Source organism: Notolabrus celidotus, chromosome 17, assembly GCF_009762535.1.
Source record: "Notolabrus celidotus isolate fNotCel1 chromosome 17, fNotCel1.pri, whole genome shotgun sequence".
Classification (NCBI taxonomy): domain Eukaryota; kingdom Metazoa; phylum Chordata; class Actinopteri; order Labriformes; family Labridae; genus Notolabrus; species Notolabrus celidotus.
In genome coordinates, this window is record NC_048288.1 from 19,010,452 (window position 1) to 19,154,630 (window position 144,179).

General features: G+C 41.7%; 3 protein-coding genes and 1 non-coding gene across 5 annotated transcripts; 1 reads left to right on the plus strand and 3 right to left on the minus strand.

Annotated features, from left to right (window-relative positions):
- Window positions 1–44,276: 44,276 nt before the first annotated feature.
- Window positions 44,277–99,188, minus strand: LOC117829309 (matrix metalloproteinase-16-like). 2 transcript variants are annotated; one of them, XM_034706935.1, is made up of 11 exons: window positions 98,742–99,181; window positions 85,716–85,864; window positions 85,396–85,410; window positions 84,797–84,919; window positions 79,253–79,557; window positions 62,710–62,871; window positions 60,152–60,369; window positions 53,386–53,524; window positions 49,684–49,834; window positions 48,903–49,018; window positions 44,277–46,168 (listed from the first exon to the last, which is right to left on the minus strand). In XM_034706935.1, exons 1-11 carry the CDS (start codon window positions 98,868–98,870, stop codon window positions 45,834–45,836), a joined length of 1,842 nt encoding a protein of 613 aa, XP_034562826.1. In that variant the 5' UTR covers window positions 98,871–99,181; the 3' UTR covers window positions 44,277–45,833. The 2 variants fall into 2 exon arrangements, with proteins under 2 accessions (XP_034562826.1, XP_034562827.1); XM_034706936.1 differs by lacking the exon at window positions 85,396–85,410 and having other exon boundaries at window positions 98,742–99,188.
- A 25,080-nt stretch (window positions 99,189–124,268) lies between these two features.
- On the minus strand, window positions 124,269–127,438 carry pomp (proteasome maturation protein). The gene is made up of 6 exons (XM_034706419.1): window positions 127,317–127,438; window positions 126,163–126,260; window positions 125,170–125,230; window positions 124,727–124,828; window positions 124,538–124,631; window positions 124,269–124,429 (listed from the first exon to the last, which is right to left on the minus strand). The coding sequence occupies exons 1-6, from the start codon at window positions 127,317–127,319 to the stop codon at window positions 124,362–124,364; spliced, it is 426 nt and encodes a 141-aa protein (XP_034562310.1). The 5' UTR covers window positions 127,320–127,438; the 3' UTR covers window positions 124,269–124,361.
- Window positions 127,439–127,882: 444 nt separating this feature from the next.
- On the plus strand, window positions 127,883–127,954 carry trnac-gca. Its single transcript has one exon. It is a non-coding gene; the product is annotated as a tRNA-Cys (tRNA).
- A 1,453-nt stretch (window positions 127,955–129,407) lies between these two features.
- LOC117829070 (involucrin-like) lies at window positions 129,408–131,936 on the minus strand. The gene is made up of 2 exons (XM_034706607.1): window positions 131,850–131,936; window positions 129,408–130,339 (listed from the first exon to the last, which is right to left on the minus strand). Exons 1-2 carry the CDS (start codon window positions 131,879–131,881, stop codon window positions 129,772–129,774), a joined length of 600 nt encoding a protein of 199 aa, XP_034562498.1. The 5' UTR covers window positions 131,882–131,936; the 3' UTR covers window positions 129,408–129,771.
- Between the last annotated feature and the right edge of the window lie 12,243 nt (window positions 131,937–144,179).

Here is a 144,179-nt window from a genome sequence, read left to right on the forward strand (position 1 = left end):
GATTACCTTAATGAGCAGCACCTGTGTCTTGTTATTTCCATTCCTAGTATGTATTTAAGCCTCGTCTGCCCCTCCCTTCTGTGCCAGTTGATCTTTTACGTTGTGTCAGTGGTCCAGCTATTATTCCTCAAGCTTATCCTCGTACTTTTGACGAATGCATGTACTTTTTGACTCTTATTCTTGTCTCATGTTTTGGGATACTTCTCCTTTGTACCGACTTTGATTTTTTAATGACTTTACTTATTTGATCATATCATTATACAACTGTAGTATTGTATACTATTGGGTTGTATTGTATCTTATAGACATTTTTTAAATTATATTATTTTATATTGTATCAGATCGTTATGTATCAAGTTAATAATGATGTATTGTATTCTATTGAACAGCACCTTATACTATTGTATTGTGCTGCACTTTTAAACGTAAACTAAAAACGTATTTATTCAGTCTGGCTTTTATGTAGGGTTTAACAATTTTATTACTTACTTTTTACTTATATATTGATTTAAATGTTGCTTTATTATTTTACTAATTTTAACAGTTTATCTTATTTTATTTGTATTTATTTATTTATTCTCTTATATCGAATTCATCTACTCAGTTTTATTGACATTTTTAGCCTTAATTTTATTTTCAATTCTTATCCTTACCCCTTTTTAAATGTATTTATTTTAACTATTTATATTCTTAATATCAATCTGACACTTTAACTTGTTTTAATTACACATATTTTATTGTTGTCAGTGTGCATTAGTCTCTATTTCAAAATCCATTTTTATTTTTTAATATGTCTTGCCATCATTTTATTTCTGCTTCTTTCTTGTTTTTCAATCACTGTAAAGCTCTTTGAGTTGCATTTGACTTGTATGAAAGGTACTATATAAATAAAGCTTGATTGATTGATTGAGTATTGTATCATATCTTACGGTACTGTATTGCATCTTATAATTATGCATCCTATCCATCTATTGCACAGTATTGTACTATGTCTTATCATATTATATTGTACTGTATGGTATTATATTGTACTGTATGCTTTAATTGTGTATAGTATCACAATGTTATATTAAGTATGGCGTTGCATTATATAATTTTGTATGGTAGAGTATTGCATCCTACTCTTATCATATTGTATTGTATGGTAGTGTTGTAGTACTCAAGACTGGTCTTGGTCTCGAGGCCGCTTATTTCAGGTCTCGGTCTTGTCTCGGTCTCGGACTGGGCAGACTCCGTATTTTATATCAAGACTGGTTGAGACCACCACTGATGCTCTCTGTGTCCCTGTCATTACTGTGATAAGAGAAAAAACAAAACTTAAGGAGTCAAAAGAAAGGCAACGAAGACAAAACCAAAAGTTGTTGGTTGTTGTCAATAGTATTCAAAGCAAACTTAAATAAAATAAACAGAAGTCTTTTATTTTGTTAACTCTATTCATTGAAATATATGGTCTTGGTCTTGTCTTGGTCTTGCCTTGCCTTGCTTTGCCTTGCCTTGCCTTGGTCTTGGTCTTGACTCGGTCTCGATCCCTAAATGTCTTGGTCTTGTCTTGGTCTCGGTGCACTCTGGTCTCGGACATGTCTTGGTCTTGGTTAATGTGGTCTAGACTACAACACTATTGTATGGTATCAAATTATGATGTTCAGGACACAACCATCTGACAAATTGACCGATTGATTTTACCTTAGTGCTCAATGTGTGCAGCATCCGAAGCAAAGACTAATTCTTTACAGGGACAACACAGGGCATCGTAATCCCAGGTTTTTTCTCAGTGCTAACATATTTTTATGTGCTTGGTTGGTAACTATGGTAACATGAAATTATTTTAAGAACAGAGCAGAGCAAAGACAAACAAAAAAACAGTTATAATGAGGAAAACATCATGGTCACAGCTGACATTAACCTCACATCATGTTAATTACAGCTCTGTGACAGAATGTAGATGACAGTCTCTGTTTCAGTCTGACAAGCTCCACATCATCCACCCACACAGTCACTACACCCTCAGACTCTGCCAGCATCAACAACCTGAAAACTTCCTCCTGTTTGGTTCTGAACCCAGGCTCAGACCAGATGTAAACTAAGCTTGGATTTCTAGGAAATCTGCTCAACGTCAACAATCAGCTGGTGAGCAGGGGGGAAAACTCAGGGCAGCTCTAACTTCATTTGCAATCAGGTGACAGGTTTACAGAGTTTACTCAACTTAACTCAAACATGATGGTGGAGAAATGAGGGGCGATGATGCCAAAGCCTCACTGACCTCCTGTGGCACACATATGTTCACACACATGTTCACACATATGTTCCCACACATGTTGTCGTATTTATGCACACTCTGGAACTTCCCTCTCCAAACCATAATCATCAGTTTACAGGATGACTTCATTTCAGCAGACCTCACTTCTAACGCTAACCCTGACCATAAACCATCCACGTTGATCTGAGCTCCTGAGGCTCTGCACTGACCAGCTTTGTGAATGTTTGTAAAATATAACTACTTAAATTAAGTTCTGCTGTGTTACAGTAAAACTCAGATGCTGGACTTTCCCTGAGAAATGAGATATCTCTGCCTACAAACATCTGCACACACATAATCAGCACAATATGTCATTGAATCATTATTTGATTCGTCTCTTTTTATCCTCTCCCTTTTTTTTAAACAACTATTGTTTTTATCTTTTTTTTTAAATCTCATCTTTCACACTCATCTCACATTGTCCTTATGTTACTCTTATTGTTCACTTAATTTTTGTCATGTTTGTTCAACAGTTTAAAAGAAGAGAGAGGAATTTCCTTATTTCAGGCTCACATCGCCAAATGCAAATGAAAAACATGGCTGACCATACTGTATCTTTTTGAATTTCTGAGGGTGTGTAATGGCCGATCCTCACTGACTAATGTGCAACAACACAACTTCATCACACCTACACAACTTTTACTCCGATATAGGCTGTTTTCAAAACCGCTTACTATACCAGCAGTACATACTGATTTGGTCAAAATTCCGTATGTAGTGAGTAGTATGTGAACAAGAGCAAAATCTGCAGTATGCCAAAGCTCCCTGGATGTCTACTGATTCAGGAAAATTTCACAGCATGCATCGGACCAGTGTGCCTTGCATACTGTTTACCACAATGCACAGCGTTCGTTACGCCTTTTCTTTTCTCTTCTTATTTTGACGAGGGGAACTCAGTTTTTAGGTGCTGTGAAAATTATTAAATTACATATAAACCTCTTCCTAACTTTTTAAATCATCAGTGGATGCTAAAGAAGCAGTTTATCTATCAGCTTGGCCGTTGTTTACTTCCGCTTTCCAAAACCGAAAAATCCAGTGACGTCTGGTCCAGCGCCCTGCAACACAGATCGAACAGAACAGTCATACTACATACTAAATTCAAATGCAGTATGGAGTAGGCAATACCTACTGCCTACTACATTAGCAGGTAGTATGTAGCAGGCCGTTTTGAAAACAGCCATAGTTCCTGATGTATACTTAGCTATGCTAAAGTTACAGCTTCTATTTTGGGCTAAGCTAGCAACTGCACTCAGTCAGCCACACAGCTAGCTGTACCATCAGTTAATTTTGCCAGTTGTTGGGCTCTGAATCATTGACTGTATACAGAATAAAACAGTCAGAGCTCCCCCTGCTGACTGGCTGCAGAATAGGTCATGAGGCCCAGCTCCTCCATGTTAACAGATGGGACGTGGGTCAAATTATAAAATCAAAATACTGGTCAAATATAAGTTTCCAAAACATGGTCACTGTCATTAAAGTTATTTCTAATCATGGTAATTGATGTCCATGTGATCATTTGTATGACAAGTTAAGTTTGAATTAGTTATTTGATGTTGTAAAAAAGGGTATAAAGCCATGATTGACAGCTCTGTTGACCAATGAGGCTCCTGCAGTGCTGTATGCACCGGGTTATCAAAGTAGAGGAGTTTATCATCCGGTCATACAAAGACATATTAACTGAAAAAAGCTTGGATCTTCTGCTTCTTTGGTTTCTCTCCCTCCTCTAGTTTGCACTGAGGTCACACTCAGTCTGCACAGGAAGCTTTTTCAGTGTGACAGATGACACAAAGCAGGGAGGGGACATTTGGCAGTATTATCTTTTCATTATAAACAGTACATCAGACTGTCACAGAGGGAAATGTCTTTATTTTTAAGCATCAGCTCAGACAGGCAGAGACCTTAAAGAACTCTGGCTGTGTTCAGACCTGAACTGACCCCCCTCAGGAATCTCAAAGTAATACAGTCGTCCTGAACTGAATCGACCCCTGAGTCTGAGCTGGAAACCACCAGACTGTACGAGCGCTGTATTTAACATCCGATCATATCTCAACTCCTCTTTACACTTCGCATAAGAAGAAAAACAGCCATATGTACAGCTGTGTGGATGAAAATCCAGCATGTGTGATCAGATCTGCTGTGAATCAGATTTCATCAGGTAATTACAGCTTCAGTCAGGACTCTTATCCACACCTGTACCTGCACAGGAGGGGAGATGCTCCTATCAGCTCATGGAGGATGAGAGGATGACGTTAGCGGCCAGCAGCTGGAAAAGTTACAGATATGATCTCTGCTGTTGCTGCTGTTTCTGAGTTTTCAGATTCAACTCATCAGGATGAGAAACTGTTTATTACTGGTGACTGTGGGAGAGACTCTCCTGGTGACTGCAGAGCAGGAAAACATCAGCTAAGATGTTACTGCTACTTAATAAATGCTTAAATGGCGATTCTGTGCTGCATAAAAAAAAAGCTTCTGACGAGGATAACAATAAACTAGTGAGCTGTCGAACCATCAGGAGTGAAATTTACTGTGATGGTCTCTGCACCTGTACTCAAACACAGATAACAAGTATGTTTTTTTTACATTCTGGCGTTTGCTTGCAGTTTTTATGAAGTCATAACTCTCCTACACTCTGGTCTGATGAAACCGGTGTGTGAGGTATTTTAAATGAAAATAATCAGGCAGTACATTTTGTCTGTAACAGCATATTCCTACATGCACCTTTCAGTGTATGTGTGACTCAGCTCTCCAGACAGTGAGTCACATTTAATTGCAGCACAGTTAGAAAGCATCCAGTCAACATGCAGAGGTTTGTTACTGTGCAGATAAACAGCAGAGAGGACAGGGCATGTGTTTTAGGTAAATTATGGTAGTGTCAGACAGACTGGACCCAGAATCAACCATCCTGCCACCGCAGTGTGAACAGATTATCCCAAACACTGCAGGCAGAGAGAACAGCAGCTGGACGAGGTCAGAGGAATGTTAAATGGACAGGTGAGCCATAAGTTAGAGCTTCAGTTTGATCCATCACTTTAAAGACTGAAATTCAGAGCTGTGTGTTGTTGGATTAACTCTGAACTCATGCGTGACACCTGAGCATGTCAGCAGTCTAAAAACAGATCTTTATAAGATGGACTAGTAGTATTAAAACGTGTCCTGAGAATCAAGATGCTGTGGAAACAATTATTGGACATGCTGAACACAAAAATGAACAATATGCACACCGTCGGTCACAAAGTCAGAGCTGGAACACACTCAACTGTGGAAATTTTAGAGTTGAAGCCAAGCTAAATCTGATTAATAAGGGTGTACAATGGAAAACTAAGTGCTTTCTCAGCACGCTAACATGTCCCCTGAGACACTGATAACACGCTGATGGCATGGAAGCAAATTAGTTGAGCCTGTTAGCATGCTGATGTTGGTTAAAAAACACTGAAAGTTGTGTAAAGGTGGACTTTCTGGAATGAGTTTGAGCATAAACCTGGAGATGGAGCCAGATGAAATTGTCTCATATCAACAAAGTCACTAATAGTTATACTCCTGGGACTATGACCCCTCCTTGACTCTGGCCTAAGCAGCGTGTTGACTGCAGGACAGCTTTCCTTTCATTGGAGTTTGCATGTTAACAGGTCAGAGTGGTCAGATGTGAGCAGTGCATATCAAACACAGAAAACATACTGGATAAGAGGCCCCACCCAAACCCACAATCACCACTGCCCACACATGTTCATACTACCCCAAAATATGCGGGTCCAGGATCGGCCTCTTCGTCCACCTGAAGACCCACAAGGACCAAGAAGGAGGACAGACATACTCGACCCCCAAGTGTCCGCCGATGATGGTATCCACCATGGTGTAAAACATCCTCCTGGGGCAGGAGCTATTGCATGCATGAAAACAATTCAACTTGCTTATAATGTTAATTTGCATTACTCTTTGAGAGATAGCTTTGATAACTTGGATTAGATTTCCATGTGTTTGCATGCATATGTGTAATTATGCTGCAATAAATACTTGCATCCAATTTGTTGTATACACATGACAGCTGGTACATTGAGCTCTGTGAGCAGCAGCAGAAGCTCCTTACACAGTCTACTGGATGTATATTAAATGTAAATAATGAACATAATCCCTTGTGTGTCTGATTAATCAGTTACCAGAGAGTAACAAACCTGAGAGAGCTCAGCTGACGGACAGCTCCACATCGTACAATAATAAACAGAGGAAACATGAGAGCAGCCTCAACCAGGTGATCCATCATCTCAGAGCTGACGGCTCACTCTCAGAGACTCATGTGGACGACACACAGAGAGACACAGAGACTCTGATAGAGTGCACACCCCTCCGCTGACCCTCTCATTGTTCCCCTCTGTCTCTGCTGCTCGTCACACAGCTGAAGGAGAAACAGCACAAAGTTTGTCCTCCTCCCTAATGAAGTGCAACCTCCAGATCCCAAACACCATTCATCACACTGCACAGCTCTGCTGTTGCGTGTGCGTATAACATCACTGTGTGTGTGTGTGTGTGCGTGTGTGCAAACAGAGCCTGGAGGACTTGAGCAACAAAAGCACTTTGACCTGTTTGTTTTTTGGCATTTGCTTAGTTTGGCAGAAAACTCTCTGGTCTCATTTCCTCTCTGTCAGAGATCTTTTTGCTTTCTGATGTTCATGTTTCTCTCTGCTGGCTGAGTTTCTGCACTGATGTGTGTGTTGCTCTGCACGCCTAGTCTCTGCGTTTTTTGTGTGTGTGTTACAGGTCTTCATAAAGAAAGGAGCTCCGTGCCATAATATTTACATGATTAATGGTTGGCTTGTGTTTAGTCTGAGCTCAGATGTATATCTCACTGTAATGTTTCCCTTCATCACAGTCTGAAGTATGTGTATGTGTGAACGAGTTATGCATGTGTGTGTGTGTGTATGTGTGTGTGTGTGTGTGTGTGTGTGTGTGTGTGTGTGTGTGTGTGTGTGTGCCATTTCTAACATATGGTGCTCTACAGCTTCAGCAGAACTGAACACACTGAGCGTGTGCAGCAGAGTGTGTCTGTTTTATCACATTTAACATGACGAATGAGATCAGAGGTCAGATTTGAAGCAGCATGTAATGAACACCATGTTTCAGATGTATGTTTGCTGTGTGAACAGCTCAGGGTGGAGTTTGTGTGTGAGCAGGATGATAAATGCATTTCCTTTAAATCCTGACACCTCTGCTCTGCTTCATGTCCTCAGCTCTCACACTGAAGTTTACTTTTACAGTGTTCACATTTATACTCACTCCTCATTTAAGTGTGAACTACACTATGAGGTGTTACATTACAGACCACACCAACAGCCTGCCATTTATTAAAAAACAGTATGAATTACCGGCCAAGACTTTGGTTTACATAGCTGTATTCACACGGGCACGAAACCTTATGAAATTTCCAGAATGAGCTCCATGTGTGAACACAAACAGTCAAAATCTTCACCCTCACTATATCTGTACTTATTCCTGCCAGCTCCTGAAGAAGATCCCCTCAAGAGGTCAGGGTGAGCTGATAGAAGAACACACCAGGACATATTCAGGACATATTCAGAGCAAGCAAGTAGGCAGGGAGATTAAATTCATATCATGTGACCTGTGTGAACCCAGAAGAGTGGCATGAGGATGAATAAAAACATCTGAGGTTGAAGAAGGAGAATCATGAATGATTATGACGACAGGAAAGTCTTTGCAGTGTGAGGACACCTCTGAATATAGAGCTTTGAATGACTTCTGAAAGTTTCTGGAATTTTCAGGAGAGTATGTGTGACAGAGGTGCATGTGTTACCTTCGTTTACCATCTGGAGAAGAGAGAATGGACCTGAGATGAGAAGTGACCTCTTTGGGTAGATTATAATCTGTGTATACAGATATGCATTCATAGAGATGGATTTAATGTGACTCAAACTGCTGATGGGTTCTTTTGTGCTTGTGTCTGGTGGAGGTAGACATGTGTGCTGTGTCTGTGAGTAGTGCTTAAACAAAGTGGCTTCTGATGGAAAATAAAGAAAATTTCAAAATAGATGGTTATCCAAAGCTTGATCCGTAAGGCAACTGGACTGGTAGAAATTCTTGAAGACGTTTCACCTCTCCTCCGAAAGGCTTCTTCAGTTCTGACCAGACTGGGGAAGAGCTAGAAAATATAAGCCTCTAACAGTGTGTCCAGGAGTCACAAAAGGGACCTAAGCAGGGGCTGGGGCTGATAATTGGTAGAAATGTTGCCCTTAACACCTTTCTTAAGATGTTATTTTATTCAGGCACTCCTGATTTAGCTTCTGGTGGGAGGTTATAAACCTGTTAAAATATGACCCTGTCTCTTGTGTCTTTGAGGTCATCCTCACCCTGAACACTGAGAACTGCTCAGGTTAATCCAGGTAAGATGTTGAACAATACAGCCCACTTCAGTGGACCCACAGACTCTCAGACAGACTCCATCATTGCAGCAGGTAACATGAGGAGAGGAGGGTTACATGAGGATATCAACCTCTCTCTCTCTCTCTCTCTCTCTCTCTCTCTTTCTCTCTCTCTCTCTGACTCTGTCTCTCTGTCTCTGTCTAGGCTGTGTCTCCATCTCCTAAGGGGAAGTGAGGATTGTCTCTCAGGTTTCCCAGCATGCAGAGCTGCTCTCATGGTGCTAAGATGAACTCCTCTCCTCTCACAGATTGAACTGGCAGACACAGAATGGCAGGTGTTGAGCAGTGTAGGTGTGTGTGAGTGTGTGAGTGTGTTTCGTTCCACCAACAGCTCTCTGATGGAAGCAGAATGAGATGTCAGTCTGGTGTTATGTGTTGTCAGGTGTGTTGTTTCTAGGTTGCACAGTAACAACACAAACTAAAGGACAATAAGATCAACAGATCAACATGTATTATCCGAGTAAAAGCTTAACTTCATCTCTCCAGAATCACAAACCCAGCCTGACCTTCAACTCAGCGAGTTTTATTGTAATTTGTTCACCTCTGAATATTAAAGACAAGCAGATGGCAAAGGGTCAGGATAGCCTTCTGGGCTCTGTTAGACCCACTTCTGCATTCAGAATTAAGGGCAGACTGAAAATAATAATAATAAAAACTGAAAAGTGTTTCAGCCTTCAGGCCTCAGCTGAAAATAAAACCAGATGGTAACAAACAGTGTCTGCTTTAATCATCCAAACCGACAAATACAGCTGTTTAGAGCTCAGGCTTTCTGCTAAAAAACAAGTCCACGCTTCACTGACGTCCTGGTTTGAAGCAGAATGAAGAATAAATGTAATGGGTTTGGTTTCTGGGGCTGGCCTGAGGTAAAAGGGTTAATGTGCTGTCTTAATTAAATGAATATGCTGGAAGTTTAAACAACAATGAAGGAACAAACAGTGAAAAACATTGTTAATCTGCCAGTGCAGGCAGACACATGAAGGAAACTTCATTGTTGTCTTTCAAACTTTCAACATAATTCAGCTCCAAACACCATCAGGCAGCTTTCTGACATGGCAAACAATTTCCATCCATCCATCCATTTTCTTCCGCTTATCCGGGGTTGGGTCGCGGGGGTAGCAATCCAAGCAAATTGAACCAGACATCCCTCTCCCCAGCAACACTTTCCAGCTCCTCCTGGGGAATCCCGAGGCGACCCCAGACCAGGCAGGAGATATAATCCCTCCACCGCATTCTGGGTCTACCCCGGGGCCTTCTCCCAGTTGGACGTGCCCGGAACATCTCTTAAGGGAGGCGTCCGGGAGGCATCCTTATCAGATGCCCGAACCCCCTCAGCTGACTCCTTCTGACGTGGAGGAGCAGCGGCTCTACTCCGAGCTCCCTCTGGATGTCCGAGCTCCTGACCCTATCTCTAAGGCTGAGCTCAGACACCCTTTGGAGGAAACTCATTTCAGCCGCTTGTATCCGCAGTCTTATCCTTTCGGTCATGACCCACAGCTCATGACCATAGGTGAGGGTTGGAATGTAGACCGACTGGTAAATTGAAAGCTTTGCCTTTAGGCTCAGCTTCCTCTTCACCACAACGTCCGCATAACTGCTGACACTGCACCAATCCGCCTGTGGATCTCACGCTCCATTTTACCCCCACTCACGAACAAGACCCTGAGATACTTAAACTGCCCCACTTGGAGCAAAGTCTCGCTCCCCACCGAGAAAGAGCAAACCTCTGTTTTCCGGCAGAGAACCATGGCCTCAGACTTGGAGGTACTGATTCTCATCCTGGCCACTTCGCACTCAGCTGAAAACTGCCCCAATGCCTGCTGGAGGTCCCAGCTCGAAGAAGCCAACAGAACCACATTGTCTGCAAAAAGCAGAGATGAAATTCCAAGCTCCCCAAACTGGAGACCCTCCTTCCTGCTGCGCCTTGAGATCCTGTCCATAAAGATCACAAACAGGATCGGTGACAAGGGGCAACCCTGGCGGAGGCCAGCAAGCACTGAGAACCTGTCCAACTTTGTGCCAAGTATGCGGACACAACTCTCACTTTGGTTGTACAGGGATTGGATAGCTCGCAGTAGCGGCCCCCGAACCAAACAATTTACCAGTCCTCATTCAGAAGTGATTCAGGATAGTCTTAATAGCTTTGTTACTACCATTCTAAAGAATACAACTAAAGAAACCCATAAAAATACATGTTCACTAAACATGTACCAGATATGACTTTCATCCCCTTAACACAATCTAAACCCTCATTAAAGTGTGATACAGAGACATGTCTCTGGTACACAATTACAAATGAGAAAACAGCCGAGTCATTAATAAATAGATTTTCAAATGAACATCCTCTGTCTGCAGCTTTTGTTTAATCCTGGAGTAATGAGGGCTCATAGGAGCAGTTCAGCACATCTAATGTGATATTAACAGAGTAATTAAGATGCAAATGAGAAAACAGACAGTGAGAGAGAAGTGCACACACATTGTGGATGTTTGCACAGACTGTTGCACCATGATGGATCTTGTCCCCAGATTTAATGTTGCCTCTGAGCAAAGAATCCGGGACCTTTAAACCTCATCAGAGACATCAGGACTCTGCAGACCGTCTGTGTCAGGGGTTAATAACTGCTGTGGTTTTTATCTGATGGGGTCATAGAGGTGATAGAGATCTGAAGAAGATAGAGAAGGGGGGGACAGGTCACCGTCTGAGAGCTGCATGATGTCTTTCTTTCACACTGTTTGTTTTGGGACAGGAAACTCAAAGAGAAGATGAAACAAGGTTCATCTTCAAGTAATTTCCGGTTGAATCAGTCTAAGCACGGGGCAAGGTGGACTATGAGTTGCTAAAATCTTTCTTCACTTTGACTTGGATTAAGGTGCTGTGCTCTAGAACAAGGGTTCCCAAACTTTTCAGCCCGCGACCCCCAAAATATAGGTGCCAAAGACTTGTGACCCCCACTGTCGAAGTGGTTAAATGTAAACTTAATTTACTTCATACTTAAAAATTAGTTTACCCACATGCACATGTGGCTGTTTCCTCTGCTATTAACGCTTAGCTAACCCTAACCCCAACTTTAGGAGTCATGTGGCAACAAAGAAAGGCAGAAAACTAATGAAATGTACTTATTTGCAGGGTTTTATTTCAAATGTAACTACTATTTGTGTATTTTTCAATAATTGGTGAAATTAGCAAATTTAGAGTACTTTAAAAAAAAATAAAAAATCTGGAAGCAATCTCATGTGCTAAAACATGGGTTCCCAAACTTTTCAGGCCGTGACCCCCAAAATATAGATGCCAAAAACTCACAACCTCCACTGTCCCTGGATGTAATCAAATGTTGCTTCATACTTCAGTTAACTGGTCTGCAGAAAATTAGCCTAGCTACATGCACATGTGGCCGTGTTTCCTGTGCTGTTATGAATTAACTGCTGCTACTGATGCTTTTGTTAATTAACTGTAAAATAACCTTAACTCCACCCCTAACCTTAAGAGTCTAAAGAAAGGCAGAAAACTATTGAAAACATATATTTGCCAGGCTTTATTTCTAAATGAATTACTTTTTAAAAAATATATTTACAGTCATGGCAATATATGAAACTTTAGATTACTTAAAAAAAATCTTGCAACCCCGAACTAGTGTCTGGCGACCCCCCAGGGGGTCCCGACCCACACTTTGGGAACCACTGCTCTAGAACATTAGTCTGTTTGCATGATTAAAGCTGTAGATGTCATCCAGTCTCTTTGTTCTCTGGAAGTAAGCTGGCCGCGCTTTGCGGAGGAAACATTATCCTCACAAACTGAGAAGCTTATCTTTCAAACCTTTGATGACTGAGATCAATGCTGCTGTATCCTGTTTGGCTTTTAAAATATAAAATAGCATTAAAGTGTAAATTCTTTAACACACCAAGCTCACACAGTGACTTCTTGGCTCATTGATGAAACCAGAGAAGTTAGCACAAACATCCATCTGCAGTACCTTCTCATGACCCAATTCAGGGGCTGTATTCTTTGAAGGGGGTACACTTCACAACCGATTGCGTTGCAGCATCAAGTTGAAGGCTGTCCAATCTCAAAGGTCTTTTTCAGCAGACAAATGTGCCCTACTTTTCCTGGACCACAAAGGATGCATCAGGTGCATAGCCTGAGATTCATGGCATGGCAATTCAGGTGAAAGGGCAGACTCGAGCCACAAAGAAATACACTTTTTAACGTGAGTATTCGGTTTCAGCTGAATCAAATAGCTGCAGATACAAATCTGTGAGAAAAAACTATGCCATGAAAATGTATATTTCATCTAAACTAAAAGGTCAAGTTACACAACGTTTGTTATGTCAGCTACTCCTGGTGCAGCTTTAAAAGTCATATCAGTTCATTCAGAGCTGTCTATATTGTACATGAAGGCTTGGAAGCCAGGGTACCTGGAGAGGACAAGCACACTCCACACAGAAAGAGCTCCTGCAGCCAGGGGTTGAACCAGGGACCTTCTCGCTGTGAGGACACTGAGTAACCAAGCACAGTTATATCCTAAAGAATCATCATTTATAAATTTAAATGTGTCTCATTACTAGCCCAGAAACTCCTCATGGTTGGGTTAACTCGTGTTTCAGGCAGTAATCTTAAAGCTGCAGATCACGCACACAGGTAACCTGATTCTGCTTACACTGTGTCTCCTGAGTCAGGATTCAGAGGTTCCCACAGACCTCTGAAATCCCCCTAGTAAATGAGATTTATATACAGCACACAGTCTTTACAGGCTAATGAGACACAAATATGGTTCATTCAGTGCATGAAAACATCTAATTGCTGATTATGAAAGTTTTTTATGAGTGAAAATAAAAAGTGAGCAATTAATGAATTCCACGTTTCCTCTCCCACAACGACCTCAGAGACATTAAGTAAATTAAATTACCCTCAGCACTGTGAAAGGTCTGCTGCTGCTGCTGAGACTGCTGAATATTCCTCAGAGTGAGACCTCTCTAGGCTCTGGTGGAGGATGGTGTTTAAACCACAGACTGTATAAAATATGGACGTAGTATCCGTGACGTCACCCATCTGTTTCTGAAGCTCTGATTTGAGGCCAATCGTCGGTGGCAGCCATATTGCTGCTGCCAAGTGATTGTGACGTAAAGAGGCAGGCTTTGAGCCTCCTAGCCAACAGCTACAGTGTTCCCGCCTGTCAATCAAGTCAGCTGTGCCTCTCATTGGAAGACCCTTAATCTCAACATCTTCGAAATTGCTGCGTTAGAAAAAAATTCACCCCCCACAGTGTGTGCCGTTCAAGAAATGAGCTATCCAGACTACACTCCTCTTTTGTACCAGGCTGTAAACATATTTATTTCTGCTGTAAAGATCGTCTTTTTTGAATTGGTGTGTATGTGGTTTTTGTTACTTCAGGACCCAGCCTCAAGCGGATCCTCGATGAACTGCAGTTTTTAGCACTTCCACATCGGACACATATTTTTAGACTGGAGGTTGCCGCTTCATTGAAACACAGAGTTTCACAGCTACATTAGCTGGTTAGCTTTTAGAAACAGGGCTGCAGCAAACTTGAGCAGCAAGGGCCATCTAAAGGAGACAGAACCAAACTGAGGAGAGCAGAGGTCTCCCAAAAATGTGCAGTACACTTTGCAGCATTAGCCAGGCTAAAGCTAACTGAATCAGTCTCACAGCTACAGTTCAGTATCAGTGAAGAGTTAACTTATATTAGTTTGTATTTGGTGCGAGCACCAGTGAAGTGAAATGACAGGGGCAGGGAGGATGTTATAATGAGTCCAAATGGAGACAGGCTCTTTCGGTTTGTTCATTAGTTTTTGGCAAAATGATGCCAAAATCTTGACCTGGGAGTGCGATGAAACAGCTGATCCTTTACCAACAGGAACATACAGAGAAACCTATCATCATTGTGGATAAAAGTTCAGTAAATGTAAGAAAGAAGAATTGAATTTGATCATTTTTAAAGGCCTGTGTCCTCCTCCTCTCGTCACCCTGAATCTCTCTCTCCTCTTCCCGTGGTCTGTCCTCTGTTCATGAGCGTGACATCCGTCCTCATTTTCTCAATGGTCTGTCGTCGTCCTGAGGCTCTGTCACTTTCTTCTGCTGGATAGCCGTCACTGAGTTTCTCAGTCCTCTGTGTCTTGGTTTGTTCCTCTGCTGTCCTCTGCCCGGCTCGTCTCTCTGTCACATAATGATCATTCTGAGGGCAGCTACAGATATGGGACACTCTGCAGCATGCACATACAGGACGAGTTAATAAACCCTCTCAGTTTCATGTCACTAAACCTGTGTGACTTCAACACAGACTCCAAACATTTGAGTCAGTTTATTATTCTCCATGGAGCTGGATCATGTATGTTGTAATAAAAACATGCTTCATGCTTGGGGCAGAGAAGATGCTGCTTTTTAAATTGAACATTTATTAAAGGTGAAGCTCCTCTGACTCACATCATCAAGATCAATCAATCAATCAATCAATCTTTATTTGTATAGCGCCAAATCACAACAAACGTTATCTCAAGACGCTTTTACAAACACTGGAGGTCTAGACCACTCTATGTCAAATTATGAACAGAGACCCAACTTCAAGACAGGGTAAGACTCTGTCTGACCCCACCTTAATCCATCATGAGCATTGCACATCGCAGTATTTAGCTGCAACCTTGGGGCGCCGTTCGCCTAGCAGTCTAAGTGCGGCCTATATACAAAGGCTATTGCCCTCGTTGCAAAGGTTGCAGGTTTGATTCCTCCCCCACTGTCTACTCCCCACATTTCCTGTCTCTCTTCAGCTGTCCTATCCAATAAAGGCAAAAATGCTCAAAAAGATAACAAAAAAAAAAAAGAAAAGGTGACCCTCAACCATCTCTGAGTGATGATGATGGTCTGGGTCATCATCTGGATCAAACTGCTGTATGTCTGATAAAGGTTATTGTTGTGAGGTGCACTCTATTCCCTCCTGTGGTTATTTCCTCCATACCCGTTGACAAGAAACCAATGCTATGCAAAAGACAGCAATGAAGATCGTGAAGATTTTATATATTTTCTTAGTTGTATGGTAGACCACATACCGTCTAAAACTTTGCTGTAGTCTTAGTGTGGTCACACACTGGTTTCTTAACCCTCCTGTTATGTTGCGGGTCAAATTGACCCTTTTTAAAGTCCATTTTACCATGATCTGTGAGAATTAAAGAACACTAATGGACCAAATATTGATTTAAATGGTTAGTAATGGAGTTAAAAATTTGATTTAAAAAGATGTTTATTGGGATTTTTTAGGGTTCTGACAATTTGGATAACTGAATATGCCCGGGTCAAATTGACCCAGGAACATTATTGCTGTTCCAGAGAAAAGAACATAACAGGAGGGTTAAGAGGTGATTTTGAAGCCCAAAGATGTAGATCGCCATATTGGAAATGCTAACTCCAACTAACTTCCTGCTAATCAAGAAACAGGCAGAGAGGTGGAGCTGAGGAAATAGCCTAGCCACCTGGATAGTCGCTACAACATACCCACCTGTCAAACCAAACATGCCGTGCCCCTATTTATACATAACTTTAATCCTTGATATAATGTAAACAGGTGTGTTCTATATACATTCAGCCTGTATAGTTGTCATGAATATAGACCCAAACTTTTTTGGTGCAAGGTTGTCAGCATTTGTATTTCTGCTGAAAGTTGGACATTTTAACATGGGGCTCTATGGACACTGACTGGGTGTTAGCTCACACTTGTGTTGTTTAAATTTAGTCCTTAGTTGATATGTCAAATGGTTAGTTTGTGAGTTGAAAGAAATCCCATACCTGAGTCTTTCAAGGCATTTCCCATGTTTCATCTGGGTTAGTTTGTAGACAGTTGTTTGCAGGGTGGGGGCGTATCAAAACTCACTCATGCACCAAACTCAAAGACTTCAGTTTCCCCACACAGGCCTGAATAAGCTGACCACTGAGAGCGAGAGAACAAACACAGAAACACTGTTTTATCCTGTTGTATCTATCTCTCTGAGCGTTAAATTCCCCACACAGAAACAACCCTTAAACACCAGACCAAAACCAAGCTCACGGACCAATCACACATCAGCACACTGCGACTCCATTGGATTGACGACAAAATGAAACAACAGAGAGGAAACAAATTACAGGAGAAGGAAACGCTGATGAAAATGCAGAGGAGATGCTCACCTCCTCCCCCTGAACTCAACATTTCAACCTCAGAGAAATGGGTGGTGTAACATGTGACTAAAAGCCTCCACAGTGGGTAAACACTAGTAATCCGATGTGTAGAAAAAAGTTAGATATCTTACATACAGAGCTGGGGACTCTGTTTTAGAGTATAAAAAGATCTCTGTCAGATAATATGCAGTGAAACAGCAGACTGAGTGAGAGTTCCTCTCATAAAGGTTTTATTAGAAAGCCATGCATTATCTTGTCTCATTATCGCCTGCAGTCCAGGGACCCGTCCGTCTTTATGAACCCTTTTAGCTGCTCTGACTCTACATCACTGTCGTCATGTGCTGTCATCCTTCAACAGGACTCTTCTTCACCTCTTTAATTCTTTATGCCTCCATCTTTAGCACACACGCACACATATACTCCTTCCCTCCATCAGTCCAGTCTCCAGATATGATCGCTGCAGAGCTGGACAGGCTGCAGATTATTCATGATGTAATTAGCCAGCAGGGAAATCGTATTAGAGCATCTTAGCTTCGACCTGAGGGAAACTTTAAGCTCTTCATCAAATAATGAAGCAGGACTCCAAATAATATTCTGACCTACTTCAGCTCTCCCAGAGGATAGACGGTCTGAAGCTCTGCTCAGCAACAGAGAGAGCGTCACGTTTGATCCTGAGCGTCATTCAGTAAAACGAGCATGCTAATACAGACTAATGAGAACAAAATGCTTCACTCTTCCTTTAGTATCTTCTGTCTGCTTTCCTTTAAATGCACAGACGTTTATCTGACTTTTAGTACATCTCGTGTTAGAGTTCATCTCTCTGTTTGTCTCACTCTGGTCCAAGATTTAAAACTCTACACTCACTCTAAAGGAGAAATAGCTCTGTTTCGTTCAATATAAAACAGCATGCTGTGAAGGTTGAGTGACAGCCTGTTAGCAGAACTTTAATCTGCTGCTCACACAGAGTGTTTAGGCTTCACTCATTCAGATTTACCCTGTAATCCACATTGATTCATGACACCTATCGGATCAGAGCTGCTCGGAGAGATAACCCAGCCGGCTGAGTATAAGACAGAATACATGATTCAAGAAGGAGCTAACATCTCAGCTCAATCTGTAGATTTTAGAGGCCTCGAAGGAACCACTGAGCACCATCTGCACTGACAGAAACCTCTCCTTCATGTAACTTGACTCTGAACAGAGTGATTCTTTGTTACACGAAGAGCTCAGGAAGTTCAGGACTGAATAAGTGTATGAGGAGAATAATGAGTGAAGGGGGTCAGGGAATAGAAACATGAAACTACTCTCTGTTTAAGTTTAATACAAAGAAAACCCAAAGAGGAGGAGGAGGAGAAGGAGGAGAAGGGAGGAGGGAGGAGGAGGGAGGAGGAGGAGGAGGGAGGAGGAGGAGGGAGGAGGAGGAGGGAGGAGGAGGCGTAAAACATGAGACACCTGTTCCAGACCCCTCTACCATTCCTCTTTTCTTCAAACAGTCTGAGATGAGCTGAAGTTATGAGACTGTTCCAGAGTTTAGGACCAAAAACCTGGAAAGCAGAGTCCCCTTCAGTTTTTACCCTGATCAGAGGACCTCAGAGTCCTGCTGGAGCTATAAGCCTTCAGTGACTCCCTGATATAGACTGGAGCCTGACCATTGAGCGCTCTGTACACAACAACAAGAATTTTAAACTGGATCTTACATTTAACTGGAAGCCAGTGCAAAGAAATGAGGATCAGTGTGACATGAGATCTCCTCGATGATTTGGTCAACAGTTTAGCAGCAGCATTTTGGACCACTTGTAGGCGTTTCAGGGATGCATTGCTAAGACATGTAAAGAGAGAATTACAATTATCCAAGCGAGATCACACAAAAGCATGTATAATCATTTCCAGTTCAGCTGTGGACACAAAAGGTCTGAGTTTGGCAATATTTCTTAAGTGATAAAAAGAAGAACGAACCAAACTATTCACAAGCTGGTCCAGGCTAAGGGCCTGGCCCATTTGGACCCCTAGATTGCGTAGGACAGGATAAGGATGGTTAACTTTCAACCTGAGTTTCTTGACACTTGACTTAGCAGCCTATCAGCTGAAAATCAACCGAAGTCAGCAGCAGCACCTCGATTTGAAGCCTCCTGAACATCCCTCGTCTGAATCTTGCAGCTCAATGATCAAAATCTGTTTCATTTCTCTTTGACAATATTAGCAGTTTGAGGGATCTTTATTTAAAAAGAAGGGTTTAAAATTTTCGGAAGACATTTTAATAACTATAATTTAAGGTTTTACGAATGAAATGCCTGGTTTCTTAAGACTTCTGTCTCTATCAGGAGAATCCTGAAATTGGCAGCTGTGGCAAACTGACAAATTTCTATATTGACAGCAAAGAAAAACATGATTGTGCTAACATATCATCCAGCCCCGTCATCAGAGCCCTTTTGGTTTCATCGAGGGGAAACGCTGACATTAAACAGTGTTTTCCTCTGACTGACTCTGGTTGTTTACTCAGAGTCGATGGTTTCTGTTATTTCTCTCATAAATCTGTTCGTCGCTCTGTGATGGTACATCGAGCAGACTAAATGTGCTTCTACTCTGAGCCTGCAAGGAGTTTGTTCCACCACATTACACTGCTGTTTGCAGGAAGCCTCCATCCTGAGAGGAACACTCCTTCAGCGGGGGGACAGAAATATATCCCAGAATGCACGGCGGTGGGACGTTATTCTCTCTTTTTCAGGTGTAGCTGGGGTTAAGAGTTAGATCAAGGTTTTAAAGCCTTCGTGTGAAAACTTTTGACCTCCATGTGAGACAGAGAAAACCAACTTTTTTAGTCTTTCAGATCATTTAACCTCTTCAATCTGCGGTTCGGTCCCTCCTGTGTGTGTCTATGTGTGTGTTTCATTAAGAGTGTCTCTGTAGGATCCTTTCTTTCTGTGTTTCCCTCTCCTCCGTCCCCTCAGAGCTCTGACAGCTCAGTGACAGAGCTGCACCTCGGGACAGATCAGCTGTCGAGTGAGCAGCAGCTGCTGTTCTGGTGGCGAATTCACAAAACGCTCTGACGTTCAGCTCAGCGTCCTCCTGCGTGGTCCCCCTGAAAGCCATTTCCTCTGAAAGGTATTTCTGTAATGAAAGACATCTGGATGTTTGAGCATGTTGTGATGAGCCGCCAGTGATGGGGATCAGGCTGATGGAGCAGCAGAGAGGAAAGATGGAGGAAAACACCCAGAGAGGATGGCCCGATGGATGCTGAATCAGGGCTGGATGAGGAGATTGACGGAGGGGAGCTGGGCGATCGAGGCGAAATGAGGAGAGTGTAAAGTGTTTTTCTTCCACACTGAATGATCTGTTGGCTGAGGTGTTGTTGCTGCAGGGACAGAGTTTGTTTTGCCCTCAGGATGGCTCTACGATCAGATGCTGGAAGCCTCAACGTGCAAGAATGAGAGCTGGGCTCTGAAAACTGTCCTTAAATCCCTGAAATGATGCAGATCCTGCTGGAGAGGAAATAACTGATAGATTTCCTTCATAACAAACTATAGGAGAGGGGGGGGGGGGGGGGGGGGGGGGGGGGGGTCAACAAATCACACTCCACCAGCTGTGTATGTGCTCTGATACCTGTACCTCCTTTGGCCTCAAATTAAAACCACCTGTTGTCCCACTACAGGCATGTCCAGAGCAGTTACCATAAATAAAAGGATCTTCATCTCCATGAAGATTTGCAGCATCCAGGCCAGCATTTTACTGCGGCTGTTTTTACCCAGAATCCTGTGCAGCAAAAGACAGACTTTTACAAAACGTCTCAGCGGGTCTTTTAATCTTTTTACAGACAGCTCACTTACAACAAGAACATGAACCTGATGGTACCAGAGGAAGGTCTCTTTGACTGTGTGGACACTGAGACTGCTCTGTTGAGTCCATTTAACTCACCTGATGATAGCTTATTGGTGTCAGCACAGAGAGATCTTTTTGGATCTGACCAAACAAGAACTCATTTTAAGAAGAAATCAGAGATGGAGAACGCTTCGCAATCAGCGTCTTTCTGTTTCCTTTAATTTGTCCTCATGTCTCCTCATCATGTCCCATTGATGACAGAGGACTGTCAGCAGGTGCTCATTACGGGCTTGAAGGATATTTCACTATTGATGAAGGTCTTTCTGTAAGACATCACACACATTATGTCCTCATCAGTTGTCAGCTTCACTAACAGCTGATGAAAGCTAAAAGTTTCCATGAGAACTTTTTTTGTTTCCATAATAAAGGGAAGCAGAACCGCCCCTCCAGGAGGTCTGGATCCTGGCCTCCTGCCTCCTCAGAGTACAGGTGAGAGGCCCTCAGGTAATAGAGGAGTCTTTAGACTGCAGAGAGACACAGGTGTGTCATTGAAGATGGAAAACTTTGACCTGCAGGCAGACACACAGCCGGGAGGACTATAACCACACACACACACACACACACACACCTACACACACACACACACACACACACACCCACACACACACACACACACACACACACACACACACACTGTGGTTTGTTGTTTGTGGCTGTAAATCACACTGAATCAGATTAAGAGGGCCCTCCAGCTCACTTTTTATGCTGCTGAACCTGAGGTGTAGACATTTCCACACATCAAAGTTTGTTATTATCTGTATTTCAGTCAGACTCCTGTTTTCATCAACAGCAGATCATTGTTTGTATTTGGCGTCAGGCTCCGCCCCCATTACTCATCACAGGTTGACTTTACATGCAGAACGATTGCGGAGTGATGAGATGGTCAGTTAAACCCAAGCGGCAACCTCCAGTCTCAAACTATGAATCCCATGCGTAAATGTTATAAACGGGAATACATCGAGAATCCGCTTGAGGCTGGCTGCAGAAACACCGGAAACCACATAGACACCAATTAAAAAAAGACGATCTTTGCAGCATTAATAAACATGTTTACAGCCTGGTTCATAAAACAGCTTGGCTCTACATAGCTAATCTCTCTATCAGCACACACTGTATGGGGGTGAATTTTTTTCTAACGTGACGGTTCAGAAGATATTAAGATTACAAGTTTTTGCCCAAATAAGGACATGACTGACTTGACTCCCGGACGTGAACACATAGCCGTTGGCTAAGAGGCTCAAACTCTGCCTCTTTACGTCACACTATACCTGGTTGAGTTCCACATTTCCAATATGGCTGCCGCCGTCGATTGGCTTCAAAACAGTGTCAGTCACAGATGGATGACATCACTGATGCTACGTCCATTATTTATACAGTCTATGGTTAAACCTTTGGTCTGAGGCAGTGGGTGGATGCTTGGAGATGTTGGAGCCGAGAGCTGGAGCACAGAACAGCAGGAAAATGATAGAGCAGAGGAAGAGTGTGGAAATCTGTCAGCTTAGATACACCACTAAATGAAGAGGATTGTTTGTCGGGTGATTGTGAGATGATGAATGTCAGGTGTGAAATCAGTGCAGCTCCAGTCACCTGGCTGAATTAACTCACAGGTGCTGCTCCATTTAACTTCCCTTTATTGAACATTTAAGCCAGCTGGGTTTTATTTACCTTCAGCCTTTATGACGTCTTTAAACTACTTAGGTGTAGAAAGAGAACAGTTCAGTCTTCAGTGCCTCCAGGAGGGGCTGCATAAAACCTGACAGACCTAACCCTAACCCTACAGTTTAAAGAGTTTTAAAGATTAGCTCTTTCTGTCAGGCTTATTTCCACACACTGTCTAAGATATTTTAGAAACTAGTTTCAAATCCCCTGACAGACAGTTTTGGTTTCCAGCCTGAGAGCATTGAGAAACGCAGAAACAAATCCTGTGTTGTATCTGTAAATAAAGATTATTGCCCTCTAACCTTTCTGTCTGACAGCTGATTGGTCCTCAGCTCAGTCCGACACTCTGACTCTGTGGTGTTGGTTCAATAACTGCTTTTACACATTACAGTTAAATGGGGTCATATGGAGCCCCAGTCTGCCCCCCTTCCTCCTCACAGATCAATACAACTCATTTTGTAACATCGACTTTCACTCTGAGTCCTCCTGCTCTGACTCGTTACAGTGCAGGGTAAGGGTAACCGGGTCTCTGCAGTGCATTGTGGGACAAGCAACTCCTGCCTCATCCTCAGAGTGACCCTGGTCAGACATCAGTGACCTGTCAGACAGGTTTACTCCGCTCTGTTTCAATAACAGTCAGTTCTGTCACAGTCACATTAAATAGTTCCTCTAACTGCCTCTTACAGATGAAGTGGTTCTTTTGGCTTCTACAGGCTGGGACCTCGGACAGGCTTTGAGGGTGAAGCTGCAGGGATGAGGGTGAGCACCTCTAACTCCAAAGCCATGGTTCTGCCAGAAAACAGTAGATTACCTCCTCTGGTAAGATGAGTCTGTGCCTAACCAGAGAAGTCCAGGGTGGAGGAGTTCCAACATCTTTGGGTCGTGAACTTTAGGTAGGGACCGAAAGAATGAAATCGCAGATACAAGAAACAGTAATAGATTCCTCTGGGTGCCTCTCTTCAGAGGTTTTCTCTGCATGTCCGACTGGGAGGAGACCCCATGGTAGACACAGAGCTCTCTGAAGGGATTACATATTCCATCATATATCCCCTGGGATCCCTGGAGCGGAGGGATGTCTGGATCAACCTGCTCAGTCTGCAGCCACAGCAACCAGTAAAGCAGTTTGTGCAGCTAACTCCACATTGGTCCTTTGAGTCTCAGTTTTGTGTCTCTCCTGTGTGTATGAACCTGCTGCTCTGATCCAGTGTTAACAACCAACTCCACATCTACAGCATCTGTTTGGCAGAAACAAGGTCTGAGTGACCACGAACAGGAAACAGATTTATCTCCTCTGGAAAATATTAACAGGCCTCCTCCTCACACAAAACACTCTTACACACATTTTACAGTGTGTAAGTGTTTGTAGTGAGGAGTCAGCTGGGACTCTTCCTCCTCCTCTCTTTGTTTCTCTTCCTGCTGTCCTGTAAATCTATGGCTGAGCAGGGCTCTGCAGTCAGTCTGAAATAATCTGAACCCACATATCATTTGTTCCTATTTATTCAGTGCAGCCCACACAGCCTAATGCTGAACCACACTGCAGGGTAAAGAGTTACAGACTCATGGCACTGTGAGTAAACGATACAACCGGCCTAAACTCCACAACTTTTAGATCTGTGCTGACTGATGTGGTTTGTTTGTTTTGAAAACGATGACCACAGGACTGCACCAATCCGTGTTGGATGGCTCGATCACTCTCAACCTCAGCATCTCCTCCACCTCCTGCTGCAGCTTTTCCACCAGCTGTTGTGGGACTCTGAGCCTATAGAAGTCTAAACCTATAGCAATCTGAGCTTATAGCAGTCTGAACATATAGCAGTCTGAGCCTATAGAAGTCTAAACCTATAGCAATCTGAGCTTATAGCAGTCTGAGCATATAGCAGTCTGAGCCTCTGGAAGTCTAAACTTATAGCAAACTGAGCCTATAGCAGTCTAAGCCTATAGCCGTCTAAACCTATAGCAATCTGAGCCTATAGCAGTCTAAGCCTATAGAAGTCTAAACCTATAGCAATCTGAGCCTATAGCAGTCTAAGCCTATAGCCGTCTAAACCTATAGCAATCTGAGCCTATAGCAGTCTTAGCCTATAGTCGTCTAAACCTATATCAATCTGAGCCTATAGCAGACTAAGCCTATAGTAATCTAAACCTATAGCAAACTGAGCCTATATCAGTCTAAGCCTATAGCCATCTAAACCTATAGCAATCTGAGCCTATAGCAGTCTAAGCCTATAGAAGTCTAAACCTATAGCAATCTGAGCCTATAGCAGGCTAAACCCATACCAGTCTCAGACCATAGAAGTCTAAACCTATAGCAATCTGAGCCTATAGCAGGCTAAACCCATACCAGTCTCAGACCATAGCAGCAGTAAGAACTCATGTGTGCTTAAAGCATGAACAATACACGCAATGATGAAAGAATAATGTCTGATAAAACCACGTCTTCTCTTTAGTAAAGGAGTATTCACAGTAACAGTTTTTGCAGAGCGCTCTTTGTTTTTACTTGCTGTCTTTCATCTTTCCTGCCATGTTGGTCTTGCAGACTTAGACTCAGATGAAGGAAGAGAGAGAAGTTCATTAAGGAAAACAAAAGAGTAAGAGAGAGGAGATGATGAGGACTGAAACAGAGGGAGAAGGAGCAAGGACGTGGGAATCAGTGTGTGTGTGTTTGTGTGTTTGTGTGTTTGTGTGTTTGTGTGTGTGTGTGTGTGTGTGTGTGTGTGTGTGTGTGTAGGTGTGTGTGTGTGTGTGTATGTGTGTTGATGAAGTTGGTCGAGATTGAACCATTAAAGTGATTTCCTCAGCTCTGCTCAGGGGGACGATCACAGACAGACTAAACCATCAGAACGTCTCTCTTCTGTTTGTTAGAACGACAGCTGCAGCTCCCCCACAACCCCTCTAACCCCCCCAGGTGTGTGTGTATGTGTGTGTGTGTGTGTGTGTGTGTGTGTGTGTGTGTGTGTGTGTGTGTGTGTGTGTGTGTGTGTGTGTGTGTGTGTGTGTTACAGATGCTCATCTTAGTCTGCATCTGTGTGTGAACATGAGTGGAGACCAGGGTTGGGGACAGGGGGAGAGCACTCAGGGCGTTCAGGAGTCTCTGGACAGCTAAACACACAAACTCACTGTGCACTCACTCATCTGTCTGCAGAAGTCTTGTTCATGTTTGTGTGTGTTTGCACGTGTTTGTCCAGACTATTAAGTGCATTTGCGTTTGCTGAGTCAATGTGTTACTTTCAGGGCAGATGTGTCGTCCAGCCTGTCTCCCAGCCTGTTGTCCAGCGTGTCCCCCAGCTCTTGTTGCAGACCCACAGAGACATGAATTTTTAGCCAGCAGGATGAAGGATGTAGGATGAAACCGAACCACGGCCTGAAAATTAAGAGGGATGGGATGGAGAGCAAAGTTAGGAGTAGAAGGAAGAAGTTGAACACACACATCAAGTTGTGAGTACAAAACATTTGACTTGGAACGTGAAACGTATGTGCTTGTTACAGGACCGATGTCTTGCAAGCCTCTGAGGGTAGTGCACACTGCTGATGGACTCTCATGTGACTGCAGCTGGTTCAGACACCTATCATTACCCTGAAAAATGTATTTTGGTAGGAGGGGGTGGCATCAAAAACTACACAGTAATCAATACCTGCAGCCTTGTTGGCGCGTGTCTGATGGCACTCTGCTATCTCTGGTCTATCTCATTAGCACTCAAGATTCATACTGTATATATAGATAATTAGCAGAGAGGCTCTACTTGGGGGAGGGCACACTGCCATCTCTACAGCTGATCAAAATGATACTGATGTATTAATGTTAAGACCATCATCAGGCCACATGGTTCAGCTGACCACACAAGTCATAAAAAATGTTATCAGTTCACAATCAGTCGATACATTTCTGTTTCAGTGAGAGGCCTGAAAAGAGCTGTGACACTGTGAGTCATTTACTTCCCCAAAAATAATTCATGAAACAGTATCCAGGGCTGTAAAATGAATTTGATGCTTGAGCTGTAGAAAAAAAAAAAATGCAGTTCCTCCAGTGTCCACCAGAGGTCGTCTCCAAAAGTGAGTCAGTCCCCATAGAGCCCTGTCGAGGGGTTCTCTTTCTAGACTCAAATAATGTGAGAAAAACCCAGGCGTAGCCGGAAGACTTAATTTTGATGGTTTTATTGGCTGCCAGCCTACCCAGTGCAATAGAAGAAAAATATTTACAAAAGTGAAAAAAAACCTGAAGATAATGTTCAATTGTTCTTGTCAATACTTCAGTGTCGTCTGAGTACTACAGTTACTAACTTGACACAAAAGAAAACAGCGGTTGTTCATCAAAAAAACACACAGCGATGTTACCTTCTCAGTAACTTGGCTCAACTGCCAAGAGAGCCAAAACTGGCCCTCTTTTAAAGTGTGGAAATTACATAATTTTCCCAAACAATTATGTTCCACAATGAAGGTCATTTTAAGGCGATTAACCTTAAATGCAATCAAAAGAGTAATTCAAACATTTCCACAAACAATTAGAATAATTAAGCACGGCCACTTGGCCACTTTTCGCCGCCATACATCCATATAGGGTGCGCACCAGATGCGCTCCGTTTGCGCATTTCGGACACGACCTGGCCGGTAAGTGCAGCAACCCACAGACAAGGACAATGTATGTTTTTAACAATGTTAGAGCTTCAAAGTGTACACCCTGAGAAAATCTCAACGGAGAGGGAAAGAAGGAGGATGGTGTGTGAACCGGAATGAATAAAGTGCTGTCAGTGGCTGTTCTAGACCAATTTTACTGGGGGGGCCAGGCTGGGGCCAAGGTTGTTGTCAGAGGGACACAATCAACCCTGACAAAAGAGACTGAGAAGGGCGAGGACCGGCTGAGAACAAACTGGCAAAACATCAGTGCATCGCTATATACTAGACATATATACTGCTGTGCACTATATCAAAATGCACTAGACTGACAGCAGCTGTTTGGTTGTTTACACTCAACAGGAGTCCCTTAGCGCTCTAAGGGACTGGAACCAAGTGCCACACGCATGTGTTCCGCCTGTAACATCGGCACGATACAGAAGCTTTTTTTATTGTATAATATTTGTTTGGTGTGGAGGGGGGTCCACAGGGCGGCCCAGGTTCCGTTTTACAGGGGCACTGGCCCCTGTTGGCCCCTCCCCGGAACCGCCACTGAGTGCTGTTAGGAACGGGAAAAGTTTGGTGCGTGTGTGTGTGTGCGCGTGTAAGTGTAGGTGTGTGTGCGTGTAAGTGTAGGTGTGTGCACGCTGCCCGCTGTTAGTGACGGTGCCACTCCGTCACAAGCCCCATGTTAAAATGTCAAACTTTACAACAGATATAAACATGTTTACATCCTTGTACAGAAACAGTTTGGGTCTATATAGCTTATTTCTCTATCTGTTACACCTCTGCGGGCTGAATTTATATAGAACTTACTTGTTTACATTATATTGAGGATTAAAGTTATGTTAAGTTTGGTGTATTTGTAGAGAGTGATGTTACAGCTGTCTATGGTTAAAATCCTCATCCTCTCTAACATGAAGGTCATATTCTGATTGTATGAAGCTGTGTTGTAACGGTTCTGCCCTTCCACCCTCCTCTCAGCTAACAGAATCTCATTATGTTCCCATTAGCTTTCTGTAACAGCAGAGCTCCCATATCACGCCTTGATGCTAACGTTATGACTGTAATAATCATTATGTGTTCGTGGTGCTGAAACACACACACCATCACAGGAGAGCTCATTCCAGCTCCTCCCTGCCGTGAAACAAATCAAAAACCAGTTACTCCTCCATCTCTGAATGACGCTCTGCTCCCAATCTGCCTGTTTAATATCAACTATCAACAGGAAACAGTCGGCCAGGGCCCTCTTCTTCACTGGAGTTAATTAGTGTAGGACGACCTCTTCAGATCTGCAGTCACTCAAAGCTCTCTGATGGTGCTGCTACGCTTATAACAGCTCCAACGGGCTGCTAGCTACGACTGATTCACTTTAATAAAGGAGTGTGTTTCTGTGTGTGTTTCTGTGTGTGTGTGTAACAGATTAACAAGAAACTCATACTGCAGATGTTTGCTTCATGTGAAGAAGTATGTTTTAGCTACAGGCGACAGTAGTAGTCCCTCCTCTGATTTAAGGGGACCTTCCTGGAATAGTTATTGATTTTAAAAATGTTTCTCATATTGTCTCAATTGTGATTTGGTTAAAGGTTAACCATCAGGTAGTTACATTTACACTGTGACCAGAGCCTCTGCTGTTTCTCCTCTGTTACCTCTCCATCACACAGCAAAAACTCAATATCTTAACAACTGAAATTGTCTCAATTTTAGTCCAAATGTCTTATCTCACTTGATTTAAGATAAATTTAATTGTTAGCATTCCTGGCTTATTCTGAGACACCAAGCTTTAAAATACCGGTAAAATATTACTTAAAATAAGTTTCCCCTGCTAATTTTAAGATCACAGTTTTCTTAATATTACGTCTTATTTTAAGAAATCCTACCAAGCAAATTTTTACTTCTTCTATGGGCAGATTTTTTTGCTTATTTCAAGGTAAAAGTAGCATTTTTTCCAGTGCATGTCCTCTCCTGCTCTGTGGTCTGCAGAGTGACTGTATTCTGTTAACAGTAACCAGAGAAGCATGATGTCAGAGAGGAGCTGCTGGACTCACACATTTTAATCTGATTAGCTGAGGTACACACCACATAGAGCCACCTTTCTCATAGCTATCAAACTGACTCTAAACACAAACCTGAAACATTGTAATTCTCAGTTCATATCTCTCGGCTGTCTTCTGGCAGGGTAAGTTGGATTCTGTGTGTCTAAATTAGTAGTTTCTCATACATTTGAGGGTTTTTTCCCCTGCATTTTGACCAGATTGTGTTGGTGTTTGTGTGGCAGTGTTTTATCCATCTAATCGGTCTGCAGGTTTTTCTGTGAACACAGATTTTTAGCAGGTTGTGAACACACAAAAGGACTGTCCCCTAAACCTTCCTCCTCCTCCTCCTCCTCCTCCTCCTCCTCCATCTCCTCTCCACCCTCAGCTGTCTAATAACAGTCTTTGGCTGACATTCAGTTCATTTCCGGGGGCCAAACTCTTCTCCTGCCGCTGCCTGCTTTCTAATTGTAAAAATAAATTGTGGTAATAATTGTGGTTCCTCCTAATCTCCTGCGGGCTGTGACCCCTCCCTCTCTGAGAACAGACAGATAATGAAATAATTGCTCCAAATGCTTTTTCCCCGAGCAGCAGCTGAAACCTGAACCCTCAGACGAAGAAGCATCAGCATTCAGTCGCTCTCTATCTGCAGCTTCTTCCTCTGTAATTGAAATTTAGATTGTTGTTGAACTCTGGGTGAGGTTTGGAAGACACAGAGGGGAGGGGGGGGCAACATCCAGCTGTAATACAGGGTGAGGCTCTCTCTCTCTCTCTCTCTCTCTCTCTCTCTCTCTCTCTCTCTCTCTCTCTCTCTCTCTCTCTCTCTCTCTCTCTCTCTCCTCTGTGTGTGTGTGTGTGTGTGTGTGTGTGTGTGTGTGTGTGTTTCATCAGCATCATGATGCATCACTTATCATCCATCCCTGAGTCAGTCTGATGAATATTCCTGACTGGTTTGTGAATGTCCTACGTGACTCTGTGTTTAAATGAGTGCTTACAGGACCTGGGGACGACAGTGGAGCTGATGGTTATCCTGTTGTTATTATGATACTGCTGTGTAAATTACTTGATTCTGATTGGCCAATTATCCATTGCAACAGTGTGTTATTTCTTGATAGCAGACCATTTCTAGGAAGAACCATAGACTGTATAAAATATGGACGTAGTATCCGTGACGTCACCCATCTGTTTCTGAAGAGCTGTTTTGAGGTCAATCGTCGGTGGCAGCCATATTGCTGCTGTCGACCGATTATGAGGTAAAGAGGCGGCTTTGAGCCTCCTCCCCAACAGCTACAGTATTCCCGCCTGTCAATCAAGTCAGCTGTGCCTCTTATTGGAAGACTCATAATCTCAAAATCACCCCTCCTTCAGTGTGTGCCGATGGAGCAGACTGCAGGATTAACTGTAACCATACCAATGGCACAGAAAGATGATGATGTTGGTTTGTTTACCGTGGAAAAAAGAAAAGAGATGAAAACAGCGGAGTCAGGAGAGGTTAGAGACAAACTGTGAGCTTGGACAGAGATATCTACAAACTGAAGATGGAGCATGAAGTAGAGTCCTAACACATCTTGAGAGAGGTCACTACGAAATGTTTCCCTGAAAGGTGATCAAACAAAGAGAAATCAAAGTAAAGGTCTGTCTCTAACACAAGCCTGATCCATATAAAGGACTGCAGCCTGTTGCACCAACTGGGTGCAAGTTCAAACATAGTCTAGTTTGAATTTCTCATTGAGGATGGAGTTTGAACTCTACTAATGTTTTGTGTGTTGCACCAGCTGAGATAGTTCCAACGTCAGTCTAAGTTGCAACGTAATTCTTACACTTAGCTCCGAGTAGGTGTAAAGTCCTCCGTGGAGTATATTGGCTACCATGGCGCGTCGTTTTTTAAAGGTGGGATGATTTGGAGAAAGAGGAGAAACAGAGGGTTCTCCAAGCTACATGACGTCGGCAACATGATATCCGCGTGAGATTACATCCTTTGGAAAAATATGATGAACAAGATTTGCGCTCCTGAGTATTAACATAAGTTGTCGTTGATAATTTTACCACTGGATGTCACTGTTATCATAAACATATCGTAGATTAAAGGTGACATATTACGCTCTTTATCATCAAAATATACTTTTCTAAGAGGTCGTCAAAACATGTCTTTAATGTTTATTGCTCAAAAAAACACTTGAAATCAGATTTTGGCATGTCTGTAAACCCCTCCTTTTCAGCCCTGCTCAGAACGGTCTGTTTTCTGTGTCTGTGCCAATTAAATGAGAATGAGCTCCCTGACCACGCCCCCTCAGGAAGTGGATGTGCCCTCGGCTCTCCAGCACGTTGATCTAATGTGTACATGTTGACTGCTCACAGACCCGCGTTACTTCAACCCTCTGAATTTGATCCAGAATCTGACCCTGACAGAGAGGCGCCTGCAGCAGGACCTTTCTGAAGGATTGGTCACAGATTTTGTGTTTCTTGTTGTTTTATTTGTCAGTATGTCAACGTGTGTCTTGGTACACAGCTACGAACATGTAGCTCTGTGGCTATGCTAACTGGCGATAGCACTTTTCCATGAAAAATAAAAATCCTCCACTAGATCTTCAAATCTGCAGACGTGGGGAGTAAAACCAACCTTTGTGTTTATTAAGACAGCCTACAACTAGCATGCCTCCCTCCTAAGCTCCTTGTTAGCACACGGGTGCAGGTAATGAAAAATGGAGGAGGAGTTGAGTTGTATTTTATACAGTCTATGGGCTGAACAAGCTCCGAGCTCTGACTTCCGTTACAGACCGGAACATGTTGTGACATATGAAAAACACTGAAAACTGAAACGGCTCATTTCAGCACACATTTACAGAAAGGAGGAGAAATCAAAACAGGGGCAGAATGGATTTTTTCATTTTCGGGGGGTTTGTAGACATGCCAGGGAAACATATTTCAGGTAGAGAACCATTAAAAAGTTAATTTTGCATAATATGTCACCTTTAAGGCTTTAGGCTTTAGTTATCACTTTACTTTAGTTTGTTTCAGCTGTTGGTCAGTTCTGAGACGATTAGGCACGAAAGATAACAATGCATCAAAATTGGTGCTTTCCTCTGATTGGCTGCTGGAAGTGTAAACGTCAAATCTGCGACAATGTTTTGGTTAGTTTGGACGTTACAGTCTACTAGTTAAGATGAACGTTACGTCTCTGTGGTGAAACCAAACAACGACACAACTTAAGTTACAAACTAACTAGTTTCAGTGTATGGTTTATTGAGGACTTTTCACCCTAACTTAGGACACAACTTACGCACAGCTGGTGCAACAGGCTGCAGATTCCTTTTGTAGTTAGGGGTGAATACTGGCCTCAGTCATTTTAAGAGGTAATACAGTTAATAACTACATGATTTATGGGTAAAATATAAGAGTATAAGTGCAGCAGGAGTCATTCATGGCTATAAGTGGGCAGTAGACTGAAGTGAATCATAAGGGAGACTTTAAAGTGTTAGTATAGTACAGCACAGGTTCACTCACAGCCTGCAGTGATGAACATGTTACATATTCAGTCTATCAGGACACTTTGTACAGTACGTTTCTGAAGCCCAGTGTTCGCACAGATTTATTTAAAGTGTTTGAAATGAAGGACAAAGACGGAGCTTTTCTCTCAGACCGTCTCTGTTTGCAGCTGAACGTTATTCAGATCCAGGTTTTTACACTTTTCATCTCTCTAATTAAACTGACGGGGGGACAAAAGCTAACGCAGCCCATCCACTTTCTTTAATTGCTTCTGACGCAGCGCAGCGATCTCCACAGATAAAACAATCCACAGTGTTCGAATTAGTACAGTTTCTAATTAGCCTCTTTCATATAACTAATTTCATGAAGGCAAGAGGAGAGAGAGAGAGAGATGGAGAGAGTGAAGGAATGACCTGAATTCACGTTGTAATATTCAGCATTATTGCACCAGTTTAAAGGAAGTAGTGAGGAATAAAGTTGTGGTATTGCTTCATTCATTCATCAGTCACTGTACTGCACAAACAGCTGTACCTGAAAATAACATGTATTTGTATCAGTATATTTTACAGGCACAGGGTACCTCTAAACACCCTCACACTAAGGTCTGTATCTATAGCTTGGTTTTGTTGTTCAACATATTTTTATTCTTTTATTTATTGTTTTATTTATTTTCAAGTCTGTGCTTTTAGACTCAGGTTTGCAGTTGTAATAACACCTAGCTAGCTCTTCTGCATGCAGGCAGTGGCTCCTTTATTAGGAGCAGGCTCCACTGAATGAAACTTGTGTTTTTGGGGACCAGGCCTCACAGACTGGGTTATATACTGTGAATACTCACTTTGTTCCATAAGTATTACAGGTATCTGTGCTCCACTGAAAAGGATACATGCTCATTGAAGAAACCCACCTGATTTCAGTATCTATGTTCTGTAATAGGTTGTATAACCTACCACATGGCTTCTAATGTTGAGTCGCCACGCATGGAGATAGATTGGGAGAGATGGGCAGCTAGAGCAAGCACATCACTGGGTTGAGGCTGTGTGTTACAGAGTTTCTTGATAGACAGTTAGCTCTATTTGATAATAAACTCAGAATCAGAATCAGCTTTATCAGAATCAGAATCAGCTGTATTGGCCAAAACTGTGCTCTCTTTGTACACAGCACATTCTGACCAGTGATGCTTCATGAAGGTGTGAAGGGCCGTTTCTGAGCACATTTGAAACACATGCACTCAAAAGAGGAGGAGCTATACATCAAAAAGTAAGCAAAACTGACTTTGACTCTAACTTTGACCATCTGCCACGCCCACACCCATTGACTTAGGGAAATTCTGTCTGATTACTTTGAATGGTGAATGTGTTGACTACAGAATGTGCTGGTTTGGAATGATCAGAAAAAAGACCTAGGGCAAGATCTCTTCTTTGTACCTGTTTAAAATTGGCGTCAAAAACTGAAAAAAAAAAAATGGCCGACTTCCTGTCTGGATTTCACCATGGCGTTAATTTTTTGTAGGTCTTGGTCTGGTAGATATGGGGAAAAAATGTCATGCATATAGGTTAATCCGTCTTGGGGGCTAGCCCTTTGAAATTTGAAAATTGAAGGTGGCGCTTCTGAGCCATTTTTGGGATTTTTTTCACCGGATGAAAGAAAGAAAGAAAGAAAGAAAGAAAGAAAGAAAGAAAGAAAGAAAGAAAGAAAGAAAGAAAGAAAGAAAGAAAGAAAGGAGAAATGTGCTGCTGACTGTATCTCAAAGTGTGCATGACTTTCTTCTCTGGAAAGATAACATAGATGTTCATGTAAAAGAAAAAAAAAAAATGCATTAACATGTGCAGAAACTAGTTTCATGTACGTTCAGTTGAATGCTATTTTTCACTGTGCAAGCTGAATGAACCTACAGCATGCTACCTGACCAATGACTGATAGGAAGCATTTAACTCCAATTATTTTTATATTGCAGCCATTATAGTCTGTTGCACTGCTGCAGGCTGAACAAAACTACTGCAGCAGTACCGTACTGCAGATTGAAACGTTTAAAAATACTGGCATTAAATGGCGAAGTAGTCCCACCACTAAAGGTGTGAAGAAGAATACTTTGCTGCTCAAATATAAAAAGAAATCTCAAATGAAGTTACATTGACTGGGTACAAATCTCAGCTCACACTTGCTGACGTTTCAGTGATCTCATGTTACTTCTGATAAAACATGATCTCCTTACACGCACGCACGCACGCGCGCACGCACGCGCGCGCGCACGCACGCACGCACGCACGCACGCACACACACACACACACACACACACACACACACACAGCCTGAAGGCCACAAACAGGCTGTGTGTCCAACAGCTGACGCCAAACACAAACACACATTCACACACAGCAGGACAGCCATGAGTCATGAAACACATTCATGCACATACATGCGCAGACACAAACACTTACACAGACACAGACACAGACACACACACACACACACACACACGTTTCAGTCCACTGACCGTACATCCTGTGAGCAGAGCAGCATGAGGCTGTAAACTTCACTGACTCAGATCCTTTGTGTTCATATAGAGCAGCTACACAAGACACACACACAAACACACACCCTGTGTTATAGCTGCAGAGCCTCACGCTCACATGCGGCTGTCTGCTTAAAAGAGCTGCAGTGTTGTCCACAGCCGTCTATGGTCATCTTCTAACCCTGACCTTCTGTCCTCACGTCTCCTCGGCTGAAGTTGTGTGTGTGTGTTTGATTTTTCAGGATGTGTGTGACTTAGGCTTGGAAAGATCTTATCCTGATCACAATTCTGCTGAGCCCAGGAAACATGCCGGGTCCATCATGGCTGCAGCTCCAGAATAAAGACGTTATCTCCACACTCAGAGAGGGGGGTTAAATAAAAAGCAGCCTGCAGCAGCTCTCAGCTGTTTGAAGCCGACCTCTTCCTGAGAGTTTCCCCCCTCTGAAAATAACCACAGAGAGTAAAAAAGGCTGAACGTCTGGGCTGTGTTGATTTAGCTGATTTGTTGTGAGCTCCTCAGAAATGTTCATGTTTGACACAAACAGATTTTATCCTCCTCTGAAAAACTTTATCACCGTCACAGGAAACTGGGCAGTCGGAGCGGGACAAAATAAAATCATGTTTTCACTCTTATGATGTTCTCACGACCACCTTTCCTCTGATGTAGAGGTCAAAATGCGTATGTGAACAGGCAAAGCAGTTGCATTAAAAGACTCCTCCACCAACATTACACTCAGTCTGTTCAGTGTGTGACTTTACATTCAATCCAATATTCTGGTTATGCTTATTTTTTTGAGCATTCTGGAGCTCCTCCAAAACAACGCCCCAGCTCACATGCAAGAGCGCCGCTGATTTGCGACCATATGATCGTGACTGATTGAAAACCGGTCCTCAGCACATCGTTTGTGTTTTGCACTACTTCAACTCATGTCTCACTCAGGGGTAAGAAAACACGAAAACATTATCATAGTGAAAGTTAAAAACACAAACAAACATGAAATGTACGTGCAGGAGGCGGGCAGAACGGCAGGATGGGATTTGATTGGTTTCATAATTTGGCTCCTGATGGCAGGGATTGGTTGGGGTTTTCCCAGGTGTACTCCTTCTTTAGATAGCAGCTGTTTTTCTGGCTTTTTTTAAGAACACATTATGTATTGATTGCCATCAGGACAAAGAGATCATTTTCACCAGTATAACAAAAAGTGTATCTAAATCTGACTACCAACCCCAGCTTTAATGAAGATGCTCTTATTCAGATTAAGTTTCAACATTCAGCTCCAGCCTGTTGGAGAATCAGAGTGTTTTTAACTGCACAACCTGTTTCATATCAGAGAGGCTGAAGGAGAGACAGCAGTAAACTGACAGGGCTCATTCTGAACTCTGGTTTTAAAACATCACCATTATGTTTCCAAGGACTTTCTTTTTGATGGCCGATGTACAGTACATATTCTCTCTCCTCCTCAGTTGTCATTCCTCTGTGGGTGAGAGGAGGACATCAGTAAGAGTCCTCTGGACTGTGTGCCGAAGATTAGAACAGTTCATTATGTCTGTGATAAAGAAAATACATCACAGGGAAGAAAAAGTGAGGACAGAGGAGGTGAAGCAGAAAGAGAGATTTAAAGTTTTGGGGGAAACCACAGCTGAGTCCGACCTCTCTGAATGAGCTCTGATGGAGGAGGTTTTAAAGCTCGATTCTTCTTCATCCAGCAGCAGACAGGTATTGACTGCTCCTCCACAGAGAGAAAAACACAAACAGAAGGAAAGACTTTTCCTCCTCCGTCCAAACATATCAGTTATAGTTAGAGACCCTGTGAGACAGTCAGGGAGGGGGCATGGCGTCCTGCTGCTGACCAATCAATGAAGTGATTAATGGAGCTAATTTTACCTGCACCCTGTGGATCATTGCCTCCTGACTGTGAGAGAGTCAGCGTGTAGAGTGTGTTAGCTGCTCTAATGAGAGTCCTGCAGAGACACAGAGACACAGTGGAGGTGGACACGTGGAGGACAGATCAGGGGAGTATGGAGGTGAAAAGTAAGTAGGGACAATTGTAAGAGCACGTGACTGGCAAGGTCCTTACAAAACATTTTAACATTTGCAGTGATGGGGCCCAATGTGACGTTTGGCATTACATTTCACATTCATCCATTCACAACACATTCACACACTGATGGCAGAGGCTGCTATGTATAGCACCCATTAGTATTAACTAATCCCATTCACACACTGCAGGCACAGCCACCAGGGGCAGTTTGGGGTTTTGTGTCTTGCCAAAGGACAATTCGATATGTGAACAGGAAGACTTGGGATCAAACCCCAACCTTCTGATTGAGAGATGACCCACTATACCAATGAGCCACAGCTGTCCATATGTGACACATAACTGACAGGATAATACAGAGGAGAATATTATGCAGACAAACATTTGTCACTTTGCATAAATCAGAGGAGCATCTAGCGCTGACTTCAACCATGAGTGTCAGAGAAGGTTGTGTGTCGAGTGTGTGTGTGTGTGCGTGTGTGTGTGTGCGTGTGTGTGTGTGTGTGTGTGTGTGTGTGTGTGTGTGTGTGTGAATCTTGGTCACATGACCGTAAAGGTCACCGAGACCACACTTTAAAATACAACTGAATATGAAAACAGCCTCCCAGGGGGTTTTATTCTCGGGATGAACCGACTAAACATGAACTCATAAGCTGAGAAAAAACTGACCCGTCAGGCCTGAAACAAGAGTCAGCTGAGATGTATGACCCCATTAACCATTCAACTGCTGGATTCAGTGTATTCATGGTCAGTTCACTAACTTTTCTTTAAAACTTAATACAACTCTCTTCTTAATATGTCTTGTTGAAAAATAATAAAATTTAATTGATCTTTATTTGTATTGTGCCAAATCCCAACAAACGTTATCTCAAGGAGGTCTAGACCACTCTATATCAAATTATGAACAGAGACCCAACTTCAACAGCGTAAGACTCAGTCTTACCCCACCTTAATCCATCATGAGCATTGCACATCGCAGTATTTAGCTAGTTACAGTGGCGAGGAAAAACTTCGTTATAAAAGGCAGAAACCTCAAGCAGAACCAGACTCATGTTAGACAGCCATCTGCCTCGACCGAGTTGGGTCTGGAAAGAGGGACAGAGGAGAATAGGAGAGAGGGGTGATACTGATGAGACGAGTAGTAGAAGCTGTTGCCGCTGGTGTCCAGCACGTCCGTATCAGCTGAAGTCCGGAACGTCCGGCAGCTCAGAGGGACCTACGAGACAATGGAGCTCAGGGACTCCAGAAAGGTCTATGGTTAGTAACTTTCAATGGGACATGCAGAGTCAAAGTAAGTGATGAGGGGGTTGGGAGAAAGGGGGTGAGATAGGAGGATCCCAGTGTGTCAGTGTGCCAGTTCCCCCTGCAGTCTAAGCCTATAGCAGCATAACTAAGAGCTGGTCCAAGCCTGAGCCAGCTCTAACTATAAGCTTTATCAAAAAGGAATGTTTTAAGCCTACTCTTAAAAGTGGAGAGGGTATCTGCCTCCCGGACCCTGACTGGTAGATGATTCCACACAACAGTCCCAACCTGTACGGATGGTCTAGCAGCATAATAGCATTAAGCCTGGTTTATACTTCTGCGTTGAATCTATGCAGTCAATCTATGTAGTATACGCTGCAGGTTGGTGTGGCCCTCAACATACACAGACGCTGATGTACCTAACCTGACATGCAAATCCTCAAAAAAAAAAATGCTGCTGCTCATCATTAACCAGCTCCTACTCCAACATAATAATTAAATTAAAATGTTTGCATTTGGTCACTGTGGTTTCCTGTACCCGAAAACACAGAGAGCATGGTGGGAGCAGAAACTGGCAATATGACTAGAACAAGAAGAAAATAAGTGTAAAAATAGAATGTGTCTGACTGAAGAGTTTGCGTGTGATCCATATTTACTGGTAATAGTATTAGTGCTTGTACATGGTGTGGGTAAAAGGCTGGAGCTGCAGAGGTTTGTGGGAATGATGGAGCTTTAAAAGGTGAAATCAGTGTTTAATAGGTGAGCAGATGGTCTATAATACTTTAATGTACACAGGAAGATCACCTGCAGCTCACACCTCATCAGGCTAATTGTGGTTTGCACCATGTTGTTCCTTCAGTGCCATTAAACCTCAGGCTCACAGGGAGGGAGAGGAAACAAACCCAACAGGGAGGCAGTGAGGGAGGAGAAAGAAGAGTTTTTTTTATCCTTCATTTAGGTCTGTTTAGTGTTAAACATCGTTTCCTGTGTGTGTCCATCCATCAGCCTCTCAGCTTAAGTTAATGATGTGAACACTGCTCAGCTAGCAGACGAAGAACCACAGAGACCCAGCCAGAAACCTAAACAACATGTCAGACGATAGAAACAGATCCTGAAACTGTTTCTGCAGAGCAGAGAGACTCGACACTGCAGCATAATGTACCTCGTTTCAGTGTGTGGAATGTAAAATATAAGCTTGTCATGTTTTCATATGCATGCAGGTGTTATTGTAAGTAGAGCTCAGCGAGGAGGGGAGCTGCTCTGAAAACGTTTGGAACCAACTGTGGGAATGAGATGCAGAGGAGACAGATTATGAGCTGAGATCTGGTTTAAGCAGCTGGTTCAGACCAGCAGACACAGAGAAAGGAGGGATGATGTTTTTCTGTAGATGTAGAGACAGCTCATTGATTTATTCATTACATTCATTCTGCACAGTGTCAGAAACTTTAATGTTTCATCTTCTGTCCTTACAGAGGAATATAACGATGGTCTGCTCTGTGATGAGGCTCTGAATGGACCTGAGGGAGATGGAGGGAGGGTTTCATCTGTGACTCTGCACAGAGGAAGAAAATGTGATATTTCTTTGTAATGAAAAGGAAAAAATGATGTTCTCCTCTTCGAAGAACTGATGGAGGATCTCTGATGGATGTGGGAGGAGTGAAGGCTGACATGTGATCAGACTGAGGAAATGGGAATAGTGAATTATAAATTATAGATTACAGGCCCAGGGTGTGTTTCATACTGAAATAGCAGCATGTGTTGACCACCGTTACTCAAACTGTCAGACAGACAGAACTGGACTGTGTTTAAAGGTACAGTGTGTAGTATTTGGCAGAATTTATCCGCACAGACTTGGTAGAGGTGGAAGACAATAGTCATAAGTATGATGACAGACAGGTGCTGTAGTGTATTTTTCTTGATTCTCATTCTCCTCTCCCTCTCCTCTCACACACACAGTACTGTGAGTATCATATTACACCTGCAGACTTTTGTAAGCATTGGGGAGGCCAAACGTGGCAATTGCAAGATAAAGGGATGTAAATCTCCTTATGCCCCTGGGCAGAGCCACAAATTGTGACTGGGGAAGCAGCTTGTATGTCCTCACGTCTCCAATGGTACATTGGAAAGTCCCTGTCAGCAGTTTTGTAAGGGCAACCCCTCTCCCTACCAAGATGCAGTGAGATGGGTCCAATGACCCAGTCACAGCTGTTTTCAGTTAGGGTTCATGACTCCGTCACGGTTGATTTTGATTCAGACTCACCAACATTCTGCACCTATATCTCCCACTGAGTGTGATGATGTGCCTGTCACGTTGTTGCCCGTACCATAGGGAGAATTATGATCATGATGTCCAATCAAAAAGTTGTAAAATGAAGAAAAGGCATGTCTTTGAGACCTTTTGTGCCACACATTCCCATTACTCTTTCCTATAAAAATCCCTGTAACGTCTCTGTTCTTCAGTTGGTCTGCGGCAGAGGATCAGCTCACTTTGTTCAAATGCATAGATTAATAAAGTTTATCTTGGCTTGAACTTCAGCTGGACTCCTAGAGTGATTTGAACTTAACATTTTTTTCTTCAAGGCAAAGTGTTTTCAAAATTATTACAGTTCAGTGCTCTACAGATGACAGCCAAATGCATAAACAAAAAAAGTAGAAAAATGCTCTACTTCAGGTCAGAGAACAGCTTTGCTCTGCTCATGTGATTTTGGTTTTTGTCAAGTTGGAATTAAAAAAGGCACTGCTAATCAGTCTTCCTAAATACAGTGTATACTGCTCTCACCACATTGTGACTGTCTCAGTGTGAAGAAATCTTGAAGCTTGTCAAGCTGGCTGGGATTTAGTAAGCAGTCAGTTTAGTCATGAGTGAGCTGAGGAGGAGGAGGTGTTGACTTCTCACACTCATTACCACACACTTAAAACTTTAAATGTCATCAAGCAAACGTCACGTTAAAACAAACACAGTTAAAGATGTTTTCGGGCGTTGTTAAATCTGAGTCTGGATGATACATTATCGTAAATACAGCACCAGTTAACACTTCACAGATAGAGTCTCCAATGAATGTTTGACCTTTTCTGATCAGGGCCAGAGAAACAGCTTGACCTCTGCTGACATTCATCTGTCTCACTGTGCAGCGCCAATAACCACCACTGGGATATATGGTCCTTGACCTGAGAGGGCCATTAAACAGAGTGATGTGAGGGCTCATGGAGGGTGAGAACATATCACTACAGCTACTGTAGTTATCGTGTCGGGGAAGGGGGGAAGGGGAGGAGGAGGAGGAGGAGGAGGAGGAGGAGGAGGAGGAGGAGGAGGAGGAGGAGGAAGGCTTACAGGAATAGCCTCGTAGAAAAACAAGCCAGTCCAGTGTGGGTCAGTTAGGCACCAAAGTTTGAGCCTGGTAGACGCAGAAAAGGGCTGCAGGGCCCACAGGGTTTGTCCAGGCGGTGGGGTTAGTGGTGAGGTTACACTCAAAAACACACACCTACTCTAACACACATACAAACAGTCAGTATTGTCTGGAGACAGAACAGACTGTGAGGGAAAATCACCAGCCTAAACATAGCTCAGAGAATAATGTTTGTCTAAAGCTGAGAGGCCGTTTCACCTCTGAACAGTCCTGCAGTGAGAACCAAAGAAGGGTTATTGCCAAGAGTGTGATTTAAACACACACACACACACACACACACACACACACACACACACACACACACACACACACACACACACACACACACACAGAGTCATAAACTTCACTCGTCAGTAACTGTAGGTCTAATGTGTCCCAGCAGAGCGATAATAGCGAGTGGACAATAAGAGCTCTGCAGGGATCAAACATCCGAGCAATGATCGTTATAATGAAATCCAAAAATACAGCAGCAACACAAGTTTCCGCAGAGTTTACTCTGAATGTAATGCAGTTTATTTTATTTATGTCTCTTGATGCTGGCTCTGCAGTTCACTGGGGTTTAGTCAGTGTCCTCATGTCTGTGTTTTTGCACAGTTTGTTAAGAGGAAAGTTTATCATCCTGCATTAGACACAAACAGTGCGTGCAGGATGATAAAACATGACATTTTTAAAAGTTTAATTTCAGTACCTTTTCCCCAGTGTTAAGAAGAAAAGTTTAATGTCCAGTTTATGTTTGATTTACAGCAGCTGTCCGGCCAAGCTCCCTCAGGGAATGAGACAGACTGTAAACACACCTGCTCTCTGAGGTGTATCGTCGATGTGTGTGATCAGCTTGTCCCTGGTGTTGCTATTGCTGTTTGATATAAATCACTGTCTCTGTGGATCTTGACCAATCAGAGTCAAGTATTTAACACAGCTATGTAATAAACTTTCATCAGCATGTCATTGTTATTCTGAGCATGTTAGTATCCTGATGCTAAGTCTAAAAGCAGCTCTGAGAATTAGTCTAGGCTCGCAGCGCTGCTAGAATGGCTAAAATAGAAGATAAGATGCTCTTTCTGAATCATATTGCTGTTAGGTAGAAAGCTCACATCTCCATATTTATTAGTTATTTTTTGAATTAGTGTTTTTGGTAGTGTTGGAGTCAAGACCACATTAACTGAGACCAAGACATGTGCTGAGACCAGAGTGCATCGAGACAAAGGTAAGACCAAGACATTTGGGGATCGAGACAGAGTCAAGACCAAGACCAAGGCAGGGCAAGACCGAGACAAGACCAAGACCATATATATAAACGGAAAATTATTATGAGAGTTAACAAAATAAAATGCTTCTGTTTATTTGATTTAAGTTTGCTAAGAGTACTATTGACAGCAACAAACAAGGTTCGGTTTTGTCTTTGTTGCCTTTCTTTTGACTCCTTAAGTTTCATTTGTTCTCTTATCACAGTAATGACAGGGACACAGAGTGCATCCGTGGTGGTCTCGACCAGTCTTGATATAAAATACGGAGCCCTCCCAGTCCGAGTCCGAGACAAGACCGAGTAAAAATGCTTTCGATTCCGAGACTAGACCGAGACCTGAAATAAGCAGCCTCAAGACCGGTCTCGAGTACTACAAAACTAGTTTTTGGTCACCCTCATAGCCTGTCATCAGGCATTACAAAATGTCAGCCAATGGAAAGCATTAAAAAGATCTTGTTACTGAATCCTGCTCAGGGTTTTATTTAACAAGGATTTTTTAATTTCCTGAAAAGCTGTAGTTTTGGAGAAATGAGGTTTCAACCCGACGGCAATGTAGCTCTAGCGAAAGCTCAGACAGGAAGACTATAGAAGCAATCACAGCAGTTGTTTAACTCTCCTCTCCCTCGTTCAATAGCTCACCCGCTTCCAGCTGCATGCTCTGGAGCTGTCATTGGTTAATCAGCAGTGGCTGACATCCAATAGCTCAGTGGCACGCCCTTATCATCAGCCTATCAACTTTCTGCTGTCTTTTAAATGTGTCTCTCTCTCCAGCTAGGTCCTTCTTGCATTGATGGTTCGCACCACTCCACCTCCCCATCTCCACCTGGTCTCTGCAAAGTCTTCAATTACTAGAATTCATCAACCACCACCACCAGTGTCTGGACTCTAGGGGGATTTCTTTAGCTGCCAAATTCACACATCCTACTCTCTCAAATTTATCCCCACAGAGTCCCTACGTCAAAGATCTCTGTCAAGTTTCATTATTCATTAAGTTGTAATAAATAACATTTAATCTTCAAACTGTGTCTCTCCTGATTGAAATTATATTGTGTGCAAGATGTTCTATAGAAAATATTTCTTTAAATTTGTCAGCAAACCAACCTTAGCTCACCTAATGGATACCTGAACCTCTGCAGCTTTTTAGGGTTCTGTTTGGTCTGAATTCACTCAGATTAGATATTATAAACTACAAGAAGAAGACAAACACTGACACATATCAAACACACTCACCCACACCATACACCAAACATCCTCCATGTGCACTTAAAGAAGAATAAAGAGTTAGAGGCAGCTCATTATCATCAGTTTATTCATTCTGTCAGGACACGTTTCCCCATCACAAAAAACTCTTACACACAGAAGTCATCGAGAGACGTTCATTTTGTTTTGATCAGAAAACCAAATAAAGAGAAATAATGGAAACAGACACACATTCAGAGACTGATGGTCAGTTTGATTGTTGAGGCTGATTTGATCTGCCAGAGATGTCCAACATGTACCACATAAACCATGGAGAGTTTCTCTGTACCTGCAGGTAACAGGGGGGGGGGGGGGGGAGGGGTACAGGTTGAAATGTACAAAAATAAATGCAAACAGTATTCCTAGAGAAATCTCCCAGAGCCACGCTGAGCAGAAGCGGCTGATGTTCAGTAAATGCTGCATGCACGTTGACACAGGCACTGATCTGGACCTCACTAGGTGGGTCCGCAGTCAGGAGACAAAGAGCATTCTTGGAATTGGAGGCTCTCTCAAACAAGGCAGTCAACAGGACTCTGTTCATTCAGAGATTAACTCAGACTGAGGGATTATGGGCCACAGACAGAAAAAAAAAAAAAACAGACACAGAGAGGACTCTGAGGATGTCAGCTGATCCTGGAAAATAAAACATGAACACACAAACGTAGTGGCTTTAATCCAGAACCTTCTTTAAACTCACACATCACTCTGAGCACAGACCGACCCCAACCTGACTCTGTCCAGAGACTCAGCAAACCAGTGCTGAGGATTCTGGGTAACGTAGTAAAATCCAGAAGAAAAAAAAAAATCACAAGAAGCTCTTAGTTAGCTTCGTTTACAAACAAACAAAATAACAATCAATCAAACAAACAAACAAACTAATCTGTATACAAATAAAACAACTCAAGCACATGAAGTATGATGAATAATTAAGGCGAGTTAAAATATTGCAGAATCATTTGGCCCCTGTGTCTCAGACAGACCGCCACAACAGTCAGAGCTCCGCCTCTCCGAGCAGGAAGGAAAAATAAAAATGATAACAAAGATAAAAAATAGAAATCAAAGCGATCCTCTTTGGAGAGAAAAATATTTATTTGGTTTGGTTTGGTCTCTTCATCGTGTTAAAGGGAACAGTGAGGATCTCCTGAAATCAAACATTAAAAACACACCAGCTGAAGGTTGGTCATGTGATCAAATCCTGCTTATCCTTAATGAAGCGAGAGGAGGGTGGGGGGGCTGAGATCAGAAAATATAAAACTGCAGATTTATCAACAACCTGATATGACAGATGAGGATGCAGTGCCCTGTTGAGGGAGAGGGGGGGGACAACCCCTGAAGGTTTTCCTCCTGATTGAGGGTACAGTTAAAGAGGGGAGGGGGCAGGACGTCCAGTTTCTGACAAACAAAGAGACCCCCCCCTTGTTTGTGTCTTTGGGGCTGGCCCTCCCTCTGTCCCCCCTCCTGTTTAAAAAAGGCTGGGGGTCAGAGGAGTCTGCTCTAGGTCCTTGGGGGCTGCAGACAGGCTGATGGTCCCCTTGTAGGAGGAGGCTTGGCTGTGCAGAGTCCAGGTCCTCCTCTGTGAGGGTAGGGGGTTGCTCTGTCCCCCCCGTGTCTCAGACCCACTCCTGCATGGAGCGTTTGCAGTACAGTATGTGGCGTGGCGTGCCCTTTCTCTTGAACTGCACCACCGTGTAGATGAGCACCAACAGGCACAGCGACAGCACGCATGGCAGGACAATGGCCACCGCCTGCACAGTGCTCGCCTCGTCCTCCAGCTCGATCACAACGTCTGACGTCCCGTCGTCCGTAGGGGGGCGGGCGGGGTCAATAGGGGTCAGGTCACAGCCCATGAAGTCTTTGAGGATGGAGCGAGGGTAACCGGGCTCCACCCGCAGGAACTGGTTGTTGAACTTCCAGTACTCCCTCCCCTTGTAGAAGTACGTGAAACCTGAGGGGGGGAGCAAGAGGGGACAGTTAAACTCACTTCAGTTTATCTCTGTGTATATATCATGCAGAGTCATTATTAAAATATGTCCTTATCACAGAGTCTGTCCTGTTTTTGTTTGAGATTAAGACATCTTTTATCTTATTTCATTTATTTCAAATACATTTTAAACATTTTAAACAGTGACTCCCACCCATTGAAGCATGCATTTCAGCTTCTCCCATGTAGACGGATGTTTAAAGTCCCGGCATGCTCAACCAAGCGATATAAAAACAGCTTTGTTCCAGTAGCCATCAGTATTATAAACAAGTCACAGTAATACGGCATGATGCTGTACTATCAAGTTCTCCACTATTTAATAAGTATTTATGGACCTTCTTATCTAGTTTTTTACTGGTGGCACTTTCTATCCTGTTTTTATTGACCAATGGTTGATTTTATGTCTATCTTGTTTTCATTGACTTTGCTCTTATTGATTACTCATTTCCTGTTTTCATTGAGGGTTACCTTTTCGGCACTTTGTCACTTAGTTTATCATGTATTTTCCTGTGCTGTTTGTTGGTTGGATGTTAAAGGGAGGCTGACTCACTGCAAACAAAATGTACCTACGGGAACAAATAAAGTATCCTTGAACGTTGAACCTTGAATCTGTTCTTTTTTCTAGTCTTTGGAGAAAGCGATTATTTTTACTCTATTCTATTTCTGCTGCCTTTATGAAACAGAGTGAAACACACATTTTGAAGGTATTATCTGAGCTGTCAAACAATACATTTTTAAAATTGCGATTAATCTCTAAATTTCAATAGTTAAATTCAGACAAAAAAACCCATACATTTGATGAATTATTTACAGCAAAAAACAGTGAATGAATGTGTTTTGTCTGTTTTTGTTGTTGTTGTTTTTTGTTTTTGTTTGTTTGTTCTGCTCTGTTTTGTTTTGTTTTATTCTTATTTTTTTAATTGTATTGTATTGTCATTTTTTGTTTGTCTTTATTTGAATGTTTGTAAAAACGAATACATTTCAATTCATAAAAAAAAGAGAGAAAATTGAATGCCAACTGAAATAGGGTTAGAGTTAGGGTTAGGGTTACTGCACTTTCTCGCTGGTTTTAAACTACGTTTTTATATTTACTCACTGTAGGCTTTAGGTTATGTATTTATTTCTTTATTTGTAGAGTCTACTGGACCTGTGTAATGTATTTCATTCCTTCATGTTTTTAAATGTGACTGAATGACAATAAAGTGAACCTTGAACCTTGAATAGAGGAAATTCTAAATAAAAAGACTAAAAAGAGTGAATTTCAATAGTTATTTGCGATAAATTACCCTTAAATAGCATGTTCAGAATTCCATAAACTGCATTTTTAAACTGTCTTTAAGTCCATATTAGCAATCAAAAGCCACTTGGTGTCTTGATTTTGGAATCAAATGAATGTAATGCAATGTAATTTATGATCTTGACCTTTAGATTTATTATTCATATAAATCCGACACCCTTGTGGTCTGAAAACATGACTCAGAGAGAGGGGACAGCTTCAGAGTGTCATCCACAGATCTGTGGTGATTCTCACACTACTAAATTGTGCTCTCCTGACTTTTGTGATACTGTCGCCAGCTGACATTAGTCTGATCAGCTGCACCTGTATGCTTAGCTCGTAGGTGCCAGATCTAATTACATTTATTTTTTTATCATTGTGGCAGCAGGTCGCAGGGAGATGCTGCAGTACTGGACTACAGTGTGCCGAAAGGGACGACATAGCATGCAATACAGTAATATAACGTGTTAATTTCAGACCTGAATCACACCATGATTAATGTGTGAACCATGGCAGCCCTAATTATCATTTCCATTTACTCCTGACAGATGTGGTTGGATGATTTGAGAAGTGAAATTTAAGCTGTTACTGTTCATGACTCCAGATCAGTGTAAATTCACATTCATCTCTCTGTGTTTAAGCCGGGTGGGTTAAAGCCGGGTCAACACAGCCCTGAGGCACACTCAAACACACACACACACACACACATACTCACACAATGACTGATTGTGGGTCAATGTGACGACCGTGTCACTTCACACACTGTCTGCGCCAAACAAACTGACACACATATGAGCAGAATCATGCGATGCAGTAAAACCATCACCAGCCCCCTCTTCCTGCTCCACCTGTCCTCTCCGGTGGCCCCGCCCCCCTCAGATCTGGCAGCCTATCCTCTCACAGATGGTCTGAGTGTTCAGCACCACCTGCTCTGTTTTTTCCTACTGTTTGAAGCCAAAGCTAGCACCACAACACCTGACTGATTACAGCCAATGGGACGAGAGTAGTTCTATTTGTCCAATCTGTGAGCTCTCTGAGGAGTTTAAACCCCGCCTCCTCAGCTTTGGCAAGGGCTGAGACCAGAATGAGGCCCAGCGGTGGTCTCATGGGTCTCATGACACAGTGAGAGCCATAGAATCACACTTTTCTGTAAAGCATGACCTTCTTTAATTTTTAGCATCTCAACACAAACACACCACTAGCTCCTCTGATCGCACGGCAGCATCACCTCCAAACTGTAATAACTGGAGCACATTTCACTGCATGCTCTGTGTGTGATCGAAGCTGCTGGCTCATGAAGCCCTGTGTGTTTGTGTGTGTTTGAGAGTGTGTGTGTGTGTGTGTGTGTGTGTGTGTGTGTGTGTGTGTGTGTGTGTGTGTGTGTGTGTGTGTGCCAGCTCAGAGGATCAGGACAGTCCGTACCGTTGGCTTTGTCCACGAAGGCCCCCTGTGGTGAGTCAGGCACTCCTCTCCACACCTTGATGGGCTTCGGATACCCGGGGTCCATCGTCCTCCTTTCCTCATTGTAACGCCAGTACCTGAGCAGCAGGAAGACAAAGCAGACACTGAGGATGTATGAGGATGCACAAGGAGAAATGCCAAATGTAATGCATGTGTCTTTTACCTGAAACCTTTAACTCTACTCTAGAAAGACAGGAGCAAATCTAAAGCAGGAATCTGATTGGTTAACAAATCACAGGGATTTACCTGAGTTCATCTGGTTGAACTGATTTTAGACGTCTTGCTGCAAAGAACTAATTTAAATATCTATATGTTTACAGGTTGGTCACATCCATTTAACCCTCATACTTTAGTTCACATGGAGAAGAACTCCAGGGAGGTGGACCATCATGCAGGGCACTGAATATAAGGCCAATGCAATGTTGGTAATAAATACAGATTTGTGCTGTGTGATGCAAATTTGCACAGTGGGCATTTTTCTGTTCTACTAAAGCCAGAAGTTTGCAGGATGCTGTTGGATTCAAAATATGTTACATTAAAATGAGCATTTTAATGTCAATTAAATCAGACAACATTTAACACACATGATCCAGCAGCCTGGGCTCTACCAAAATGGACTGATTAAAGCAGAGGAGATGAGGTTTTGGTGTCTTGGGAATAGTTGCAGCTAGTTTTTTTTAGTGTTTTAATGGTTTCTCCTGTCCTCTGACCCACCTGTACCCTTTAAAGAACTACATCATACCTGTCCCCTTTGAAGAAGTAGGTCTTGGACACCTCCTCCCACCACAGAGCTGTTTCGATGCTCTGAGCCGGCATGCCGTTTCCAAACTGGGAGATGTCCTTTGGGTACCCTGGCTGCAGCACTGTGTCCTTAAACACCCAGAACTGCTTCCCTGTGCATCAAAAGGAAGAGAAGGAAATACATGAGAGGATGAAGGACAAGCTGATCAGCCTGCAGAAACGGATTTATGAGGACAGAGACTAGCAGGCGATAACCTGCTGCGCTGTGTTACTGCGCTTTATGTTAATGTTTGCTGACTGACAGCAAGGCGAAGACATGCTGAGGTGTTCTCCTTCACCTGGAGGAGTGACAGTGTCTTTGAAAACCCTCATTTCAGCACCTGTCTCTTTAAGACAACCCTAGGACTCTCTAAGCCTCCTCCACTGTTGCCATGCTACAATGCCATGTGTTTTGTTTGGACCCTGACTCTGACCCTGAAAGTTTAGAAAGGTACAAAAATAAATACCCAGCAATAAAGAACAGAGCCGGATGTTGCTGTTTGGTCAGTGTTACATTTACTATGCCCTTATAAGGAGATTAACCAATCTGTGATGTCACTAATCTCGTGTCCTTCTTGTGTAATTTTCATGTGACTTTTTGAACAAGCCATTCAGAGCAGCCTGCGGTCTCATTTTGGGATTACTCCAACACACATTAACCCCATAATCTGAAACTTTGCCCACGTTCAGATTTGCCATCCAATGTTTTAACTTCATATCTGTTTTTAAAATATGACAATGAAGCTCTTTTAAAAAGAACACGCGCAGTATGTTAGAGTTTTCGTCACAGTGGATGTGTCGAGTTTGTTCCAGTGCTTCCTGTGGAGTAACCAGGGTTAAACAGCACGTCTGTGACACAGCCTGACCTCAGGAAGTGCTCTTCATCATCAGGGTGGAGGTTAAAGGCGTCAGAGGAGGAAGAGGGTGGAGAAGCAGTGTGTTAGCAGAAAGAGAACAAAGACAAGGAGGAGGAGGAATGACGAAGGTATAGAGGAAACACACAGGAGGTCAGATACCCTCTGCTGCTGACTCACCTCACAGTTTTATTCATTGAGTTATAATTTCACTGATTTATTAGAAAGAGACAGCCTGATGTTTTATTCTTGAACATGTGCTCGGTGCTGTGTCATGATGTTGGACCAACGAAGTAGAAGAAATTCAAGACGACCTTGAATTTCTTAATTCACTTAATGCAGGAAACGGGTGTGACATAGAGCAGGTATGAACCCAGCTTGATGATTATCTGACCTCTGACCTTTAAGCAGTGTTAGTATTGTACAGCTGAGAAGGAGGAGGTGCATAGATGCAGAGGAGGAAGCAGTGCTGGTCGAATGTGAGTGCTCTCTTTCTGGAGAGGAAATTCCTGTCATTTCACCTCCTTCTCTTACAGCGCTGCTTTCGTTCTGGGTCACATTTCCTCTGACACACACACACTCACACACACACACACACCACACCCTGAGATTAAAAGAGCCTCCCAGCCAAAAACACAAAGAGTTCTACTTGATTCACAAAAAGGGAGAAAAACCCTCTCCCTTCTCTTTCCTAAATACATCTAGAATCTCCTCCCTCATAAAGTTTTTCTCATATTCAGAGCTGCTTTGATGTGTGTGTAGGCCTGTGTGTAAGGTGGTGTATGTGCGTGAGAGGGGGTCTTCTTTAAGTGCTGCAGGGTAATGTTAAAGAGACTCTCTGAGCCTGACTCTGTCTCTGTTTTTAATGTTACACACTCAGGCCTTCTTTAACACTTCACAGCTGGGCTAAAATGTCATCAAACATAAACAGCGTGTGTAATAAACAGTCAGCAGTCTCCGTGTGTAGTAAAACTACCTGAATATAATAGGATTCATATATCAAAGCCTGTCAAAATATACAGTCTGAAGAATAAGTCCCAAAAACTGCAGCTCTCCAAGTGTCCACTAGAGGCGGTTGCCTGAAGACAGGCGGTCTCCATAGAGTCCCATGTTAGAATGTCCAACTTTACAGCAGAAATAAACATGTTTGCAGCCTGGTACAAAAACAATTTAGGTCTCTATAGCTCATTTCTCCATTCATGACAACAGTATGGGCTGTATTTATATAGAACTAACCTGTTTACTTTAGATTAAAGTTATAGATACTTAGGGGCGTGGCCTCTTTGAGTAACAGGTGGGAGCTGCTGGCTGTCTTCACTCAATACCAAGATAAGCAAAGCTGAAATCCAGCCATCAAACTAACTAATGTCACTTCTTGTTACAGTCTAGATTCAAACTTTTCTTTCTAAGTATTTACAAATCAAACCACAAAGTCTGAGGATTTAAAACTTTGGATCGTGCCTGCTTGGAGGGAAACACTGACTAATGTATGGATCTTCTGCCTCAGTGAAACCTGATTAATTTCATCTGTGTGTATGAAGCGTCCTCTCAGTGATCCAGGTCAGTCACACAGTTATATTTGACATTTGCAGCAGTCTGCAATCTGTCAGTGAGCTGTGAGCAGTGATTCAGACTTCACAGGCTGATGGTTAGGATTCTCACACATCATGTTCTTTTTGACTCGTAGAGGCAGAAAAAGAAAGACAGAAACCAAATGAATGAGTTTCCAAAGAAGTTTGATTCAAAGCACCAATCGACCGTGACTTCAGTGACAATCAGACTCTAACATCTTCATCTTTCAATTTATTTTAGGAGAGCCCATCAGAAAGCTGCTGGTTAGAGGGAGACCCAGATATCTGTGTTTGGTTTCCATGACTGACTTTCTTCCTCATTTTTTATTCCAAACAGGGAAAGACAGAGCGAGGCCTTCTGGGAAATCAGCTGTGCATGTTCAAATAAAACATATCGCTCTGTAAGTGCAAATTTTATGAATCTGTGTCGGTCCCATTTCACAGACAGAGAGAGAGAGAGAGAAAGAGAGGGTGGAGCGTGGGGACGTGTCGTCTACATTTCCAGGAATTGTTTGGAGTCTAAAAAAGAAATTAAGATTTGTAGTTTGCGTCTCAGCAGACTCTCATTGCTTACCCACGTCTCCTTTCATTTACATCCCTCCTCCTCCTCCTCCTCCCTCAGTAAGTGATTCAAACAGCCGTCTTTCAGTTCTGCCACGTCTGTCTGCTGCTGCCTTTAGTGGCTGTTCAGCTGCAGGCATAATTACCTTTAAATCTGTGTTTGAAAGCTCAGTCTGGGTTTGACATGTGGACAAATCTCCTCAGAAAGCCACAAATCTAAATCTGACAGCTCACACGCAGAATATAAAATCAGCCTCACAGCGTTTTCTGTCATGTTGAGATGAAGATTTAAACAGAAACATATTAAAGGCAGGCTTTACACCAATGTTATTGAAAGTGTTAAAAACTGCAGGATTATTCTGGATTTTCTCACACGCTGATCATAAACACGGCCTTAATCTCACAGATACACAGTAGACTCACATCAGATCATTCCCTGAGAGCTGATAACACACAGCTGTTATTAAAGATTTAAAACCTGTCAGTCCTACACAGACACAGAAAAGACACGCACTGTTTGGAGTTTGAACATAAAGGAAACAGAAGCCGTGAACACAGAGCTGACAGCACATTAGATACAAGACAGGAGAGTTTAGACCAGGCTGCGTCACACTCACTTTAACTGACTCTGATGTAAAACCCTAACACAGACACGTCTCAGGTAAAAGATCAGCTCACCTTTGAAGAAGACGAACTTCCCCTCGCTGTTCTCGTAGACGGCGTCGATCTTGGGGGGCAGACCTCTCCAGAACACACTGATGAGCATGGGGTACCCCGGCATCACAGAGTTATCTCTGACCCTCCAGAACCAGTGATCCTGAAACAGAGAGATAGAGAGGGGGAAGTTAACATCTGGGTTAGTCAGAGAATCAGGGAGAGCTCCACACTAGGAATGGAAAACCGCATCTGACTTATAACTGGTTCCAATTAATCAATTCCATCAGAATTGTAAACCTCAAATGTTATTGATTCTTCTGAACGATTCATTTCCCAGCACGATGTCACGTCAAGTCACGTCGCAGTACGTTGCATTATGTCACACACTCTGCGACGCAGAACTCCTAGGTGCAAATACCTCAAATATGCTGAAGCATTTGTCGACTCGGCCTCAAAGCTTGGGGTTCGCGTCGGGCCAAGGTGGAGAAGGGTTCCATGTGAACATGTTTGTGTCGGGGAGGCGAACCCCCGCCTACCTCTCCCCTTTCCGATTCGGGATGCTTTCCCTCAGCCTCGAGGGTCCACTCACGCGGCCAAGAATGAGGTCAACCTATTGTTCAGTATGTTCAAGTTGAATATGTTCATGTTCAGTCTTGTGCAGACATAATTTTGGAAAAAATGAAATGGTTCCTTTTGGTGCGCAAGAGTGTGTAGAACTAATTTCTTTCCCCTCAAAAAAAAAATACTAAGGAATTATTAGAAGAATTGATAAGGGATTGGATTGATAAGCAGAATGGACAATGGCATTGACATTGATAAAATCTTATCAATTCCCACCCCTACTCCAGACAATCCGAAATTTGACATTTTTTTGGGGAAATCATGGACACTGCATCCTATGCTCTACAGAGGAGAGGGATCATCCAGCTTGTTATCAGTGCACAGCTCAAAGCCAGCATCCCTGATGGTATGGGGATGCATAAGTGCCCATGGCATGTGTGGCTTACACATCTGGGAAGGTTACATTAATGCTTAACATTGTGTACAGGTTTTGGAGCAACATATACTCAGATAATGCCTTTTCCAGGGAAGACCTTTTATGTTTCAGTAAATCAATGCTACACCATATTCTGCATGCATTACAACAGTATGGCTCAGTAGTAGAAGAGTCCACGTGCTAAACTGGCATGCCTGCAGTCCTAAATTGTCACCTATTGAAAACCTTTGGTGCACCATGACCACAAATAGGACAAAGCAGACTTTGGACTGTTGAGCAGTGGAATCTTATTACATTTTATTATTCTCTAAACTGGTCTCCTGGGTCCCCTAATGTTTACACAGTGTTATTAAAAGTTGAGGTGATGCAAAACAATGGTACTAAATTCTAACAACTGATAACTGTGTGTTGAAGCCAGCACATCTGCTGGTGATGAAGACCTCCAGATGCTGTTGTGATAACTGTGGTTCAGTCAGGTTTGCTGTTGGAGCGGGGAGAGCGTCAGATCGCACACAGATGATGAAGACCATACTGGAACAACCATCAGAATCAGAGAGAAGGCCAGCAGCTCTACGAGACGCCAACATGCTCTGATTTCCTCCTGAGGGGAACGTGAGCGCGGCCAACTGGAAGGTGTGTCTGTTTGATGTTGGATGAAACTCAATGGCATGGGGAAGAGGGAAGGGGAGGGGGAAGGGGAGGAGAGGGAGACCCAGCTGTGAAAGTCATCAGGAGGAAGAGAGATGTCCCACCTTTTGGCATGAACAGACAATGGAGAATCCCATCCTCCTCCTCTTACTCAGTGAGAGCTGAACCTACAGAACATTTATCAAACCCCTTCTGTTCCATCTTTCTCTGTGTGTCGTTGTTTCTGTTGGACTCCCCCGTCACTCCCCTCCTCTTCTTCTCATTCCCTTCCTCCTCCTCCTTTTCCTCCTCCTCCATAAGAGCCGAACAATCAGAACATTTATCAAACCCTTGCTCCTCCATCCCTCTCTCTCTCTCTGTTTGATTGTTTCTGTGAGACTCTCTCTCCAATCCTCTCCTCCTCTTCTCCTTCTCCTCCTCCCCTCTCTTATCCTTCTCTCCTTCCTCCTTAGAGTCTGCCTCTGTAGATTTCCCTTTTCAGCGTTTTGCTCTGAACGCGGCCCGGCTCGGTAATTGAAAACAGATCAAACTGTGAAATCTGACCGGTTTGAATCCTTCTGACTTTAAGAAAGAGAAAATATTCCTCCTCCACTCCCACTCTGAAAATAAAGCTTGGAGCAGCAGAGTGCACTCAAACAAACTTCTGGAGCAATCATAGAAATGTCCCGAGCGATCTCAACTTGTTGAGTCTCTGAAAAGTTTAAATCAAGTTTTCTATGCATACAGTCACAATATGCCTAGTAATGGATGCAGAGTGACACGGCTGATCTACTTCATCCTCCGTAGATAACATGGTAACATACTGAAAACTCTGCTGATAGAGATGTTTGGAGGGAATTTGTAATGTGGGACGAAATCCTGCAGAAATCTGTCCTCTGTGACCGCTCTGTGGTCTGCTGAGAGGACAGATTTATGGTCAGAACATCATCATGGTGACTTTGTTGACTTTGATTGAAATTAACACCACCAGGTAGAAAGATCACATGATCAAAATAGTCCTTTGTTTTAGCTGTACTGTCAGATGAACGTGAAAGAGAGGAGGTCAGAGCATCTATTCAATATAACGGCTATAACGGACCAAGATCACAGAGAAACAGCAAAGACTGCAAAGAGACAACAAATAAAACAGAAAGAGACACAAAATAACATAAAAGAGACTACAGAGAGATGCAACATAACTTCAAAGAAACATTAAAAGATCCAAGATGACAACAAAGACACATAAAACTCAACTGAGACAAAATTACAACAAAGATACATCGAAGAGGCACAAAAAGATGCAACATGACAACAAAGAGTTGCAAAATGACAACAAAGCAACACAAAATGACACAAAATGACAACAAAGAGACAGAAAACCACAACAAAGAGACACAATGGCTACGTCCTCTTTAATTCAAAATAAAAATTAAATCCTCTTTAAAAAGATTAAAAATGACCTTGTAAACACCTAATTCCAAATGAAAATGACCATTCCGAATTAAACTTAAATCCAAAGTAAGTAGCTGGTTTATTCTGATTTTAAAACCAAATTGAATAATTCCTCGATCATGTATACGTTCATTCCACTTTAAATTAATTCCGGTCTTTCTGCGTTTGCTCGTTCCCTTGTCCTGTCGCGATGACGCACATATTCCGTGCTGGCGGGCACATATTCCAGGATGGCCGCCCAAAGCAAGCGTTGGACTCAAGCCAAGACTATTTACTATACTCCTCAGCTGATGAAAGTGAAGCAGTATGTTTGTGTCAAGCTTGTACTTATTGTGTGGTCTTCCATGTTGTAACCAAAAATAAAAGAAGGAGGAACTGGAGTCTGCTTTCTTCCGATGGACGTAAATACGTCACGCATGCCCCTGTCCAATCAGAACCCTTCCCAACCCCCAGACCTTAAGTGGAATTGAATAAGGACGATTAAAGGTTTTTTCCATGTAAGCCTCAATTCGGAATGACTATTTCCATGTAATCGCAAAGGAGAATGCTTTAATTACGAATTGTTCAATTCTGAATAATCAATTTCCGAATTAAAAAACATCATGTAACCGTGGCCAATGTGACCCAAAATGAGAGAAAAGTCAAACAACCACAGATAGACACTAACACACCACTGAGACCAACAAAAATGAGTTAATGATACAAAAATACCGAAGGGGAAGCAGCAGAAGCAAATAACATACTACAAATACACTGGAGTCAGTGTGAAAGTGTCGCACAACATCTCCAAAAGAGATGTGGAAGATCACACATCACTGAAGACTCGTCTAAATCAACATCAAGAGACTGAACACTACCAAAATATATCTGTGAAACAACCACACCAATCACCTGCACAGAAAAACAATCACAGAGGAGATGGTGAACCACGAACCCCCAAACCGATCAGAAACAACTACAAGCACATTTAAAAAGACACTTGACAAGACACACTGTTCAGGTGTGTTCAACAGACTGATGGTTTGACTCTTCTCTTCCTGATGAATGTGACTGAGTGAGGTACCACGCTGCTCCCTCCAGCACTCAGATCTAACACTAACATCTAAACTGACAGAGAGGAGCTGACTGAGGGACAAACTTCTCCCCGAAAGAGAGGAAGGAGACGTGTATGATGAGGTGACTTAGCAGGTGTGACCTTTCACAGCAGCTCACTGTTATTCATCACTGAGACAGTTCATACAGCTGAGGCAGTATTCTGCTCCTTTCTTCAATCTTAGACACTCTTACAACTTAAATATGTGGGATCTCATGCTAAGCTACGCTAAAATTAAATCCATAACCATAACACTACAGTTGGATATTTAAAAAGCCATCTTAAAGCTATTCTGTAAATCCTCTTCCTGTGAGCGATGAAGATGAGGGTTTCTGCATCATCTCCTTCCTCAGTTTACAGAGGAGGATGACTCTGAGAGGAGAGGACAGCTCTCTCTGTGTCCTCATTAATGACAGTCTGAATCAAAGTGTCTCCATCATCAGCATCCAAGTGACCAATCCTCTCCACTATCCCAGAATGCACTGCTCTAAATCAAGGAAGAAAAGGGCCTGACAACAAAAGACCCGGGAACACAGGAACCGGGAAGAGGAGGACGGAGAAGACACTGATTCAGGATGAGAGCATAGGTTACACAGGTTCCCTCAGAAGGTGACTGTTTGGTTCTCACATGGCTTCAGCCTGAGACGAGAACTACAGACCATGATGGATCACTTGTAGACAGAGAAGAGAAAGATTAACAGTATAAAAGCCTCTGAGAAACCCTCCCTCCCTACGTAAACCGCCTCTCCTCTCCCTACGCTCCACCTGTGGGCCTTGGGGCTGCTGGGATCTCAGTTTAATGACTTGGCATTGACTCGACTCAACTGGACCCTCCCAAAACAATCAGGAGAGGATGGAGAGAAGCCAGAGAGAGGATCTACATCAGGAGGTTACGGAGCGAATGATCCGTCACATCACACACAAGAGAGGGAGCAAAAACTGAACCACTGCTCAGCCTGTAAATCATCATCAGTTTACCCAAAAACACACACACTCTTACACACGGATCTATGATTCTGACTCAGGATCAGCTGGTCCACAGTGTGCAGGGTTTTAAGGAACACAGAAACCTCAGAGTTCTTGGAAAGTCTCTGTGAGGGTGAAGAAATATGGGGACCACCTGCTCCTGAGAAACTCCCTGACAGACAGAGCCCAGGGCAAACTGTGAGCTGGGCTGTTACAGGTGGTCCTGATGATGTGAACACAGAGGACTGATGATCTCAGCTTCATGTGAAACTCATCCTCTCTGTCAGCCTCTTCCTCTGTAGATCTGTGAACTGATTCTTCTTCTGCAGACTGAGAGTGAAGTGAACTCATGATGGACGTTTAATACTCCACGTCTCCGTCAGAGCAGAGATACAGGCTGACAGCTGTCTGCTTCCTCTGTATGTTGACCTGTCAGGTGTGATGAGAAGGAGACAAAGCTCCGAACACAGAGAGAAGCTGATCTGATGAAGGATCTGATCCCAGTCAGAGGTGAACAACACCACCGTGAAGTTTGATTCTTGTAACAGAGAGCTCTAGAGACTCTGGCACGTCCACGCCACAGAATTTATTTTTCAATGAGTTGCCAGGACAATTTGTTGGAGCAACCATGCAAAAAATTTAATTTCCAGCCCACAGATATATGAAAGCATTCCAGACCCAGCTGGCCTCATTTCACTGCACTTCCTGAACTCAAACAAGCCTGCACAGAGACTCTGCAGACATCACATCGACCTCATCAGTGCATCTTAGACAGAATAAAACGTGCTGCAGACTGCATGTGTGAGAGGGCAGGGTATAGGCTTTATTTCCCCATCATGGAGAATCTGGGTCAGATTTCAGTGAAGCACCTCCACAGGCTGCAGCTTCAGTCCTAAACTGGAGTAAAGTTCAGAGAGTACAAGGAGGAGGAGGGGGGGGGGGTTCCCTGCAGGATCCACAGGGCTCTGATTTAACACTGAAAGCTTTCTATTTATATCCTCACACAGAAACACTTTCTCTCTGATACAGCACTGAGGCACAGAGCAGCTCTCAAACTGACCAACACTTCCCCTCTCCCTCTCTCTCTCCTGCATGGAGGAGAGCTCTCCTGCTAACTGCAAGAGAGAGAGAGAGAGTCACCATGCATTTAGAGTCAAAGATTAAACTGTGTAGCAGAGGGCATGACATCTGAGATAAACATCCGTTTTGTTCTAAATTCCAGCCAGACTGTCCCAGAGTGACCTGATGGAGCTCCTTTTAGACACAGCAGCTCTTTAACTGAGCTGTAAAACACACACTTTGGGTTCAAGAACAGAGCTGTATAGTCCTGCTGCTACAAACACTAACTTTACTCTGCTGCTGCTTTACTTTCAAAACTTTTCTAACAAATACACCACAGTTCTTCTTCTGCTGCATGGATTAGCTCATACAGTTTCAGCGGGAGGCAGAGATTTGGAGCAGGAGGACGTCTGTTCAAGTAAGCTAACTGCAGGATATGAAACTACTTTTACAACACAGTCTCTCAGGTTTGTTTGGCCTGTGTGCTCACATCCACAGAACTTCACAGCTTCAGGCTCCACACTGACTCCTCCTGACAAATGCAATCCAACCCCCAACCCTCCCTCAGGTGTGTTTGTTTTTCACAGACTCACCTTGAAGACGAACATCTCCCTCCTCAGGATGGCCAGCGTGTTGAAGCCGCCCTCACAGATGTGTGGTTTGGCATTGGGGTGGGACGGTCTGTCCCCAGGGGGCAGCCTCGGGGGTCGGGTCTGTCTGTCAGGTTTGCGGGGGTCTGAGGGAGGGTTGGAGCGGGGAGGAGGCGCTGTGGGTAGAGGTTTGGTGGGCTGTGGGAGTTTGTCAGGAGGGCCTGCAGGGAGACACAGAAGAGTATTTCATTTTTTTTTATCCATACAAACAACTGCGGCAGAAAAAAGTCCAGCTCAATCTGATGAAATGTTCGGGGAGTAAATCTTTGATAGTTTGTCATCATCAAAGTCTGTGGAGGCTACAACACCAGGAGATGAAAGGTGTGTCATCCTGGTCGAATGCCGAATAATATAATAATGAGGCTGAAAACAGAGTTAATGATTAGCCAATTAGAGAGCTGCAGCAGTGGATGATCAACCAATCAGAGAGCAGCGGTGGTGTATCAATACAGAGAGATTGAGAGACATAAAGATGAATGTAAGGTAAAGATGTAGATTTAAAGAGAGAGACAGAGAGCTGATCAGAGGATTATCTCCTCTCAGCCTCAGAGTGAAATCCTCTGAGCTCAGTTACATAACAGCTGTACACTCTCACTAACGCCGGACTTCCATCAGATCCACGTTTGGTGTGTCTCTGTTCTGTTGTAGTTTGGCTCCGTGCTCTCTTCTCCGCCAACACTCACCAGCGGATTTTCAGAGCGCAGCACAGAGGAGCACCCCAAACCGATTGAGTCTGAGAGCAGGGATTTCTGGTGATTACAGAATCAATGGTTTTCTACCTCCATGATGAGCTTCTCCTCATCAATGTCGTAGCCATTGGCCTCTGAAAACCTTTGACCTGTCGACTCCAAGCCTGAATCCACTCATTATGACAGCCTGTTGTTGTAGTTAAGTCAGATATGATCTGGCGTCAACATAAAGTATTTTATTCTGAAAATCAACTAGGTGTTTTTATTTTGTGACTTCCTGCCTAGCTCAATCTGGCATGAGCTAAATGATACGCTGTGCTCCAAGAAAGTAGTTTGTTCTATTGTATGACTATATTATCACTTACGGCAGGTCTGCTTCTGTTTTCAGAGAGTGACTTCTCCTCAAGGAAGAGAGGAGCAGGATCAGGAGGAGGATGAAGAGCAAGTGAGGGTCAGCAGAGTTAAAGAGAAAGGGATGAGATCTGATTGTTTGCTCAGGTCTATCACTCCCGCTGAGAACAGCCGAGTCATGTTAGCAAATGGCAGCTTCTTTAATGTGTGTGTGTGTGTGTGTACCTCAGCAGATGTATGAACAACACTGTCACAGCCTGGCAAGTATTTATGAACCTAAACGTGAAGCTGTGGTAACATGGCTGACAGGTTAATGGACGAGTAAAAGCTCACCTGTCTGGATGGACTAATGCTGTCACAATCTGTAAGTGTCAGGTTGAATATAAAACCTGTGGTTCACCTGTGATGATGGTGTGTGGATGAGCTCTGTGACTCTCACCTGCTGTGAGTTAGGTCAGAATCAGATCTGTGCTCAGAGAGACCTGGTCTTAAACTGGGTTACATTAACACAGTAAATACACAGGAGACCCAGTAATGACTCCAGAGTCCATTCACACCTGAGCTTGAACACACAAAGATTTATTTTTCTACCTCCTTATAATTTCTCCATACCTGAGCTGAAGCTACTCTAACATGACCTAATTTTCTCTACTGGGAAACATAAATATATTTCAGATCTTCTTCCTCTGATCATTGTATTTCAGTCAAACCTGAGGGATTTAACGATACACTCAATCCATAACTCAATTGAAGCTGCTGTTGGTAGGAATGGTGTCAAAAACTTTACTTTTTTTCTGCTGGGTTTGGAGAAAAAGGTCAATACCCATCGGTACTCATCGGTAAGTGGAGTAATTTGAGACTATCACGAAATATCTGTGTTTTCCAATGCCCATGTATAAAGCAATGTTATTATTGCCTTCATTCCCATTATGACGGACCAATCAGAGCTTATCTCCAATCCTTCGTCCTGATTGGTCGAGTGACGGCCCCACTACGTCGCCCTGATTAGCTGGGAAGCCACTACTTCCTCGTGCACATCGACTACCAACAGCAGCTTTAAGTAGCACAGTTTGTGTTCAAAGGGAATAGATCACCACATAAAGCTGTTGTTTTTGATGCTTTTGTTTTGAAAGGACACAAATAGTACTTCCTGTAGATGGTAAAGTAAGAGTAGTAAAGGAAAACAGCAAAAAGAAGGATCAACAGTAAAGATGTTGGATGATACAGCTTCCCCTGTGGAGACGTACACTCTTACAGTTTTTAAGTGACTTAAAGATGTACAACAAGAAAAGTCAAAGGCAGATAGCCCCCCCTGTAGTTTAAAATAAAGGATATATTCATTTTTCACCCCTCTGATTAGTACTGTCCCAGCCCTGACCCTGTGAAGAGATGATCCAGCTCTAACAATGAAAGAGTGTGCATCTACTACGGCCCGTCTGTCACACAGACAGAAGTTCTCACCGTAGATCTTCTGTATCCCCAGCAGGTCGTCCATGGGTAGTTTGAAGTTCTCTGTGTCCATGTACTGGTAGAATGGAGCCATGATGGCTGTCGGGTCGTTAGAGTGTTCAAGACCCAGAGCGTGGCCGAGCTCGTGGACCGCCACCAGGAACAGGTCATTACCTGCAAACAGGAAGAGGAAGAGAGAGAGAGAGCGGTGTGTTAGTACTGGAGTTATTAAATGGCACAATAGCAGTCCATTGACAACCTGCAGCTTTCTGTCAGTCCAGCTCAGCCACCATCAAAGCTGCCTCCAGCTCCGAGTGCTGCATCAGCCTGTCAGTCCACAGCTTCAGGTCAGCAGGCTTTCACCATGGAGCACCAGCTCCATGCCCTCAGGTGAGTGCCCTTATCAGCCCATGGCTCTGGTTCGGGCTATAAGTGACTCAATCACCAGGAATGTCAGATGTAGTTGAATAGTGACTTGTTGCTTTCTGGGAGTCACAGTCTGAGAGATTACAGACAAAGCCTCTGAAATCCTTCATAATAAACATGACATCACCAAAGTCATCATCCACACAGAAACAAACCAAATCTGTGAGCGTCTCAGAGCTGACTCTGTTCTCATCACTCTGAAATCATCCAAAAGTTCCTTCAAAATAAAACAGAGTATTTACAGCTTATAAAGGGGAAAGTTTCAGATTAGATGCCATCACAGCATGAATCCAAACACATTTAAATGGGTGTGTATGAGGAGAGATGTTCACTTTTATGCACTCAGTGAGTCCATCATACAGTGATCAACAGATGGCACATATTATACGCATGCACACACAAAATCCCCTTCAAAAGGCAGAGAAACCTCCTCCCTGTAATCAGTGTATCCACAGTAAGCTGATGAATACACTGTGTGACCTCCTGACTGAGAAACCCGACCTAACCCCACTGAAGAGGTCTGATATTCAGGATTACAGTTACGTCACTGAGAACCCAAACACCAAGAGAGACCTCTTGATCTTCCTCTCTGAAGCTCTGCCAACGAGTTAGATCCAAACCGTAGAGGAACTCATCCTCACTGCTGAGAAACTCCTGCTTTACTTCAGAGTCAGACCGCTGCAGTGTCATTTATAACAGTAACCGTCTGTCCGTGGGAGGATTTTAACCTGATTCAAAACAGACTTTTACTGCTTTAAATAAAAGACTGTACTCTGCTTGAAAGCTTCTTTCACCATCAATACTTCAGCATCAAACATCCCACGTCTAAGCGCCAGTAAAAACAGCACTTTGTAAAGTTTTGGGGGAGAGGGGCTCGTAAAAAACTTTGCACAAGCTCTTCTTCTCTTGGGCCGTCTCTCTCAGCTGCCTCTTATGAGATAATAAAGAACAACACTGATTCATCGTGCTTCATTTGAAGAGAGGCATCACCTGCTGCAGATCGGTCACATGAACAGACCAGCAGGTGATTCAGATGGCTCCTCAGCAGGTACCAAGCTTACAGCAGGACTCACAGAGACAGTTATATTAGCCCGTATAAATGTCAGACAGTCTTTACTGAGCTGATGTACATGCTCCAGTCTGAACACATTGACTGCATTAATAAGATCAAATAAAAAGGGAGCTCCTTCATGACACATAGACGTTGGGAAGGTTGTAGTAGTACAGTTACCGAGGTTGAATTTATGAATGCTGTAACTCTGAACACGTGTCTGGAGAGAGATTACAGGTCATAAAGAGGTGAAATAAGATTCTTAGTTTTTTTCTGTAACGGCAGCAGAAGTTTGAGTAGAGCAGTGTAAATATTAAATGTGGTTGTAATTTAATTCTGATCACTGTCTGTGTCAGCTGGTATTATTCTTTCAAACTCAGTTATGTCAGTGTTAAGACTTTTAAAGCAGTTGTGAGCGGGTTTAAAAGTACAGTGGTTATGAAATGGACTGAAGTTAATAATGAAGTCTATTTATAACCTACAAAATAAAAAAACCAAGTCATCAGGGTGAAGATTGATGATTTCTGTACAGTGATTTTTAATGCTCGTGAGAACTCCTGCAGGGGTCGTGTCAGACTCGGAGATGAACAGTGCGCTGCAGAAACAAGAGTCACAGTGAACCATCAGACTGTTAAAGACAGCAGGAAGAGATTTACCTGAAGAAAACGCCACTAAAGGCTGATTTATACTTCTGCGTCTCCCCTACGCGGCAGGGGCTGACACGGACATGAGCACTTCATACTTGTGCGACAATGTGTCCATGTCGCGCAGCAATTCTCAGCCGAAACGCTTGAGGGCAGTGTGGTCTCTCTGATAGTAAGTCGCCCGCTTCCGTCCCCGCTACGATCTCTGTTTACTTTTCCACAGCGATTCAGAGCGTGTTATGTTAATCTACAGCTGATACATGTTGCTGTTTATCATACAGATATTATTACATCAAGAATAGAGAGGAGGAGATGAAATACAAGGCCGATGGGTGGGGATCACGGAAGTGCTGTAAATGCGGGAAATATAATGCCGCCGAGCAGACCAATCACAGGGCTTGCAGTCCGCGTCGATTCTACGGGTGGTTACATTTTGGAGGAGGTGCATGTCAGCTACGTGCGTAGGCCTCTGCATAGGTACGGGAGCTACGCGGACCTACGGCGTAGGCTACGCCGTCCATTCGACGCAGAAGTATAAATCAGGCTTTACACATGAACAGGAGAAGACCAGCACAGAGAGGAGACATACTGCTCTGTCCACAGGGGGTGCCAAAATCAGTACAAACTGAAAGACCCTCACAGGCTCTCAACCATTGAGACTGCTTCTTACGCTAACCCCGCTGACTGACATCATTTGATAGTCTTTGTATGCTTTGGAAACTCCCTCACCTGTGTTGTTGATCATTTACATTTCCAAGGATCGATCAAGGAGAATACTTGAAATTTACATCCCTAATTTAAAGAAATCTACCTTATTTGTTTTAATATTAAATACTTTCATTTGGGAATTGTTAACTTTCCATTTCTCTATAATTGTTCTGAAATTTTTCAAGCAAGGTATTTTTGTACAGTCATTTTTAGTTTTTTTTTTGCAAGGTGCTGAAAAAAGTGTGCAGTGTGTTAATTTGAGTTACAACACACCTTTAAAATGGAAAAGGATTCATTTGTTTACAAAGAAATATAAGAGAGAATATATAAATTGCAACTGTCCATAGGCCTATCTGAGAATTGAAATAAAATAATAGTTATTGTGTTTTTCTCTTTTTCTCTTTCTTGAAAATCCCCACTATAACAGTCTATTCTCTTGTTTTGTTTGTTTTATTTTGTTTTGTGTGGGGGTTTTTTTGTGTGTGTGTTTTGTTTTGTGATCGTCATTTATAGTCCAACCCTTCTTTTCTAACCCTTTTTTTTTTCCCCTCTCTTGTTTGTTTGTTTTGTTTTTTTGTACTGTGGTCTATACTTGATGGCTTTGTTTGGTTGTTGCTCTTTTGTTGCTCTTTTGTTTGTTGCACGTTTGTTTTTCTTTTGTGTTCTGTTCGATGTCGAGCACTTTTGTGTCTTTGCACTGTTGCATATATAAAATAAAAACAAATAAAATAATAATAATAAAAATAATAATAATTGTTATTTAAATTTTGAGTTCAATCCAGTTTTCCTGAAAATCGTTAGAGAATCTTGAGTGAATCGTATCGTGAACCAAAAATCAGGACCCGAATCGAATCGTGGGTTGAGTGTATCCTTACATCCCAATTATCGTCACTTAGTTAGGGTTGTTCAGAGTGTAATACTGAGCATTCAGAGAGTCTTTATAGCAGACAGAGTTTGTTTTTTACACTCCAACCTCACTTGACACTGTGGCCTCATCCTTTAGCTGCTCACACGTAATTCAATGAGCTAGTAGTTTGTTTTTTTCTCATTTTTGAACAAAAAAATAAATCCACGATTGCATAACAACAACTGCATTTAAGTCAGTGGGTTTCATTTAATTATGTAGCCATTAAAGTCAAATGTGTCTCAGCCGTGCGTATCTCTGAAAGCACAAAACACACTGAGAATGGTAGAGTGAAGCAGGACTGAGCTGGATCATGAATCAGCTGAGGAGACACTCTGAAGAGTCTGCGATGATGGAGGACAGAGAATATCTTAATTCTTCTATCCAATAATAACTACAAATATTACAGCTATCTCTATAAAAACACAGAAACCAAGATAGCATTCACACTGAGCTTGATGTATAAGCCTTTGGACTCCAGGAGTAACTTCTGGACTAATTACTCTTCTGTACAAGAACACATGATGCTTACGTGTATAAAAAAACACTGCCAGTGTGTTTGGGTAAACTGTTTTATCATTATGTTTTTCAGTTGTCCTCACTCTGAGGTCAGAGAGGTCACTCTGATGATGATAATGATGATGTCTCTCTGGGGTAGATAGAGGCATCCTGTGGGCCCCACGCCATACACACAGACAGGCAGACTGTATGCTGGACTAATTATCAGCTTTAAGCTACACAGAGTACACAGGGAGCAGGGGGGAGGCGGGGGGAGGCGGGGGGAGATGAAGCAGAAAGTGAAGGATGAGAGAGACTAAGAGGTAACATGAGGGGAGAGTTTACACCAGGTGAAGAGGAGGGGGGAGGAAGGTAAAAACATAATAAAGAGAGGAGAAGGGAGGTAAAGAGTGAATAAGGGGAGATAATTAGAGATTGAGAGGAGGGATGAGGGGGAGGACAGGATTAGAAAAGTTGAGAAATAAAGGGTGAGGTAAAGTGAGGATAAAGGTTCTTTATAGGGAAGAGGGAAAACAGGATGATGAAGAGAGGGGGAAACACTGAGGCAAGGATACGATAAGGCTCAGGATTTGTTGTTTTCTGTATCACAGGATAGAGATGATGAATTATACAAGGGCGATCTTTGAACTCTAACACTCCTGTCAGGGTCTGTTTCACACAAACACACACACAGTAAGGTAGAAAACAGAGCGAGACCATCTGAGGGATGTAGAAAACCACGCCTCTTACACATGAGATAAGAGTCTACGTGTTCACTTTCATGTCATAGCAGAATAAACTATTTTTCTGATCACAGAAACAAATAAAAATGCACCCTTCACTCTGGCGAGAACTAAAGTGACTCACTCTGTCACCAAACAAACATAATAACACTGAATAGGGTGCTTTAATATCCCTAATTTGATGGTAAAAGATTGCAAACACTGTACCAGCAACACAAGGAATTTCCACGTAAAAGTCAACAGCATCCAAAAACGTCAGCTGTGTAAAATATCTGCAGCTGGCATGGTGTGAAGAGTTTAACGCTCAGTCTGTTCAACATGAAACATGCAGAGTGACTGTGATGAGTTTAAAATATATCTCAAATCACTTTAAATCCATTTAGCTGAAAATGTGTCAGACCTAAAAATAAGCTCCTAACGCCTGTGAATGAGCTGAGATAGCAATGAACAGGCAGTGACAGAGGGCCAATCACAGAGACACACAGCAGCAAATCTGTTTTATTTGTCTTTTCCCTGCTTTGTCTTCTTTAACACTCTCTTTCTCTTTACTTGATCTGTATGTCGATTACCCACCAGGACTCTTTCTCTCTTTTGCTAGCAGTAGCCTGTAGAGATGGGAATTTACAGTAATCCTTGTACTCGATTACTCAAATTACTTAATGAACGACTACTTGAGTACTCGCAATTATTATTATTTTTTAAACGTTAACAAAAATAAATAAATCAAAGTCCATTTTGGTTATTAGCTAATCTTCTCCGCTCTGGTTTCGTCACAACACCGTGTGCTAACAGGGCGAACAAAATACGTGATGCGAGACTGCCTGTTATCTATCTCCGCTGTTTTCTGCTTGTGCTTTAAGCACACGTGGTTAAGCATGGAACTAGTATTTCTATTGTATGTAAGTTTAACGCCGCATATCTTGCACTGCACATTAACTTCATTGTTTTTCTCAAAGTACTTTCAGACATCACTTTCTTTAACTGACATGTCGCAGGTGTCGCAGATGGTTCTGTATTTGTTGTGTTTTTGCTTTCGGTGGAATAATATGTTCCTAAAGAGTTGCCGTAGATGCCGTAAAACAGTTGTTTTTGCTGAAATCTGGCTCAGTGTGTCCTAAAGCTGAAACCGTGGCCGGAGAAGTCATACACTTATATCCCGTTAATTATTTTCCTACCTAGTATATTCAGTTCGGTGAAAACATAAAGCACATGGTCACACGTGTAACGCTGTATGAGTTCAAGTTATGTTGCCAGGTGCGCGAGTAACAAAATATTTCTTGAATAATGGGGTCAATGGTGAGTACCCGAGTACTAGAGTATTCGTACCCATGCCTAGTAGCCTGTGGACACAGCGGACAATGATGTTGCCTCACCACAAACACTGAGCTGAGTCTGTACCTGCAGACAGGAGCAGATGATGAAGCTACAGAAACACTGAGTCCCAACACACATGGCAGAGATCGGATGAACTATGCCATTAATATTGCTCTTTTATACCCATCCAGGTAAACATGCACTGCTGAACTACTTTCTCACTATAACTAGAAACAGCTGTTTACAATCGCTCTTTAAAGCCACCAGACTCCATTCACAGAAACTGGGATTTAACTTACAGATAACTGGAGTCCCAACACACAGGGCGGAGATCTGATGAGCAATGCCATTAATATTGCTTTTTTAGACCCGTCCAGGTAAATGACTGCACATCTGTGTTTTTCATAAACTTTGATGCTTTTGGTTACCATTGAATGTAAAGATAACAGATATTGTATCGTGGTGTTGGAAAGTATCAAAGTATCACAAATATTGCCAGCCCACGCTTCAGGTAAGTTTGATGCTTTACGGAAGATGGACATTATTATAAGCCCTGAAGCTGTGTAAACAAGCCAGCTCATTTCATGATTATAAAGTGTCTCCCTGTTCAGAGATCAGGTTAGCAGCAGCACTTTCACACTCTGCTCAGAGAGCTCAGGGTCTGCATTATTGAGAGCGAGGAGATGAGGAGGAGAAGAGGAGAACAAAGGAGGGAGGGCGAAGAGGAAAAGGAAGAAAAAGGGAAGAGATTTATGACCAGCTGTAGCTCCTCACAGGGTCACAGTACAGTGGACAGACAAGGACCTGCTCTGTCTCTATAATTCACCGTGTCTCTGTGCACACGCTGTTGCAGCCGTCTGAGGAACACGTGACAGGAGGACAAACACACAGAGGTAATCACACACTGACCACAAATCAGACACACTACAGCTTGGATATCTGCTGGTCAATGCACTGATAGCTCAGGCTGTCAGTGGAGGTCTGGGGTGGGGGGGTTGTAACACTCTCTGCTACTTCAATGATGAACTAACACCTGCAGATGAATGATTACACAACATCTGAGACAAGCAGGGGGTCTACATGATGGAGTCTCGATAATTCAACCTTTAGTTTGATTAAAATAGCTTAATTTGAAGTTCATCTCAGATTTCACAGGTTTATTATCATCACTCCTTATGTCTTTATTTCCACAAATTAGCAGCTGCAGGAGGGGACTGATGTGTCTGTCCAGTCAGGAGAGCTTTCAAATAACAACATGTTGAACTGAACACAACCTGCAAACACAGCTTCAACAGTCCTCTCACTGCACAGTCAATGACGCCCACCAGAGAAACACTGTCTGACTCTATCCTCTCTTCAGGAAACACTGCTTTAACTGTTAGCTGTTAGCTAGTTGCATTGTTTTCGGAGCATAAAGCACTCTCTGTTTGTCCCACAGGACTTGAATATAGTTTCCCGTTGTTCAGCTGTTTTCCTCCCTGAGACGCTGAGCTGCACTTTCAGGAAGGTTCCTGGAAAACCATCCAGACTCCCTTGCACGGAGAGGAAATGCTTACAGGTGTTAACTGCAGTGAAAACATTCCTGACATAGCTGTTAGCACCTTTCAGAGCCGTGAAATGTTACCCCGAAAACATGACGGATGGATAAACAACTGCCTCCTTAATACCACACAGCGAGCTCCTCATGGGATCATTTCAAACTTAAACTTTAGACACCAATCAAAACAATTCACCTCAACTTATAGGGAACTATCTTAACCCAGGCTACATAAAACAAGAAGTTTAAAATTCAAACTTTGTGATTGTGGACGTCTCCTGACTGAGAGTGGACAAACCAAGCGGCAACCTCTGGCCGAGAGAATTGAGGCCAATGTGGAAGTGTTAAAAACTGCAGTTCATTGAGTGTCCACTTGAGGCTGGCTCCGGAAGTACCGGAAACCACATACACACCAATTCAAAAAAGCCGATCTTTACAGCAGAAATATACATGTTTACAGCCTGGTACAAAAAATGTGTGTAGTCTAGATAACTAATTTCCTCGATTGGCACACACTGTACGAGGCGTGAATTTTTTCATAACGCTGCAATTCTGAAGATATTGAGATAATAACAAGTTTCCATTATCACAGGTACAGCTGACTTGATTGACAGGCGAGAACACTGTAGCTGTTGGCTAGGAGACTTAAAGCCCGCCTCTTGACGTCACAATCGCTCGACAGCAGTTCTGTTGAGTTCAACATTTCCAATATGGTTCCCGCCGACGATTGGCTTCAAAATAGCGCTTCAGAAACAGATGGGTGACATCACGGATACTACGTCCATTATTTATACAGTCTATGGCAGGGCTTCTAAAACTTTTCAGCCTGCAACCCCCAAAATATAGGTGCCAAAGACTTGTGACCCCTACTGTCCCTCGAAGTGACTAAATGTTGCTTTATACTTAATTTACTTCAACTTCAAAATTAGTTTACCTACATAATTAACTGTTAACTAACCCTAACCCTAACTTTAGGAGTCATCTGTTAACAAAGAAAGGCAGACAACTAATGAAATGCACTTATTTGCAGGGTTTTATTTCAAATGTAACTACAATTTTTGTCAATATTTTTACAATAATGGGTAAAATAAGCTGATGACATCAGACATGTCATGTTATTCTGTATCAGGCTTTAAAAGCTATCATGTATGGTTTTCACTTTTTCAGTTTATACTGAGATAATTCCTGAAAATGAGCTCAGGTTTTCCTCAGAGTCCTGACGGTGTCTGTGTGAGAGCCAGTCTGTGCTGTTGTTCCCCCGTCTCCCTTCGTCTATCCCTTGATGCTGTCTGCCGCCCCCCCCTCCACCCCGACAGGCTGTTCTCATTGGTCGAGTATTGTTGAATCTGTTTCACTTCACTCTGAGCAGACTGAGAACAAACAGCTGATGGAGCAACACACGTTCACCAGACTGACCTTATTTATTTACAGAGGAGGCTGCAGATTGACTCCGTGTGTGTGTGTGTGTGTGTGTGTGTGTGTGTGTGTGTGTGTGTGTGAAGGTGTGTGTGTGTGTGTGTGTGTGTGTGTAGGTGTGTGTGTGTGTGTGTGTGTGTGTGTGTGTGTGTGTGTGTGTGTGTGTGTGTGTGTAAGAGTTTGTACCGGAGGTAAATAAAGCAGCAGAAAGGAGAAAACATGCTGCAGGCAGAGGACATCCTTTATTCTTCCCGTGTTTATCTCCCAGCAGCACCTGGGATTGAGACACGTGTGTGTGTGCATATGTGTGTGTGCGAGTTCTCATTGTGGTCATTCATCATTAATAATGTATTCACAAGCTCACACACACCTGTGGACACAGCAGACAATGATGTTGCCTCACCACAAACACTGAGCTGAGTCTGTACCTGCAGACAGGAACAGATGATGGAGCTACAGAAACACAGAGTCCCAACACACACAGGGTGGAGATCTGATGAGCGATGCCATTAATATTGCTCTTTTATATCCATCCAGGTAAACATGCACTGCTGAACTACATTCTCACTATAACTAGAAACAGCTGTTTACACTCGCTCTTTAAAGCCACCAGACTCCATTCACAGAAACAGTGATTTAACTTGCTATCACTGGATGTAGAGGAAGGTTTGAAGTCAGACTTTGTGCCTCGTTGTGACGGATTTTCTTTTGGAATGGTGAGTTCGGATTAGATGCAGTGTTCAAGTAACACACAATAACATAACTAGGGTTGCAAACCTAGGGAATTTCCAAAGTTGGAAACTTTCCATGGGAATAAACGCGAATAAACCAGGAATTTACTAAACTGAAGGTTGGCTCTTAATAGGGAACTTAAATATAGTTGAGGAAAACGCATTTTAGCATAATCCTGACTAAAACAACCGGATTTCATACAAGTACAGTTGAATATTTATGCTATTCCTCAATCATATGCACATAGCACACTACTTACTGCAGGGCTATTGAGACTACGCCTCCTAAATGCACTGTGCATTCCTCCATCACATGCAGAGATGATTTCTAGAATCCTGCAGAGGCTAGGCTTGAGAAGCTTGAGGGAAGATGGGACTTTGTTGGGATTGCATTTTTGTTAATTTTTGAATGGGACGGGTCGGAGGGATGAGTAATATTTAACTCAACGTTAGTGTTTTTGTTCTTCAATGAAAGAAGTAGTAGTAGTTCTACCTACAAATAAATCTGTTTTAATTGTATTTGTTTGGATGGATGTCTGCTTATAACAAAATAAATAGTTATGCTTGGATATGAAACCTTTCCATTGAATTACCCTCAATTCCAAGTTAATTCCCATGGAAAGTTTCAAATTTGGAATATTTCCAAAATTCCCCAGCTTAACTTCCCATGGAAATTTACCGGACATTTTCTGCCCCTTTGCAACCCTAAACATAACAAACTCATAGATAAGAGGCAGCAGTTGAAAACCATCTTCCTCTTAAACAAAAATGTCTCCCTCTGTGGGGATCCTTTCTGTAAAGGGACACAGTGGACACACTTTGATCCATCAAGGATTATCTTGCAGATATCACAGCCTGTACATCTGCTGCAGGATGAAGATATCTACTGCAGAAACTCTTCGCACCCATTTTCCTCCAAAACATGTAAAAAGGGCAGAATTACCCTTTAAGACTCTATCATAAGTTGAGCAAACAAGCGATGCCCCCTCAACGACCCATAAACCACACACTCTTACACTCTATCTGACCCGTTCCCTCTCACTCTGCTGTCACTTTCTACTCTTGTCTCATGGAAACAAATAAAAAGCTGCCAGTTTTCCAAACTGACATCTCCACTGTCAGCGTTTACTACAGAAACACCCACAGAGGTAAAAACAGACAGACGCAGAAGTTTCATCATTATTTTAAGCTTAGAGATTCAAACTATTTCCCCGCTCACACATCAATCGTCTCCTCACATCTCTGACTCAAATCATAACAACTCATCTGTTTTCAGAGGATTTAAATCAATTGATACTTTGTATGCGTTCATCTCTGTCTATGCAGGTGATGTTTCTCCTCTCAGTGTTTCCCTCTGACTGACACTTCAAACCCTCTCTGCTCTCTCTTATCGTGTTTTCTCTTCTTGTGGAGTAAAATCAAACCTTCAGAGGTGCTGCCAGACGTCTTTCCTTCATGTCTGCATAAACAGGAAAGTTACAAGTAGAGACTTTTTTTTCATTTTTGCGAAAGAGGAATTGCACGCCTGATATCTGCAGACAGACGGAGCCTTTTGGACGTGTCAGGGACTTTGTCTCCTCAGGTCTAAATAGAAGTACGCTGTGTCTGTCTCATTATTCAAATATGAACACAGGTAGGGTTTCTATATCAGGTGGGAGTTGCTCAGTGGGTCAGTAAAAGGTCTTTAAGGATTTTAAACATTGATTTAAAAGGCTCTTTATTGCATCCAGACTATCTCTCCACCCACTGACATGTCCCATATGTCAAGGACCCCACAGGGCAGCTTATGTGGGTATTTGTTTAAGACACACCTCTACGTATCCCATGTGAGGGTATTTTATTTCACTCATGCTGTTCTTTTTCTCATCTTCCTTAGAAAAACAAACAAACCTCTACACTCACCTATTCATTGATAAAAGCTTGTCAGCAGAGAGAGATATTTACCCCTTAAGGACTGATCTGTGTTCCCAGAATGAGGCTGTTTACTCTGTTTGCTAAGGATTATGAGTACAAGGTTATGAGAGCATCTGACTGACTGGTGGGAGGGCAAACCCTCCCCAGGCGCACTGTGTTTTTGTTGTGTGTGTGTTTGTGTCGATGTGAATGTGTGTGTGTGGGCGGAAGAGAGTGCTGCGCCCACGTGGAGCTGGTTTCTGCTGTCGGTGGGCGGTGGTCTATTTGTGGCGTAGTCCTGGTGGGCAGAAACAGGCTGATCTCTCTGCTCTCTTTCTCTGTGCTGTCTTTTTGTTTATTCCCTGATCAGATTCATCAGAGGTGTTCACACTTAGAAATAAACTAACAGACTTGAATAACCACCACATATGTATTTAATCATACAAAAAGAACATATAAACTGTGCAGTATATTCCATACAGCAGCACTCAACCAATCACACCTCAGGACCATCTGTATGTTGGCTGCCTCAAACTGCAACATGCTTAAAGTCTGTGTGTAGCCATGTGACATCAGTCATGCTCTGCGTTTTCTTAGCTTTCTTTAAAACAAATGTTAAAGTTATATTTTTGGCCTTTTTGCCTTTATTTGATAGGACAGCTGAAGAGAGACAGGAAATGTGGGGAATAGAGAGCGGGCGAAGACATGCAGGAAATGATCGACTGGCCGGGAAACAAACCAGTGACACCTGCGACGAGGACTATAGCCTCTGTATGTGGGGCGCTTGGACTGCTAGGCCAACAGCGCCCCTGTTTTCTTAGCTTTAACACAGTTTACGGAGAGCACTGAGGTCGTGCTTGACTATTGGACCGCACAGTGTGAGTACATAATTCATGAGCTTTGGTCGTGCATCATAAATTATTCACTCAAACAACGTGAGTTCACATGATATTTATACAAGTGTACAGTGTGTGCCTGGCTTTAGTGTCACTGATTTAAAATCTCATCACTAGAGGTTAATGTGAGCTAGTTAATGTGAGCAGAGGCAGATTCCCTAAGACACCCACACATGACAGTGTTCATACTCACAGCTGAACTCACCAAGAGTAGACTGCTGCTGCTAACAGCAGCAACAAATGCATGTCATTGGACCTGCCCTCTGCTCTATATCAGCATGCTGCCCTGATGATATTCTAGTTAAAACAACACCACAAAGTTCTGCAGTTCTGTGTGGTTGCTCTTGTTTTGCGTCTGATTGCGGAGACAAGCTGTCAGCATCTCCACTCTCTGCTGCTCAGAGCTGTGCCGTGTACTCTTGTCCTGACAGAGCTCAGACCTGTCCACATACATAGGATTAGCTGGATTAAGACGGGGACAGGTCTTACAAGTCTATTGTGAGGCTATACTGGACAGATGTTAGACAAGTTCCGCAGTTTATGACAGAACTTCTTCCCTGAGGTGATCTGGCAAGAACAGCTCTTCTAGATTCAACACACTCCTACCCCTGTCCTGTGTAACAGCTCCATATATGTGGAAGAAGTGTTCCTCTGTATGCCATGGACAGCCCCGGACTGATCTGACATGAGTTGAGTTCTAAGTTGACAAGAGTGAGAAAAGAGGAAGACAAAAGCAGGAGGAGAGAGGAAGAGGTAGCCCTCCTCTTCATCACACAGCAGGACCAGAAACTAAAAATAAATAGACAAGGAAGGACACCATCTGTCCTCCACCTCTCCACTGTTTCACCTCTCCTCTGTTTCTTGAATATCTGAGGCTCTCCTCCTGTTTTCTCTCCATCAGTGCTCTAAGGCTGATAAACAGTCAAACACTGATCTCTCTCTCCGCCTGCAGCGGAAGACTCCAGACTGACAGCAGCTTTACATCCACTTAAAGGATTGGACATCGATGATTAAACGTTCTGTCAATTGATTCCAGACGGCCCAGCTCTCCATCCATCAATCAGCTGATCAATTAGCCTGCCCTTGACACGGTCCCTCAGCCAATCAGCACTCACCTGGGCTCTGTTATCTAATCTGAGTACCTTAAACACACCATTGTATTTGTCCTCCTGTGTGTGTGTATGTTTGTGTGTTTGTCTTTCTATCTGTCTGGTTGTTTGTGTGTCTGCATGTCTGTCTGCCTCTTTCAGTTTGTCGATTGGTCTATCAGTCTGTCTGTCACTAAGTGTCTTTGTCTGTCTCTCTTTTTGTCTGTCTCTGTCTGTCTATGTGTCTTTCTGTTAGTTGGTTTAAGTCTGCCTATCTTTCAGTCAGTCTGTCTCTCTGACGCAAACGTGATTGGTCAGTCAGCAGCTGTCAATAAAGAGATGTTCATTAACTGATCCCTGTAAAAACATCATTCTGCTGTCAGTGCTGAGCATCACTGACTGTTCACTAATCTTCTGTCCTCACAAAACTGTGTGCTTGTATGTGTGTGTGTGTGTGTGTGTGTGTGTGTGTGTGTGTGTGTGTGTGTGTGTATAGACATCACCAAGTCTGAAACCCATGTATCCGACAACAACAACAACATAATGAAGACTATGACACTTTGCGTCAGAGGAGACAGGAGGCAGAGGAGGCATAGGAGGCTGAAAGAACAGAGGAGACATAGGAGATAGAAAGAACAGAGGAACAGAAGGGTCAGAGAAAGTAAAGAAAATCCTAACACGCCAGTCCAGCGTTTACCCCATGCACAGACATACACACAGGATGATGTTGATGTTGATGTTGATGTTGATGATGATGATGATGATGATGATGATGATGATGATGATGATGATGAAGGATTTCACATTTCTTAAAACCTGGATCAGTAGAAATACCTGGAAGGATCTCTCTCAGTTTGCTGGCATAAAGATTATAATCCTCCTCTACAGGCCTGTTCTTGTTTTAATATGTGCTTTGAGACGAGAGCTCTGCATGTGAGGGGCAGACAGATAACTTACACAGACACTGCAAGGAGTGTCACTGTAGCAGAAGTGTTAGTCAACAGTAGTAGTGTATATCGATTTAAAGATGGAGGTCTCAGCTGATGTCAGTTAATCCGACGCTGTTCTGACATGCAGATAAAAAGAAAACAGAGATACATTGATTTCACTCTCTGTTTAGATGTTTCAAAGCTATCCAGACATGGCAGTGGTCAAAGTCTGAACAAACCACCTATCATCTGATGATGGTGTATCCTCTGAGAATGACGGCAAACTTTCAGAGCATCAAGCAGTTAGCAGTTCACCATTTAAAGTTATGACTTATTTTTCTGTGCAGTTTTTTTTCTATCTACAACAACCTGCTTCTATCTGCTCTTCCTCTTCCTCTTCCAGTCCCTCCTTCCCTCTGTGCCCCGGTCCTCTCAGTCATCTCTGTGACTTGTGACTCAGTAACAGTCATGTCTCCTCAGGTCGACTCGGTCACTGCAGGGTTGACTCGGCAGCTTCATGAAGCTACGGACATCTGTGCAATCTGAACCTGATGTCCTGCTGAGACAAGTATCGACTGATGTTCTGTCAGAACCTTTATCTTGAGTTTGTTACGTCTTCTATCCTTCATCAAAATATTTCCACACAGCAGAAGTCCCTTTCTTTATTTCCATAAGGTATGCATCAGAGACAAGTCCCCCTGGATTACATTTAGACCTGTAAATACATACCAACTCAAACCTTTCTCTAACCTGAAAACACAACAGTGGAAGTCTCATAAACTTTAAAGACTCGGGAACCCAAGGGATGAGCTTTTTATAACAAATACTCTCAACCAACCAACCAACCAACCAACCAACCAACCAACCAATCAACCAATCAACCAACCAACCAACCAACCAACCAACCAACCAACCAACCAATCAACCAACCAACCAACCAACCAACCAACCAACCAACCAACCCATAAATCAATCAATCAATCAAATAATAAATCAACCAACAAACCAACCAACCAACCAACCAACCAATCAATCAATCAATCAAATAATAAATCAACCAATCAACAAATCAATTAACCAGCTAACCCATCAATTAATCAACTTCCTAATTAACTACCCAAACAACCAAACAATCAATCAACTAATCGACCTATTAATAAACTCATCAATTAATCAATTGACCATTCAGACACCAACTGATCAATAGAATAATCAACCAACCAACAAATTAATGATTCAAGGCACTCCCTGTGTTTCTTCTGGTTTAATTGATAAGTATAACTGAGTATCATCTGCATAACAGTGAAAATACATGGAGCGTTTCCTCCTGATACCACCTAGAGGAAGCATATACAAGGTGGAAAGAAGTGGTCTGAGCACTTAACCTTGTGGTAAACCATGATTAACCCTGGAGTGCTTAGATGACATTTTGTCTTCATGTACAAACTAAGATCAACTTGACAAATATAATTTAAAGCAAGCTAATGCGGTTCCTGTAATGCCGATTGATCGTACCATTCTCTGTAACAGGATGTGAGCCAATCGTGTCAAATGCAGCACTTAAATCTAATAGCACAAAGAGAAGCCCACTCTCTGAAGCAGTCAGTTGGTCATTTCTTACTTTTAGCAGTGCAGTCTCAGTGCTATGGTGGCTTCTTAACCCTGATTGAGAATACTCACATGAGCTCTGTGCCTTAATGACATGTGATGCAGTCAGAACCAAAAACACACCTTCACAAACCTCACATCATAAAGAAATGCAGACGGTGTTACTCACCATCATGGTTTGGGTTTCCGAGCGTCCAAGGCTCGTCAGAGTCAAAGTGTGTGTCTCCTCCGATCCCTGGTCCTGGGAAGTAGGCATGGGCCAGAAAGCCTCCTTCACCATCAAAAGGCGAGCTGTCTCCATGGAAACCTGAGGCAAAGATGATGGTGATGTCCACGTCCTTCTTAGTCCTCTCTAGCTCGCTGTACGGCACCGCCTCAAAACGCAGCGGCGTCACATTCTGCCACACATCAAACGCTCGTCTAATGGCGTCATGTGTCTCCTCCGCCCCAACTTTAGGCGTCACGTTCTTAATGCTGCAGAGAGACACAGGGGGGGGGGGGGGGGGAGTTAGACAATCTTCATGAGGAAGAGAGACATAAAACTGTTACCATCCCACTAACACAGGTAGTGAAGGGGCGGAATCCCTTTTCCGGTCAATCAACATAACACCACAAAATGATCCGTCTCACACACACACACAAACACACACAAAGAGTTAAATGCTGGGCAAGAGCTGCTGTCTGCACACAGTAAGGAAAAACTTTTACTTTATTTAATCAGAGTAACTCAGAGTCGGTGTTAGCATGTTAGCATGTGAACAGCCTGTGTGCAGAGACAGACAGGTTTATTCTCTGTCTGTTTTTCAGTGAATAAAAAGGTTCTCTTTGGCCACGGTTACATGATATTTTTTAATTCAGAATTAAATTATTCGGAATTAAATTATTCGGAATTTAAGTATTCTCCTTCACGTTTACGTGGAAATAGTAATTCCGAATTAAGGTTTACATGGAAAACATGTTTAATCGTCTTTATTCAATTCCGCTTAAGGTCTAGGGGTTGGGAAAGGTTCTGATTGGACAGGGGCAGGCGTGACGTGTTTACGTCTACCGAAAGAAAACAGACTCCAGTTCCTGCTTCTTTTATTTTCGGTTACTTTTCACCACACAAGTGACAAGTTCCTCGATTAACTTGGACGCTACAGCTGTAAAAAGGTCCATATTTTTTTGCTTCCATCCATCAACTCTTTTTTTTATATCCATTTCTACGACTGGAATTAATTTAAAGCGGAATGAACGTACACATGATCGAGGATTTATTCAATTTGGATTTAATATCAGAATAAACCAGCCACTTACTTCGGATTTAAGTTTAATTTGGAATGGTAATTTTCATTCAGAATTATGTGTTTACATGGTAATTTTTAATATTTTTAAAGAGGATTTAATTTTTATTCTGAATTAAAAAGGAATTAAAAGTCTCATGTAAACATACCCTGTGTCTATTATATTCAACAAAGGAATAATACAACCAGTCTTTCTCTAAAAGCATAATTATAAAAGTCTTATCTTTTAATAGACTACATATATCAGAGCACATCATGAGATCATGTGTGTCTCTGTCCCTTGTCGCTGGCTCTGTGCAGCCTGCAGAGTCTGCTTTTTTCTGCAGATTAAAACTTAACAAGAGCTCTCATTAATTATTGAGTCAGGGAAAGAGAAGCAGAGAGGCTGCTCATCAAATATAAAAACAGATTCAGTGAAAACATGAAAAGTTCATTTACAAGCAGAAATAATTTAGAGCAAACATGTTTCTGTGTGCAAACTGACAGCCTCTACGAGAGCTGATCCACCAGCTGATGTTTCACCCTACAGGAACAGATAATATCTGTAACAGCAGCTTGAACTGTTGAGAGCGTGCGTTTATCTCTTTGCGGTCAGTCTCAGTGTCACTGTAAATAGCAAGTTACACAGAGGCATCACTCTTTTCACTTTTCTTCAGTGGTATGAACCTGAAAAATGAACAGATTTTTACATATGATGTTCTTGTAATTAACGGGTCTTAAGTTTGTTGAAATAGCATCACGATGAAGGTGTTAAAAAATGTTAAATGAAATAAATAAGTTACATTTAAAAAAATTGAGATTTTATTATTAAACAAATTAACATTTATTATCACATAAACACACAAAAGTACCGAAAATTGTTACCGTTGAGTACCGGTACCGATTCCCAGGTACCGGGTATCGGTACCGTATCGGTTCAAATGTGAAAGGTACCCATCCCTAGTCAGGTCTGTCCTCAAGAGGAGACTTATAAAATGTTTGTTTGTTGAACGGTTCCATCATTTCTGATGCATTTCAGGAAGTCAGTAAACACGACTCAGAGGTTGGCTGTTCAGTTTGATAACCCGTCATATTCACAGGGCTTTTCAGTATCTACAACAGCTTTTTTGTTAAAGACTGATTGTTTAAAGTGGTGGTGCAATGCTGTTGTATTTCACTCAGACAGCAGTGATGTAGAGTAAACTGAAGTATCTGTAGACAGCAGCTTCATGATTTATCCGATTCATAAATCAAAACAAATCCTCCTCAGCTTTTATGTTTATCTACAGACTTCTCACCTCTTTATCAACACTGAGCCTTTTGTTGTTTGATTCAAGTCTGCTTCAAATCAGTATCTATTCTGGATCTTATCTCGTGCCATAGCTCTAGAGACGTCAGTTCATCTTTGTTTTCATTTTTATCTTTTATTTAGAAGCAGCTCAAACCAGTTAAACCAGTTAAATAAAGTTGTTTGAATTGAATAAAATGAATCCTCTATTTAAAAACTTTTTGGGAGTAATGTGTCAAAATCATGAAAAACCATTGATACCATCAAATGACAAACACTGACAGCAGGATGTTTTCTATCAAATAAACTCTACTTCACTCTGCATCACTTCAATCTGAACTAAAAGGAGCAGCTGCAGGCCGAACACACACACACACACACACACACACACACACACACACACACACACACACACACACACACACACACACACACACACACACACACACATACACACACACACACACACACACACACACACACACACACGCTCTCCATCCTGTTACGTAACTCTAATCTGTCAGAGAGTAGCCTCTGCTTCCACCGGGGTTTCCTCCTATCAGCTCATCCTCACTCTTTCTCTCTGCAGCTGAAACCCCTTCACTCCTCCTCCATCCTTCCTCCTCTTATTCCTCTCCTTCATTTCTTCCCCAATCTACTCTCTTTGTCAGTCCTGCTCTTCCTCTTTCTCTTTGTGTCTCTCTCAGATGAACTAATCACTCATTAAACAGACTCCTAACGAGCTGGCAGCTCCATGCTTTACAAAGAACACTTCATTCTCCTCAGTTATATATACACATACAACTTTATTATAGAGAGAAGCCTGAGTCCTCTTCAGTGATGCAAATATGACTGTATATATTATCAAGAGGGGCCTGAGTCTTCCTCAGTGATGTATAACAATGTGCCTCAGCAGCTGCAGGTCAGACAGGCTCTGTACAGTAAACTCAGTGTGTCTTCAACTCGTACATTCATCCTCAACCAGCCCGACTCTGCATAATAAAACCTGAAACATGGAGCTAAAGTAGCAGCACCTCAATTTGTATGAAATATATGTCTGACTGTGAGCTACTGACCTCAATAACACTGATTATTATACAACCTCCTGACTATTTATCATACACCATGTAGCAGAGAGTGTGCTGCTGAATAGTGAACACATAGATCAGTGCTGTATGTTACAGCTCCGACACAGTTATTATATCAGTGCTGCATGTTTAATGAGGATACATTTGCTCCTGTATTAGTGTTAGAACCTGAACAACATGATCTCTGCTGCATGTTACAGCTCTGACACTGTTACTATTTTTGCTCTGTTTCTGTTTCAGTATCAACATGCTATTCTGTGCTGTTTCTCTGTTTATCAGAGCTGTGTGGGAGATCTGGATTAATGCCATGCAGGAACTCTGGTGCTGGAGCTTTCTGTGTTTTACAGCAAACTGAATACTCTGTTCAGTAGCAGAGAGATACAAAAAAAAAAGAAAAGGACATTTTTTTCTTGCACTGCTTGTGCAAATTTGTTAGAGGTCAGATTTTTTCAGATCTGGAGGAAAACCAAACTCCATTCTGTCTGTGTTCATCTCATACCTGCACTCTCTCTCAGGTCAACTTTGTTAGTCCAGTTTGAAGACCTGTTAACTAGAATCAGAACAAGGATTTCTCAGATGGACACCAAATGCCATTGTCCTGTTTCAGCTGTAGAGCACCCATGCATCTGTCTCCACTGAGTCTAAAGTTTCACTGTATCTGACAAGTCACACTTCGGTCAGCTAAAATCTGTCTGACTACAGCACTATGAAGCCAAAAGATTGTCACAGATGTCCCTGTGATTGAATGACAGTAAAAAAAACATTATTATGGTTTAATGACAGTAAAATAATGTTACTATGGTTAATGACAATAAACAGATGTTAATGTCATTTAATGACACGACACAGATGTTGCTGTTGTCTAATGCTGATAAATAGATGTTACTGTGATTTAATGACAAGGAACAGATGTTGCTGTCATTTAACGACAAGAAACATATGTTACTGTGATTGAATGACAAGAAACATATGTTACTGTCATTGAATGACAAGAAACAGATGTTACTGTCATTGAATGACAAGAAACATATGTCACTGTCATTGAATGACAAGAAACAGATGTTACTGTGATTTAATGACAAGGAACAGATGTTGCTGTCATTTAACGACAAGAAACAGATGTTACTGTGATTGAATGACAAGAAACATATGTTACTGTCATTGAATGACAAGAAACATATGTTACTGTCATTGAATGACAAGAAACAGATGTTACTGTCATTGAATGACAAGAAACAGATGTCACTGTCATTGAATGACAAGAAACATATGTTACTGTCATTGAATGACAAGAAACAGATGTTACTGTCATTGAATGACAAGAAACAGATGTTACTGTGATTGAATGACAAGAAACATATGTTACTGTCATTGAATGACAAGAAACATATGTTACTGTCATTGAATGACAAGAAACAGATGTTACTGTCATTGAATGACAAGAATCATATGTTACTGTCATTGAATGACAAGAAACAGATGCTAATGTCATTGAATGACAAGAAACAGATGTTTCTGTGGTTTAATGACAAGAAACAGATGTTTCTGTGGTTTAATGACAATACAGATGTTGCTATCATTGAAAGACAAGAAACAAATTTTGCTGTCATTGAATGACAAGAAACAGATGCAACTGTGATTCCAGGACAAGAAACATATGTTGCTTTCATTTAATGATTCTAAACAGATGTTACTGTGTTTTGATGAAAATATACAGATGTTAGTTTGATTTAATGACAAGAAACAGATGTTGCGGTGATGCTTTTACAGTGACAGCATCTTAAGCTTTTCTGGCTGTTTTTATTTTACTTTCACTAATACACAATAGTACATGTTTTGCATTCCTGACATTTTTATAAAGCACACCACTAAGTCACTGTGTTTCGATGCTCTGTGTGATACACAATATTTTTGTCTCAGTGCAACAAATAACAAAATAAGTTGTGACAGCAGGCTGAACACACACAAAGCTGTGTTCATGGAGAGAGTCAGAGTGTGTGTGTGTTTGGTGTTTTTGTGTGGCTGACAGGAGTTTTCATTTATTAAAATAACTAACATGATGTAGACTGGCTCACCTGTATGTGATGTGCTTGTGCAGCCACTTCTGCCCTGTGAGGGCGTACCGTCGTTTCCTCACACTGAACCTAGATGCTCCTCCTATCAGGTCAGGAACGCCACACCTGGGCCTCTTCATCCACCTGTGAGAAAAAGGAGGATACAGGTAAATACTGCACCGATCATCACACTGTTAAAAAAATGATACAGTGAGGGGGTAATGAAATAAAGCTCCTTATAAAGTTACACACAATTCACTAATGTCTTTAAAATGACTCACATTTTGCAGATGTCCCATCCTTTGCAAAAAAAAAGTCTCTTTATGTGTGTGTGTGATTGTCACTGACAGAAACACGATGAAGAAACATAATGTTTAATCGTCTTTTCTTGTTTTATTTGATCAGCCTTTAAAATCCACTCTGTCAGTTTCTAACATCAATCTTCAGTGTGTTTGAACAGCACAAAATGCTGTCAGGACAATGATCAGGCACTTGTAGCTTTAATCTCCAGGCTGATGCTACACCAGTCATCCACACACACATGTCACCTGCAGGCTGTCACACAGTCACAGCTCAGACACTCACAGACAGACGGACAAACAGACAGACAGGTGTCTCACCTTATCGTGTTGTCACTGCATCATCAGAGCAGCAGAGGAGAGACATGAGAGTCAGACAGGTGTTAGTCTGCAGTCACACCTCTTAACATCACACACACAGGTTACAAAAACAGACAGGTAGCATACAGGTATCAAACAAGTTTTCTTCAGTTTGGTAGATGTCTCTTTCATTCAGCTTTGTCAACATGCAGAGGTGAAATTGTAAACACACACACGCACTTGATTGCTCTGCCTTGATTTTAAACATTAAATTCCTCTCTTACACAGCCAGGTGTGTATTTTGTCACATATAGAGAGATATTAGGATCAGGTGTACTCACTCAATGGTGTTGGTGTCCAGAGCTCCTGTGACGTTGATGCCATAGCGCCGCTGCATGGCAGCGATAGCAGACTGCATGACTTGAGCTGAACGTAGCACAGACATCCTTGGGTCTGCAGACGGCAGGTAACCGTACCTCTGCAGCCATGCCTGAAGGAAGAGAGAAAGGGTTGAGAACAGTTAGGTAATATTGTGTGTGTGCAACAAGTTCAGCAGACTTGTTTACAGGTAGAGGTATTAGAAATTATGCTAAATTGCTAATAGCTTTTTCATGTTGACAGAACACTGTAGAAACAGGTTGTTCAGATGAGTTACAGTCTGCACTGTTTTCTGGAAACTCCTCTAGCGTGGAGCTGTTTTCTGATTTTCCTCATGTCAGAGGAGGAGTCTGATATCACAATTATGTCTGTCCAAGAGCTAGCAGCTAGTTAGCTTAAATACAGAACACAGGCGGAGACAGTGAGGACACTCTGCCCAAAGTTTAAAACATGAGCACGAGACTCAATCTCGACTATAAACATACCAGGTAAAGAGTCTGGGTCTTAAAGAAGGTTAATAGCTTGCTATTTGTTTCCAGCTTTTATGCAATGCTAAGCTAACCATCTTTGTGTGTAGCATCAGGGAACAATGAAGTAGGGCTGCAAGGTATGGAAATAAAATCCCAGTGTAGTTATTGAGATTTTGACTGAGATATGACGTCTTTTAGTGAGACTGATCATTTTTGCATCATGTGGCTTTGATTGGCTGAATTTATTGGCTATGGTCCACATCATCTGCAACACTGCAGGGCTTCATTATGATGCTGTTAGTCATTTCTTAGTATTTTTTTTAAAAAGTCTGCAGCTCTGTAATTCATGAATTTTACACTTGATCATGTTTGTGATATTTTTGATTCAATTTAATCTGCAGCCTGACGTCACAGGCTTCATCCCGTCCTCCACCACTCAGCATGAACCGGTCAGAATATATCTGTATTATCACAGCAGTTCTTCAACTAAACACGGCTGTTATCATCAATTAGCAGGAAATAGATAATAATTGTGATGAGCTCTGATATGAGGAGGAGCCGTAGTCGCCTTTATATCAGATCAAAAGTTTAATGAAGCAGAGACACTCTTTAGTTTCACTGAACCAAACAAACATGGTGACGCAGCAGAGTGTGAACACGTCAGGACTCATTATGATTAAATGTGTGAGGTAATGATGAAGCTTTTACAATAACAGTCAGTCTGTAATGAGGTTCAGTTTGCCGAGTGATGAAGAGTCCATGAAACACAATGAAACACACATACAGCTGCTGCTTTATGATCCCTGAAGGGACTCTTTACCTACATCCCTCCATCAGACCAAAACAGTGCACAGGAGTGTGAAAGTGAAACCCAGCATCAGACGTCTCAGACTCATCTCTTACAAACCCTGCACTTACATCATTTATTCAACCATGTCTCCATCAGACCATCCAGAGACTGAAACCTGGATCAGATCTACCGAAGTCATCTCAGGTCAACTCTTGTTCCTCTGACACAAAGAAGAGAGTCTGAACTGAGGTGAGCTTAAATGCCCTCAAAGTACCTGGAACACCTCTCCAGTATCCCTTTCTTCAGCACTCCCTTCTTTTTCTCATCCTCAGACCACCTCTACCATCCATGTCCTGAGACCATCTCTCCAACATCCATGTCCTCAGACCGGCTCTCTCCAATCCATGTCCTCAGACTAACTCTCAAACATCCATGTCCTCAGACCACCTCTCCACCGTCCATGTCCTCAGACTAACTCTCAAACATCCATGTCCTCAGACCACCTCTCCATCATCCATGTCCTCAGATCACCTCTCCATCATATATGTCCTCACATCACCTCTCCAACATCCATGTCCTCAGACCATCTCTCCACCATCAATGTCCTCAGACCACCACTCTATTACCCATGTCCTCAGACCACCTTGCCATCATCCATGTCCTCAGACCACCTTGTCATCATCCATATGGCCTGACAAGCAAAGAAGGAACGCTCTTCTCCAATACCCACATCTAAGAATCAACTCTTTAGAAACCATGTCCTAAGACCACCTTGTTAACACCTGTGTCCTCAGGACACCTCTTCTTCACCCATGTCCTCAGAACACCTCTTCATCATCCACATCCTCAGACCACCTTACCATCATCCACGTCCTCAGACCATCTATTCACCATCCATGTCCTTGGACCACCTCCATATCCATATCCCCTGACAAGCACTGGAGGACTCACATCCGAAGCCCACTTCTCCAATACCCACATCCAAGGATCAACTTTTTAGAATCCATGTCCTCAGATTGCCTCATTAACATCTGTGGTCTAAAATTGCCTCGGCAGTATCCATGTCCTCAGACCATCCCCTCAGTTCTTGTGTCCTCGTAAAACCTCCCCACCATTTAAGTCTTTAGATCAGATCTCTAACCCCATCATCCAACACCAGAATCCCAACCCCACCATCACATTCCACTCTTTTGACCCCATTCCGTGTCCTTAGACCACCTTCACAGCATCCCCACACCACCCCTCCAGTATCTCCATCCTCGAACCACCTTTCAAGTATCTACCTGCCAGGACCCCCTCTCAGGCGTCCTCAGACCACCCCTCCACAGCCGGCCTGGCTGCTACCTGAGGAGCAGACGGCAGGGTAATTATCCTGCAGCCTCCATGTAAAGGCCAGCCTGTGAGGAGTTGCATCACTCTATTATTGATGAGACGGGCTCAGGAAGCCCTGTCGTCATAGCAACACGCTATTGACGTGCTGATGTTGATGTTTGAGGCTGAACAGCTGATTGTGTCATCTCAGGTTGCATGTGTATCTCTGCAGATGCTGAGCTTCAGTGAGCAGGTGACGGCAGATTACTGTCTTTAAAGAGAGGCCTGTAGTGTCTGTAAACGAGTATCAGGCATGAATAGAAACACATTGACCTTGATTTACTGAAATCAGTCTCTGCTACGATGACGGGATATAGGCTGAAGCACTGATAGTAATCCTGTAACACCTCAGGGTGATGGTGTTCAGTACAGAAGGTTTGTAACACTTCTCAGTCTGAGGCTGGAGCTGAACAGAGAAACATGAGGCAACAGATCATCTGGTTATTTTAGCATAATCCTGACTAAAACAACCAGATTTCATGCAGTACAGTTTAATATCTATGCTATTCCTCAATCACATGCACATAGCACACTGCTTACTGCAGGGCTATTGAGACCACGCCCCCTACATGAACTGTGCAAATTCCTCCATCACATGCACAGATGATTTCTAGAATCCTGCAGAGGCTAGGCTTGAGAAGCTTGAGGGAAGATGCTTTTTTATTTGCATGATGAATGGGACTTTTTTGGAGGGAGAGGGGCTCTTTTCATTTAACATTTTGAATGGGACTTTGTTGGGATTGCATTTTTGGTAATTTTTGAATGGGTTTCGTCGGGGGGATGAGTAATATTTAAATCAACATTCATGTTTTATCCATAATTCCCATGGAAAGTTTCAAATTTGGAATATTTCCAAAATTCCCCAGCTTAACTTCCCATGGAATTTTTCCACCCCTTTGCAACCCTAATGCTGAGTAAGCACAATCAGTCAGCAGAAGCTCCACATGTCTGATCAGCTCAGGAAATCATCACAGTGATGAGGTCTGCAGGCAAACATCATGATACCTTTCAAAACCCAGGAGCTGTCAGACCTACAGTCACACTCACTCTTTAATCTGACGTGTCCTCCTTTACAGGCAGCTACACGAACAATCTGTCTCAATGCTGTTTCATCACTGATAGAGTCTATACATATGAAATCAAGGTGGGCCTGTTTCTTTTTTCAATACAGACTCAAACCATCTGCTGGTTTGACCCATGCAGGCGCAGACTGAACATGTTTCTGTGAGGTTTGAGGAGCAATTTCTCCGCTCAGACAGAGACCACATGAGGTGATCCAACAGGTGGCATGTTCGACCACCGGTCTCACAGTTTAAAAAGCAGCTTCAACCTTTACTTATCTGTCATAGCAGAGATAATGTGCTGTATAGGTGAACACTCAGACACAGTGGCTGTGTATCTTTGGTGTCAGAATAAGAGGGGGCGGAGCCACCAGCAGGCAGCACCGGTCACTCATGGGAACACGATCCCTCCTCCCTGAGACGACCCGCCGCCTGTGACCAACATCAATTATTCATCACACACACACACTGAACCACAGGTGAGTCTGCAAGGGTTACCACAGCAACCACAGCCATCCTACCCACTACAGTAACCACAAACATAGACACACACACACACACACACACACACACACACACACACACACACACACACACATGCTCACCATATTCTCCGTCTCAGTGTTGCCATTAGGACCAAATGTCAGACAGAAATGTCACAGACTGATCACTGATCAGAGCAAGGCGGGTCAGTGCATTAGTGTGTGTGTGTGTGTGTGTGTGTGTGTGTGTGTGTGTGCTGCATGCTGATGACCACAGATGTTGGCCTGTGACATAAAAAGACAACCGCCTGGATCATCAAAGATATTTGATACCTCTGCAGAAACATCTCAGTCCTCCAAAAAGCTGATCAGGGTTACACACCTTCACATGAACTATGATCACACAACATGCTACTGTGCGCGACATCATGATACTGCTACACGCACACACAAACACACACACACACACACGCTAACAAATGTCCCTGGGTGTCTCTTTTATTTGTATTAATCTCAGATGAGGCTTTACATTATGTCTGCAGCAGCTCACAGGGCTGACTGCAGGCGACAGTGCAATACACAGCAATGACTACAGCGTTTGTGTGTGTGTGTGTGTGTGTTTTTATGTGTGTGCATGTGTGTTCGTGTGTATGATATAGGTCAGGTGTTGTGTATTTGTGCAGGATCTGATGAACAGACTGACATAGACTTCCTGCTGTCTCTGAAATCTGCTCTCTGAACACCGCCAACTGACGTCAGGACCACTGAGAGTATGTGTGTGCATGGTGTGTGTGTGTGTGTGCGCGCGTGTGTGTGTGTGCTCATTCCATATGACTGCTCAGTATGAAAAGCGGGTGAACAACACAATATAAAAACACTCATGATCACGCCTGTGTACACACACTCAGATCATTTCTCTGTTTATCGGACATTTGTGTGAAAGCACTGTTAACAAAAGTGAAGACAAACTGACTTCTTCACAAACATTGACTGACTGTAGGAGGTTTTTTTTTATCTGCTTGCTGGAGGGTGATCAACAGCGGTCAATTAATATTTAAAGGAGCAGGTGCACTTTAACCAGAGATTCACTGAAAAGAAAACACACTGAACACCATATTTCTGAGTAGTTTCTGAGTAAAGCTGAGTAATTCAAGTTTTATTGTTTCCAAAATGTTCTATATAAATCTGAAACAGAATCATTTTTGGTCCAGTGCTGGCTGCAGCTGATGCTCTCTGCATGGGATGGAAACCATCTGAAACAAGAGTTAACAATAAAAACCACCTTCAACACGAGAGACAGAGCTGAGGGCAACAAGGGCAACAAGGGCAACAAGGGCAACAAGGGCAACAAGGGCAACAAGGGCAACAAGGGCAACAAGGGCAACAAGGGCAACAAGGGCAATGGTGCCACTGCCCCAAGCAATTATGGCTGAAAAGACATGAGAACAAAAGCCCACAGACACTCGAGTAACACACACACACACACTAGCATTACCATGGTGCTGTATAAAGCTGCAGTACTCAGTACTTACTGTGTGAGCTGAAATAAACTTCATGACGTCAATGAGAATAATTGACGCTGATCTAAATTATTATAACAGAGTTACATGATGAATGTTCTTCATGTAAAATCAGACTCCTCACTCGTGTAGTTTCATGTAAAGCTCACTAGTTTTCAGGGATTCATGAATATTTTAGTCATTCTGGAGATAAACATGTTTTTCTCTTTATTACAGCATCAGCCTCAAAGTTAAAATTATCTGCTAAGCAACCCAGCAGGAGAGCAATAGGGTTGCAAAATTCCGGGAATTTTCAAAGTTGGAAGCTTTTCATAGGAATTAACGGGAATAAACCAGGAATTTACTAAACTGAAGGTTGTCTCTTAATTGGGGAAAAAATATCTTAGCATAATCCTGACTAAAACAACCAGATTTCAATCAAGTACAGTTGAATATCTATTATATTCCTCAATCACATGCACATAGCACACTGCTCACTGCAGGGCTATTGAGACCACACCCTTACATGCACTGTGCATTTAACATTTTGAATGGGACTTTGCTGGGATTGCATTTTTGTTAATTTTTGAATGGGTTGGGTTGGGGGGATGAGTAATATTTAACTCAACATTCAGATTTTGGTCTGGAAATTTACCGGAAATGTTCCACCCCTTTGCAAAGAGTAACATGTCACACCTGTTGGTTTCACCTGCATACAGACTTCAGTATGTGTAGATAAAACCATTAAAATAATACAAGCCCTCAGAGAGCTTAGACGAGCTCATTTTTTTCAACTCTGGACAGAATAAGGTTTGTCTTTATGCTAAGCTAAGCTAAAGCTAGTTAAATGTAGCTTCATTAGTACAGTACAGATATAACATTTGATCAATCTGACCATCTTACTCCCTGCAGACACATAAACTCTCTCTTTGATTGAACGGCCTATTCTAATTCATTAAGATTAAACAAATATCATTGTAATCCCAGTGAACCCTGAACCCTGAACCCTGAACTCTGAACCCTCTGAGCTCTGAGCTCAGGGTTCAGGTTACCTGCTGACAACTCAGATCGGATCTGTGAGGAGAACAACTCTTTATAATCAAAGGTGTAACACACAGGTGAGATCAGACGGTTCGTTATCAGATTACCCAGAATACAGGTGACCTTTAAGACCAGGAGCACCTGAGGAGAAAATCTGTCAGCTACACGTCAGCACGTCATGTAAACACACACACACACACACACACACACACACACACACACACACACACACACACACACACACACACACACACACACACAAACACACACACACACTGAGGTAGATTAAACTGTTATTGTGTTGATATTTATTCTGTCAGTCAGGTCCTGACCCTGTTCTGGTGATCTGATTGGCTGATCTGAATATCAGTCACTTTCTGTGAGCCACAGCAACAAACTGCATCCGATGCTCTCTGTGTGTTACCATGGCAACAACTATAATGTTGTTGATGTTGATGTTGTTGTTGTTGTTGATGTTAAGTTTTTTTTAAGAGATATGATTAAGTGATTGTTACATCCTACCCAAAGACGGCCCTATGTGGGGCTAACAATAAACCTACACATGATCCATATAACAACACAAAAACACCTTAAAACACTTAAAAAAGGGGATTTAATATAAGATGACAGAAATAATTAGCTATTCAACAAAGATCAACTACATTCCAACATAACTAAACACAACAAAAGCACACGCAATTCCCTAGACATGGTGTCTGCATTCAAAGCTCTCACAGGATCATCAGAGGATGCAGCAACACCTGAACAGACTGAAGAGTTTCTGTAGAGCTGATGTAGAACAGGTGTTGCTACAGGTGTCTGACTAAAATAACACAGGTATCAGAGAGAACACCAGGCACTGATCCAGTGCCATAATTACTCAGCTTTACTCAATAACTGTGTGGTAAGGTAAAATCATCAAGAGCTCAGATCGATCCACTACAAAGTTTGGAAGTCCGAAGAAGTGGCTGATGCTGCAAAATGTGTTAGGTGGAGACTGCTGTATCCTCAACATGTTACACTACAGTAGTAAAAATCAGCAGCCGCCAAATGTGGAGAGAGGAGCGCTGTGCATCACTGACAGAGAGAGGAGCAGGATGAGCTGGGGTGTGTTTGTAAAGCAGAGGGACAGACTGAGTGAGCCTTAGTCGTGTTGTTATGAAGATGAGGGCTTGGAAAGGCCGAATGAAGTTAGATCTGATGCCGGTAACTCAACACTCACATCCTTGATGTTCAATAACACAGTGTAAAAATAATTTGCTACAAGTCGAAGTCTTTGATTCAGTTTAGTTTAGTTTTGAGTCTCATCAAAATTAGGTCCGAGCTCTTAAAGTGAAGTGTTGATGCAGTGAATGGTTCCTGTCAGGGTGATTTTTAGTGTTAATATTACTGCTTTAATGACCCAGTTAGCTTGAAGTGCTAGTTCAAGCTTTGGAAACAAAAAGATGAAGTGTTTTTTATATTCACTCTTTTATTTAATTTAATTTTGTATTTTCCAGAGTGAATTTGGGTTAGGGTTCAAATATTTAAGTGTCAAAAGTTGTTAAGTTCAATAAATGAGTGTGATGCAGATGTTGTCAAATCAGTGAGTACTCATATTTAAACATTGTGATCTCAATATGAATCAGAATAATTATGATTTTTACTACAGGTATAATGATTCTTTTTAACAACGATTCGATTCGTATCATGATTCCTGGTTGCCGATACAATTAAAGGACGATATTGGTTCATTTAGAACGATACGAAACGATTCAGTGACTTGAAATCGATTCAGTAACTTTTTAGCCAAAAATTCAACCAGTGTGACTGTGAAATAAATACCTTGATACTGGACAGTCCCAGCTTCCTGTTGTTTCTTGTAAGGGAATCAGATATAAATTAATTATGGATACAAACAAACAAGTAAACAACAATAATGAGCTGAGTTTTGGCCTAGTCTCTGACTAAACATGCTGTCGAGGCCTGAGGCTTCTGCAGAGCTGATTTTACAGCGTTCCTATGGTGCCATAGTAGGTGGTTAGATAGATTTGTGGTGTCGCCGTGGTACTTTACTCAACCTTTACATATCCTACAAAAAGCGAGCGACTTATTTAGAACCTCTCCGTCTTTGCAAAAGTAAAAGTGTTTCCACACGCTGGACCGCAATGGTGGCTTGATCATTTCTGACTCGCCAGCTTCTCCTCTGCCATCCGCCATGCTATGTTTTGTTGTTTGCTGGCGCGTGGCGATGACGTTACAGACCGGCAGCTGGAATGGAGTAACGTTTAACGTCTTTATCATTAAAAGTGCAAAAAAACCACATCCATATAAAGTCTGCTGTGCTTAAATCGTTATTTCCTAGTATCGATACAATCGATTTATTACTCTTTAAAACAATGTTGGATCGATATATGTCTTCCGGAAGGCCAACTTGCCGAGCACAGATCGATGTAGGCGGATCATAGGAATATAAATCGATACATTGATGTAGTAGATGAATCGTTACACCCGTGTCTTTCTCATAGTAATTAATTCCTGCTCACCTTGTAAGCGTTCTAATCAACATTACCACCTGTTCACTATACATTATCCCTAACCTCCATCTTTAAACCTGGTGAACATGAAGATGCGTCCTGATTATACCGAGCGAGCCCCGTCACAGAAAATGCGAGAAACCCTGCTGACAGTTTGGCTCGGTGTAATAACAAGTTACGTAACATGAAGAGAGATCTCCTCCAAACCGTCGGACACATTAAAACCCATTATCTCTGTTATCATGACACCGCCTTACATAAATCTGAGGGTAAAAATAACCGAAGCTGTCAGCCTGCAGAAACAGCCCCCACACACACACACAGAGTGAACAATGTATCTGATAAACTGTTGAATGTTTCTTCAGATGAAATCAGAATGGACTGAAGCAGAATATTAGACATCATGAGGAGGTCAGTGAGGCTGTTGATCATCACTATGCAGAGCAGACAGCTCACAGAGATGATGGTGGGTCAAACTGAATCAGACCCACGTTAGTGTGTAACTCTCATCCAATCGCTCCGAGACAAACAGACTGCTGGAGTGTGTGTGAAATAACTCTACAGGTCTGTGTTTCCTGACAGAGCATCACTCTGAGGATCAGTCGCAGCAGGGTCAGGTGGATCAAGACTCATCTGTCTTCATACTGTGATACACAAATTAACACACCCTAACAAAGCCAGCCTGTCTCCAGTCTAACCACGGACACACTGTGTTTAACATAACGGCTGAGTGACCCAGACTGTCAGGATGATCACAATCAAACACACTGACCTGCTGATTTACTGTCTACACACTGCACTAACCGTCAGACGGGAGGACAGCGCGGCAGCACACAGCTTTGCTCTGTTTAATCTGACTCTGAGAGCAGGACAAAGGTTAACGTCTATCACATCATAACATTGTTAATGCACACTTATCTTCTCTGAGACTGGAGCTGTCACAACGCCAGAATCTTAAACTTTGATATGAGACTCATAAAAAATCAAACGATAGACGGAGAGCACGGCTACAAGAATGACCTCCAAAGGCTCCTGTAACTGGGTATTTAATTTCTCATAACCACGCTACACACACTGCTGGTTCAGAAACAGTCCCTGAGTGGAGACCAACATTTGACAGACTGATTTCTAACATCTGTTTTTGGATTCACAGCTTTGTTTCAAAGAGCAATGAGCAATGCTCACTCTCTTTACTTTAGCTCTATGTAACCCGACCACTGCTGCTCTCTCTCTTTCACTTGCAGAAGCTTCAGGTTGAAAATATGACCGAAGAGCTGTCGGCTCATGACAAGGCTACTTGAGACATCCGCAGATCAACACCTGCAAACTAGTTCTAACAGTGATCACAGCAGCTGATGGTTGATCTCCTTTAGTGTAATAATATTTATTGAGTTTAGCTCAGACTTTAAAGTTTAACCTTCCTGTTATGTTCATTTCTCTGGGACAGCAATAATGTTCCTGGGTCAATTTGACCTGGGGCATTAATTATCTAAAAGTGTCAGAACCCCAAAAAATCAATTTTTTTCCCATCTCATTATTAACTCCATTACTAACCATTTAAATCAATATTAAGTGCAGTAGTGTTCTTTAATTCTCACAGATCATGGTTCAATCAGGATAACTCACTCGTTTTTTATGAAAGTCCATGTTAAAACTTTTTTTAATGTAAATTGGAAAGCCCTAAATATAATAAGAATAATTTTACATGACTTTGTTAATTTTATTTTGCATTTTATCTATTTTTATAAAGTGATGTTATACAGTTGATTGCGCTAATTAAGCCAAGCAGAAAAAGTTTCATACCAAAAAAATACTTTTAACATTTTTCTTAAGAACTTTAAAATGGGTCAAATTGACCCGCAACATAACAGGAGGGTTAAAGTGAGGACAAAATTAGACATCAGAGGATATCAATGGTTATTATTATGTGATTCATATTATTACTTCAACTGTTCAGAGACCAAAGTCCTGACTTATACAGAAAACCATCAGCAGCTCTACAGACACCTGTGTATGATGTCTCTGATAGTCTGAGGAGTCCTTCTCCTCTCGCGGGCAGAGAGGAGGAGGAGGATAAAAGATGTGACAGAGGAGATTATGATGTGTTGAAGTCAACAACAACAACAGAAGTCTCGTGTTTACATTGTTGAGTGGGTCAGAGCAGGGGACAGGATTTAAGCTTATAAAAAACCTTGACAATCCCCCCTGACCACCTGAGAGCAGAGAGCACACATGAACTCATCTCTGTGTGATCTTTACAACTGTGTAACTTTATTAGAGTTCAACCCGACACACATGGACTCAGAGAGAAAGAGAGAGGGATCAGTGTTTTCACTCGTCTACAGTCTCACTCTGCTGATGTTAGTACTGACTCTTCTTACAGCAGGCTGTATCTAGTGTGCGCGCATATGCATGCAGACACAGACTTCTTATACTGTAGTTCACTCAGTGCTGGGGGGTTACATGAGGAGACCAGAGAGTCCCAGTGAACTGATTTAAACCTTTATGAAACATCTGTCATGTTTACAGTTCAACGTTTTGTTGTTGTTATTTTCTATTTCAGCTTTTCAGCTATAAGAGGCTGCTGTTTTTGAGCTTTTTACTTCTCTTAGAATTGAAGGTTTCGCTCCAAAACTGAATCATGAAAATGTAACCCTGATAGATTATTATCATGTCCTGATATTGTCTCCAACAGCAGTTAACAAGACACATGTTGGAGTCACGCCACAGACTGAAGAAGAAGACAATCTTTTTATGTTTGTCATATAATATTCTCTATGTCATTGCTTGAACCTGTGACATGCCCAATGACAATAAATTGAATATAATCTAATCTAATCTAAAATTAATCCTGATGTGTCACCTAAAATATCTTAACCCTCCTGTTATATTGCGGGTCACATTGACCCTTTTTAAAGTCCATTTTAGGCAATATATACCTTCCAAACCAGCTAAATGCAGCATAAAAATCTGGGCAGAGTCAAGTTAATTTATCAACATCACTTCATAAAAAAACAATTAAAAATGTAAACTAAAATAAACAAAAATCAATGTCATGTAAAGCGTTTGTTTTTATATTTAGGGCTTTCCAATGTACATAAAAAAAAAGGTTTTAGCATTCATTTTAATGAAAAACGAGGGAGTTATCCTCATTGAACCATGATCTGTGAGAATTAAAGAACACCAATGGACTAAATCTTGATTTAAATGGTTAGTAATGGAGTTAAAAATGAGATTAAATAAAATATTTATTGGTATTTTTGGGGGTTCTGACACTTTATTGCTGCTCCAGAGAAACGAATATAACAGGCGGGTTAAAACTTATGAGTAACATTTTAGAGACAGAAAGTGTTTCTGTTTTTTTTTTTCTTCTGTCTGATGACATTAGTTTTCAGATTCTTGTTCTGGTGTCAGACTCTGCTGGAATATGAGCCCCTCAGTCTAAACATGACTTTACAGACTAAGACTACAATAAACAGAAGAACATGTCCTGCTATGTGTAATAAAATATGAACATGTTTCTTTAAAGCAGTGAGAGTGATGAGGAGGAGGAGGAGGAGGAGGAGGATGGAGCTGCAGCTGCTCTCACAAAGACTCTGTTGTTAGATGAACACAGTCTGACCCGGGTTAAACACAGTAATATCCCACAATAAACACGGACATGGCAGAAAAACAGTGAGTAAATATCATGAATCCCCCTGTCAACGCACACAGCTCGGATCTCCCCCCAGAAACCCGTCGTCGAGCTCCGGTTCTTACCTCCACACTGAACGGCTGCTCCTCTCCGTTAACGGAACATAAAATCCAGATGAGCAGCTGCAGACACACCGTCCGGACCCAGCAGCTGCCCGGAGCAGAGCCACCGCTGCGGGGCCACAACACCACCATCCTGACCCCCCCTCCGCGGCCCCCGGTCTCTGATTCAGTCTACACGGACTAACGGACACCGGATAGATCCTACACGGTCTCCATCGCGCTGAGTCGGAGTCTCTCTAAGGAGGAGGAGAAGGAGAAAGGAGGAGGTGGAGGAGGAGGAGCGGATCTCTTCGGCCTCTCAGGCCTCAGGAGGAGCAGATCCCCGGGGAGAGAGTCTCTTAGTCAGCAGCCTCTTAGTCCCCGGGTCGGTCCTCCGGTACTCCGGCCGATGAACGCGTCCAGCTTGAGTTCTGCAGCGCGCGGCATAGCTGCCCGTTTTCTATCGTGTTTCCCACCGAGTGCGCATGTGCGGACTGGCACCAGCGCCCCCAGCCTTCTCTATCCAAACTGACCAATAACAACAGAGACAAAGAGAGAGGGGGCTGGACATCAAGCTTATTCACTTTACAATAATATAAAACTTGTGTTATGAATAATATATTAAATATATATAACTTTCCCTATTTATAACATAATATATAACAGATAAAAACAGACAGAGAGAGATGGGGCTGGACATCAAGCTTATTCACTGTACAATAATATAAAACTTGTATTATGAATAATATATTAAATATATATAACTTTCCCTATTTATAACATAATATATAACAGATAAAACAGACAGAGAGAGATGGAGCTGAACATCAAGCGTCTAGTTTATTCACTTTACAATAATATAAAACTTGTGTTATGAATAATATATTATATATATATAACTGTCCCTATTTATAACATAATATACAACAGATAAAAGCAGACAGAGAGAGAAGGGGTCGGACATCAAGCTTCTAGCTTATTCACTGTACAATAATATAAAACTTGTATTATGAATAATATATATAACTTTCCCTATGTATGACATAATATATATAATAATAATATAATAATAGTAATACTTTATTTATATAGCACTTTTAAATACAAGTAACAAAGTGCTATACAATGGGAAAATTAAACAAGAAGTGCAAAGCAAAATTAAGTGATAAGAAGTAAAAAGAAATAAAAGCTTAAAAACCCTACAAACTTATAAAACAGATCCTTAAAATCAGAGCTAAATGAAATAAAATCACACAATAAAAGCTTTCCTGTAAAAATATTTCTTGATTGAGGGATGGGCTGTGGATACTGATTTGAGGATTTAGGGTAGGGAGGGCTGAGGAGACATATAGCATTGGTCTGTGACCTGATTTGTCTGATTTTATCGGTACAAAGTCTTGAAAACACTCACAGAGGTCAGGTGAGTTTTGCAGATTTTTAATCGAGGGGTGACCAACAAGCAGGTCAAGGGTTTTAAACAGGTGCTTTGGGTTGTTGTTGTTGTTCTGTGAGATGAGGGTGGAAAAATAGGTTGCTCATGCATTATTCACTGCAGCATTGTAAGTTTTCATAAGTTCTTTCATGCGCTCATAGAAAACATTAAGTTTACAAGCCTTCCTACATATAATACAGATAAAAACAGACAGAGAAAGAGGGGGCTGCACATGATTCACATCAGACTGCATGTTTGATTCAAACTTAAAACACTTACTAATTATATATTACTTCAATATAACAAATAATTCAAAAATAAAAATAAGACACAGAGAAGAAGGTGCTGGTTATGACCTACATAAGGCTGGACATTTGTGTCAGTCACAGAATATAAATCAATAAATACATACCTAAGTGTCCAGGTGTAAACCTTAGAGGTTTTTATACAACAGCACCTGTATGATTGTAGAACACAAAGACAACAGCCTGTTATTCTAACGTCAGGCTGCAGGTGACGAGTGTCATGAGCTGAATTTGAATGATTCTGTCATAATGATGGATTAAACGACAGAGCAGAAATGGTCTACTTTATTTATTATATTAGAGATTAAAGTGAGACCTGAGTCAGCTCTCTGTGTTTATCACTGACCACTCTGAACAATGACTCAGTGAGACACACACAAGAACCCTGTCAGTCTGTCTTTATTATTTAACTGTGCTTTCATTATATTCCTGATCTTATTCTCCATCTTGAAATACTATGTATATAAATATATTATCTATCTATATCCATGTCCAACTACATTTTTGATCCCTAAATGTTTTCTAATTGAGGATTTTTTTTCACTCCAGCAGAGGGCGATGAAAAGCTCAGTGTGTTTAATGACAACCAGAAGCTCCTCTGTGTCTCTGCTTCCTGTAAGTGATGATGATGATGATGAAGATGATGAAGATGATGAAGATGATGATGATCATGATGATACTGATCATACTTTAGCGTCCCTGATGTGATATCATCCACTTGTAAACAGTTCTGATGACACACTGACAATTAGACACCGATGTGTGTGTGTGTGTGTGTGTGTGTGTGTGTGTGTGTGTGTGTGTGTGTGTGTGTGTGTGTGTGTGTGTGTGTGTGTGTGTCTGCACGCGTGTGCATGCATGTGTGTGTATGTTAGCTCTATAATCTGCTGTGATGATGGTTTCAGCTCTGCTATGAGATAGAGTTTATTTCACAGTCAGTAAAGTGTAATGTCAGCTTCAGCCAGGACCTTATCTATCCAACTACAAACACAACTGTCCAAAACTTCATCAGACATAAAAACAAATTACAAAAAAAATGCATGAAAGAAGTGGAAATCCATAAAGCAACAATCCAGAGGAACCTAGGAGACAAGGGAGCTCAGGGGTTCCCAGAAAGATGGTTAGTAACTTTAACAGGACATGAAGATTTAAATTTAGTGATAGGTAGACAAATAGATGAGAGAGAGGGAAAGATAGGAGCTCAGTGTGCCAGTTCCCCAGGTAGTAAGCCTATAGCAGCATAACTAAGAGCTGGTCCAATCCTGAACCAGCTCTAACAACACGCTCGTAGGCAGTTTGAGTTCTATGCCAGTTTCCAGTCCAGCTATGTGTTCTGCGTGCCTGTCTACAGGGAATTACTGTGACTCTGAGTGTATAATGTTAAATTGGAGCTGATAAATGTTGCTGTCAAACACACTACTATGATAGCAAAGAAGAAAAGAGAGGAGATGTCGGGAAGATGGAATGTAGGGTCGATGCATGGCTGATGTGCAGTGATTCTCAAAATGTTGTAAATGCAGGTAATGCGATGCTTCCCAGTGGACCAATCACAGGGCTTGCAGTCTGTGTCGTTTCAACAAGTAGTTACATTTTGGAGGAAGTGAACGTCAGGTTACGTGTGGGCGTCTGCGTTGGAACAGGGCTACATGGACCCACAGCGAAGGCTACAGTGTTGATTCGACTCAGACGTATAAACCAGGCTTTGAAAGTAGAGTGGGAGTCTGCCTCCCGGACCCTGACTCCAAAAGAGAGGAGCCTGGTAACTGAAGGCTCTTCCTCCCATACTACTTTCAGAGATGAGCAGGACTACTTGCTGAGAGCATAGTGTCCTAGAGAAGACATAGGGTACCATGAGCTCATTAAGATATGATAGTGTCACGAAGAAGGATTTTAAATTGTATTCTACATTTTATGGGGAGCTAGTGTAGAGAAAGGGACACAGAAGAGATGTGCTCTCTCTTCCTAATTCTAGTAAGTACTCGAGCTGAAGTGTTTTGGACCAGCTGAAGAGTCTTTATAGACGTATTATGACAGCCTGATAAAAGGGAATTACAATAATCCAACAAAGAGGTAACAAATGCATGGACTAGTATTTCTGCCAACAACACAGTCAAATGCAAAATAACTCTAAACAACCACATTTACATATCAGTGTCTGTGTGACCCCTGTGTGACCCCTGTGTGTTATCTCTCTCTGGTTGTCACTGTCCCACAGCACAGTTACACACTATCACTCTTTGGACGACTGTTAATACTAATGTTTATACAAACACACACACACACACATACACACACAAAACAACCCACACACTGACTCTGTGGAACTATCATGTGACCTGATCATCACGAGTCTCTGTGGATAAAGACAGAGCTGTTCTCTCTGCTGACTCTCACACACACACACACACACACACACACACACACACACACACACACACACACACACACACACACACACACACACACACACACACACACACACACACACAAATAAGTTGTGTGCCCAAAAGCAGACTCATGAGTTGTACGTGTACATTATAATCAGTGATGGAGATATAAATACAATCTATATGAACTGTATGTACCGTTTAATGATGTGTCTGTGCATTTGTTTATTTATTTGTTTGTTTGTATGTCTGTGTGTGTGTTTGTTTACCCTTTTGTGTTTGTAGTACCCTTTAGCATTATACATCTGAGGTTCACTTTGGCTTCTGTCTTCAGGTACCCATTAGGGACTATAAGAGGTCCCGTTAAACATCTCTATTGAGTGTCTTTGGCGTCTGCATTGAGGTACCTTTAAGCATTTGTATTGAGATATCCTATTGCGGCTGTTACAGGGTACATCTCTAAGCAATTCATTAAGGTGCCCTTCAGCGTCTGTTTTAAAGTTCTTTTTAGCGTCTGCATTAAAGTTCTTTTCAACTTCTGTTTAAGGTACCCTCAGGCGTAAGTCTTTAGTACAATGTGGCTTCTGTTTGAAGGTATTTTGTGACTGTTTTTAAATACCTTTGGAATCCATTTTAAGGGACCCTTAATGAAAGTACCCCTGAGAAACAGGGTATTTGACTTCTGTTTTATAGGTACCTTGTAGAATATAAATATACTGTAAATTTTCTAATTTGGGGATTTTCATGCCTTTTTTGAGGGCCACGAGCCACAGCTTTTGAGGTGTAACCTGAACCCCTTTGGACGCTGTTCAGAAACCCTGAAGGTCCCTTTTTTAGAAGTACCAATTTGAAACCTGTTTTAAGAATCCCTCAAGGAATCTGTTTTATGAAACCCTTTGGGAATGTGTTTCAAGGTACCCCTCATGGTTCATTGTTCCATGTTATAAGTCTGTTTTGAGAACCATGAGGTGTGTTTTCAGATTTACATTAAAATATCTTTTCTGATACCCTTTGGCCTCTGTTTCCTTCCTCATAAATGTGAAGTTGTCATAGATTGGTTTGGGTTAGTTACATGAACTGCTCAGTTAGGGTTAGTTAACACAGATACGTTCATCACTGATGATATTTTTACATCTGTTCACCACACAGATGAGCTGGTGTGTGACTTCAGTGCCATTATAATGTGTAACACCTGGTAGGAGCCATCTGCAGGCAGTATTGGACTCATTAGAAACAGTGTGAGTGATTTCTATCAGACTCATGGGCTCATGAGGCCCCTCACATCTGTGTGCCCAATAAAGATAATCTGTAATGTGCATTGCATGTGTTTGTAGCTTATTAAACTGTATCCCATTCATCAGGTTAATTTCCTGCTCTCAGCTGTGATCAGAGTCGGTGATACAGTCATGTCTGAAAGTTTGACTTCCTGTTTTTTCTCTTTGGACTCATGATGAAGTTAGTTGGCTGCTTGAATCATCTCTTCATCCTCACTTCCTCTCTTCTTCTTTTCTCTGACACTCTCTCCATCTCTCTCTTCTTAATGATTTCCTGTGTCCCTCGTCTCTGAAAGGTCCTGAACTTTTCAAACTGCTCCTCCCACCCTCGCTCCTCTCTCTGCCAGACTCTGAGAGCCACTCCATCCAAACACCAGAGAGTGTGTCATACTGCTGCATCTGCTCCAAGCAGACCTGCTGCAGGACGTCCAAACCTCCATCTGTGTGCTCCCACTCAGGGGAGGGAGGAGAGGAGAAAAAGGAGAGGAAGGGTGACGGAGAAGAGGAAGGAGAGCGAGGTGGAGAAGGAGGACACGAGAAGTGGGAGGATAGAAGGAGGATGATGATGAGAGGAGTAGATTGAGGAGGAAAGTAGAAGGAGGAGGCATAGGAGAGCAGGAGGAAAAGAGGCCGAGGGAAGGAGGAGGAGGAGGAGAGTGTGTGTTCTGCTCAGAGTTTGTGTGTGTGAGTTTTGCTCATAGATCATGTGTGTTCTCCTCAGAGTTTATGTGTGTGTTTTGCAGTGTTTTTACACTTAAAGCCATTAAAATTCCATTAAAGGCGTTGGAAGTTATAGTTTGTGTCTCAATGGTCATTTTTTGGTGGATTTATTGCAGTTTAGTTGTAGTTTCAATGAAAGACTAAGATTTGGTCTCGTTCTTTTCCATCTTGCATCAAACTCCTTCTCTGTAAGGCCACAGACTGCATTCAGACATACTGTTACTGTTCATCACAGGAGATGCTGTTCAGACAGATCACAACAGAAAATAGTAAAGCTACATTTAAAATGCTCCTACATCAAAAGATCTAGAACATACAAAAAGATGAGTTTGAATAGTAGTGGTAGTAGTTGTAGTAGTAGTGGAAGTAAAACTAGTAGCATGGTAGTAGACATAGTAATAGTTGTAGTAGTTTTTGTAGTAATAGTAGCTGTAGAAGTAAAAGTAGTAGTTGTAGAAGTCATAGTAATAGTAATAGTAGCAGTATGGTGGTAATAGTAATAGTAGCAGTAGTAGAAAAAGTAGTAGTATTAGTAGATAGTTGCAGTAGTAGTTATAGTAGTAGTGATAGTAGTATTTAGTTATAGTAGTAGTAATAGTAGATAGTTGTAGTGGTAATAATAGCAGTAGAAGTAAAAGTAGTAGTTGTAGTAGATGTAATAGTAGTAGTAGTAATAGTAGCAGTATGGTGGTAGTAGTAATAATAGTAGCAGTAGTAGTAGATTGTTGTAGTAGTAGAAGCATATAGTTGTAGTAGCAGTAGTGGTAGTAGTACAAGTAGTTGTAGTAGTACAAGTAGTTGTAGTAGTAAAAGCAGTAGTAGAACTAGTAGTAGTAGTAATAGTAGTAATAGTACTGGTAGTAGCAGTAGTAGTAGTAGTAGTAGTAGTAGTAGTAGAAGTTGTAGTATTGGTATTGGTAATAGTAGTTATAGTTGTAATAGTAGTAGTAGTAGTAGTAGTAGTAGCAGTAGTAGTAGTAGTAGTAGTAGTAGCAGTAGCAATAGAAGTGGTAGTAGTAGTAGTAGTAGTTTTGGTAGTGGTAATAGTAGTTACAGTTGTAATAGTAGTAGTAATCATACAAGTACTAGCAGTAATAGTAGTAGTAGAAGTACTAGTATCAGTCTTGTTGTTGTTATCATAATTATTGTTATTTCAAAATGCAGCATCACTGCTGTAAAGCTATTGTTGACCCTAGGAAGAAAATCTGTTGCAATAAAACAGCTAACGGTGATCCTAATAAACTGGACTGAACTGAATAACTTTTCCCTCAGATAGTTGATTTGTGTGATTGTTCGTACTTTGGTATTGTGTACCTTTAGTAAAACCCCTTAACAATATTTGTGTACCACAAAAAGTTCTGTCTCTGTAGGGATCATTTCTGTAATGTTGTCAGACACTTAGAATAACAAACTGAGCCTTTCAGGAACTTTTAGTGGACACACTTTAATCCATCGTGGGTCATGTTGCAGATATTACAGCCTGTTTACCTGCTGCAGGATCAACTCATCTACTCCACACACTCAGGGACTTTTTTAATCCAGTCGGAGTCTGTAGGAATAGATTCCAAAAATAGCAGATTTACCCTTTACACAGTCCTTCCTCAGTCTTCCCATACAGTCTCACACATGAAGTGATGACATGATCCAGCTCTGCAGCAGGCTGTGAAACATGAACCATGTTTGTTCGAATGAATGCACAGCTGTGTCTCTGTCCCTGACCTCACATCAGCGATGTGTGTACTCCTCCTTCAGGAAGCTCTGACATGAATCAGAGAGCCGATCTGTGAGCCAGCTGAGTCTGGCAGGTGTGTCCAGGTGAGCTGGGTCAGGCTAAACTGTGGGCACACAGATGGACACACAGATATGATACATCTCAGTGTAAAAATAACCTGAACACAGCCCACACTGTTCACTGAACAGACTGAGGTTTTTACATAATAACCTGAGTCGTGAGTCAGTTTAACAGCAGAGGATCCGGATTCACATGAACAGATACAAAGATAGTGTGTCTGTTAATCTATAATCTATAATAGTCTCCATCTGTGTGTGTAGATCTGGTTTACTAACACTAACGGAACAGAGATGCTGCTCTGATAGAAGAGCTGACAGCAGGTTTGGCAGCAGGTTAGTGAAAGACATGCAGGGAGTGGAGTGGATTTATTTCTGCTGGCACTTTCTGTGCTGATGGAAACAAATACTCACTGAAGAAGAACCTGCAGAGACAGAGAGAGAGAAAGAGAGAGAAAGAGAGAGAAAGAGAGAGAGAGAGAGAGAGAGAGAGAGAGAGAGAGAGAGAGAGAGAGAGAGAGAGAGAGAGAGAGAGAGAGAGAGAGAGAGAGAGAGTAAGAGAGTTACGACAGGCGAGACCTCATAAAAACTCCATACAGTTCTGCAAAGGACCGACAGGTAAACACAAGACTGATGATCTACTCAAAATGCCGCGACTACTTTAACTCTGGTATGAAGTTATGAAAAGTCATATCTCATTTTTGGCTTGAGCGCCATTGGCAGGAGGACGTCCAAGCATGAACATTTTGAGAGTTGTGTGCTGCAGCATCTCCTTTAATTGCTTGCTTTTGGTTGATGTCAAACACTGAAGCAGCAGCTCTTTGCTTTTTGCAGACAATGCTCCAGGTAATTCTAAAGGTGCATAAATTTGTTAGTTAACAATGTGTCTGATATTGTGTTGGATGCATGTTGTGGTGGAAAATTAATGAATAAATTGTTGTTCTTTGTGTTTCTCTGTGCTTGTGTCAGACTGATAGGAACTGTTGCAGGTGCAGTTCTCCAAGGTCGTACACAGAAGGCTTTTAGATGGATGGATGGATAGATAGATACTTTAGTCATCCCCAACAGGGGAAATTCGGGTGTCCAGCAGCATACAGTGTGTGCCATTCACAACCAAGTGCTCTCAAAGTCAGGCAGTACTGTAAAAAACATCAACAAGGTAAAGTGAATACAATAATTTAAAAGCTACTATCAGTAGTATTAATAAAGTGCACATTAGCAAGATTCGTTGTTAAGTCTTATCACAGCCGGGATGAACGACCTCCTGAACCTCTCAGTCCTGCAGCGCATGGAGACGAATCGGTCACTGCGGCTGCTTTGCTGAGCGACCACAGTGTCATGCAGGGGTGACTACTGTTACCGAGGATGGACTTCATCATGCTCCTCATTCTGCTCTCCACCAGTTCTCCAACAGAGTCCACCCCCCTCCCCATCACTGATACACACTTCCTGACCAGTTTGTCGAGCCGGTTCCCCTCTCTTGCAGTCATGCAGTTCCCCCAGCACACAACAGCAAACAACAAAGCACTGGCAACAACTAACTGGTAAAAAAAAAGGTACAGCATCTCATTACAGACATCAAAAGATTTCAACTTCGTAAGAAAGAAGAGCCTGCTCTGTCCTTTTTTGTATGCTGCATTCGCATGCACCCACCAGTCCAGTTTATAGTCCAGGTGGACACCCAGATATTTATAAGTCTGGACCACCTCAACGGCCTCACCCTCAACTACCATTGGTAGATGATGTGCCTTCTGCTGCCCAAAGTCCACTATCATCTCCTTGGTTTTGGATGTGTTGAGGAGGAGTCCATTGCACCTGCTCCAGTGTGTGAAGTCCGAGATGGCCCACCTGTACTCCCCCTCGTCCTCACCTTTTACACAAGCGACCAAGTCAGTAGCGTTTTGTTTGATAAGAAGTAAGGTTTCCTGTATTCCCATAACTCCTTCTTTTACAGATCCTGTATTTTACTCATCAGTGATCTTTGTTAGACCACAGGATTTTACCTTTTTTGGAAGAAGCTTCCTGTCAATGTACCACACCTGTTTTCATTCTCTGATATATGCTGTTTGAGCTCACATTTCGGGGCAGACGACATCTGACTTCGACTGAGAGAAGTTTCATTCGTGGTCACTTGTTTTCTCCCTCTTTGCAAAAAGTGCTGATAATAAAACTTGACAAAAGACAATCATTTGTCTCTCCATGAATTTGTTTCATCTATCACGCTGACATCATAGCCTAAACAAGAAATTGCCATTACAATGTGCATTCTTGACTACAGTGAATGGAGAGAAGGGCATTAAATAACTTCATCTCTGTGTATTCTAGGGGTTTACCAGACTACAGGACAGCTGCACACCAGACAGCATGTTCATACTCAGATGTTTATTCAGAAGTTATAGATAAACTTATGGCACACTCTTTCAGAATAAAAGATCTGATGTAAGTCTTTAAGTTTCAGTTAATGAGTCGAGGTCAGCTTGGCTCTATTCCAGGCTGAATAAAGTCTCTTACAGATCAGTCAAAGTCTTATCTATGCATTAAGGGAAAAACAGACACTCCTCCTCCTCCTCTCATTCTCATCCAGCCCTTGTAGCAGCATTACTAACATCAGTCTCTCCTGTCTCTTTGTGGAGCTCTCTGCACTTTAACATCAGGTGTATTGTTATCACTCTCACAGGTGTGCTATGGTCAGTTAATGCTCCTTCCGTCTCAGTGATGAAGAGGAGGCAGATACAGCAGGTCTGAGTGTTTCTTCATCAGTCTGCCTGAGGGAGGGATAAAATAAAAGAGAAATCTGATGTTTTATGATCCTTCACTGAGACAGAGACAGAGACAGACGGTCAGTAAAATTGTATTTTGCACTGAAAACTAAAGAGCTGTTATCGTTCACTACAGGCTTGCAGTGTGATGGTTTATTGTTCTGATGTTTTACTGATGGTAGTGTTAAAGAGCTTCCTCATTAAATGTGGATAATTGATAATTAACTTCTTCTGATGCTCTGTGAAATGTCTGTGGGGACCCAGAAACAGAAGAAATATTCCAACCAAAGAAAGAAATCTTAAAAGTACTTCCTGGCTTTTTTTAAAGTCCCTATACTGCATACAGTGTTACCTTTACCAGGACCAAAGAGGTGATGAAGCTCAGTCCTTTGACGTTTGTCTTCAGATGCTTCTTTCAGGTCTAAAAACACTAAAATCTAGCGTCACGCCAAGAGGTAATAGGACGAGTCTAAGGGATATTTCTAAACAATATGAAGTACATTTTCAAAGTAGCTCAGTAATTAAGAATAACAATTAATCATCACATATCTGCTGTCTGCTGTTGACTGTTTCATTAGTCATTTGGTTGATAAAATGTCAGAGAAGACTGAAAAAAGTCAATCACAACTTAGTCAGACAAAGAGAAAACAAGATGAATCAGGACACAGCACATCAGGGAGGTATTTATTAGTCCATCGTTTTGAAACATTGCACCAATGAATGTTTATTTGACAGTCAGACAGTGTGCGGGAGTTTGCTGACAGTTTTCCAAATTCGTACAATATTAAGATTCACTTGTTGATTCCTCTCAGAGAGTTGTTCATTTAGTTGTTGTAAAGTGTATCTGATGGGCCCATAGGAGGTTCATGGAGAGCTATGGTGGATCTTCTGAACATTGTTGTGATTAACGCATCACTGCAACTCGATTTGTGGGAACTATTAGTGTACTATACTTTTTATATTCAATAATGTGTTGCAATTACAAAACATTAAAAGGATTTGTTACTCATTACTTTATGTCAAATAACCAACACTACATAAGATCAATCATCCAACGCAGCGGGGGCCAAAAAGAGTCCCTGAATCAATTTTAATCATCTAATCCCATGTAGATCCACAATGAGCAGAGCACTTTGCAGCATTTAGCCAATGACAGCAAGACGACTAACAACACCAAAGTTAAAATCCTCACTCCAATATCATTATTGATGTCTTAAGTATCTTACTGCATCATGTTGATGGTGTCATCTCTCTCAGTAAATATCTGTCAGATGATAGGGCTGTGAGTCCTCGCTCTCTGACTCAGGGACAGACTACTGTAACAGATGATCAAATCGGACCTACTGATACTTCAAAATAAAGTTTTTAAAACAAATATCTATTACAATAAAAATCTGTGCTTTGCTCACTTTTCTGATATACACTATCCTTTGCTCTGACTTTGATGATCACAGACTTTTAATCAGGTCATAATCCAGGCCAGCACTTTCTAATAATAACGTGAACCAGTGAGAAGCAGGTGTCTTACCTGAGGGGCGATATGTGAGGTCTCTTACAGATTAAAATGAACATTTGAAGGATCTAATGTTCAAACTGTGCTCAGCATGTTTGATATTAAATCTGCTCTGAGGGCTTCAGTTCACATGGAGCTGAGGAGGAGGGGTACAATTACAGAGGGAGCTCAACCTTGGCCTGGAAGTGACAGAGATACAGCTAGAGCTGACTCTGTGTTACAGTTACCAAGCTATAGTCAGAGCTGAATGTAGTTACAGTAACCAAACTACAGTCAGAGCTAAATGAGGAGGAATTGGACCATCATTAGCTGGGACCCCGGGATCTGAACCTGGCATCAGCTGGGAGGCGTTGGTTTTACAGGGCACCGACCAGTGTGCTGGGACCAGGGCCAGTCACTAATGTTTAAGTTTATGGGTAAGTTTACAGTTAAGCTAATGGTTCTCTCCTAGTTCTGTTTGGCCCTGGCTCTGTGGGGCCGTAGTTTTGTTTGGTCCTGGTTCTGTTCGGCCCTGGCTCTGTTTGGTCCTTGCTCTGTTTGGTCCTGGCTCAGGGCTCAAGTCTCAGGCTGTTGGCAGCAGATCTCCTTGCTCAGGATGGAGCTGGGTGCTGTATAATGTGCTTTATCCTCTCTAAGATGTATTAAAGGCTTATTTCAGTAAGACAGTGGAGCTCTTTAATTCAGAACCAGCCTCTCTAAGCCCTCCTCCATCTTTACTCTATAAACTGCTTCAGGCCTCAAGCCAGGCCTCCATTACTCTGATTGGCTTTAACCCGAGATCAATATTTACGGCTCTGAGCAGCTCAGCGGCGGAGGAATAAGCATTTCTCCTCTTTACTCTGACTCTGATTTGATTAAAGACACTGCAGCACAAACACCGGGAGCTCGCTGCTCACCAATCAGAAACACTGGAGGGATTGACGCTGGAGACTCAGAAACAAAAACTGTTCACACTTATCCCACAGAGTCACAAAGAGAGAAACTGTGAACCTTCATCTTTCACTCACAGAGTTAAAAAGCTGTACATTATCAAAAGTCCTCTTTTGTAACTCAGAGTATTGTGTGTTTGGATTAGGGTTAAAGGGGGTTGGGGTTATTTGTGCCATCATTTACAGTGGATCAGGTGGTTTGTGTAAGGGTAATAGGGGGTTAGACTTATGTGTGTCTGTATTTTACAGCAGATCAGACAGATGACAGATGACAGCACAGACCTGTAAAGGTTTCCACCAGTGAAGAACAGGTCAGATAGATGTGTTTACCTTACGAGTCTCTGTCACTGTGCTGGATCTCTTGCTCCAATTAAGAGTGAAACACCTTTTGAAAAACCGTATCACTCTCATTGCCAAGATATGTGCAATTCAATCTTGTTTTTTTTTTATTTTATGTTTTTGTATTTGCAGTTTTACACTGTTCATTCTCTGTGTGCTAACACCGTATGTTAGTAATGTGGGCTCCTGTGAAGAGTCGGAAACAGTCTGACTATCCAGGTTCCTGTAGTGACAGTCGGGGCACTGATATGTGGCCAGGTCAGCAATGACAAGATTTCACTTTGCTTTAGACTTTACAGATGAAGCACAACTATTTAAAGTTTAAAAAGCCTAGGACTTTCCATCATTATTGACGCAGGGTTAATATTTCTAAAGGGTTTCATCTTGGTGAAGAAGTTGAGTCAGGTCAGAGAAATGCAGCGGTCAGTACAGCTCATGTGGTGAGTGATGAATTAATCTCATGGTAGAAGTAATCAGAGGAAGAGGAGCAAGTGTCAAATCATATCATCATAAAGACAATAGGTATACTTTCAGTAAATACCACAGAACTGATTACTTGTTTCACTCCCTTCCTTTCTGCTTCAACAAAAAACATGACACTTCAAGGCCGACCCTATGATATTTGACATGAAAAAAATTATGGCAGTAACTTCCCTCTGTTTTATTAGAAACAGAGGTGGGTGACCGTTGACAGGTTTCCTCTCTTTAAAAACGTCAATATTCAGTATTGTTTAAAGTGACCAAACTCTGCTCTCCTGGATGATAGCCACATGGCTGTTTGACCCCCCGCCCCCTATCATCAGACATATCTGCTGTTCATCTACGTCACATCCTTCAGGCGTGTGACACACTGACCGACTGTTTCAGAGACAAACAGATTACAGAGACTGTCCAGGATGTGATTCTGTAATAAGCTTACAGAGTTTAACCTGAGATAATCTGCTGCTCGGAGGACTGCTCTGCTCTCCCACAGTGATTCACACTGTAACACTAAACATACACAATGTGGGATAAGATACACTTGACTTCACCACAGGGCACCTTGATATCACTCCAAAACACTTTAACATCACTACAGGACACTGTGGCATCAAAACAGGAACTGTGACATCCCTACAGGACACTCTAACATCCCTGCAGGATACTGTGACATACCTACAGGAAATTCTGACATCCCTACAGGACACTCTGACATCACAACAGAACACTGTGACATCACTACAGGACACCCTGAAATCACTATAGGACACCCTGAAATCACTACAGGACACTGATGCTACAGGACACCCTGAAATCACTACAGGATACAATGACAACACATTTATGTTCATAGATACCCCATCTTCTCAATAATTCACACTCTAACCCATATAAGGACTTTCTTTTCTTGATATGGCCCCCTCTGTCTCGTCCTCTGTTCTTACAACAGCAGCTATGATACTTTTTAATGTCAACTGTAAAATGTACATTTCTATATTTATTTCCTTATTAAACAAAGACGAACACAGAGTTATTAAACACTGACACGCAGACCTCCTCAATGAATCTTTTTTTTTACACCTGCTGAACTTAAAGAGATATGCTGAGTTGTCTCTGGATGGAGACAGAGAGTTTTTCTGCAGCAAAGATCTGCAGCCTCCTGCACTGATTCATTATCTAAAGTGTTTCTGCTGCAGACTGAGAGATGGGGATGCCCAAATGCATGATGGGAAAGAGTGCTGATGGGGATATTCTGGGGATGCTGGTAAATGAAGATGTGATGAGACTGATTCAGACTGCTGACAGCTCTGTCCTGGTTTACTTTGATAAATCAGTAACAGACTATTAAAAATGTAAGGGTCAGATTATTATCCTCACATTATTCACCCTCAGCAGCAGGGTTACCCTCTGATCATCACTCATTGGTTCAATATCAGTCTGTAGAGGCTGAATTTATTTTGAATGTCAAAATGATTCCGTTATTTCTGTGAATCCTAAACAGATCACTGACAATGTCTGCTGTTGTTTTTGTTATTTAAAGTTGCGCGTATGATGGTTATAAACTGTGTTATGAAGTCAACAGAAGTCCTTTAAATACAGGAGCGATACTACAGGGTGTGCAGGTGTTCTGTGTACCTGTTGATGACTCACTGTGTGTTCTCTGTGATGATTCAGGAGGAGCAGGAGGAAGCAGCTAACTAATCTGATCAGCTGTGTGATGTAGTTAAATCCTATTTTGATTGAACCCTCAAAGTTAATTGTTGTTAGAGTGAGAGTGGAAAAACTTGTCACCTGTTTGTTGTTGGTTCACTGTTCTGAAGCCTTTTGGTTGTCACTATCTGTGGTTTAGAAGTGACCGTATTTGGATGAAAGGGGGACTTTAGAAAAGATTCTAATTGATTTACACATCAACATTTATAAAAACATCATGAGAACAGTGATAGTCTGATCTTTACCTCATCCCTCTCCATCTCTCTGTGAATGAGCAGTTTGAAGTCCTCCTTGTTGGAGAGAGACAGCCGGGAAACACAGGAAGTGACATCATGCAGACATGTTGCACATACAGAATGAACATGTGATGAACATGTGAAAATGTGTTTTAGTTCAAACAGAAGGATGTTCATCAGGTAACAGACACGTTTGTTGAGTGGACACATCCTGAAACAGTCATCTCTAACTTTATCTTCATCATGGAAACGAAGAGGAAGGGGAGGTCATCAGCTGACTAAAGAACAAGTGTGTTCACTTTAACATGGACTGATGTGTGTTTCAGAGTTAACCACAAGATAAGCTGTCCTCCTCTCTCATTACAGCTGATTCTCAACCTGTGACTCCTCATCCTCATCGTCTACACAGCAAGTGATGTTTACAGGCATCACAAGTGATCATCTGCTGACTCAGCACTATACAAGGCCGGAGAGAAAGCTGAGTCATCCACAGGAAAAGGTCAGACAGACCTATGCCCATGTACATGTGCAGAAGCCTACGTAAGTAGTCTGCCGTGCACCTCCCCGAAAATGTAATAACATGTCGAAACAACGCAGAAATCGAGCCCTGTGATTGGTCCACTTTGTAGCATCTTACCGATTATCCCCAAACACTTCCCTAATCCTTTGCCTACACTAATTAATTTAATCTCCTCTGACGTCTCCTCTCTTTACTGCTTGGCAATAATTGCAGCATCAACTGTTGCTCAACATTGATGAGCTCCATCTCCAACATAATTCTCTCAGGTTAAGTCCCCATGGTATCCTCTTTACAACAAGAAGACAACGTAGTGGGCTGAGAACTGCCGACTTGTCTAGCATAGAAATCGCAATACACTACTCTTAGGTGGAGTATTGCAGAGCACCACGGACACTCCAACCCACAAGTATGTAGTGTTCAGGACAAGGATGGAGTCATTGCAGAAGTATTAACCAGGCTTTAAAGAGAAAGGGAGCAAGCAGGAACCGCTTGTGTTGAAACCAACTATGAAGTCCCCAAAACTGCAGTTCCTCCAGTGTCCACTACAGCAGGGCTCCAGAGTGCGACCAAAATTTTTTCTAGGTTGCGCTGGTGCACCTGATGCTGCCCGGTGAAAATATAGATTTCTTTCGCAAGCCATCATCTCTCTGCTCTCCTGTGACCGAACTCACATTCATGGTAGGATCATATCATGGTCTAAACCAATAAGAGACAGAGCTCGGGTGGGAGAACGGAAGAAGAACGCGGCGAGACAAGGGAAAATGAAGAGAGGTTGAAATATTGAAAGTGTTTTCATTAAGAAAACAGACCGTGCTGTTACAGCCAGCCCTGCTCTTGTAATTCTATCCATCCCCACTCCTGAGATTCCATCAAGCCATGGCACTGAGCCCTCGGTCCCTGGTAAAATGCCAAACCCTGGTCCTTCGGCGATAACATCAGACTTGGAACCAGAGGAGACAACCAAGTCTGAGCTAGAGCCTGGCCCCGAGACTCAAATTAAAAAGCCCAAATTGTATTCTTCCAGACAGGACTGGTTGAAAGAATTTCCCTGGCTAAGGTACGACAAAGGAAGGAACGCAATGCACTGTGTTTACTGTCAGGAGTGGCAGGTAATAGTGCATTCGTAAGCGGGTCAACCACATTTCGTATTGAAACTTTAAATGTTTTATTTTACTTGACATGTTTTAGTTTGAAATGTTAAATTTCAGCTCAGTGAAGCACTTTAAACATTGTATTTGTCTTTTTATACATAATTGTGCATCAAATACAGAGCATTTTTCGACACCTTCTTTTTGTTTAAAAATCATTCTCATTATATGGAAGTTACAGAGAGCGATAAAAAGGTGACTTTATGGTGTTAAAGGCGACGCAATAAAAAATTGGGTGCACCTAAATTTTGTGCCGGTGCACCTAAAAAAAAGTTAGGCACACCAGTGCAACAAATGCAAAAAGTTAGTCTGGAGCCCTGCACTACAGGCTATCTCCTAAAGTGAGCCAGTTCCCATAGAGCCCCATGTTAAATGTCAAACTTCACAGCAGCAGTTCAGTCCCTGATCTTAAACTCTGCGCCGTGTTTTTGGTGATGGAGCCTTTTGGAGTTTTGTTAAAGGTGACATATTATGCTCTTTTTCATCAAAATATATTGGTCTAAGAGGTCCCAAAACTTGTCTTTAAAGTTTAATGCTCAAAAAACACGTGTGACGTATGAAAAACACGGAAAACTGAAACGGCTCGTTTCAGCACACATTTACAGAAAGGTGGAGAAATCAAAACAGGGGCAGAATGGATTTTTTTCATTTTCGGGGGGTTTGTAGACATTCCAGGGAAACATATTTCAGGAAGAGAACCATTAAAAAGTCAATTTTGCATATGTCACCTTTAAACTCTGGGCCGTGTTTTTGGTGATGGAGCCTTTTGGAGTTTTGTTAATGTGAATATCCAACAATTAATCTACCTGCGCGCTTTATTTGACCATCTAAGAAGTCTCACCCTCAGCCACACTAACATTACTTTATCGATATCTTTACCTGGCTTGCTGTCTTGTTCAGCATGATACAAACTGGATGATGTGCTGGCCAGTGCACAGGAGGATTACTGATTACTGTTGGCTTTAAGGATCAGAAGAGGAAAGTTATTTTGAGTCATGGACTCATCAGTCATCAGCTGCTCTCTCACCGGTAATTTGTGTGAGTGAGTGGCAAGTAGCAGGATCCAACAGCTCTCTGAGTTTCTTTATTTGGATAAATAAACTCTGGTCAGATCCCACAGACAGAGCCTTAATCTATGCTGTAACATGATGGTTATCTTGCTTACTCACTAGCTAATGAATTAGCTGCATACACAGGCAGTTCAGCTGTGATAGCTTAGTGTTAGAGTTAGGGTTGATGTTAATCTGTTTTATGTTTGTTCTGTTTTAAGATGTTAATCTGTTGAATGCTGTTTATTCTGTCTGATGACGTTAATCTGATTCATGCTGTTGATGCCGTCTGATGATGTTAATCTTTTTCATATTTGTTCTGTTTTATGATGCTGTTTACTTCACTGAACGTCTCTCCTCTCTTCTGATGTGAAACTTTTTATTCTTCTCAAAAAAATCCCTGAGGGCAAGTGAACGCAGCTCTGTGATGTCTCTCTGGTTTTTATGGTCTCAGTTTGTCCTCAGGAGGTGAGCACACCTGAGTGGAGCTGCAGGTAAAATGATGGAGAGGAGATAAAGTAATGTTTTATTTCTGAAGTCTTTATGGTTATTGTTTTGTTAGCAGCTCTCAGCTCAAACAGTGAAACGTGGGGAAAATCTGAAAATGGTGATGAATCAGACCGCAACAGCCGATGTATGAAGAGCTAAAATATCGCATCAATATGTCTAAATGAGTTTATTAACAAACTATCTTATTTAAGCACTGTAGAGCTAAAGTGAAACTACAACTGTGGTGTGATGGTCAAACTTACTGACATTTGTCAAAAATACTAAAAACAAGGTCATGGAAACTGTGTTAGTCTGCAATTAAGGATATTCTGTTATCCTTTATAAATCTATTTAAACATTTCTGTCTGCACACTTCAACATGAACTCATTTGAACTGAGAGAGAGACAGGGACACAGAGAGAGAGAGAGAGAGAGAGAGAGAGAGAGAGAGAGAGAGAGAGAGAGAGAGAGAGAGAGAGAGAGAGAGAGAGAGAGAGAGACAGAGAGAGAGAGAGAGAGAGACAGAGAGAGAGAGAGAGAGAGAGAGAGAGAGAGAGAGAGAGAGAGAGAGCACAGATTATCGTCCCAATCGTGCAATGTCTATAGCTGTGTGATTTCAGGCGAGGTTGGAAACATCAGCAACATGATGAAACATTTGTTCACGCAGCATAGCATTAAATATCAGGAGTGCCGTGTGTTTGACACTCTAGGCCGCCGGTTTTTCAGTTTAAAGACCTTCAGCTGAAGTCAAATGGGGTCGTGTTTAGGGATGCACCGATCCTGATTTTTAGGTCCCGATACCGATATCAATACCTGGGCTTTGGTATCTGCCGATACCAATACTAGCCGATCCGATCCCAGTATTGATTTAACAATCTCTATTCCTTAATGTGAGGATAGAATCATGTTATGGCAACTTCAGGCTTTTCTGACTTTGTAAACCAAAATAAAGTAAACCTTTTTAAACTGACAGTATCATTATTCAATAGATTACAATTGTGTACCAGCAGTCTGGTGAGTTAATCTTCATAACCAATAGATACTGTAAACACAGAAAAGCATAGAACTGAGATGAATAGATCTGCCATATGGATTGGCACTATATCGGCCCCTTGTCACTGATATCCAATCTAGCTGATATCCGATACCAGGATTGGATCGTGTTAACTGTATTCACAAGAAGAGACCTCTGTGAATGCTCCCTTCTTATCGTAGCTTATCGTTCAATACAATGACAAAGTATACCTATACCTCTTTAATGGGCGTTTACGAGAGTGGTTTCAATAGCTGTTGTAACTACTACATCCAAGGACGTGGGCTCACCTGCAGACTTTAACATTTAAAATCAGATAAAAACAGAGACGTATACAAAATACAAAATGTAAAAGTTTGCTTTTATACTCTGGTGTAAAACCAGAGTATGAACACAGAGCTGCATATCATCAGGTAAAGGTGTGATTTTCTGAAATGTCACTCCTTCAGTATGATTGTCTCAGACCAGTGATGGTGGGACAAAGTCGTCCCGAGCTGTGCTGCAATCAAAGGTAATAACAGAGACCTTACATCCGAGAGACTGCATCACTGTGAGCTGACAGAGCAGACAGGGCGTGAGAGCACTCTGTGTGTATGTATGTGTATGTGAAGTGCCTGCGGTGTGTTTACCTCCCGTGCTTCCACAGAGTTGTAACTTGATGTGAAATCACACCCTAGGACACCAATTTTATGCTGTCTGGGAATCGATATGGAAGTACAAAGGTGAGATGACGGCTGAGATGTGTGACTGCACTGTTACAGACTTGTAAAATGTAAAGCTCTAACATTTTATGCTAACTGCTCATACAGTATTTTCTTATGTGACTGTTATGTTTGATAAACTCAATGCTGTCTGCTCTGATTGAACCCTGTCAGATTTTTTGAATGTGTTTCTGTCAGCTCAACATCCTCCAGAACATTCATCAAGCCTGTTATCCTGCCCACACACCCACACACCCACACACCCCCCCCCACACACACACAGACACACACACACACCGAACACACACATTTAAATCCTGTCTTTGTCCTCAGCTCCTCCTGTGTATCAGTCAGACGTCAGCTCACAGTCAGCTTCCTGTGATTCAGTCCAACCAAACTCCCTCGCTCCCTCGCAGATTAATACTACAGACCGATTAAAGAGTATTACTAGTGTTCATTACAACCATTTATTATTAATTTTATTATTATTGTTATTATTTATTCCACAAGATTAAGAAAAAAACCCTCAGAGGTGAGATGCTGGAAAATCAAACAGGTTTTGACACTAGTTTGAGTTTGAACACATCCCAAAGATTGAGTTATTTAATCATGTTTCTGTCATTTATCAGTGCTCAGCCTCTGTTCTTTCCTCCTCTAGGTGTCCTGGCTCTATCCTTTATAAACCTGTCTATAGTATTAGCGAAGTCACCCATGGGTCACTGAGGAGGTGTTATGAAGCCCATAGATGGAGGTCGCCATATTGGAATGCTGACTCCAACTTACTTCCTGCTAATCTAGTAACACCCGAAGAGGTGGAGTGGAGGATTTTGCCAAGCCACTTGGCTAACCGCTGAAACACACCTGTAGCGGCTATTTGACTTGGTCAACTCACAAAACTTAAATGTCCAGTCAAGTATGCAGTCTTTTTGTGGTTTATTGTACAACAAAAAGCTTCTCTCAAACAAAAGGTAGCGTCTTGCATTCAAATCTCCTGGTAAAAAAAAAACATTCACCATCCCCGGTGTCCACCCCTCCTATCTTACCTGACCATTTATATAGACGTCACCCGGTGCAAAACTATCAACCTATAAAAGTGAGTAACCAAATATACTGATACCCCTTTGGCATCAAAGTTAATTACCTTAAATTAAATAATAATAAATAAATCAATTGATTAAAGTAAAAATAATCAAATAAACGAAACAATGTAAATAGCTCCAACATTACCCACCTGCAAGTAAAAGAGGCCAAGCCCCTGATCAGGGGCACCATGTAAGCCAAGACCCTGGGGGATGGTGGGTCAGTTTGAGCGGAGGGAATTGGGGTCACTCCTTTCCTTCACTCTATCACTCTATCGTTCTACCACTCATCGCTCCATCACTCCATCACTGTCACCTCAGTGTAACTCAGACTCTATAAAATATGGGCATAGTATCCGTGACGTCACCCATCTGTTACTGAAGCGCTGTTTTGAGGCCAATCGGTGGTGGCCATATTGCTGTTGTCGAGCGATTGTGAGCTGAGTTTGAGCCTCTGAGACAACAGCTACAGTGTTCCCACCTGTCAATCAAGTCAGCTGTGCCTCTCATTGGAAGACTTGTAATCTAAGTATCTTTAAAATGTCCGCGTTAGAAAAAAATTTACCCCCGGAAAAGTGTGTGCCGATCGAGAAATGAGCTATCCTGAATACACTTGTCTTTTGTACCAGGCTGTAAACATGTTTATTTCTGCTGTAAAGATCAGCTTTTTTGAATTGGTGTGTATGTGGTTTCCGGTACTTCCGGAGCCAGCTTCAAGTGGATCCTTGATGACTGGATATTTTTAGACCTGAGGTTGCTACTTGGTGTAACTCCTAAAAAATAAAGAAAACAGGGGCCTGACATGAACCAGCACACAGGACACATAATCTAAACTCAGCCTGTATGATAGATGATGTCATATATATGCCTATGTATGATATATATGTATAATTCACAGACATTATCTGCAGGTGGACGTTCATACTTAACTCCCTAGGTTTTATGATTCACTGGGCCACAGAGAAAATCAGCTCAGTATGGAGTTATACCGCCACCTGCTGGCTGAAGGTTAACAGTGCTGAGGGCGCTCACTTTGAATTAAACTTAATTCACATGATCATACAGCAGTATGAGATAAGATAAGATATACTTTTTTTCAGACTCATAGGTCCATAACAGCACAAGACTAATATAAAAGACTAAAAATAAGTCAATTACATGTCCAGCAAGAAATAAAGAGATCATATGACAACAGTTTACACATTCATTTTGATCGGAGCATAAAAAGGCATTGGTTCCAATGTTTCCAGAAGCAAGACAAATACCTTGTGTCACTTAATGTGGGCTGAGTGAGCTCCCTTAAAATTTCATTTTCTGAATCAGCTAAGCGACACATTTATACATCAAATTTCTCAGTGCAGCATGAAATGTAGGGATATTGTTTGATACAAACATAAAACTTGCACTGGTCCATCCATCTTGATAGTTTCAGGAAAATTCGATATGCATCATTATATGCTACCCAAAGCTTTTTCATTTTAGCTTTACTGTAACAGCACCACAGATGGGCAGTATAAAGAGGTGTACAATAAGCTCTTAAAAGCTCTGATTTAACATTATCTGGGCACATTGGAAACTTACGTGCCAGCATATTAGCCTGTGCACAAAGTTTACAGCACTGTCGCTGCAGATCATCATCATCACATAAATCATTTCTGATAATGTGCCCAAGATATTTGACTTTGTCCACTACACTAAGCACTTGATCAGAGATACAGAAAGAAGGAAAGTTTTGCTTCTGTTCACCCTTGGCTTTCACAAGCATTATAACACTCATTCTACTGCATGAATTTAACTGATCATACACCACATGATCACCTGTGTTAGTGATGATTAATCAGGACTAATTCCTCATCACTGCAGGTTTAATCTGTGAGCTGCGAGAAAAACGTGTGATTTGCCTTTAGAATAGAAGTGTTTAACATGTATGAATATAAGCAGACATCACATGTTATCGATGGTTGAGTAGATACGTGTATTATATTCCAAAGTAGCGTGTATTTTTTGCATCAAAGCCGCTGTTGAAAAAATGCTGCGGTCTAGAACCGATACTCGCTACTGATTGGTTGATGTGCTGCTTAGTGAAACAGAGCTGACTGGTTCCCATCATGCTCTGCGGCTCAGGATCTTATATGCGATCGACCTAGGTTAATTATCTGCTAAATGTAATTTCTATGGTTGCAGATACAGTGTAGTAGTGTAGCATGAGACGGTATTAGAGTTACTTGTGTCGAATATGTAGCACCTTGAGTCACATGGAGTATGAGTCCGGCCTGATTTATATACTGTGCCCTCACACAGAATTTTTTGGTTGGTCCGATGGTGGTGAGATTTCAATTGATTGCTACAGTGAGTTACAGAACCTCTACGTTTCTTCTCTCCCCTCCCTCACCGCCGACCTTGACCAGCTTTTTCTTCATTCACAACCTGAATCTTCGGGATATACAACAGTGCTATGTTGATTGACAATCCACTATTGAACCTGAGTAACTTTTTTTTCTTTTGGGTGTAAAAATATTTTCTAAAACAATAAAATCATCTTTCGATCAATACTTCAGATCAGCTTGTTCATATATTAATTTAGTGGTTGTGGAAGAGGAATCCCTTCATGGTGATCAAAACCCCTCTGATTTCTGTCATTGTCCTGCTCACCCTGTCAGGGCTGATCCACTTAAACAACTTAATCACCATACATTATCTCTAACATATTCACCTTTACCTGAGAACTCAACTCACAACTCAACTTTATTTATATAGCACCTTTCATACATATAAACATGCAGCCCAAAGTGTTTCACAGAATAACAGAGAGACAGAAAACAACAGCAATGGTAAAATTATAAAAGGCATGATTGTAAATAAAATACTTAAAAATAAAAATCAATACAGTAAGATTAATAAAATAAGTAAAAGTGGAAAGAAAAGTTTAAAATAAGGTAGCGCGTTAACAAGATCAGGTGAATACAAGAAATAAATAGATGAATACATAATTAACTTAGATGAATATATGCTAAAGAAATGATTCAAATAATAATGGTTAAAATATTCATAAAAATAATAAAAATAATAATGCAGTCCAGGCCTAAAAATAAATTACTCCAAATTAAAAGCTAGAATAAAAAGGTAAGTCTTAAGTTTACTTTTAAAAACACCCAGAGAGCTCGCCGTCTTAATGTCCAGAGGCAGAGTTCCAAAGCTTAGGGGCGTAAAAACAGAAAGCTCTCTGGCCGGCGCTTGTGTGAGACACACGAGGAACATTTAAAAGGGAAGCATTCGAGGACCTCAGTGATCGGGCTGGGACATAGAATGAAAGGAGATCAGTGATGTATGGAGGAGCTAGGCTGTTGAGAGCTTTAAAAACAAGAGAACTTTAAAATCAATTCTAAAAGAAACAGGGAGCCAGTGCAGAGTTTTAAGAAGAGGGGTTATGTGATCAGAACATAACTACACACTTACCTGAAACACAGCAGCTGATGACGTCAATTTGTACACTTCAATAATTTGTGCCATAAAATGATGGAGGTGGATGAGTTTATTAGAAGAATTTAAACTGTAAAAATTAAGCATTTAACACTCGTCTGAAACACAACACACAAACATACTCTCTCTTCTTGAGGAAGAAGTCCCTCTCAACAGATCACAGACTGAACTCAGAGAACCTGAATGTTTTTTTCCTTCTTTTATTTAACAAATGATTACAGACATGTAATAAATGTGAAGCTATGTGTGTTTATGTGTGTGTGTCTTCTGGTTTCACAGCAGGCCCAGTTTGTACTCCACCATCATGTGAGGCTCTCCCATCATCTCGCTCTGAGTTTGGTCTGTGGGAAAACAAGAGACAGAGTCAGGGGTCAGAGGTCTCATACATAAACACACATACAGTTTAACAAATAGGTGTCAGTCATGATGAGGGGGGCGGAGCTTCTTACCATTAAGGATGTCCTCAAAGCCGATGACGTCGTCACTTCCTTTGAGGGTGTCCAGAGCGAGATTAGAGCTCTGTAAGAACGGCAGCCTCTGGATCTGAGGGGGGCAGGGAAACATCAGAACATTAATACAGATGAGACAGTGGAGAACTTGCATGTTATCAGCTTTGGTTCAAGGAAGTGTGAACCCACCTGTCGGGCTGCTCTGTACTCCATCTGCAGTTTGAGCGGAGCGTGAAGACCCTGAATGTTCCGGAGAGTCGACAGGTTCATCTTATCCTGATTCAGCTGGAACTACATGCACACGCGGAAACGCAAACACATGAAGGTGAGTGTTATGATCACATTGTGTGAAGCAGCAGACCTCAGTCACTCTCAGTCATGTGATCACACCTGCTCTGATCAGGTTAGTGACTCAGGTGTTCTGACCACACTCTCAGTTGAGGCTGAGGGAAGGTAAATCTGTGCTGAGGGATCACCTGAGGTCCCAGACTGAGACTCTAACTGATTTCTTAAATGATTATTTATTATATAATCTAAGAAGAGGGGCCCACACATGTTCATAGCATCCTGAGGAGTGGGCTGATCACTCCATACAGGATCATTCATGACCTCTCACTGCTCACTGTACTCACATTTTTCTCCGACAGCTCCAGGGGATGACTCGGGAGGAGCTCATTTTTAACACTGCTGAAACTGCAGAACGGAAACAAAGAAAAACAAATGGCTATAAATCAACGTCATAAACTTTAGGTTCAACAGGAGGAACAATTTAAAGACAAAGATTAGAACTAATGATATGTATCACAACTCACACAGTAACATCACTCAGATATTCAGCAGGAGGTTGTTATGTAACATGTCCTTTTACTACCAGTTATGTGGCAAACAGCCTTCTGAAGAGTACTCACCAAACAGAAAATCTGCCCACATTTGGTACTCAGCAGTGTTAATTTCCCTCCCTGTCTATTTTTTAAAATTCAATTTTAATGTTTTTATTATGTTTAATTTAAATGTATCTGAACTGTGGATGCTTCACTTACGACAAGGTGAATAAGTTCTTTAGGATTCTATTAAAGGCAAATAAATTCCGAGTTTGCTTCCCTTACTGCACCAAAAAAAAGGACCAAGCCCAGAGTTCAAAACCGAGAACTGAAGTGAAATGTTTTTTTACCGTTACACCCCTAATATTTTGGGTTTTTCAATATCATTACTGAATGACTTGGCACTATGTCTCTGTCTTCCCGGGTCACTGTTTATGATTCACACTGACAAACTATTCTGTCAATCTCACGTCTGCATCGCACTGTTTTTTGTGTTTTTTTTAATAACCTGGTGCAATTTTATCTGTGCACTTACCTCACTATCTATTCATCAGATATAAGTGTACATAGTGTGTATATATATATGTAATATTTGCAATATTTTATTTTATTCTATTCAATTTTTATTTTGTCATTACTATGTTTATTGTTATTATATTTTTAACTATGTAAGTACATTGTTGCATTCCCCTGTCCCGTTTTGTAAGCTGCTGTAACAAAATAATTTCCCCCAATAGGGGAACAAATAAAGTATATCTTATGTTATATCTTAAATATGGATAATGTTAGTGTGAGGAGTCTCACCCTGATCTCAGAGAGTCCTGCAGGCCGTAAGTTCCATGAGGGCACAGACCTGCCACAGGAACACTGTCCTTCAGCTGAGAACGTAAACCTCTGCTGTTCTGTTAATACAAAACATGTTTAATGTTAATACACAGATAAAAATATTTGATTTGATGTCGTTATTTCCAACATGTAAAAATAAGATAGATGAAAACAACATACAAGTAAAAAAGAAGAAATAGTTAAACAAAAAAATCTATCAGTTCCATTAGCAAGCACTGAAACATTTTACTTTACATGTGCAAAAAGGAGTAGGAAGAAGTTAAAACGTATCTAATCCTACCCCTTTATTCACTATTTTCTGGTCTTATCCTAGTGCACTCCCAAAAAACAAGTCTTCATAACCATCTTCATACTTACACCTACAATAAAAAGCAAACCCCCTCATGATTCTCAACACATATTTTCCTCCTTGTACCTCATGAAAATTACTTTTTTATACCTCTTCTTGAACTGGATTACGTTCTGACATTGCTGTAGCTCCATATTGAGACTGTTCCACAGTTTTACTCCACAGATTGAAATACAAAAGCTTTTCCTTGTCCGAACACTCACCATCTTTATAATTAAAACCTTTAGTTAATATTAATAGCAACAGTAATAATAATAATAATAACAATAATAATAATAATAATGATGATGATGATGACCACCTCCCTGTTCTGTCAATAAGACAGTATATTCAACATATATTTCTATAATAGTAATATAAGCGGGCTGTAGTTGAGCTTCAGAGCGTCAGAGACTGAGAATGAATGTGTGTGTTCCGGTCTGTTCACCTGAAGCTTCAAAGTTGCTCATTTATTTCAGCACAAAAAGGGGAAGGGCTTCATATGGCTTCATCAAATAATCCCATCACTAACATTTAAACATCTAAAACAGGAGGATAACATATCATAACTGAGAGGATGACACACAGCTAACGCTCAGAGCTACATGCTAGCATTAGCTCCAGTGACTAATCAAATTCACAGTCAGCGGATAAAAGAGATCAAACAGACCGGGAACATAAGGACCGAGTCAAATATAAACATATCTACATATATACAAATGAAAGAACATTAACGTGAGAAGGACTGTTTAAGTAATAACCAAACATTAAAACTGAACCTCACCATTTTGATTCCGTTTCTTCCACTTTCTGTTGCAGACTACTTGACTTCCGGTTTAGGCGCGTTTTCATGACGTTATTTCCGGTGTTCCATCGAAAAATTCTACCTATCCACATGTGCCATCGAGCGACTCTTCGTATATCTGCGCATGCCCAGAGCTACAATCCTTGGCGCATTATTGTTAATGTGGTGTGTAGTTTTCCTCCTGAGATCTCAAACTGTAGCATGGGATCGAAACATACTTCCATTTTTCTTAATCAATGAGTAGAGGTAATAAAAAAAACTTGATCTGTTATGGCAGCACTTCTGAAAGGAGAAACTGATAACCTCTGCTGTCCATTCGCAGTACGGTAGCATTTTTCGACAAAGCAGCAAATCTTGAGACAACACCGACAACACCGGTACAGGCCACCGTGTATAGATCGCTGTGTGAAAGAACTCGTTACGTGAATCCGTTTTCAGTGATTGAGTTTCTCTGTATTTTAGTGACCTGTTATTTAATTTCACTAACATATGATTTCACTCGTGTTTTTATATAATTTTGTTACATATTCCTCAATTGTGGTACAGGGGGTATAGCTCAGTGGTAGAGCATTTGACTGCAGATCAAGAGGTCCCCGGTTCAAATCCGGGTGCCCCCTCTTTTCCACCACAAAATAGCACGAATCTCCATCAAACTTTATACTGTATACACAAATAGGCGGTCGTCATGAATTTCCCTGTTGTGGGACCATTAAAGGAGTATCTAATCGTATCTTATCTTATAGAAAACAGCATGTACATAGACAACGCATTTAACTTTTAAATGATATGTTAGTCAACCTCTTAAAATAATAAATGAGATGTAAAACAATTAATCCAGCAGAGATGATACATTTTTTTATACACAGCTTCACATTCTATTAACATGTTTGTAAACCCTGAAAATGTCACAGGTAGTCTGTTAACAAATATTTTATTTAACCTTTATTTATCCAGGTTGGGCCCATTGAGATCAAAGATCTCTTTTCCAAGGGAGACCTGGCCAAGACAGTCAGCAGCAAAAAACACAAGTTACAGACATAGACACACAGAGAACCGAAGTACACTTTACAAGTATGTTTGTTGCAGAAAGGGCTGCTACCTAGGAGGCAGTTGTAATAAGATACACTAAAACAACGACATTCTAAAGATTCATCTTAAAGGTTATTTTATTTTAGATTTTAAAACATTCAGTGACACCAGCTCCTTGAGTTTCAAGCCACTCTGCAATAAATTCCAGGCTGAGGGTGCAGAATACCTAAAAGCCCTTTTCTTCTCATGTGTTAGCGGTGAGGTAATTTTCTACATTTTAATTTGTTTTATTTTGTTTTTACTTTTTGTTCCTTACTACTGTTTAGCTTGCATTACGTTTTAATGCTGGTTTGTTGATCTAGGGTAAAGGATTTAGTTTAGTTTATATCAGTTTAAGTTTTTTGACTTCTCATGATATTTGTCAGAGGTGACACCCAAATGGTTCAGAAAAAAATAATTTGTGATAAAAACTGGAAAATTTAAACTATGTTCTAAAAAAAAAAGTCAAATACTAAAGATGAATGAGCACAACCATACACAGTGACAAGACATAAAGAAGCAGTGTCAATCTGTTACAGTATGAAATAAACTGGCAAGACTAAAACTAAAAATATTTGCCTTTTATTTCATTTTTTCAGTCACTGTGTAACAGTAAATCTTTGTTTTTCTTATTTCTGTAAAATACATGTTTTTGATGATGTTTTGATGATTTGTTTTATTTTTTGTTGATAATAATATTGACCCTGGCATGCAATCCTCTGTGAGGATTTGAGGATACATTTCAGATTCCTGCTTATCCTCAGTCTGAGCTCTGTGATGACATTTCTATTATTTAAATCAGGGAACAATTCTCTGACAGATTACAGTGGGGCCGGTCACATTTTTAACCTATCAATTATATTTATTATTACTAACTGTAAAACAGTACAGAGAAAATGAAAGAGGACAAATATTTAAATAAACACATAAACATTCATATATCTTATATATATATGTCATATATCTTTAAAATTAGACATGTTATATCTTAATAAACTTTAATGGGTCTTAATGCTTTATACACATAGAAATTGTAAAAATAAAGCTCAGCACAGGATGAACTCGTAAATCTAATATGATACGATGATATGGTCTGACATGAACATGATTTATTTAAATCAATAATGTTAATGTGGTTTGAAGTATTTAAAGTGCCAATTATGACAAAACAAGTTTGTCTCTTCATCAGATCCAGCACCTCCTCTGGGTCTGACTTTAACACATGCCATACGCTAACATGCTACATGCTAACATGTATGAAGGTTCAATGTGTTTTTCTAATTTCAGCGGACACACTAGGACGCTGAGCCTCCAACAACTCAACTCAACCCCGCACAGAGGAGGAGTAATTTTTAAAGAAACGTTTTCACTCAGAGTGGGTGTCAGAGTGTGTATCTGTGTGTGTATCAGAGTGTTTATCAGTGTTTGTGTCCACAGCAGCAGATCCCACATGTCTCCTCCAGGCCTGCTGTATGATGCTGGCTGCCACCTGCTGGACCTCCTCAATGTGGACTCCCTCTCTGTGCACCTCCTCTCTGTGCACCTCCTCTCTGTGCACCTCCTCTCTGTGGATCTCCTCTCTGTGGATCTCCTTGTAAAACCCTTCCTCCTCCTGCTGCTCCTCTTCATCTATCTGCACCTGCTGGAACTCCTCTCTGTTGGCCTCCTCACTGTGGATATCCATGTAAAGCCCTTCCTGCTGCTCTTCATGTATCTCCACCTGCTGGTCCTCCTCACCATGAACCTCCTTGTTAAGCTCTTCTTGCAGCTTCTCCCACACCTGCTGGCTGTTTTCATCCTGGTCCTCCTCCTCCAACATAGTTTCCTCTTGTTTTGCCTCGTCCTGCTGGAGGTCCACCTCGTGGAGCTCCTCACTCTTCAGTGCCTCCTGCTGGCTCACCTGGGGAGCCTCCTCCCCCTGTTGCAGATCAGAGCTGATGATAAGAGGAGCAGACATTTTCTGTGTGTTATTGATTTTTAGTTGAGGGATAACCTTTGATGTTAGAAAAATAAAGACAAAGTGGAAGTCCCAAATTCTGCAGTTCCCACATTTTCCACTGGAGGCCGTCTCCAGCAGTGAGTCAGTGCCCATAGAGCCCCATGTTAAAATGTCCAACTTGTTTATAGCCTGGTACAAAAACAGTAACAGCTAGATTCTCTATTCATAACAACTGTACAGGCTGAGTTTATAGAACTCACCTGTTTAGATTAAGGATTAAAGTAATGTATAATTAGGGGTGTGGCCTCTGACTTACAGGCATTGTAGCTGTTATCTAGTGACTTCATGCAACATTCATGTGCTGTCCATCACATGGGAAAATTAGTTGAAAAAAATGCATTTGAACACCTGCTCAAGTTGGAACAACATCTCAAAACTCGGGTAAGAATTTGGTGCCCATCTTGCTGACCAGACATCATTTTTGTCATCAACATGGCCGGCAAACAATATTTTGTTAATATCAAGAACCTTTTTATTAATTCACATATTGCCAACCAACTATTTAGCTAAACAAAATGCATATTTTAACATTATTATGGTGTTAAATAAAGTACTATTTTAGTTTTGATTAGCAACTTTATACACTTTCCAAATTGAAAACGCGTGAACACATCAAAGTCGGAAGAACAACTTCTCAACTCGGAAATTGGGACCACCAAAGCAGCACATGAATGCAACATCAGCTTCACCTCTTTGCCTGTTTCTAGATTAACAATAAATTAGTTGGAGTCATTATTTCTAATATGGTGACCTCCATCTTTGGGCTTCATAATGTCTCTGCAGACACAATGAGTGACCTCACTGACACTACAGACAGGTTTATTCAGGATAATATTTCAGTTCACTTTGAGCTAGTCTAGTTCACTTGATTGAAATTCTGCCATGAGGAATCGTTCACTGATGAAAATGTTTCACAGACATGGCACTCGATATGATTCATAGTTATTAATATTACTGGATAATGTATCCAGTTATCTAGTGGATTAAAACTGTTTATTATGATAGTTTAATTAGACTGTTTATTTCTCTTTATTTAATTGTGTACACAGGTTATTTTGGATCAGTTGCTCTATCTGTGTTAAATCCATAAACAAATTAATGTAATGTGAACACACTGAGGAGCACAATAGAAAGAAAACAACAACAACAACAACTCTGATTTAACTCTTAACACATGACAACACAGTTTCCTAAAGCATAAAGTTTTTATAAAAGTTTGAAAAACAAAGAAATCCGGATTAACAGTTTAATCTGTGGGGCAGCTGAAACGACGCACAACCCTTTAATTACATCTAATCAAGGTTATAGCGTCAAAAAACAGGAGCTGGATATAAAATAATCAACATGATTAAAGTTATAATATCTTTAATGATTGAGTGAATTCATTTCTGACTGATTTAATCTGATAAAGAAAAAGAAAACATTAGATTTAAACTCAAACTCACCTCATGTCTTCTTCTGTCTCTGAACAGCTCATTAACCAGGATCCCGCAAATTATTTCATTAGGTTACCTAGCAACCCAATGAGGTGACGTCACTATGGCTTCCGGTCTGAACTCTCAAAGTAAAGGTCTCAAAACACAGCGTTGTTATAGCTGCTTCAATCTGGTCTCCATTGTCTTAAACGCCATTATACTCTCTCACTTTGTTTTACTTTATTTCAATCCATTGTTTTATTTTATTTTCATTTTAAAGACAACCTGACTGACTTCAGCTAACAAAGACACACACACACACACACACACACACACAAACACACCAAACACACACGCACGCGCGCACACACACACACACACGCACACACACACACACGCACGCACGCACTCACACACACCGACACACGCACACAGAATGTCTGCCAGAATGTTTAGTTTTTTTTAAGTAAAAAAAATATTTATCATTATTATTATTATTATTATTATTATTATTATTATTATTATTATTATTATTATTTATTTATTTATTTATTTTTGTTAATTTACTTTGTTTTCTTATGTTTATCTTCTCTTTGTTTGTACTGTTAAGTATTATTATTTGCTTATTATTACTACACATTTTGCATTTATTTTATTTTATTTATTTTTCTTCCCTTTGTTGGTTTTGTATTACTCAAATAAAATTTGTTAACTTGTGCAGAAAGAATCACTGAAAAAAATGCAAAAAGTTATCTAAAAACAGTACATTTTACCCATTATAGTAAAAATACCAACAAAAATAGTAGCTAACCTTGTAATAAAACCTTTAAAATAGAAAATGTAATGAGTTTTCTGACTTTCTTTTTCGCCAGATGACTCCTAAGTTTAGGGCTAGTGAACAGTGAATTATCAAAAGCATCATTAGCAGTAGATTAATTCATACCAGCACAGGAAACACAGACACATGCTCATATAGGTAGGCTAATTTTCTCCAGACCAGCTTAATGAAGCCACATTAAATCACTTTGAGGGACAGGAGTGGCAACAATATTTTGGGGGTCAAGAGCTGAGAAGTTTGGGAACCCCTGCACTGCAGCATACTGCATCATCTTATTTACCATGCCTGTTCCTTATGAGCCTTAAAAAATAATTTAGAAAAGGATAATACAACCACAAGAGGAAGAGAAAGGCAAGAGAAAAAAAAAAGAAAAGCACCATTTGAACAGGGTCCAGTTTAACTTAACACTGATCCATTCAGGATCCAGTTTGAGTTCTGCATGTCTCAAGAGCACATTTTAATTGGTCTGAAAGTCAGTGTTACGGAGCCTGGCACTTTAAATTAAACCACTCAGTCTGAGCTGAGCAGCCTGTTGACTCATACATTTATGGATGAGTTAAAGATTGATTTATTTAATCAAATCATCAAACCAATCATATTTACTTTTGATCATGGGGATGATGCAATGTTATTGGCTCCCTGGCTCAAATTTTAAAAGCTCTGTTGTGTATGTCACCATCAGAGGGTTCAAGTGCTGTCAGTGCTGCCTGTGACCTGGAGGTTTCACAGTAACAGAAAAATCCGAGTTTAGAAAAGCATGCTGCATGAAATGATAAACAATCTCTGGTTAGTCTGAAGGTTTGTCAGTTTGACCTCATGCTTTAACCTTCTCCTCAGATTCCAGGATATTTCATATTTTACTCCACCTGTTCAACATTTCATTCATTAATTTTCAAATTTAACTCATCTGTTAATCTTACCCCTTTTATTTTCAGTGCAGGTTCAATATAAAAGCCATTTCCAGCTGTTGACCACCAGATGGCGTGCTGTAGCAAATAACTGAGACCATCATTGTCTCATGAAAATTTGATATATTATCCTTTGTGCGTGTGCATGTGGCATGTGTTTCAGTTGTAGTAATCTGTGTTTAATCAGCTCATCATGCCTGAGTTTGAATCATTTATTAAGAGAAAAAAAACTCAAAAAATCATGTGTCTGCAGCTGCTCAGAGGATGAACCACGCATGACCTAAAGAGATAAATGAATAATAACAGACTAAACTTCACACTGACATTATTTATTACTCTGTGTGTATTTTCTAAGTTCAGTCAAACTGAACCAAAATCAAATCCTTCAGTTTCAGTTGAATTCTGACTCGTAAAAACTAAAACCTTCACTCTGTGTGTGTTCAACAGTGACTCAGAGTGAACAGTTAAATTAAAGTCAGTGAGATTGAAACCCACACATGCTTTGCTTATTCATAAAAAAGATTCATATATTTATACTCAGTCCCTATATGTATGAACTGCTGGATTTTTCAGATGAACGTTTCGGTGTCTCTCTCAGGCGTCAGCTCTGACATAAATTGTGCTCATAACTCAGAATCAGACTTTGTAACCACACAGACGTCCATTATGCAAATATCCTCTCCTCAACAGAGCCTGTGGGCAGAAACACCATTTTATTCACAGTTATTCTCTGCAGAATATTTCACTCTGATTATTTCCTACTGCAGGAACCTTTCCGACAGAAATTCACTCTCACATTAGACGTCTCCAAAAATAATCCATCTGCTCTTTCTACTAAAAATACAACATTTAGGACAACATTTCACTAAATTTGGATCTGTGAATGCTCAGCAGAGCGTCTGTTTGACAGTATGACTGAAGATTTCTACTGTGAGAGAAGAAAGACATTTCATCTCAGTTGGTTTCACACTGAAAATCACATTTCATTATAGATGGACAAAGGAGAAGACAGTTAACCTCCAGACAGAGGAGGGGAGGAGGGGGGGAACACTGTCTCCTTTTCTCCGTCTCCCTTTGACTGTTGTGTTAATGTCACTTTGTGTTAAACATCTCTTTGTGTTCAATATCTTGTGCAGTCTCTCTCAGAGCTGTCAGCTGTGTTGATGGTTTTTCTTATAAATGGAAAAGTTTTGTCTCATTAAAATGCAAACACCAAAAGCACTCCATCAGTCATTGAACACTGACACACACGCAAACATACAGTCAGCTAAAAGCTTTCACTGATATTGCAGAGTTTATATCAGAACCTTCATCAGTCCTGTGGACTTAGTCATCCCCCCATGAGGACAGGCTGTTCCTCCTGTAGATAAACGGCTTCAGTTTACCCCCATGCAGCACCCTGGTGTTGCTGAAGTAAGTGCAGAAGTGTGTTCTTAGCAGTTCCTGGAGTGTCCACTAGAGGCTGTCTCCTGCAGTAAGTCAGTCCAAAACGGCAACCAAGCGGCAACCAAGCGGCAACCTCTGGTCTCAAACTATGAAGCCCATGTGGAAGTGGTATAAACTGCAATTCATCCAGGATCCTCTTGAGGCTGGCTGCAGAAACACCGGAAACCACATACGCATCAATTCAAAAAAGACAATCTTTACAGCAGAAATAAACATGTTTACAGCCTGGTGCAAAAAAGGAGTGTAGTCTGGATAGCTCATTTCTCGATCGGCATACACTGTAGGGGGGGTGAATTTTTTTCTTACACGGCAATTTCAAAGATATTGAGATTACAAGTCTTCCAATGAGAGGCACAGCTGACTTGATTGACAGGCGGGAACACTGTAGCTGTTGGCTAGGAGGCTCAAAGCCCGCCTCTTTACGTCACAATCGCTCGACAGAAGCAGTATGGCTGCCGCCGACAATTGGCCTCAAAACAGCGCTTCAGAAACAGATGGGTGACGTCACGGATACTACGTCCATATTTCATATAGTCTATGGTCAGTCCCCATAGAGCCCCATGTTAAAATGTCCAACTTTACTGCAGAAAAAAACATGACTACAGCCTGGCACAAAAACAGTTTGGGTCTCAATTATGGATAATTAGGGACGTGGCCTCTTTGTCTTACAGGTGAGCAGGATATGGCCTCAGCTTCACTTCTTTGACTGTTTTTATATAAGCAGGAAGTTATTTGAAGTTGGCATTTCCAATAGGCTAAACTGGCCAAAGCATTCTGTGCATGCCCCACAGCTCACTCCGGCTTTGCCCAAGAAGTCGAACAGAATGAATACATAGAAGTAAGCCAGATAGTGAAAAATTTGAAACTGCTTTTCTGCTAGCTGTTGATCATGATCTGACAAGAAGTGCATGAGAAGCCGAGCTGACCTTTAGAATAAATAACAGAATAAATCAGAACAGCTCAAACTCGCACACAATGGCCCTCATTTATCAAACAACCAAAAACTGGGTGTATGGTCATTTCCATGCAAATATTGACATTTATCAATCTGGACATGGGCGTAGGGTTTGTTCAAATCCCACGCCCATGTCTCAATTTGTGGACGCAAGTTTTCAAGTCAGAGTGGAGGACAATGCAGCAAAGTAAACCTCAGAATTATCAGATCTTATTAGTGCAGTGCATCTTTAGACAAACAGAGGTTCACAGATTAATATTTACAACATACACTGCTTTTTAAATTATCTTGAGCAGCATAGGCTTCCAGCTAATTTATCTGTAAAACAAATGCATGTTTTCTGTATCGATTTACTGAAAAAATTTAGAGAGGCTGCTTACAGTAGCTGAGATATAAACATTTGCATGTGAACAGTAAAATCCTTGCACAACATTTTGTGGGATAAATACTTAAAACAGTGGAAATTAGAGGAAACTGAATTAAACCTTGAGGGTGTGAAATATAACTTTTTGACAGCTGTAATTGATTTACTATGATGATTGTTTAACATATTGTACTGCAGACAATATTTATCTCATCACTCTGTTCGAGGGGAGGAGAGAAAGTGTTCCTTGTGTGATCTGGAGGAAGTTGAAAAGGAAATGCACTTTTTATTCTACTGTCCATCATATCATGATCTCAGGTGCCTCCCTTTCAACAAAATATCAGAAAACTGTCCTGATTTGTTTTCCATGTCTGATGAAGATAGACTTCAGTACCTGTTTACTCACAAAGTGTTCCAGTTTGCTCAGTTTGTGTTAAATGCTGTTCAACAGCGTATGAGCACACTCTATGTCTGATTTAGTTGTTGTCACTGTCCAAAATGTTTTAAGTGTACCACTATGCTTTATAATTACTTTAGGTCATTGCTGGACATGTGTAGTATTGTAGCTGCTCTCTTCTTTTTCTTATTTCTTCTTATGTTGTTGCTCCTATTTTGTTTTGTTTTTGTAGTGTCTTGTAAGTCCATATGGGCTGGGCACCTTTTCGGTGCATGACACAATGAATAATAAATAAACTAAAACTAAAACTAAAAAAATAACAATAGTATGAACCTGGACCTTTTGAATAAGTGACAGCCGACCATTTAAGAACAAAGGCATATACTGCTGTTGGATGAGACTGCTATACACTCAGACTGCTATAAGCTCAGACTGCTATAGACTTAGACTGCTATACACTCAGACTGCTATAGACTTAGACTGCTATACACTCAGACTACTATACACTCAGACTGCTATAGACTTAGACTGCTATACACTCAGACTGCTATACACTCAGACTGCTATAGACTTAGACTGCTATACACTCAGACTACTATAGGCTTCGTCTACTGTAGGCTCACACTGCTATTAGTTTTGACTGCCATATGCTTAGACTGTTATTGGCTCAGACTATTATGGACTTAGACTGCTATAAGCTTAGACTGCTATAGACTTTGACCGAAAGGGGGGGCACACTGAACTCCTGTCTACACCTCTATCTCTATTTCTCTGCTTCTCTTTGTCTCTGCATCTTTCGCACGGTATCTCTGTGTCTCTCTGTGTGTGTGTGTGTCTCTGTCTCCGTCTTTCTCTCTCTCCGAGTCTCTCTTTCTCTCTCATCCTCTCTCTCTCCGAGTCTCTCTTTCTCTCTCTCCTTCTGTCTCTCTCATCCTTTCTCTCTATCTCTCCGTCTCTTTTTCTCTCTCTTTATGTAAATACAGTATATATAGTACATGTACATATGTGTATAATGAAGGTCTTTCTCTCTCTCTCTTTGGCTCTCCCTCTCTTCTGATTGAATTGACTGACATGAGCGATGGGAATAATAACAACAACTGGATTCTTCTTGTGAATTTTTTTGGAACAAGCTTGAAATATGGTGTGTGTGTGTGTTCGTGTGTGTGTGTGTGTGTGTGTGTTTGTGTGTGTGTGTGTGTGTGTGTGTGTGTGTGTGTGTGTGTGTGTGTTTGTGTGTGTGTGTGTGTGTGTGTGTGTGTGTGTGTGTGTGTGTGTGTGTGTTCGTGTGTTCGTGTGTGTGTGTGTTTTCTGTGTGTAATTATAATGAATTGAGGCCCAGCGGTGCTGAAGTCTCATCAGTCTCAGTCTTCCTGTTTCCTGCAGAATCTAATTAAAGTAAATACAGACATCCTGCTGAAAACCTTTTAGCTCATCCTCATCTTCATCCTAATCGATATCATCATAATCACCATCATCATCGTCATCATCATCCTCATCACCTCTTACTCTTACAATAATACGTCACAGTGACTCTGAGGGTTGTGTGTATGTTAGATAGTGATATTCTCCCTGAGTGGAGTTTCCTATGTATATTATTCAGTGTAAACATGATGATTAAACACCAGGTTTATTGATAATCAGACAATTTGATGTCTTTACCCTTCACTCAGAGCTGCGGTCATTCTATGGTCATGTGGTCTATGGGTGTGTGTTATATGTTGACTATATTTATGGTCGAAAAGAAACCAGTGTCTCTGAGGTCACCTGGAGCACCTTTTACACTCCTTAGACTGTGTGTGTGTGTGTGTGTGTGTGTGTGTGTGTGTGTGTGCGTGCGTGCGTGCGTGCGTGCGTGCATGCGTGCGTGTGCGTGTGTGTGTGTGTGTGTGTGTCCTCTCTGTTGAATACACATTTTATATAAAAAATCATTATGATGATGTCAGCAGTTTAATTGAATTATAAATTATTTAAATAATATTATGCTGACACTCAGTTTAATATAAATATTTTCTGTTATTCTCTCAGATTGTCAGGATGTACACACACAAACACACACAAACACACTCACGTTCCTATATTTTCTGTCACAGGATGATAAGCATAGTGAAAAATGTGCAGCTAAACATTTAATATGAAACCTGCTGATTCAGCTCTTATACAGATGTCATGAAGGCTGCGGTGATGCATGCTGGGAGATTCTTCAGCTGTCTGCAGTTTAATATCAATATTAATATGAAGTCAGTATACGGAGAGGATCAGAGAGATAAATAAATTGTAGTGAATCCATCCAGAACTAAAATAGAGTGGCCAGCCTGAACAAAGATCCCCTGCTTCACTCTCTGGAATTCACTCCCCCCTCCCTTTGTGGTAACCCGGTATCTCCAACAGCAGATAAAACCAGACTCTTCTAAGCACTTACACCCTGACTCCTCCAGTCCTGGATGACCCTTCACCCCCTTCCTTACCGACATTTTTTAGGGTCCTTACACCTTTTCGCTTTATAGATAGTGTAGGTTAAAGCAAACTGTTCTGACACCTTGGCGTCTAGGATCTGGTCTGAGACATTGCTGCACAACCCGGGGACAGACCATTTACATCTCATCACATTTTTGCTCTGTGTTGGAATATCTATGATGATGATTGTGATAATGATGATGATGATGATGATGATTGTGAGGATGGTTCAAATGATGATATTTGTGGTGCTCCTGCTGGTGATAATGGTGACAAACATGGAGACAATTGTAGTACTGAGCTCACCTCTGTTATTACCTGTTGATTGAACACCTGTCATCAGGATGTCTCTGTCTCTGAAGGGGTTAAATCCATAGAGTTTACTTTATTTATCACTGCATGTTGACATGTTTCTGAGAATGTCGTGTTGATCTTGAAAACAAAAATATAAAATAATGTTAGGCTCCAAGGTAGGGGAAGACACACACACACACACACACACACACACACACACACACATACACACACACACACACACACACACACACACACACACACACACACACTCACACACACACACGGGTAAAGGTAAATGTACATGTAAACAAACATGTAAACACACACTTGAGTCTATCAAGGCTAGTATCAGGTAGCATTATGTGGCATTATCTAATATTATGTATTATTACTGCATCACGTTTCTACTGCCATGTCTCTTGTTTTATGTATTTGTGAAGATGACATCATTAGCATGTTATTAAACATGTCCCTGCAGTGTGTTTCTCCACCACTCTGATCCGGACTGAAAGTAACACCAGAGTAGTTTCACTAAATACGTAACACACATCCTCATCCGGTCATCTGTTCGACTTTTTATCCTGAAACAACATGAGACTAGTGATGGGAAGTTGGGCTCTTTTCAGAGAGCCGTCTCTTTTGACTCGGCTCCCGAAGAAGAGCCGGCTCTTTCGATCCCCGAACGGCTCTTAATTTAGGATCTTTTGTAGCCGTATATCTTACCTTAACTTTGTAAAAACTAATGGTTTGTGTGTTGAAAACCCTTTTACCTACAGTGTTTTTAAAAGAAACCTTATAATTGCCTAATTGTGTGCATTTATTTTGTTACAAAAACACTCTTACTTTTGTTTAGTATTTTAATCAAACTTTTTTAATTGTACAAATTAGCAAAAAATTGCAAAAATATTCACAGAACAGAACCAGAACCAAACTCAAGCAAACAGAACCAGAACAAAGTCAAGCAATTAGAACCAGAACCAAACTCAAGCAAAACAGATTAAGATTAGGGTTATGGTTAGGATTAGGGTTATGATTAGGGTTAGGGTTGTGATTCGGGTTAGGGATGTGATTAGGGTTAGGGTTAGAATTAGGGTGAGGGTTAGGATTAGGGTTAGGATTGTGATTCTGGTTAGGGATGTGATTAGGGTTATGGTTAGGGTTATGATAAGGGTTAGGATTAGGGTTAGGATTAGGGTTAGGGTTATGATGAGGGTTAGGGTTGTGGTAAGGGTTAGGATTAGGGTTAGGGTTCGGGTTCGGGTTATGGTTAGGGTTTTGATTAGGGTTAGTATTAGGGTTAGGGTTGTGATTAGGGTCAGGGTTAGGATTAGGGTTATGGTTAGGGTTATGATTAGGGTTATGATTAGGGTTATGGTTAAGGTTTTGATTAGGGTTAGGACTAGGGTTACGGTTATAATTAGGATTAGGGTTAGGGTGAGGATTAGGGTTATGGCTAGGATTAAGGTTAGGATTAGGGTTAGGGTTAGGGTTAGGGTTAGAATTCGGGTTAGGGTTAGGGTTAGGGAACCAGAACTTAACTCAAGCAAACAGAACCAGAACCAAATGTATGCAAACAGAACCAGAACCAAATTGAAGCAAACAGAAACAGAACCAGAAACAAACTGAAGCAAATAGAACCAGAACCAAACTGAAGCAAACAGAACCAGAAGCAAACTCAAACAAACAGAACCAGAACCAAACTCAAGCAAACAGAACCAGTACCTAACTCAAGCAAACCGAAACAGAACCAGAACTGAACCAGAACCAGAACTGAACCAGAACTAAACTGAACGAGAACCAAACAGAACCAGAACCAAACCAGAACCAAACCAGAACCAAACCAGAACCCAACCAGAACCAAGCCAGAACCAAACCATAACCAAACAGAACCAGAACCAAACTCAAGCAAACAGAACCAGAACCAAACTCAAGAAAACAGAACCAGAACCAAACTCAAGCAAACAGAACCAGAACCAAACCAGATCCAAACTCAAGCAAACAGAACCAGAACTAAATCAGAACCGAACCAGAACAGTTTTGGTGTTTTCTTACCGCTGAGTGAGACATGAGTTGACGTAGTGCAAAACACAAACGATGTGCTGAGTCGAGGTTCTAAATCAGTCATGGTCATATGGTCGCAAATCAGCGGCGCTCGTCCATGTGAGCGGGGGCATCGTTTTGGAGGAGCTCCAAGGGAAGGGGTTAGACGGAGTCCTTAGGAAATGCTACATTCAAATTCCTGCTAGTTTTCCATGACTACCAACCCTAGCTTTAATAGATTAATTGACACCGGTCAAAAGTCAGTGCTCCAGTTTGGCCTCCACACTCAGTAAAGTCTGGCTCTGCCACTGCCTGACTCTGTCCCTGTTTGGACCTGCTGTCAGTCCTTGATTTGCTGCAGATATAAAAGTGAGAAAGCTTTAAATCTAAGAGCATTAATGTCATACTGTCTGAATACATGTAAGTAATGAGCTCATCCATCCTACAGAGATGAAATCTTGTCTCATAGTTTCTCTCTGCAGTCTATGTGTGTGTGTGATGATCAGTATACAGCAGGGGGTTGTCTCCATGGAGATTTAAAATCTCTGTGATAATCACCCTGAGGAAGAAAAATAATTAAATTAAATAATGAACCTAATTAAATCAATTAAAGCAGCTGAGCAGTTCCCTGCTCCCTGAAACACTGATCACAGTCAGACACACATGAATATCATTAGTATGTCTTATCTCTGCTTCACATGAACACAAATGTTGTAATCATGTGTATTACATATTATTGACAGGTCTTACACATGTCTGACATGTGTCTGTCATTGTCTGTTAGAGTCTGTTCGTGTCTGTTTGGATAAAGCGGCAACCTCAGGTCTAAAAATATGAAGCCCATGCCGAAGTGTTAAAAACTGCAGTTCATTGAGCGTCCACTTGAGGCTGGCTGCATGAAACACCAGAAACCACAAACACACCAATTCAAAATAAACGATCCTTACAGCAGAAATAAACATGCTTACAGCCTGGTACAAAAAAACGTTTATGCTGAATAGCTAATTTCTCTATCAGCACACACAGCACGGCGTGATTTTTTTTTTATAACTCATTATTTTTGAAGATATCAAACTTAGAAGTTTTGCCTCAATAAGGGCATGGCTGACTTGATTGACAGGCGGGCACCCTGTAGCTGTTAGCTTAAAGGTTAAAGGCTCCCCTCTCTTTACCTTGTACTAGCTCAGACGAAGCATTTCAGTATGGCACCCGCCGACAATCAGCTTCAAACAAGGCTTCAATCAGATGGGTGATGTCACAGATACGTCCATTTACTATACAGTCTATGGTTTGGACCTGTTGGAACTGCAACTATGTTGAACTTACTGGCTGCATGTCACTGACTGTCCTCTGAGCACTGAGAGGTAATTCAGTGTACATCATAGAGGCTGTATTATTGTGTTTTTATTTGTGAAGTCCTGCGAGCAGAGTACACTGCAAAAACTCATTCATCATTCCTGGCTTATTCTGAGACACTAAGCTTTAAAATACTGGTAAAATATTGCTTAAAATAAGTTTTCCCTGCTAATTATAAGATCACAGTTTTATAAATATTACGTCTTATTTTAAGAAATCTTACCAAGCAATACTGACAGCATTGCTAAGCGAGCAAACCAGAGGATCTACTTGCTGAGGAAACTGAATTCTTTCGGTGTCAGCAAAAATATGTTTCTTTTATCAAAGCTTTACTGAAAGTCTCCTAACGTATTCCTTTATGCTGGTTTGATTGTCTTTCTGTGAAACACAAGAAGTGTCTGAATGACATCATCAGGCTGTGCTCCAAAGTCACTGGAGTCCAGCTTAAGGACCTCTGCTCCCTTTGGACAGTGCGGGTGGTCCAGAAAGCGAACCAAATTTTGACCCAACCAGAACACATACTTGGCAGTGAATTTTCAATCATGCCTCAGGTTTGCGGTATTATGTGCCGGTGCGGAAAACAAACCGCTATGCAAATTCCTTTAATCCTTCTACCATTTCGGTAGAAGGATTTCATTCTTCGGTTCATTTTTCAGTCTGGGCTCCCAAACTATGGAACGACCTACCAGCTGAAATAAAGCGTGCTACTTCCGTTTTTCATTTTAAATCACTTCTTAAAACTTTTTTTTTCAAAAAGGACTTCATAACTTTGTAACATGTTATTATGCCCTGGACGTCTTGTTATGTGTTCTCGTACTTTGGAGTTCCTTTATTTATACGTATGTATGTGTGTGTGTGTGTGTGTGTGTGTGTGTGTGTGTGTGTGTGTGTGTGTGTGTGTGTGTGTGTGTGTGTGTGTGTGTGTGTGTGTGTGTGTGTGTGTTTGTGTAGGTATATATGTAAAGTATCTCACAAAAGTGAGTACACCCCTCACATTTCCTCTAAAGATGATGCACAAGAAAGCCTGCAAACAGTTTGCTAAAGACAGCAGACTAAGGACATGGATTACTGGAACCATGTCTTGTAGTCTGATGAGTCCAAGATAAACTTATTTGGTTCAGATGGTGTCAAGAGCGTGTGGGGGCAACCAGGTGATAAGTACAAGGTCAAGGGTGTCTTGCCTACAGTCAAGCATGGTGGTGGGAGTGTCATGGGCTGGGTCTGCATAAGTGCTGCTGGCACTGGGGAGCTACAGTTCATTGAGGAAACCATGAATGCCAACATGTACTGTGACATACTGAAGCA

Excerpts from the sequence above, each read along its gene's own strand:
- pomp (XM_034706419.1), bottom strand. Across the intron at positions 125,231-126,162 it reads CAGGACTCTCTGAGATCAGG|TTTCAGCAGTGTTAAAAATG; the intron begins GTGAGACTCCTC and ends TCCGTTCTGCAG. Across the intron at positions 124,829-125,169 it reads TGGAGCTGTCGGAGAAAAAT|TTCCAGCTGAATCAGGATAA; the intron begins GTGAGTACAGTG and ends GTGTGCATGTAG.
- LOC117829070 (XM_034706607.1), bottom strand. The coding sequence starts at position 131,881 with ATGAGCTGTTCAGAGACAGAAGAAGACATGAG. Across the intron at positions 130,340-131,849 it reads GAGACAGAAGAAGACATGAG|CTCTGATCTGCAACAGGGGG; the intron begins GTGAGTTTGAGT and ends TCTTATCATCAG.
- LOC117829309 (XM_034706935.1), bottom strand. The coding sequence starts at position 98,870 with ATGGTGGTGTTGTGGCCCCGCAGCGGTGGCTCTGCTCCGGGCAGCTGC. Across the intron at positions 79,558-84,796 it reads CACAAGCACATCACATACAG|CATTAAGAACGTGACGCCTA; the intron begins GTGAGCCAGTCT and ends GTCTCTCTGCAG. Across the intron at positions 60,370-62,709 it reads GGGGATACAGAAGATCTACG|GCCCTCCTGACAAACTCCCA; the intron begins GTGAGAACTTCT and ends GTCTCCCTGCAG.